A 141,093-nucleotide genomic window follows, 5' to 3' on the forward strand; every position below is an offset into this window, starting at 1 on the left:
TAATTCTTAAAATAACAATTAGCGTAGAAATAGAAGAGGGGTGATTATAAATTCCATTCAGCAAAGGGTCTTAGCTGTAAGCTGGGAGGTGGCAGGGCGATCTTGGGGAGTCATGCGGTTGTGAGATGGGGGGGCAGCAGGTTTTGCAATCAGTGTTAAATAGAGCAGTTTTGTGCCTGCGTGATTGTCAAGTGGGCCATTACTGGCTGATAAGAGCACTTTTTCCTTATGTCGCTCTGATTGGGCTGAGCATGCTGCTCACTCTCACATGCTGTCCCAATGCAATCAGGCCCCTCTTTCACTGCACTGCCATTTTCACTGCTGTGATTTCCACCCAATCCCCCCGTCGACCCCCAGCCCCCCCTCCCCTCCCCTCCAACCCCAGCCCCACCACCCTTCCTTCTCTTGCACCCCACCTTCCCCTTCAGATTCAATGAGTGCCCATTTACAGCAAGGAGAAAAGGTCATGCCAAACTGGTTGTGTCAATTGTAAACCACCCCAGTGCGGACTGATTTCAATGAAATAAATGAGTAGTTGCAGCCCCTAAAGAAAGCAAAGGTCTGTGTGGAAGTAGCAAATTAGGAGATTTTCTCAGAGGTAAACCAGGAACAAACGCTCGTCGCTTCTCTTAGCGAGAGACTTTCACATTCCTCCTTCTTACTGTATTTGGATTCACTGTGTATCTTTCATATGAAACATTTACACACTTTGGACGTAGAAATATATCAGATGTTGTGCAATAATTGTACTATTTAGGGATAAACTCCTGATGAAACATTCTGATTATAGTTAAAATAACACATTCTTTTATTTGGAAGTTTAGCTTCTAGAGGCTTTGTGGGTCAGTGAGGCCGATTCGGATGTCGACCATACTCTACTGTGTAAATGAATTACTCAATGTGAAGTTCTATTAAACACACTAAAGTGACTACTGGGCTTGAACATCCGATGAAAATGACAAAATAATTATTGATTAAAAAATGTATTTAGTTTTACATATATCATAATTTGGGCTGAATTCCTTTTCGACTTCTATGAACAAACAGAAATCTAAACAGACTTTTTTTATTTTTATTTGGGAGGAAAATTGTTGAATAGGAATTACTGTCAGCATAAAATCACAGATATGGACTCATATTTTACAGCTGTAGAGTTTTATCTTCTTTAAGATCAAAATCATGTTTCCGTGCAATTTTCATAGAATCAGGAAAAGTCGAGAAGCATCAACCTGATAAAACAATGTTTAGTATGTTTACAGGACCTGAGCATATTGCTGTATTAACAGTTTTAGTATATTAGTGTCATATTGACTATTCATTTGTGAGAACTTTCATTTCTAAAAAACAAAAAAAAAGTCCAATAAAAGAAAGAAGACTGATGATATCAGAGCAGCTCACTAAGGCACAATTAGTTCTTAGTTGCGTAATTCTCCAAGCTTTCCCCTAGATGCCATTGTAATGATCGACCTACCTTCTACCTTTCATATAATGATAGTATTGAGTGAGTATTTATGCTGTAGGACATACTGTATATGCTGCAGCAGCCTCACAGTAAAGCAGCAGAGCAGCAGAACGGGTTTGAAAGTATGTTGACAGATGAGACATTGTTTTTGTCTGGTTCACATCACACACAACATTTCTCAAGTCAGCCATGCAGTGCTCAAAATAAAAACATGCAACTGTTCTACTCAGATTTACATCTTTCCCCAACATCAGTACTCGTATCAGGGATTCTACAGATGGCACGCGGGAGTGATACCGACTTTCATGTCAGAAATGGATTCGACTTTGATGTTAAAATGCTCGTGGTTGTGATTTCATGTTATCGTTTGTTGTGATGCTATAGGATATTAAAGAGAAACACTTGTCTTATTGACCTTTCCACCTCAAATCATCACTTTCTCACTTTGACTTTTCCTCCTCACAGTGCTCAAAGACTCCTCCAGGATGAAGAGCTCTGTGTGGCTGTCTCACAAGCTGCTCGGCAGCATGCGATGTTTGAGATGTGTAATCTGATAAGGACCATTCATGTCCACCTGCTGGAACAGGAAACATCTCGATGGAGGCACGCTAACTTCTTTATCCCTTTGAGATGGTGAGATACAGACTCAGACTCATGCTGGTGCAGGTCAGACTGCTATCCCATCAGAAGAGCACAGGACAGAAACTTGCCTTATGCTTTGTGTGTGTGTGTGTGTGTGTGTGTGTGGCAGTTGATGTGGGAGGGAGCGTGTGTGTGGGATGGTGATGAGCGGGATTGTGTGAGAAGAAAATTAGAAAACGGGCAGAGAGAGTACAGTAGTCTGAGTACTGTGTGTTTTCATTCAGTTTGTTTATGATACTTCTGTCATCGCGTCCTTTTAATCTCTTTTAAAGTATCGGAATTACCCCTGAAAAGAACGCAGAGTGTCCTCCGCCTGTGGTTACTCGGTTTGGAGGTTGGTTTAATTTGCATACAACTAGCAGGTGGGCAGCTGTAGCTTCTATACTGAGCAACGTAGCGTGATGCAGCTGAAGATGCAAAAACACTCAAGCGACTGAAATAAATGGACACAAGTATTGTACCTCGGTAGTATATCAAAATACTTCAGTATTCCCATTTTATGCTACTTTACAATTGTAGTGAACATAGAGGATCAGTGAGAGAGTAGGAAAGTGCTGACCCCAAGAAGACACATGGTTTGAAGAGCTTAAGGACCCCGGATGTGAAAGACATGCATGGATGTTGAGCTGGGAAACAGAACACAGAATTTGTACCAGGCCAACTAGATAGTAGTTTGAAACTGAAGACAAAGGTATTAATGCGTACCTCTCAAATCCTCCATTAAAGGCCTGTATGTATTCCAGCAACTTACCGAAAATGACCAATCAGAGAAACAGAATTTTTTAAATTTTTTTTTAGATATCTTCAATTAAGATGTTACTCAACAAAAATATCAAACCCACTGGGGATGAAGGAATGAATCTGATGAAATTTTAATAAAAAAGGTAAAAAAAACACCAAAAACTGATATCAAGGTTATTCTCAATCCTTAACACAAGATGATAAGTCGAACACAATCTACCACTGGAGGCAAGTTTTATAGAAAAACATTAAAATACAGAAGATACACAGACACAAACCTGAACAAGGTCAGAGTTAGAGCTAGTGTGGAAATATGGACGCTGGTCATTATCATATATTCTGGCAATGCCCTACGATTTCTACCCACTGGTTGAACATGATAAAAGAATTAAGATAAGTAATAAATTCAGAGATAGATTTTAACTTCTAATTTATTTAGGAAATGTGCCCACTACTGCACAAAAACATAATAGATATCTACTGCAGAGCAACAAAGCTCCGACTAAGAAAAGGCACAGTCAGGAACCAACAACAATCTCTGAATGGATAGAAATAGTACAAGAAATCATTTATTTTCCCCTCCAGTTTAAATAATCAGTTCTAAGATGACACTCTTTAATCTCAATAATTCCCACTCTCAATCTACTAGATTCTAGACGACTTTAATTCAAAAGATCCATTTTAGGAAGTTCAGCAGCGTTTGCAGCAAAATGCACCTCAGCTGTCAGAAGTAAAAGGAACCTACTCTATAGTAGATGTTATAGGCTCTTACTGATTATTATGGTCTGTGTGTTGATCGAGACTCAGCTGCTTTTAAGGATTTTATACTGTTGAACTACTGTAGATCGTTTTATTAGATAATCACATGTTTTCTAACTACAGCTGTCAGACAGATGTAGGCCTACTGGGAGTAAAAGTACAACCCTGTCCTCAGTACACGAAGTGCAGCAATAATTAAAACACTCCAGCACAAGTACTTGAGTATTATATATAAAATTACACTTTCACTGACTCCCCTGTCATTAAACGTTGACTGTGAATCTGCTCCGTGCGTTAAACACGATTCAGTTCATGTGTTTGAAACATCTTTATGTGTAAAACTAAGTGCGCCTGACGTTTCTTTCTCCAAACTTCAAACCACACAAGGAGCTGGTGGGAGGCGCCGGAGAAGGAGCACAGGAAAACATGAATGACGATCCGCCCTCTAGACACTGCTGAGGCCAGCGAGACGCACACAGGAGTCCCGGAGGACGCACACGGAGGACCAGCGGCGCTCCGACCGTCCGTCACCCCGAGACGCTCCTCTGCTCCCCGGACTCGGACATGCGCTGGGAACGCGGGCTTCAAGTCGACGGCTGCGCCGTGAGCGACGATGAAAGCGAGTGTGCGCCGTCCAACGACGAGGTGAGCGCGGCTGTGACGTGTCTGCAGCAGGCTGAGGCGCGGGGCGCACATTCAATATTAGCCCAAATTGCGTCGCCACAATTAAATCGGAGTGGGCTTCAGTGTGCCATTAGAGCCGGCCTTCCACACGCTGACAGCTCGGTATTTTCACAATTTGAAGAAATGTCGAAGAAGATTACCCCTCCCCGAAATGTGCAATTAAAACTCGAGTAGTTAATGAGACCTCTTCACCTTTTGGTTACCCCGGGTAGACGTTTGTGGCGAACTTAGCCTTTTAATTGCTGTTATTAAATAAATCAATCCCCTTCCTCCCCCCCCCCTTCACACACACACACACACACACACACACACACACACACACACATCAAGACCTCGCGCTGGGTTTAGTGATTGACACGTGAAATTGGCGTGTTTGGGTTGCGCGCAAACGCGAGCGCACGAGCCCGAGCGCACGCAGCGAGCAGCCCGCCGGATCCCAAATGCAGATGTGAAGAACATAATGCGCACAGGACACGCATTAGTTCAAGTGTTGTCTGTTTGTGTAAGTAATGACTCTCCTTCTCTGTTTAAATGTCATTTTTGGTAATCGCCGGCGTTGTCATGGTGAAAAGTGAAAGGCATGATATTTATGGGAGCAGGAGCAGGGGGCATTAAAGGCAGCTGCCACAGTCTGACAGAGCACCGTCCTCTCCCCGCCTTAGCTTCTGGTCATGTGCGAAGATTGCAAAGGAGACGAAGAGCTGCTGGGCAAATGCGCAGAGGACAGGAGAGACATAATGGTAGGCTGAATGTCGGATGATCTGTTGAGCTCCAACTTGAATTATTCTCAAAGAAAACATGTTGTTGTTTTTTTTTTTTTAAAGGATAAAGTTTTTATCCTTTTTGAGTGCGCACGGGGGAAACATTTGAGCAAATGTCATGCTAAAGTGTAGCATCTGAAAACATCCTACATCTGGAAGCAGCTCTTTAAATCATCTACTTCTTCTTCTTTAATGTTTGTTCTGCTTCTCTGTGCGTCTGCCTGATACGATACCTGACTTTGTTTTAACAGAAAACTAAAAACTAAAAGCAGTAACAGCTGAGGAAAAAAAAAACAAAAAAAACTAAAATAGATACAGAAACGAGACGGTTGAGTTTATTTACTGTGCAGGTGAACAGAGTTCAGACACATTGCGGAGCTGATGCCGTGGGGAGGGACTGGAGGTGTGCAGTGCATGCGTTCCTGTGCGCACTTTTCTAACCGCAGGTCTGCTCCCTCCAGGGCGCGCAGGTGGAGGTTTTGGATGAAGACGGGTCGTCGCTGCAGTCGATGGCATCCGCACCTCTGTTGGGCAGAACTGTGTGTGCGAGCTGCAACGAGGAAATTATGGATAAATATTTATTAAAGGTAAAAATAACCAGCTCACTTTTGCGCTGCACCTTTTTTTTTTTTTTTTTGCTTGCGCAGATTTTATTTCATTCAACTTTGGATTCTTTGTTTTTTTTACTTTGGATCCCTGCGGGTTTTAAAGGCTCACGCTGTATATTCAGCAGGCCCACCTTCACGCAGATCTTTTTTTTTTGTTTCGTTTTTTTTTCCCCCCTCTCCTAATTTATCATATCTCTGCTTTAGGTTAACGACTTGTGCTGGCATGTGCGCTGTCTCTCCTGCAGCGTGTGCCAGACTTCACTTGGCAGCCACACCAGCTGTTACATCAAAGAAAAAGAGGTTTTCTGTAAACTGGATTACTTTCGGTATGTAAGTTGATTTGTTTTAGTGACGATCAAACGAAAATCGAAGCTGCACAAACGAAATAGTTGCAAATCTACCAAGATACGGACAGAGCTGAATTACATTAGGTTATTATCACGCTGTGACAATAGTTTTATTTCAATTTAAATATTCGTAAAATGCCTTCAAATGCAACCATTTCAGACTAAATCTACGTTTTAAAAATGTGTTAGACTTAGGTTTAAATATTATCGGAGTAATATTAGTAATATGTAATATAGTAATAATGTGTGGTTTCTGTTCCAAAGGGAGCTTGGATGCGCTTTAATAACATCTCGTTAGGTCGTTTTTACATCTTATCATTTCTCACAGAGGAACCTCACCTGAAATGATTTTCATGATCTAAATTGTGCAGGAAACCTATTCTTGCATTTTTGGCCTAAAACTGTGCAAATCAAAGAGTTGAAAATCGGCATTAGCCTTCGAGATGGCCAAAAGACGTTTGGCTGCTCTTACTGGATGAAGCATTCAGCGTGTCTCACTTGCTCACCCCGACCTTTCCTGCAGAAGATACGGCACCTGGTGTGCGTGCTGCGGCCGGAACATCCACTCCACAGACTGGGTCCGCCGGGCGAAAGGCAACGTGTATCACCTGGCCTGCTTCGCCTGCTTCTCCTGCAAGAGGCAGCTGTCCACCGGGGAGGAGTTCGCGCTGGTGGAGGAGAAGGTGCTCTGCAAGGTGCATTACGACTGCATGCTGGACAACCTCAAGCGGGCCGTGGAGAAAGGTGGAGATTTTATTTTATTTTATTATTATCACTATTATCTACTCATCTAAAATAGATTAAACCGACTTTTTAAAAAAATGTATTTCAAGGTCTATAGAACCTCCAATAAATAATTTCCTGCAGATTTTATAATAATGTGAATTCTCTTCACGTGATCTTAAAAATAATCTTATAATCACATAAGCTTCATTTAAAATAAAATAACTTTGTTTTATAAATAGCTTGATACTGCTGCACCTTATTCCCTAAGACCATTTAAATCTGCATTTTTTTTTCATTAATATAGGCTATAGCTTAAAAATAAATATTTCAAAGTAATGTAGAGTTTATTTGTTGTTTCTAATCCGGTGCTTATTATTTTTAAGATGTTTTAATATGACACGTTGCTCTTTGTTGCAGGAAACAGTGTTAATATGGAGGGGGCTGTGCCCACTGAGCAGGAGATTAACCAGCCAAAACCGTCCAAGAGAGCTCGGACCAGCTTCACTGCGGACCAGCTGCAGGTTAACATCCATCATCACAGCTACATTTGATAGATAGAAAAATAACATTAGATGGTATTATTTATTGTTCAGGGAGGAAATTATGACTGCTGTGGTGGGGAAGAGGGCAAAAAGTAAAACACCTTAATAAAAAAAAAGTGTTAAAACAAAACAAACTGCAATTACAACAAAGACACAGTTAAGTTATATATTTTCCTGGACTAACATGCAGGGATAAATGTCTGGTTACTGAATTCCCTAAATTTCGGCTTTAGAAATGTTAAAGATAGGGGGCCTGAAAACATTACCCTCTGTCCTTCAACCTACATTATTATCACAAATTGAAATAATCAACATCTAGGGCAAATTTGGTAAAGTGAGTTTAGAGGGGTTTAATTTGCATTTTCCTCAGTAGACACTGCTGCGTGCACAGTGTGTGTGAGCAGCACAGTCCAGCTAGAGAAGGCTGAATCCAGATGTGTAGTAACTGTATCCTAGCGTGCAACAATCAGTACTCAATTCAAGAAAGAAAAGAAAGCTGAAAGTGCTTCCAGTAGGAGCTGCAGTCTGATAAATACATGTTCAGTTTCTTTGTCTAATAATAATACTAATAATATGAGAAACACACACCTACAGTAAATTACCTAATTTATTTAATTTTTGGATATTTTACTTTTATCTTTACTGATTTATCATTTGACAGTTTTTGTTTAAAGTAGGAACATGTGAAACAAAAGTCCTCCAGCTGTTATTAAGCTGATTTATTTACCTGTGTTCATGCAGGTGATGCAGGCTCAGTTTGCTCAGGACAACAACCCAGATGCCCAAACACTACAGAAACTGGCGGAGCAGACAGGCCTCAGTCGAAGAGTCATACAGGTCAGTGAAGTGCTGTCGGACGGAGGGAATACAGATGATGAAACATACAGTTTGAAGCCAGTACTTAGAGTGGAGCAAGAGTTAAAACAGAAGCACTATTGAGACACACACTAGCTGACCACTTTATTAGGTACACCTGTACAACCGGATTTGACAGTCCCACTGTGGGTGGTGGAGTCGCACTGGAGTGCATTAATGTTTCTTATTGAATTAGCATTAGATTGTACAGATGTACCTAATACAGTGGCCGGTGAGTGTGTTTGCACAATAGATACCTGCGGGTAACACCTGTCCCAAACTTTAGAAAAGCAGAAATATTTACATTTAATTCACTTTTGTTTGCATTAAAATGTGTTGGTTATGTGTTCGATGTCAAATCAATTGTGCACCGAGTGGCGCAAGACAGAAAATAAGCACTCTAAGCATGTAGTTGATGAATTACCCTCTTATTGTTTGTTATTAACTGTATGTACACTTAATGCAGATTGATTGACAATGTGTCCATAAAATGAAGGGGCTCAAAATTAGCAGAATGAATATATTTAGATCCTTTCCACCACTGGCAAAAGGTACATGCGGGATCCATGTGTAAAGGTATTTTAGGTCAGACAGTAGAACTGACAGACATTTAATCAACCAGCTGTAACAAGGACGCAAGTGTCTGTTCACAATAATGAACTTGTGCAATGCTTGCTTGCTAACTGAAAGCGTTTTAATACAAATAATTACAAATGAGCTATCTAAGAGCTGATGTTCCAGTCACACAACTTCATAGTTGTGAGACGCTCACTGCAGTTCGTGCAGCTAACAGTGGTTCTTCCTGTGTGACAGTTTAAGGACTTTGGTGGGAGAAAACACACCTTTGAGCTGCTCAGTGGTTTCTGCAACGTCTGGCTAAAATGGAAACATTGCATCTTAAGTTTATATCTGAAAACAACAACAACAAAACACACAAAGACAAAATTAAAACAAGAACACAACTATGGGTTTACTCACCAGGGGAAAAATGAGTCTTCAGCTGTACCTCCGACAAGCCGACACAACAACTACTGTGCTGCTTTGTGACAGTGGAGTCTTCTTTAACGTCATGTTGAAAAGCTGTTTTTCTCGTTAACTCAGGTCTGGTTCCAGAACTGCCGAGCACGACACAAGAAGCACGTGAGTCCCAACCACACCTCCAGCACCCCCATGACCTCGCTGCAGCCCAGCCGTCTGTCCCAGCCCACCCCGACCTCTGAGGAGTTGCAGTACACAGCCTACGGAGGCCCGGAGGGGTCCATGCTTTCTGCACTACACTCCTTCATAGACAGTGAGAACCACACTTATGAATTATTATCTGAGCGATTTTACTATTTTTTCAGTGTTTGGCAAAAAACTGATGATTGGATCCACAGTGCTTTAGTTCTTACTTTAAAATTTGTACACTATTATTGTTTTTTGTAATTTATCAGATAAGAATATTGTTTTACAACAGATATTAGACTTTTATTTTTTATTTTTATTATTACTATTGTTTAAATTGTTTTTGAATATAATGACCTGTAAAGACCTATATATTATATACTATTTAGGTGAAAATAAAGATTGTGACAAATCAGTAATTTTTAGCCAGTCAGTTTTAAATCAATCATTTAATAATTTTATTTTTTTGATTTATGGAAAATGCATTTAGAGTTGCTAAAGCTGAGTTAATGTGTGATTTACTGTAATAACTCTGGTGCTTCGTGTGTGCCCACAGTACACTCCGCTCCATCCATGTTTCAACCACTGCTGCCGACCCACGCCATGACCTCCCTTCCTGTGTCCCACACCTGAGCTGCTCTCTCACACTCTCTCTCTCTCTCTCTCACACACGCACACACACACACACACACACACACACACACACACACACACACACACACACACACACACACACACACACACACACACACACACACACACACACACAGCAGCATCAGACTTTACCAGCGACTCACCTTCATCTACAGCTGCAGTATTCAGACCTCCATGGTAAATATGATTTCAGTTTCAGTAAACCATACATCTTTTTCTTTTCTTGAACTGCCACTAATTCATCGTTATATTTATATTCTCTAAGAAACACTTAAATCACTGTTGAGCATTGTTATGGATTACTATAATTTACATTACAGTCCTAAATGTACTGTATAATGTGGAAATGGAAATGTTTCAGTGTACCTCAAAGGATTGTGACATTTGTCATTACAGATTTCTATTTGTTTGTGTAGTTGTTGACACACTTTGTGCTCCTCCAAGTAAAAGCCACCAGACCCCAAAAGTCAACTCCTTCATAAAGATGAACTTATAATTGTTTGTATAACAGTGTTTGAATATTGCAATTTTATTTATTTATTGTATGTGAAGTCTGTTTTGAAAATAAATGTCTAATTTCACAAAGGTAGGAGACGAATGAATGAAATGATACTTCATGCAACAGATAATGGTGCAGTGGCTGATTCTTCAGTGTATTCAAAATACAGGAAGTAACATAAGCACATTTACTGATAAAACAGGAGTAAAAAAAAAAAAACGTCTCTATTTTGTTGAACATACACAGAATATATTCTGTTAAACAATACACCAAACCTTTACTGTATAAATAAATGTGTGACAGAAGAATTTATCCTGTCAGCTTTCTGCACTATACACAACTACAAATAATAGTTTATAGATTATAGCTCATCTTTCTGTGGGTCGACAGGTTAGAGCACTGCATCTTCACAGTCTGACTTTTAAGAGCTTGAGGTAGAAGAACTGACGCCCAATCTGACGAAGAGAGAAGTTTTACTTGTGTCTACTTGTTGACTGTGGTTGACCAAAAGAATCTAATTCCCAGACATGGGAGGGAGGGAGAAGCGTATAACAGCACAGTTTTTCCTTCACTTATCAGATGTTAGGTATTTTTCCTCATGGGAATGAATCTAAATCTGAGCTGCATGCACAAAAATACTAAATCATTTGGGATTCTGTATAAAAGAGGAAATAGAAACTACATGCCACATGCATAATATGACACACTGGGCACTACATGCACTGTTTCTCTGCTGTCAAATACATAAGCATAGTTGTTTTGGTTTTATTAAATGGTTAACGTAGTACATGTCGCAGCGCGTTCAGCGCAAACAGAGGCAGAAGGGGGCATAAGGTGTGTCTGCAAAGGCTGTCACTCTGAGGCACCATGAGGGCAGGTTCTCAGGTCTGACAAACATGGTACAAAGACGCACAAACATGAGTCACATCTCACAGATCTAAAAGTAAGCATCATGCCAAATGATGCATACATTCATTTTCCACTAAAGTTTGATGTGAACAGTAAATGAAGTGTTTGAATCTGCCAGCTGTGTCACTCATCATTTCCTCAGTTAGCTTACAAGCAACCTGTGACCACCCAAACTGCACATATCTTATTTTGCAAAGAAACCATAACTCTATAATAATAAATAAAAATAAATTATACTATGTGGGACCAGCCCTACTTTGGATAAGCAACACTGTGGTACACTACCTAAAATCTATCTTGTCACTAGCAAAAACCAACCTATTTTTAGAATGGTCTTTGGGTCTTTCTGTCATTGGGTGGCTATGATCAGATTGAAATGATGAGTTTTAATTTGAAAAAATATAAAAAGTGATTGATTGCACAGCCTTACTAAGCTCCTCTGTTTGCAGCTCATGGAGATACGTATAGTAACCAACAAAAACCTTGTATTTAGCCAGATTGTTCAAAACATAAGGAGCACAAAGATGGACAGAGGAGAAGTGGCAAGTGCAGCAAGAGAATATTTGATAATTACATTTTATATCACTTGCTAACTTACTAGCAATAGCTCTCTTATAAACTTACTAGTACCAGACAATTTATTTAGGGTAACGCTCTCTGTTCTCTATGATGGAGCTGTAATACTGAGCTGTAAAACCTACAGGTGGTGACGCTCTAAAAGTAATCAGATGCGTTTTAGGGGAGTATCACTTAACATAAAGTTATAGTTACTGGATACTCATTGTAATCGATTTCATAGCTTTGCCTCCAGTCATGTATATGTGGCCAAATCAGCACCATATTAAAAAAGAAAGAAACAGCATAACAGTGTTTTAGTTTTTTGTTGGTTGAACACACAAGCTGTTTCCCTGAGAACAAACCTGTGACTTTATGACATTAGACCAAACTGCATAACACAGATTATTCTTCAGCATCAACTTTCATTCACATCCCAAACATTTGTAAGAGACAAGGACCTCCATCAGTGGTTGCCCTAAGTTCTTCAATAATAATAATAATAATGATATAAATAATGTCGGAAAAATACCTTCAAACAAAAACCATGTAGCTGCAAGATGCAATTAAACACTCAATGTCAATTGTTAAAAAAAGGCAATTAGCAGTGACACACTTCAAACTGCTATGCTATTATGTCCTTCATAGTTAAATATGAAAAAATTGGACTATAGTGTTGAATACTTTTCTCAATGTGAGACAATGTGAGATCAAAGACTGTGATACAGATGAGCAGATATTTGACCATTTGATGGAAGAAAAATCTGCAGTGAATTCAAGCCACCACTGTACTCACAACGCTTCTGGTAACAAGTGGCACCACCAAGTGGTAAAAACTTGTAGAGACAACTACAAGACATTAGAAACAAAAACGGCTGAGGTTTACCACAGTCTCAATAAAGAAAGAAATCACTAGTTCCAACAGGAACCTGCTATGGCAGGCTGCTTTAACATTAAATAGGTGGACAGGATTTACATTTAAAATATCTGCAATGTATTTATGATTAGTCAAAGATATCTGCAATTGCATTTTGACTAGTATGAATTAATTAAAAATTACTGTAAAGTAATGTAATCTAATTAAAGAGATCTGGAATTCATTTTGCAGAAAGGAAAAACTGAACTGTAATTATTTTGAATCCGTTTTTCTAGTCAAAATATAATTACAGATATCTTTAACTAGAATTTTGATTAGTCATAAATACATTGAAGAAATCTATAATGCAACATTTGAAGTCAAATAAATGCCATATTGGCAAATTACATTGGTGACATCATTTTAAATATCTACAAGAAAACCATGACTAGATGAAATGTAATCATAGTTATCTTCAACTCTTATTCTTACAAGTCAGAATCTAACTGTAGATATGTTAAATTATAATTTCAAATGTATCTAAAATGTGTTTGTGGATATTCTTGTTAAAACTACCTAATGCTGATATGGCCTGCCATAGTGTACTGTGTAGTTTGACTGTGCCTGTGTAAAACAAAGAATATTTAAGTTATACCTCTGCGTTGATAAAATATTTACAAGAACTTGATGTGAGACTATGTTCATCATCTTATACAAAGACTTTCTCAGACAAACTGAGAGCTAGAGTTAGCTATACAGAACTACCAAGTATGAGTGGGTAAATCAAATTATTAGCATTGCTTATCTTGAGTTCGTGTGTCCTACTTGTGTAAACTTAAATTTCGTACATTTACCCCTTGGGTTTGTACTAAGGTTTAGTAAATGACCTTCCATGTTTCTTTCTGTGTCCTTCTCCCACCTTTCTTCATTTTCTATTTTATGATGTTCTTCTTGTTGAGGATCTTCCTTAAGGTTTTGTCCATGTAGAAGGGTCGGTCAGGAGAGCCGTCGTTCACCTCCAGATCCCACACTAGGACGCAGCAGTAGCAACATGTTAAAATCATAGTTGAGAGAATCTTTTAACACATCAAATGAAAACCAAATCAAGGTACTTTAGAAATGCACAGGACAATACTTGAACCATTCATGTTTATTCAAAAAAAATTCACATTTTCATTGAATTTCAATATTAAAAAAACATCTTCTATACAAAAAGAACACTGAATAACCTCCAGACAGATGTGTGTATTATACTTAGTATTAAAACTGCACTACATCTGAACCATCCAATAAAAAATTTACCAAAAATGGCTTTGACATCCTTATAAACTGTATCGCAAAGGTTCCTGGTGTTAGGTCTAAAACCACGGAATAAGAGGAACAATGTTAATTTTTTTTTTCCACAACTAGGCACATAAACTAGTGGCTGCATTCAAAGTTTCCTGAAAATGCTCAGGTACTGTTCAGATTTTAAGCAAAAAACATAAAATGTCTTTTGAAGTCTTGACCTCCCTCAGTCTGGTTTACAGTACAGTTCTATGAGCATTATGGACTTTGCAATGATTGTGACATTCTGTAAGTTATATAAAAATCTGTTTTGCTAAGTGCAATATACACACCATTTTTGGATCTGTGTGTTGTGTTAGTGTAAATAGGGTGGATTGACGCAACCTACCAATGGTAAACATCAACAGCCAGCAAAATAATCATGCTAGACAGAAGAAATAAATCACATGATTCTTTTCGCATATGTGAAAGTGCATACAAACATGATTTTACACTTGAAAACCAAAGTCCACCACTTTTTTTTTTTTTTCCAATGGTGGTGCCTTGTGTGGTAATCTATGAGTGCTATCTGTACATTTTAAGGTCCTCATGTAGTTTTGGGTAAATATGCTCATATAATTTTTTCTCAGCTTGTGCATCCATCCTGCAAATTGATGCATACCCTCTTAGTAAGGCAGAGGTCAGCAGAGAATACAGAAAAGAAAAAAGAACAGAAAATGTGGCAGAAAAAAGGCAAGTATCTGAGTTGGCTCAAAAGAGGAAGTGAACTGAAATATTTTTATAGTCCGCTTGCCTTTCCTGTGAAGAACTAAGTAAAAGCAAGTCTTAAAGTCATTTCATGTCCAGGTCATCCCTGACCAGGATGGGATGCATACAGTTTTGATGTTTAGCCCTACAGTACTTGCTCTGAAATGACCCAGACCCCTGCACATCCAGTAGATATGGAAAAGTGAGTAAAGAGTTAAGTATATGGCTGCACATTGCTCAGGAGGCAGCACATGATTTGGCACTCTCGTGTCCTTTGCGTAGGATCTTGTGCAGGCCAGGAGACATGTAGTAGGGCCTGGAGGAAGAACCATCATTCCTCTCCAGGTCTTCACCTGAATCCAGGTCCCAGCATAGGAAAGGAGGAGCAGGAATTGCAGACAGCACACACAGAGTTACAGCCAGGAAGAGAAAGCAAAGCAAGTTCTCAGCAGAGATAAATTGTCAAGACAGAAATGCAAGAATTGAATTGAAACAGTGAAAGAGCAGGAATTAGTTACAGTTATAATTTAGAGCTAGTTTTCAAGAGGGAAAGCGTTACTGCTGACAGGCTACTGCTAACAGTAATCTATAATTATCATAACAGTGCTGATGTTCATAGATGGTTACATGTAAAGTACAAATAAGCTGGCATACTTACAAAAGCACAGGAACAACGTGTCCACGCACATGGCATACACATTAAAAAAGCCTTGTGCAATCATGTAGGATCCAAATATCACCGTCTGAAAGAGTTAAACGTTCAGAGTTAGCATGGTCTGTACTGTCAGCATCAAGCATGTCAAGTTTTTTTTATGATGTGAAAATCTGCATTCCAATAAGCACCAAAAACATTAAGAAGAAAAGAAACAGTGATGAATTCACAAACTAAACCAATTAGAAACATTCTAAAAAGAGATCTGGAGTAAATGGAGTGGTACTAAATATAGTTTAACAACAAGACATTAAGGCAAGAAATGGTGTGACAAAGACATAAGGTAAGCCGAGAAGAAAACTAAGGTAAACAAAAAAATACTTTTATGATATTTTTAACTGTATCTTGTAAAAACAGTGAAGTTTAAATCCTTACATTCTTCGTGCTAATTGTCCAACTGTTTTTAATTTGCCATTAGTATAATTGCAGGAATAATTTTTAGACCCTATGTAGAGTCTAAGCAAGAAATATTAAATAGAGGCACAATTTACCTCTGTAGAAGACAACAGAAAGGTTCAGAATAAAATAAGAAACACTGACAGTCTAGATAAAATCATCTGGGTGTTTAGTGAATAATTAAAGCCAGAATACAAATGTATCTGAATGTACACAGACATTTATTTCAGTCTCAGTTTTTATTGCTGGTGCAATTACTAAAATAGTCCAGATTTCATTTCTTACCACAAGAGGGACCCAGTAGTAATTTAGGGATGGTACTTCCACTTGAAAGGATGGTATTTTATGTGTGAAGAACAAAAAAGCAAGAACACCTGGAAAACAGCAAAATATCACTGTAAACTACAGAGATATACTGTGACCATGGTAGCAGAAATCATTTACTCTCATCACTCAAGAAATTTTCATATATATATAAATGTATACATTTAAATACATTTTGAAAAGATCTCGTATTATGTTTGAGGCATGAAAGGTAAAATATGCACCCGAGACATTATTTTGTATCAGTTATTCTATTCCATGGCTGGTGAATTACGTTATAATGCCCACAATTGGCCCATTTGCTACTCTACGATGCAGCACACATAATTCACAAGGCTAAGGCTAAAAGCTAAAAATGATACAGTAGACCTATAGCCATGCTCCAATCAATCCGAAAATAAACTATATTCCTACTGTATGTGTAACTCAATTATGTGAAGGAGAGATTTGTGGGTGTGGGTGTTTCTAAATTAGTTGGACAATTATTTTGTCATTAACGGGCTTGATAAAAACTGGACCAGACATGTTTCTCTATAGTTTTTTATTGAGAGACTAAACTGTAGTGTAGAGAACAGTGGACCACTTCCACAAGACCTTCTAAAATCCAATCAAAGTAAGGTAACTAATGCAACAGTAAATTTCTGCTTATAGTGGAAATGGAGTATGTGCATGGTTAAAAAAAAATCTCTTTTTAAAATAACTTCACAGACTGTGGATAAAACTCACCAACACTTCCTGAAATAAGCAGTTTTCCTAAGAACAGTAGAAAATCTGTCACCTTATCCAGAACAGCCACCCTACAGGATAGGCAGAGAAACGCCACAATGAAGGAGGAAAATACAGAGACGTGTAGAATGCACGTGGCCAAGACACAGACTCAATAGAGATCTATTAATGTGTAGTTATCATTGGATACATATAGGTGAGTAGGAAAAAAATCTGTATTTGTTATTCTTGCATGTTAGCAGAGCCCTATTAATTCACAAACCAGATTTTGGTCTTTAAAATGGAAAAGTGACATTTTTTTTTAAACAATATTTAAAAACCATTGTGTGTGTTTGTCTCAGCAAACACATGACATGTCAATCTGCCACAGAAGTTATAAAGGGTCTTACCGAATAACATTCCTCATCAAGAGGAAGAAAGCATCCTTGGAAGATGTGCAGAAGTCTTTCCCGTATATTGCTATCTGTGCTTAGTAGAGGGTAAATGCTAATAAGTAGTCATAACAAATCAGGCCAATGAACAACTGATCTACTAACAGATACTTGCAATATATTAGTCATAACTATCAGTGAAGCAAACCACTACTCACCATAATGTATGCATTTCTGTTTATAAATCTGATGAAATGTTCTAAGCACCAGAAGCAGCATTTGAGGCAGCAAAGCAAGTATCGAGCAAAGATATTTTGAGAACCTGCGGAAAAGAAAAAAAATAATTTCATAACATCAAACATGAAATAATTCTTTAAATTTTGTATGTGTTGCAATAACAATGTCTTACCTTTCAGTTTGTGATCCAGGTACTCGAGAACAATTCGGACCATCTGAACCATTGATAGGATCAGAGAACCGAAGGCAAGAGAGCCTGTGTGATAACTAAAACACAAGAAAAAGGAATACCATAGATTTGACCATTTGCATGGGCACTGTGTTAACCTCAACTTCATTTTTATATAGCGTGCAAAGCAAACAAAAGTCTATCAGCTTCTTAAAGATTCGACTGATGCTCTGTTTTTAAAATTGACACACGAGTGGGGAAGATGGTTACATTTGAGCATTTCTGACATTTTACGAGTTACAGAAAACAAGTTTATAAAATAATAGACCTCCCAAGATAAATTTTGTTTATAAAACTAAAAATTTTGTATATTGTAAAATTTCTGTCCATGCATCTCTTTACCGTATGGCTCTACTAAATGAGGAATAGAGAGGACAAGCAGGGATGTCATTTGGCTTCTTCAGGGCCCAGTAGTATGACGCAAAGGCCCCAGCCAGGGTGCACTGGCCTAGGGCGATGGTAAAGTTTACCAGCCAGAGGAACACAAACAGGTTACACAGATGGAGGACTATGATGTAGCGGTGATAGATACTCTCCCCACCGTAGAAGGCGAACAGGCATTGTGACCCAGGGCACACTTTGGTGATGTTGGTCTGATTGAAGGTCTGCAACCCAGAGATTTAATCTTAATTTATCAGACAATGAGACAAGTAAATCTACTAGATTACAAAAACATTTTCCATTACATTTGGTCTGATTGATTACAGTGGAGTGTCATGAAAGTATCTGACCAAGAGAAACTATGCAGTCACAAAAAAAAAAAAAAACAAAACAAAAAAAAAAAAAAAAACAATCAATGTCTACTCATGCTACTAATACATTACAATAGCAAAATAAACATATAAATTATATCCACAAAGAGTATTTATTCAGTAAATACACTATTTGTATCAAGTAGGGCAAACCTTTGGATTGCATGTGAGGTTGGCATACATGCATTTATCATCAGCAGGTGTGACCTTATAGACTGCATTACCAGATGATGCTAAGAAACTGAAGGCACACTAGTTAAGGCCAACATAAAGCAATGCAAGGTTTATATCAAATATTGTATGGCATAAAACACACTCTTGCTTTTGAATAAAAGTGCATGAAATCTGTATTTCATTGCATGAAAGAATGAGACTTCCTGTACTTCTCTGAATTGCATAATGTAGTTTGTCCATGTAACAGTACATAAAAGGATACACTGCTGTGATTGCCCAATAAGTGATGCAGATGGCCAGAAGGAGAAAGGTGATAATAGGGTAGAAGAGAGTGGACATGATGTAGCTGATGGCCCTAGAAACAGCAAAGATACGATATGTATGAACAACTCATGGAGTTTGACCATTACTTAATTACTATTAAGCAGACAACAAGGTTCTTACTTGCTCCCCTCCTTAAGTAATGCAACAGCAATGCACAGTCTCCTCCTCAGGAATATCAGTATAACCACAATGATGGCCTCAATCACAGACAGTAAGATCACTATAGCAAACACAGAATAAAAAAAATACAACAAATAAATATTAAAATCTCACTTGAGAACTTTAACAGATTTAGCCAACTTAGGAAAATAAAGAATTGAAATCACTGTAATTCTCCATAATAAGTTGCTCCATTGCATACAGAAAAAAGTTGCTCTCATACAGTTGCACTATACTCTTCCTGTAAGTCCCATGTAAAAATACGTGGCTTATAGTCCTTTGAAAAAATACATGGGACTATAAGTCATACCAACTCACATGTGCTGTGTAACATGACATTTTGATAAAAAAATAAGCAAAGTCAGGTAGTAGATGAAACATACTAAAAATGAGCCATGTCTGGCTGAGATGAAGGTAAACGCTGAAGTCTGTGTGAAGGCGGATGTCAGAGAAGGTCATGTTAGCACATGGTGCCCTGCTCAGTGTACTGTATTCCCAATAGCAGTGCCAGATACCTTAGAGACAAGGAGAAGAAAACATGACAAATCTAAATCTGATACAGCTTTAAATTCCCAGAACTGTTCACAGCAAAACAGATGAGAAAGAAAAATGCAAAAAATATGTTCAAAATGTGTTTTGGTATGGTGTCGTTTTAATAGGATAGCAGCTACTAATGTGGCAATCATTGCTCCTGAGATCCATAGAAAAAAGTACATGGTAATAAATCCACAATTGAAAGGAAATGACACACATTCTAATTTGCATAGACAAACTTATTTACAGTATAGCAATAACTAAACAACAAAGCAAGCAAAATGAAACATGATACTTATAAACACTCAATAATGTCAGCATACAGTAAATACTATCTGATGTTAATCAAGTACTGCTATACTTGATAACAGTCCAATATCCAACATTTCCTGTAAATCTATAATCAATATATTCTATATGTGGCTCAGTTAAGAGCTTTTTTGTCTGGCCTTAAAAAGAAATCTTACCTGCTGATTCCCTAACAAAGGACATTTTAAGATAAGATTTTAGAGGATGTAGATGTGTCAGCACTAAACAACCTAGATCAATGTGCCTGAGGATTATAATGACCAACACCTGTTAGAAGCTGATATTGATACTTTAGATATAATTTTATCAATGTGACTAGATCAAGACAGCAACTCATCAATACCTAAAAGTTTAGCTTCAGTAACTTCCTCAATTAGGTTACCTAAATTCAATTTATAGCTATTTCTACATAAATATTTTGAACAAAGAAATTGATACATTAAACTTATATACATTTAAAACCCAATTATAGACTAATTTAAGTTCTTATTAGAATCATCACTTTTTGCGTTAGACAGAAGTTCATCTATATAATGAACATTAGCATTTGCACGTGTGTTAAATATAAAGCAGAGCCCTGGCAATGTGGGTAACTGGGGCAGTTGTCCTTAGTGCATACACACCATAGGCCACTGCAGTGATGACACCAACAATAATGAGCCACAGAAGTGCACCAGCAGTATAGCGCAGCAGCAGGATAAAGAGCAGACTGGCTGCCATGGTTATCACTAGACCACTGCAACAACAAACACATACAAGAATAAATAAACTGACAATCAGCAGTGCATACAATTCAGATAATACACTATTACAGGATTTTGCCAGAAAGAAAATTATGTGACTGTTATGGCTTTAACTATCTATTCATAAAGAGGTTATATAATTCACAGCTGATCTGGTAAATTTGACCACTTTTAGATTTCAAACTGGTTGAACAGTTAGTTAGTAATTGCACACAAAAGTCACAGGATACTGATTTTCTTCATTATTACTTTCACTGACAGGGCAGATAATTTTCTCTACCCAACAAGAGCACATAGGCTCCTGGTGAGTCATTCTTACATGAGGATCCAGTACCAGGAATTTGCATAATCCTCAAAGATCTTCATGCCAACTTCTTTGGCATTCAGAAGGCTGGAGAGACCTCTGTAATGGAGTAACAAAGAGTAATGAGAGAAGGTGGGAAAGAGAAGGCATGATAAAATGCACTTAATAAAAACACAGAGTGACTGTGGCAAGTTTGTGTTATCACCTACAAGGGTTTGTCAAAAACATTTTCACAGCAGCTTTAACTGCAAGACAAAGATGAATGAAGTCTCAAAATGCTTTTGATAATCTCAGCTCTGTGAGTAACTTATGGTGTTCTGGAATAAAATATTGAGTTTCATATCAATGAGCACAAACATTAGTGTTGCTGAAGCACTACTGAGCAATAGCTCCTTCAGTATGGTGAAAAATGGTATGCCATCACATTACTAAATGTGATACTGAGGAGCATGTAGTAAAATAGCACATAAAGAAATAATGAATGTGTCTTTTGATCCATTTTACTCTTTGCCTACGTTCTTCTTTGTTTAAAAAAAAATGTTTGAAGTCTTGACTTAACCTTTCCCTGGTGGTGGGTATAGAGAAGAATCTCAAGTGAAGACAAATGATTAGCGTATTGTAAAACCAGACACATTTTATCTTGAATTCTGACAGCATATATAAAGAATAATAGCAATAGAAAAAATGTTTTAAAGTAAGGCCACATTAGGTGAAACAGTATAGCAAAAGTTCCACTTCTCAATTCAGGTAAAAAGCTTCACTTACCTTGACACCAGCAGAAAGGAAAAATAAACTATAACACACACTGTCATATGACTCTAAATCTGTACACTGAAGCGTGAAAATGCTATAGGACAAATGTGGCACTAAAAGCAGTTCTGCAAATAATCACACTATAAACCCCTCTTATAGCTGAAAGGTCACTGAAACCCTGTCCATGTCCAGAAATATGGCATATATCCAGCAGTGTTATGTAAATTTGCACTAATATCTGGTTTAAAGATGCAAACTTCCTGACCACCAGGGGGTGCCACATCACTATCTGTTTTATTTAAGATGGGCTGTGCACAGCAATTCATTAAGCAGTTTATGTGCCTAGATAGATTTATGCCACAGATATTTTTATTAATCTGTCTATTGCAATGTTGAAAGATGAGTGAGGCAGAAACAGATTTGTCTTGATGAACAGCACAGGTGTGGAGGTTAGTCTACACAAAGCTACAGCCAAGGCAATGTTAAAAAGCTGAACTCAATCTTTCTAGACCTTGCTGCATGTTGGTTACTTGGCTACTAAGGAGAAAAGCAATAAAGAAGCTTATAGTTACTAGTAGTTCAAGGCAAACAAAAGTAAGAACAAAATCATGTATAGTAGCAGCTCATTGGATTGAATACATGATTTTTCTGCTTGTCCCAGTTTTGCAATGTCAGCTCATTAATGTGCTGGTAGGAGAGGTTTTATAAAGCAGACATTTTTAGCTAACAGGGTCCACTTTTGAGCATTTAGCTAAGCTGCATTTTCATGCAATAAACGTGCAAATGACTTTGAATGTGTTTGGACACATTCCTGGGCTTAAGTAAAGTGCCCACTTTTCCTACCCTGTAATATCTGTCCAAAACTCTCTGGGAGCAGACTTGGCAGCCCTATTGAAAGTATTAGAAAAGTTTTATTTTATAAGGTAAACTCTTATTGGATATTATTATACCACATCAGCAATTCTCTATCTAATTTTTACTTGTAAAACAAGGATAAAGATTCACATTGCTGGTAGGCAGGACTTACGTGGCAGCATCTTTGAGGTCGGTGACACTTCTCTTATTATTCTCACCGTCTTTGAAGATGGTCTGATTGGCTACAGTTAAAGTTCCGTTTCTTGTAATAAAATCAGGGAAGCACCGCTGAAGGACTGAAAAATGTTTACAAAATGTTTTGTTTTAGCAGCCACTACTATGAGCTATTGTGTTACTGTGTTTACAGTATTTCAAAGTCACTTACAAGGTCTGCTTGGCACAATCATAGATGGGCAGTCTTCATCTCGTATGACTTCTAAAGCTGACTGAAAGAAAAAAGAAAGAGACAATGATTCAAACAAGTGAAATAATAGACTTAACACTAAACATTCATTTGACATATTGTTTATCATAGTTAAGAGGGAAGGGCCTTACTTCAGCCACATTTAATTTTAAGTGATACTGCTTAGGTACTTAGATCACTATTCCTGAACATGACCTTTAGGTCAGATGTGACAGAGTTGGACTGAATCCTGTGTGATGTAACACTGTCAAACTTGAGATGATGTGGGAAGAGAAATCAATGATTCACTTTCAACAGTATGACTGAGCTGTTATGTGCTCCCACACACCACCTCACTTTCTAAACCTTACACAGCATCACACCAGCGTCACTGTCACTGAACTGCTGCCAGCCACAGAACAGGGCTGCAATGTGCTTCAGTGGCTGCTTGCTCACTTCCGCCCGTCTCTCGAAGCACATGCATGTAAGCTCTTTATTATGATCAGTGTAGCGTTAAAACTAATGAAACTTCAGGATGAACTACTTTTTATGTTTAAAAGCTATGATTTTCTTATAAAAACAAACTTGGGTCTAATAATTTTGACTTAATGTTAGCTGTTCTACCTGAATAAAATTTATGGTATGTAGTACGTAGGTATTATGTATGTAGGAAGTGACAAGCTGGGATTTAGGAGCAAAATACATGACAGAAAGACCACTGTCTCTCACCTTACTGCCAATCTTGAAGCCCGGCTTGCAAAACTGTTCGTAATAACCCCAGTTTTGAGTATTCCATGCATCCAGTAGAGTGGCAAATCTGTCAGGGCACTTGGAGACACAGAGCTAGGAGAAGGCAACACATCCTCTTAATGAGAAAGCCCATCAATCTTACATAATCAAGCATGGAGGAAAATCTGCAGAGGAACAAAAAGCATTGTAAAATGTGTTATATAGTGGGCTTCACTCAGTCTCTTACCTGGGTTGTAGGGCACTGGAGGTTAATTAAAACTGCAGGATTGGCACATTTCAACATGTTGAAGTAGAATAATATGGCTTTGTTTCTGTGAAGATACATGATGAAGACAAAGAGAGGTGCCAGATTAAACTGATTTAAAATGCTGACTAATCAGTCCATCACTGTGCAAAGTTTTCTCAGCAAGAATCCAAGCCATGCACACAGCGTACTGTGATACTGTGAAGGAACAGGTATATTCCTACTCACGCATTCGGGGAGTTCTTCTGCCCACAGAACTGACCGTGGCTGTCGGTTGGATAGACAACCTTTCTGGGGTCGCCATGGATCCAGGCTGAAAAGATACCACAATCTTTTTGTTTGAAGATCATACATCCTAACATCGAATTAGTATTAAAATATAGCAGAATCAAGCAGAGTCCTGAAAATGAGTTTGGGTTAATTAAAATAAAGTCCTGTGTAGCTCTCTAAGTATTATCTAATGGCCAAAAAACAACTGATACCATTAACAACAAAATATTGGAAATATATGAAATATGTGGTCAAATTTGTAAAAAGGGATATGTTTTGTGTTTGCAAGAAGAAGTGTTTGCAAGAAAATGTGAATGAAATGAGCGCCAATCACTGGTGACCCAGTCCAAAATGTAGTTGGTACAGTAAAACACACAAGTTGCATGTTGTATTTAAATTCTACTCATTCAATTTCTTTGAAGTTTCAGTACATCATTAGGAGAATTTTGTTAAAGAACTGTATTGTCAGACAAAAACTCACATGCAGTATGAGCACACACTTTCCATTCCTGATTTTATGTCGCACAACTGGCCAGACTGGGATGAGTTAGTAATTCACGCTTAAAGGTCACAACCAGACGAGGACATATCACCACTCTTGCACACATCCATGTGTGAGTTGTGTGTCATTTTGATCCTTTGTGTGATCAGGAGTAACGTGTCAAACTCACCCACGGTACCCAGAGCGATGTAGCCGATGATGACAATGACGAAGATAAAACAGCAAAACACATCAGTGCAGTTCCTGCGAACGAAAAATGTGTGAAGAAATAAGAGATGTGTGAAACAGAAAACCAAGATTACGAGAGAAATAGCGTTGTGAATGGCTGGTTGTCAATGATGTTGTCAAAGTCAGTATTATGAATAAATATGTTTACTAATGTGTCCCATAGCCTGACAATGACAAAGCTCCTGTATGCTTTCTTTCTGAGTGCTTTCTTAAATAATGAGAAGATGTCCTGTATACTGTGTTTATATACTGTGTCAGAGAAACAGAAGTAGAGTTCTACTGACTTACTGACTAATGAGAATTTGTATACATGATTATAATGATGTATATACTCCAAAGTTAAACATTAACAGTCTACTACTTGAAGACTGCCTCTCCTCTTACATTATTCTTAGTTTAAGGCCACATCACCTTATTTCATTGTCTCTTCCTTAACAAGCTTTCTTCAACTTGTCTCCATTCTGAGAGAAGCTGACCAGTCCCTTCTTTGCCCTCTACGGTTCAGACTATTGACTATGGAGCCTAGTGTTGAATAAAGCCAAGTTTAATCCACTGTGCAAAGTGGACAAGCATAGACTGGATAAGAAGAACCTCCCCCTAACACCATATGTTACAGAACTTGACTTGAGACCCTCATCTCCTCTGGCTTTTGACCAGGGGAGCAAAGTCAAAGTTAAAAGGAGTCCTGAGTTCAGACAGCAATGACAGCATTTCCTCTATGTAGTTCTTTGAAGTGTGGAGTTTATTGAATGCATTTCTATTAGGAAACAGATACTTAAACCATATGCCAAATGTAGTCTCTTAATTTTAGGATCTTTAATAACTGCAGTAAAGCATAAAATCTATGTTAACAGGCTACTGTGAGATTCATTTGCTGAATTTCCTGTAAATACAGAGGGGTTTCCTGTGCCAGTAGAGCTGCTAATGCTTATTACTACTGCTCGTTTCAGAAAAAGATGACTCCATTATCACCACTCTTATCCTTATCAGAATTACATTAAGCCTGCAGATACCTATAGCATGTTTGGAGCAGATAACTGACCCACAGACCATATGTTCTGTACAAGCAAAGATCCAAAGATCCACCAAAACCAGGCTTAGAGACATTGGGCAATTATTGGGATGTAAACCATTTTTCAGAATGCAAAACAGTTCATTTTCTGAGATAATAGAGAATCAAGGACAGCTAAAGTGGGCACAGCTCTGCCTAGGGAAGACAGCCACACAGTGGATATGAGGAGTATGAAGACAGCCTACCAAACTACCTGCAAAAAGTGTGCATATTATTAACAAAAGGAATCAAGTGGGAACTATTTAATTTCAATTCAAAAAGAAAAAAGGAAGAGCTGTCTCAGCTGCATTGGTGATTGGTTGGTTACTTTTTTCTCCATCCTTTATATCTATAGGTTAATAGTAGCTGTCACTCAGCCACATCTTAGGCGATCAGAACGGGAGATTTGAGGGGTAGGAGACTAAAGCTGACCTTGTCTCTCCTCCACTGTAATGTTAACTGCAGATGTTTCCTAACTCCCACATATAGACACGGCAGCATTATGAAGACAAAGTGCAAACACAGCAGCATAGAGCTAATACAAAGTCACCTTTAAAGCATGCAGAGGTGAGTGTTGAAGGGAAGCTGAAGTGAGGAGAATGAAAACAATTCTGCTTCATTCTCTTATCTCAGTAAAGCAGGCCACATGGACTGCAAATCAGATCCAGAAAATATGTTAACTACAAGGCATTCAGTCTAACACCTGGTCTCACTGCCCAACTTCTGATCTCTTCAGATGTCACTTATAAAGTCATACACACGGACCAAAGTTTTGCACTCCTTATGTGCTGTGCTGGCAGGCAGTGCTGAAAAAAACAAAACAAAACAAAAACATCACCTGAAACTCTGGAAAACTTTTGTGTCACTGTTATATTTGCTGTGCTGATATTCTGGGGGAGCCAAGGTGACACAGATGGCAGCAGTGCCAGAGAATAGCATGGGTGCTACTGTGGTGTGAATCTGCTAGACTATCCCTGCTTCATAACAGATATTAGCACAGGAAAAAATCCCTTTTCCTGTGCTAATCACAGAAATATCGCTTCCTGTGATTAATACACAGAAAGGGATATTTCTCATGGTCCCAAGGGACACTGGTTCAAGTGAGCCCCTTTCTGACAGTTAGTGCACATTTTTTTAATTAACCACACAGTGAACACAATAAAATACATCGTCACACTGCAATGCAATTATGCATATTTCTCATACTGATTATGATATTGTCAACCATTTTGAATTAACACTACACCATGCTCACTAGCTGTCTAGCCTGCTGAGGTCTACTTAATAACAACAGACAGTGTAACTTCATTTAGGCAATGTGCTTGCATAAAAACATCACCATGGAGTCAGTTGTCTCCCAGTTCTCATTAAGAAAAAGCCTCTGAGCCACAGAAACATCAAAGTATCGTTGGTGCCTTCACCCAGCTGTAGCAGTGAAATGGGCTGAAGAGGGTGGGATAAAGAGACACATGAGGAATGAAACATGCCTTTACAGCAGCCTGCCAAACGGGCATTGAACATAAAAGAGAAAAGAATGTACATTACCTCAGACAATGATTAAGTCATCAAGAATGGCCTGGGGTGAAACCCCTTAAGAGGTTTTACTTTATTGTAAAGTTTCACTTCATTGTCCTGAATCATGATAGTCTTAAAACGTAGACATAATTCCAAGGTTTTTTTTTGTACAACAATCTTTTCATTTTATTTCTATTTTTTACATTTTTACATTTTTAAATCCTTTCTTGGCATATGCCCCCTCATTAAACCCCTAGCTTATTGTAAAAGTTCAGTATGTTTAAATCAATTTTATGCTGATTATATTTAACTCAGTTACATCAAAACATGTTAATAATTATGTACTACTGTCTTGGAATAAAAATGTCAGATATGAATAAAACTGGGCTACTATTGAAAAAACAGAGACTATCTCCAGGCAATACTCCCAGTCGTGTGTGCACTACATTTGTTTTGGATGTATCTGGCTGGTTAATAATGTGTGTCACTGGGCTAACTCCAGCCACCAGCTTGACTTATGGCCATTGATCTTTGTGGTGGAGTGGGAAGAGCCAGATAGCTATTAGCAGTCAGCCTTGATCTTTATTAATGTAGACTGACAAATGATCAATCTATGAGTGCCTGGACAGGGGAGCGTGCCAAATCAATAGACATGTAAGCATCAGATGCAGGAACATAACAATCAGGGGGTCAGGTCACCTAGATTAATTTTTTTATAAAGTACTATTGGTGTCTGAGAATGCTGCTTCCTGTTTCTCATAAATGCAGTGTTAAATTTGAGAGGAATTTTCTGTTTAGTTATAATCTTATTCATTACCTAAAAACTGTGGTTTCTTTCAGTCACATTTTAGTCATTTATTTTGGTCAACAGAGCTAAGTTTTAATTTTAGCGATATGAATTTTAGAATGCTGTTCAGGACTTCCAGACTTTAATAATTTGTAACAGGTAAAAACAATTGAACATTTGAATTGAATATGCAGGTACAGACATTGGGTCAAAATGTTGCGGCCAGTAATGGGAGAAATAAAGATGAGAATGAAAACAGAAGTAAAAATAAATTCTCAGCATTTTTCCATAAGTAGTGCAGCGTTATCATGGTGTGCTTAACAGAACCATCATGTTTTTTTAAATGATTGTCGTCATTGCAAGTTTGTAATAAAATCAAATCTTCGACAAAGAATAATTATTGTCAACATTTTTGTTGACAAAATGAACAATGCATAAATGTGCTTGTCTTCTAAACCTTTATATATATGTAATGTGAAAAAAGGTGATCTTGAGTATATGTAGTACCTGTTATGAACAGGGCCTCTGAAGTTTGGGTCAAACTTGCGTGACTCACCTATAAGACAAGCAGAGAATCATGAGATTAGAGAGTCAAAAGAAACCAAAAAAAATTCAGTCACAGAGATCACATAAAGATCACAGGTCACATACTAGCAAAGTGTAAACTGCACTCTAACACTTAAACACAGAAAATGGAAATGCTATTTGTATGATGATCTTGCTGCTTTCCTGTAGATTGTAATTTAGAGCAACAAAAAAACATAGGTGACAGATGAAGAATAACGTATCTAAATCATTTTGCACAACACTTAACTACATTGACACCAATTACAAACCACAAGTTAACCTACTACTTTCATGTGGCCAGGACAAATTATGTAGGCCATTTTACAGTGCAGGTCTCCCAGCAGAACTGAGAGGAAGAGGAATGATCATAGCAACAAAAGCCTAAACAATGTAGCTAAAACAGAAATATAATAAATCATTTTAACAACCCTTAAGACAAACAGCTTATCTGGGTCACAGTGAGGATTTCCCATTTGACCCAGAAGAGTAAATACTGAACCACTGTTGCAAGCATCATCAGTCTCACAAGGGGCTAACTCCAACTTTGTGCGTTTGTAGGTGTAATGGAGAAAGTGCATTTGCATTAATCATCGACAGATTCTATGATACATTGCTGATAACTTATTAATCATCACACATGGAGCGTAATATCTCCAAGCAGCTGGGACAGACTTGGGGCAGCGTGAGTGGGCCTATCTCCCATCTGCCGATTTTCCAAAATGATCCTGTCGACAGACGTGCAAGCCAGCCTTGTTTATAAAAATGTGAGGCGTAAGTACACTGTACTATTTATGCACATGCAAATCTGGTTGGATTGTTCTAAATGAACTATAAAATTTAAGAATTTCTGTATTTCACAATGACAAAATCCTGTTAATTTTTAAACAAATCAATTTCTAGGCCAAAACCAGAAAATACTAATACTATTAAGTCTTGTCTGTACCCAATTTGGCATTTTTCTTTCTTTGCCAAGAAACACAACTGATTCAGCATAGTAAACCTTGACAGCTACTTTTCACTGTGTTAGTCTGAGTGTAAGAATGAGTGAGTTACTACAACGGGAAATTGTTTTGCTGTGGTGAGATGCCAACGCAAAGCTAATATTTCTGCATGAACACACTGAAAAAACAAAATGTAATGCAAATTTCCTTTTGTGAACACAAGCAGTCTGATAGTATTATGACTTCACTTTTTCCACACATTAACAGCCGTAAATGTTCCAGACACTTCTCGAGGGACAGGAAACCAAACAAGATGCACCTCACCATAATCCAGAACACCACAGCAAAGGCTCTGAATTTATCTAATCTAAATATTCTTTTAAAACACTCTAAGCCATGACAACTGTACTTAAGTCTGTTCCGCACCTCCAAGTGCTTTTACAATTTCTACATTTCCTGTGTGTTCTGAGCCTTGAACACACCTGCATTTCCCTGCTGCTGGTCCACTACCACAGCAGTAGGAATCTGAAGAATAGAGCTGCCAATTTCTAGGCCAGCAGTAAAATGATGTGTGGGAAAGAAACTCAAAAAGTGTCCTTAAGCTACACCATCAGCAGCGAAAATACACAGGTCCGGAAATGTACTTGTGTTTAAGTCAGTTGGGACTGTAACATTTCTGTTAATGTTCATTATTACACAGTGTATACTGTACCAAATGTTAGCTTTAAACCACCAACTGGTTTTATGACTACATATCATAGCCACTAAACTAACTCAATCATGAGGACATGTACATACACTTTAGCTTATTTGTCATCAAAGCAGTGTGAGCTGGTAATCTTTCTTTTAAAGTATTTCATATGAGAACCTCCATGTAAAATTTTCTTTTGTCCCTGCTGTTAAAAGCCTTTGCATTACAGTCATTTGTTTGTTTGTCATAGAAAGTCACACACTTGCGTTAGTGTCAAGTCTAAAAAAAGAGAGATGTTCTAGGTTAAATGTCTGAATCTCTCAGCCAAGGACACCGTGTCACTGAACCAGGTGCTCACTGCAGCATTTGCAGGGCACTGGCATGGAATAGATGATGATGCTGCTCAGTATTTCACCTTAGTAGTTTAGATCAAATGTGCAAATTATACATTGTATCATACACACTATGTGGTACAATAAAACAGCTTGTGGCAGTTATGACTGATAAGCTGCTTTTTCTATCTGCATATTAACTCACAGCAGAGCTAATTAAAGGTATGGCTGCTGGGGGTTAGCAAGATATGCATTTAGCTACTAGAACGAGCCTATTGTAAGAAGGATAAGCATATGTTAAGCACTGAAAAACTCCTTTCATGATCTCCATAGTGTGATGCAACTGAAGTAAAAACATCTAGTTTTACAGCAAGTGCCAGCTGAATCACACTGAGATCTAGGAGAGACAGTGGTGAGAGGACAGATTGTAATGCACTGAATGCCAGGGAGCAGAGCTTTTTTCAGTCAGGTCAGTGTTTCTCGATTGGCCTACTGTTGGACCTGCCAGAGCTATGTCCGGCAACAGGACCAACAGGCATCACTGTCTACCACAAAGTGGTGAAACATGAGGGCAATCAATACAAACAAAAGAACACAAAAATACAATATGATGGTGGAAGTTTAAAAACACAACATGTGATTGTGCAAGTGTGTACCCTAAAAGCTAAAACATTTTATGATATAGTGTACAGCATACTAAATTATTCTCAAGGACACTCCTCAACATAACACAGTAATACTCAGTTGACACATATGCTTATTCAGCTTAGCTAAATTTTGCTTACGCTCTTAAATTGATCTGACTAGTCCCACCAGGCTGTAACACTTTTCTCTGGTTCACAAAGCAGATTTCAGGAAAGGGTTAAAAAAAAGAGTAGTGAAAATCATCAGTGATGCTGAGCCACCAGCAGGGTCTGCATTAGATGACGGCTGTTTAGACTGCACTGCAGTCTGCCAGTGCAGGAGATGAGGCTGGTGGACTGGATGTGCGCTGCTGGCTGAAGTCAGGCTGAATGAGGGTCTGTAGTCAACAACATTTGGAAAAAGCCTGGCAGGCATGCTGCACTGGGACAGCTACAGTTGCAGTTAGCTCCACTAACTGCTAGTCTTCACTACTGACATAGTGTTGGATAATGCCACTGTCATCCTTGGGCAGAAAGATTTATGTATAATACAACAACCACAGTGGTAATCAAAGGTTGTGTATCTGTAATTCTTCAAAGGTAAAGAATTACACATCAGGATCAGACACAGGCTTTGGAAATAATCTTCATTCTCCAATACCATTTGCATTTTTAGCTAGTCTTAAGTCTTGCCTTAGCAACATAATCTATGGCTCTATTTACAGTTGTGAGGGCCTAACATAATAAACCAAGCATACAACAAGCATAAAAGTTGTGTGTTTAAAAAAACAATAACTCAGTCTGAAGTTTACCTCTCCTCTCAGCCAGACTCTCAAGTATATGCTGAAGCTGAGAATCAGCTTCAGAGTTGCCTGCGGTGACGACAGGCAATTGTAACAATCCAGTCTGGGGTGAGCTTCAGCAGAAAGCCACAGAAGCAATTCGTCACCTTGTATTTTACTTTTTGGGAGGAGACTAAATTGCACACTTATCTACTATGGCAAGGTCACACTGCTCAGGGATTATGCGCACATTGAGTCATATATATATATATTTCATGTAAAAAATATCACTGCAGATACTGTAAGATTTGTATCAAAGAATTCTAGCAACTGAAATGACACCTATAGCACATATAAAATTCCTAAATCCAACACAATACAAAAAAATACAATAATCAAATTAATTGAACAACATTACAAGCTGTTCTATATAAAACAGGTAGAAATATTACAGACCCTTTAGAGTAAAATCTTTTCCTCACTTCCTGTTTCTATTACCCCCCCCCCCCCCTTCCCAGAGTTTCTCAGCTCATCTCCGTAAATGCATCCAGTACATAGACACATCAACACGGGCAGACACAGGCAGCACTGTCCCCAGGCTCCACTGTCCAACACAGGACTCTTTCATACCATGGTCAGGCAAACAGCTCGAACACTCCAGGTGCTCTTCATGGGTTGGGTCAGAGGGGACATTTGAAAAGGACTTTTTTAGTTGTTTTCACTCTGCTGATTCATAAACATTTCCAAGGCCTGGAGAGAGTGAAGTTTTCTGTCTTAGCTATGTTGGGGTTTGAGCTACAAATAAACAGGAATGAGAAAACAGATATGTTAAAAATTCAACATTATGATGTTGCTTAGCAGGATAGGAATGGCCTCTAAATTTAAATGTTGTGTACAGTAAATACATTCATATTTGATGAACAACTGGTTTCTGCCAATCCAAAGAGTAAAGAAACATCAGTAAACATCATGACTTTGGGGATTTGTGTTTTCCTCTCGTCTGTGGGGTGCATCGCAAACCAGTAACAGCTGCTTACATGGATCATTGCAATGAAATGGCCAGTAAAGCTATGATATGATAGGAGTAGGCTGTAGAGCAAAGGTTTCACACATATACACAAACCGGGTAGAATGGGATCATGGGGAGCTGAGATGTACTGGCAAGGCCTCACGTTCTTACATAACACTAACCCTAACACCTCACACACATTAAACAAGCAGACACCAGTCTCTTAAACTCCCCAGAAAGAGAAGACAGATTTGAACTCCATCTTTGAAAGAATCAAATCAGTTAAAAAGCTCCAGATGACTAACTTGTTCAAAATATTAAAAATCTAGAAAGATAATGCACAAAGTTTCCACATTGCAACATTACTTTTCTCTTTTCTGCCTTTCTTCTTTCACCATTCTGAATCCAAAAGTACCTTTCCTACCGTGCCCTTATTTTCCCTCTAGGGAACAGTGCAAACTTTAAAGTACTTGTCTCCTTATTGAGTCATCCAGATGGCTGGTTTAGGTTTACTTAGAACAGTCCACTGGGATCTTATCTACTATTAGCAGAAGGTTGGGGACTGTTTACATGGGGTATTTGGTATAGTAGCCCACTGGTTTAACTCTAATGACTGCATAAGCAGTATTTACTGTGTATATTTAATTAGGGGAAGCAAAGACATAGTACTTGCTGACATCCACTCAGATGCTGAGAATAGTGAGAACTGGGCTGGGATATGATCCCCCCAAGTGGGGAGTTAGCATCTCAGAGTGTCAGATGTTGACAGCTAGCCTGCTGCTCTGAGCTGAGAAGTAGCAGTATTGCGGTTGGGGCTTTGTGACCTTGGTTACTACTGTGGGAGCCTCTAGACATGTCAGTAGCAGTGTTCTGTTCCAGTAAAATAAGACTTGTTACTGCTACTGTGGATGAGTGGCAGGCTAAAACTGATTTGATATGCAATACACACACCACGGTGAATAAACACACTTAGGCACAGCTCCACAACGTTATGAGTACACATGCTAGCTTAAATATCCAGTATTCCCGGCTTGTTTTTCTTAAAATAAGAAGATTCTTCTTTTACAATTCACTAATTAATTAATGCTAGTATCTTGAAGTCTATATAGACATAGAGACAAATAACTATTAAGATCTACAGGGAATTTAGAGTCAATTAAACTAACCCTTAACCTAACCTTACTGCTTGTCTTTGGACAGCGGAGGAAGCTGGAGAAAACCCATGTAGACAGGGAGAACATGCAAACTCCACTCAAAAAGGCACCCGGCCATCATTTGGATTCAAACCCAGGTGTTTCCTGCTCTAAGGCGATAGCACTAAACACTACAACACTGTGCAGGCTGCACTTTTCCAGCAATTGCAAATAATCAAACACTGTACCCAGACGTTTTTGCATGTGTTAGCAAAATAAAGATTAGTCTGTAATGGAGTTATGACTAACAATGATGCAAATTTTTTATAAAACCGAGCTTCCCTTATATATGAAAGACTAACCAGACTAAAGGTCTTCTACACATCAAGGAGCAAAGCGATTAAACCACACAGAAAGTGAATATTTCAAAGGCAAATTAAACACATTACAAATGTTCACATCGCATGCAATACAAAACTGTGATTAAATGGTCCTTGCACAAAAACGGATGTCACATCAAGCGATTATGACCTAGCTCTTTGGCTATTCTTCTCTACACATTCTCTGTAATAACTGCTTACAGTATGTGTTTTTTAAATCCTTTTATTATAAAGCGAAACAAAGTTGATCAGACTTTCTGCTATGTTGAATGTTTTTGAGTGACGATCCCAAAATCTGCATGCTAATTGGTGGAAAAGTTAAAATTGAACTTAGCCTAAAAAAACATAAATGCTGCTTTTTAGCACAGCGTAATCCACTGCAAAAATATATGCTTACACTGTTTGTTTCAACAGGGTGCATGTTTTTGTAGATATAATGCATGCACACACAAACTGCTCTGCGATTTTAATACTATCGGGATCATACCATACCATCAAACTTCTTTTTCGCAGCAGTGAAAGTGCACGAGGAGATGACACCAGACCAACATTTATGTACACCAATGGAGGGGGCACTTAAAATGATTACTGAACTTTTATAGATAAAACTATTTGTGTTCACTTTGTTTTGTGTGGTAATTTACCGGGTGCTTGATGGGCTCTGGTGGTCCAGATAGCTGTAATAGCTATCTCCTCTCTCCCTTCCCTCTTTGTCTGTCTTGCTGGTGTCTCTGTTTTCTTTCCTTCCTCACCTGGATCGTGCGTCTTCCTGTCTAGTAAGGGAACACACTTAAGCATTTAGCTCTGCAACCCTTAATTTGACACAAGCTCCCGTCGGCTGTGTGGAGTGTAAAAAGTGCAAGCTGCGGTGGTTATGTTTCATCATGAATATTAATGAACTATGTTCAATTTGAACAGCGGTGCTCTTAATTCTGCAGTTGCGGTCAGCATCATTTAAGGCTTTTCTCTGGTAGCAGTGAAACATGAAATATGGCAATACGTAAAGCCATATTAGTGTATCATGTCTATTAATCTATTATTTACAATTTTTCTTGGCAAACTGTAAGCTGTAAGCATACTTTTCTACTGTTCATTTCCGCATGATGTTGGGTCACTCGTCATTAATTTATTTCCTTTGTGTCTGTCTGTGTTCAAATGAGGGTCTCCTACCACATGTGATGCTTCTAATGATTCTAAAACACAAAATGACAATCATGCTTTAATGAAACATATTAAATTCAATTGATAAATTTATATTCAAACTGTGATTTGAACAGTAAGCCTTGTTCCACAGCACCCACCAAATCCACAAGATTTTTTATCTCTTACCTTAAATGTACCGTCTATATTTCCAATCCAATTATACTATCACATCAAAAGAAATGTAACCACAAGCACAATAAAACACAACACTATATGAAGTAAGAAAAGTTACTCACAGAACTAGCTTACAGAGTTAGTATAACTGCAGCTGCTACAGCTACAGTTATACTTAGGGTACTTAGGCAAGACCTCTTTACACTTACCCTGCCTTTGCTTTGTACCTTGTATCTCACTTGTAAGTTGCTTTGGATAAAAGTGCCTGCCAAATGACTAAATGTAAATGTATTTAGAAAAACTAAATGTAATCTAACTCTGTGTGGACCCTTATGTGAAAACACAAATGTCCAAATCAGTTGGACCAGACAGGAGACAAACTTTAGTCTGCCAGCTACATGTACAAACTCTGTGTGAACAAAACAGAGGGGTCGGTAGGATACTTTTTTGCTTCCTGCACTCTTTCCTTAGACTCCACTGCTCACCTAAACCAAGTGAGGTGTTTTCAAAAGGTGGGAACACACCTGACACAGACAATCTCCTGTTATATGCTGCATGTGTGAAAGCGCAGCAACTCTGGACAATGCCCAAACCTGATTTTCCTGATATTGTTTGGACTTCAGGAGAGACAGGGAAAGCAGCTTAAGCAAACCTGTAAGAAGCAATCTAACGCTCACCTGTGAGACAGAGCATGTTAACAACATGAGAACAGTCTCTTTGTTCTTACAATAATAATGAATTTGTTTAAATAAAGCAAGTTACATATTTTAGCATATGTGAACTATAGAACTAAGGTCATTTCCAATTTCATTTGAGACGCAAAACTTGTGTTTCTACTATAGCTGCAAGCTTCATTAATCACTGTCACTGACACTTAGCCATTTACTGATAACTAACACTGACTATTTGCTAAATTGGAAATTCAAAATCTTCTATTACTCTTGTTCATATATAAAAAACAATTTCACAGACTCAAACAAACACATAACCATCCAGTTATTGCCTCTATGCAGAAAAATCTCTATTTTCTATTTCACTGCCTTACTATATCAATACTGTGAATAATATAATTCAAACTTCCAGGCAATGACACAGTGATATCTTGAGAAATGACATGAAATTAGTAGTAAAAATATAACCTTGTTCAAAATAATTATAAGAAATACTACAAATAAACTTTGTAGGTGAACTATGGAGTGAGGATCAGTCTTCATTTACAACAATATATTGTAACAATAGTGTATTTGCAGAGGACAGTAACACCTGAAAAGCCTATAACAACATTAAAACTTGGGAACAAACTGTGCCATCAAAGGCACAACTGCAATTTCACAGGAAGAGGCTGTGAATGACTGATTCTAACTGTGGCTCTCAGCTTTTGGTCAAAACTGCACTGACTCAGTATAAAAATGCAGCATTTAGGGAAGCCGACCATGCGAGAAATTTGTTAATTAACAGTGTGCCCAACTCAACAGTTTCTGTGTTGAATGGAACTCATATCTAAATTGTTACTTACAAACCTGTCACAGAATGATTATGAGCTATTTTTCTACTTTTCAGACTGGCTGAACCTTATATAATAATCTATCCTCAACTGTAAATGTGAATCTGAGATGTAAAGCAAATGAGGGACTGTTAAATGTGAATGGCAGAATGGCTTCCAGTTTGCTAACAGATGGATGATTTATGGTTTTTCACAACTTTATAATTGGGCTAGGTGATAACTCATTCAACTTTCAGTGGATTTGCATGATGTAAATCATCACCTCAGTATAATCTTTATCATTACCAATCTATCATCATCCAGTCTTATCTGCCTCTGGTAGTTAGTGGTTTCCCCAAATTTCTCAGAAGCGACAAAACATGCCTTGTGGGTACTGTTCATAAACAGATTTTGTCTCTGTTTCTTCCCGTGCGACAAATGGTTGTCACTGCAATGTGGTCAATGTAGAAAAAAAGGTTTATCTTTAATTCTAAAAAAATTAGATCACAATTAACTAAGAGAAAAGGTACCTTATTGGACAAGATATGTCTAACTAGTTGAAGTGGAAAGACATAGTACACAAGACAGACATATCCATATAAACCATTAGAAATATGAGGAATTAAGTTCTAAAGACAGAAAGAAATTCCATTTACAATAACAGCACTTAGGATGGTGACTTTCTTTACTATGCACTCCACATTTAGACCGCATTTCAACAAATGTAGCATGTGAAGCATTGGGTGACAGCATAATTTGCTTCTAGGGGATGCTGCTACAGAATTTGTCTTGTTCTTTTACAGCTAAAGTAAGACCAAAATACTCTGAACTGGTCTTTTGCCAAGTTAGCACATAGAAGGAAAGCACCAGGGAGCCAATAACATAAAGCAGCTGACCTAGACACAAGGAAGCACCATAACTAACTCCATCCTATGCTCTGCTACCTTAGTCAATGGATGCTGTTGGAGAAAACTTCCATTAATATTCCTTAATTTAACTGTCTCACAGTATATGTACATTATACTTCTGTATTCATTCATGCATTTAATAATGATACACAGCCACTACATTATGTTTCACTCTGCCCTTACACGCTTAAAACACTTTACTGTAAGCACATATCTGTAGCATCAGGTTTATCATACCCATGGTGAAGTACCAGCTTCAAATTGTAAAGGGAAGTGATGGGGGTTGAAGGCCCCAGTGGTGAGCTGCATGTCTGCAGAGAGTAGTGAGACTCAACTACAGCTGACAGGTTGCATTCATGATTGGCAGAGGGCAAGTCATGAGGTCTTAGGGACACACAGGGTCAGCATGTGCTGAAACAGGAAGACACAATAACTTTCCAAAGAAAGAGCTGTTAGGAGCAGACCTGACAATTTCTGTGTCACTCAGTTACAGTAAAGCTAATGTATTCCATATCTGAAAATAGGTTAAGGAAAAGGCCTCCATAACAGTAATTTAGGCTGTACTTTTAAAGCTTATATGATGCAATATAGTGCAATACTATTAACGGTATGGAAGGCTCTGCTGAACCAGAGAAGATCAGCATGAATATGTAGATTATAGTGGGCTCTACTTGCATCTCATGAAACAGAAACACTTCTTTGATAGCACTTTGCTTTGATGTTTTTCTCCTTGACATAGATTTTTTGCTTGCCTTGTTTCTCACTTGTAAGTCGCTTTGGATAAAAGCGTCTGCCAAGTGACTAAATGTAAATGTTGTTGAACTGATAGGATGATTAATTTGGACTGCATTAGCCTTTTGCTAAATATTAAGTATATGATTAATGTAGAATTGATTTAAGTTAGTCCTTGACTACACCTACAAATAAAAAAAAAAATTAATAAAATCTTGATTTATTGTGAACATCTTGATTTAGATTTTTTTTTTGTTTTATTAGATGATCCATGATTTATCCTGTCAGTGTGTTGTATTAGTCTAATAATAACCGATAACAAGAATAAAATTGTGAAATAAGCTCTGCAAGCTCTGACTTTTAATTTATTTTTCTAAGAGCTTACAGTATTTTACAATTTCAAAAATCACCACTGAGCAGGACTCTTTGTTTCAGAAGAAATGCAATGCTGTCTATGTGGCATCTGGCGGTGATTAAGGATTTGCTTTGATAAACAACATGATTACTAATGAACACAAAATCTCCTTTACAGCAAAAATGCAACTTGGGAGAAAACAGATTAGGTACAGATGCAGATACAGATGATATTAAAACTGGTAACAGATAACATTATTATTAACCTATTTGCCCTTAATACCTTGATTTTACATATATAATATTATATATTGTTATCACTGTAGCCTAGTAGAGAAGGATTTAACAGCTAAGTTGACTGAAGAGGGATTTCCTTTAACCTCAATGGTGGCTGCAAGCATCATTCAGACTAAAGACATTTAATGGTAGAGTTTGTCGATCGATAAAGGGTTTAATGGCAACCTTGATAGAATTGAACTAGTTAGCTAATCAATTAGCCAACTGACTCCACAGACGAATGTCAATTATCGTTAGTTAAGTTAACAGCTAAATATCTTCTGATTGATTGGAAGAAGACAGGACAAAGCAAAGTAACTTAGCGTTAATGGCATCTTGAGTTTTTTTCAGAGATTTTTTTAGATAAATAAAATAAATAAGCACATATTGAATCATCTGGCGAGTTAACGTTGTTGTACTTTCAGGATGTGTCGGTGTTTAGCTGCGTTAGCTACGACAGAGGGGGACAAAGGGAGGAGGAGGAGGAGGAGAGTGACCAGAGCACGGACTGTTGGCATCCTCCTGTGATCAGGTAAACAACAGGGATAAATTACCGTGTCCCTGGAGTTACACTAACCGACCATAACGTTGTAATAACGAGGAAAACGAGGGCAGAGCGAACAAAGCACCGGAGAAAAAGACGTTGGGCTGCTTGTTTGAACGTTAACCCCCGTTTACAAACGTTGCTCTGCCGTTACTGCGATTTAATGTCAACCGTTAAATAACCTCAGTGAGTTAGCCAAGGCCGGCGTCAGCTAGCTAAGGTCTGTAAATCACAGAAGGGGGTCCGAGGGAGTCCGGCTCCAGGGCACTCCGGTATCTGTCGCTGTCACAGCGAGAGAGGGGGAAAAATATCTTGACGTTCTGCAACAAAGACAACCGACTCACCATAGTAAGAGGAGGGGCTGTCCGTCTTTCTAGCCATGGCACTTCGTAGGACAGACACAGCACCGTAGTCTTGGTTTTGGAGTCCGCATATGAGAGTCGAGGTGCACCTCAGTGATTTTAATGCCTTTCAGCGGTCCCGTCGACAAATAAACACATGAACCCCGGGAGGTCCTGGCTCTTGGTCTGAGGATGCTTCGGCCACGCAGCTGAGCGTCAGTCGTGTTTACAGCGCGACGTCATTAATTATTCCTTAAAGGGGCCGCTGAGCACGGGGCTGCTGCTGGGTGCTGGGTGCTCAGTGCTGGGTGCTGGGTGCTCAGTGCTGGGTGCTGGGTGCTGGGTGCTGGGTGCTCAGTGCTGGGTGCTGGGTGCTCAGTGCTGGGTGCTCAGTGCTGGGTGCTCAGTGCTGGGTGCTGGGTGCTCAGTGCTGGGTGCTGGGTGCTCAGTGCTGGGTGCTCAGTGCTGGGTGCTGGGTGCTCAGTGCTGGGTGCTCAGTGCTGGGTGCTCAGTGCTGGGTGCTGGGTGCTGGGTGCTGGGTGCTCAGTGCTGGGTGCTCAGTGCTGGGTGCTGGGTGCCCTGCGCTCCTTTGTTAGGTCATTTAAAGCGCAGACCACTCTTTTGTGCAGATTCTCAGCTGACCTGAACATATGTAGGATTTCAATTCAATCGGCCATACTGGAGGACGGAGAGACCGAAGCACTGACTTAACCTACTGCGAGGGTCATTTCCACTTCGCCTTATGGCTGATTAATAATAAAGCTGATGCAGTTTATCTTATTTCGATGATAGAGAGATCTGTGTCAACATTAAGGCGTCCGATGGAGAAACACTGACCCCAGGCGGGCCTCCGGTAACATTGCAGACCTTTCTTTATGTCTGCGACCCCCTTCAATTTGAACAAAGGCATTCCTGTCTGCTCCATTTCTTTGTATGCTGCCTGCTGGCTGCATCTGTAACCTCCATGAGGCAGGCATCAGGCTTAAATGAAAGTGAAATCAGCCATTGAGGTTAAAAACGGAGGTATTCTTTAAAAACAACTTAATAATTGTCCTGTACTCCTCTTATTATTTCTTCCATTTACTGCTGCAGATAAGACCTATGCTCAGTTTGAACTTGGTGAGGTTATGCTTGAATCACCTTCAAGACATAATAAAAGAAGTCCAGCATGTCCTAAATGGTCCTGGGAAGGATTGCAATTATATACAAATAAATACAAGTGAAAAAAAAAATCATACATAGAGTGCATTATCTCTTTAATGACATTATCTAAAGCCAATTTTTTATACATTCAATGTAAAACTGGATTAGGAATGGCAAAGATAATTTGAATTAAAGGCTGACATCTAAAAAGTAATGTCTCTCTTAGTGCGCTGTAGATTAAAGTAGTAAGAGCTTAGGTTGCCAAAAGCCGGTCATTAAAAAGGGATTGACTCCATGAGACAGATCATAGATTGATGTGTTAGGATCACTGCCAGTAGCACCCTGACTTTAAATGGAGGATATGAATCACATTACTGCTATGTGCAATACAGTAAATGTATAACAATTTATCTTGGTGACACTGGTCTGAAAACAAAGAACATGGAGATCCTAAGTGCAGGGCTGGAATCCACAGGTATGTTTAATACAAGAATAGACTATGTTATACAATAAAAGAGAAATGAACACTGCAGTAACATAGTAAACATATTACACATAGGAATTCAAAGCATTGTCTCTCAGTACTGTATATTTTAGCAGATTTGTCATCTATTGAACTTATGCTTTATGAAGCTTGAGCAAATGGTTTTTGATGCTATAAATAGGTTGCTAACACCTCCATATAGACCCTATAGCTTATTTATTAAATTAAAAGAAAAAAGATTGATAGAGCTGTTGCCTTGGTATCTGTGTATTTATTTTCCCTTTTTAATGGACTAAGATAAACTAAACTATACTTATTTCAAATTACATATTATGAGGTCAAGTAAACTATATGTTCATTTCCAGTGAGAAGTGGCTGAACATGGACAATGACAGACATAAATGAATAGTGTCCCCCTCTAAGAATTACTGTATTTTCCACAGTTGCCAGCCCATTTGCTTGTCATTCTATGAAAATGATGGATGCCAACAGCTTGCAAATTACATAATCAGAAGGGTACACAACAGATGCAGTCACATTTTGTGCTGGTTTGGTTTGCAGCATTTTTAAACTTTCTGAAACAATAGGTGATAAATCTATCTAAATCTATGGTGATCTCCTTCTGCAGTTTGAGTCAAAAGGAGACACTCTCAAAACAATCACCCCTTTCTTTTTCAATCTGTGGTTACAATTGCTGCAGCTGCAATCAACCCTGCTGACTCCTAAAATTGAAATCCCCCAAGTCCCTCCATAAAGGAAATGAGTCAGTAGCCCTATACAGTCAACAGAGATACAGGGTGCACTAGCTGATTGGAAATCTTTATATCTCTGTTTTCAGACAATTGGATAAACACAACAGTTGTGTGAAACTGGGTAACAGGAAATTGCATCTGTGATTGGTAGCCATGTCAGTGGATGAGTCAATGATCTGTCTGTAAGCAGAGACAATTTGCAAAAAGGATGAAGATGTTTTATCTCATGGGCCTGAAAATGCAGGACATAAAGCTTGAAGCTGAATTCAGTTGCTCTCTCTTTTAAACCCGTGACAAGGGCTTAGGGTAGGTGCACAGCATTTCCCTGCACTGGAGAATACAATTACATTTCACCTCACCACCACCTGCACCTTTGTGTTCTGCAGGTGTATTAGAAATTTATATTGGTTTTACAGTTAGATTTAGTTTGCCACTAGGCTTATATTGCCCCTTTGATAGTCCATATTCAGGTGGAACCTGTAAACCATATAATGTCTACAGTCCTCTGTCATAAAAAGATAATTAGCTACCAAACACATGAGTATAAGAAGAATATAATTGCCTAGTCGCTGTTGTTCAGGTGATTCTGTCATACAAACAAGACCATTCTAATGAAAGCAAGATCATGTTTTCTTCATTAAAGATGCAACATACAACACATTTACTATTACCTTAGGAAGTTCCAACATGTACACCTTTAGAATTACATCAAAGTCAAACACAAGCTGGACAACTGTAAATAACTGCATTTTACCATCACTAGTTTTGGAGGTTGGGAAGGTGTTTTCAGTTTCTTGACTTTTAGTCTTAGCTTAGTGTTTTGAATGACACCCCAAAGGCATCTACTTTTCAAGTTAGGGACCATATAATGAGTAAAATCGAACTGCTTTCGGCACAGCAAACAGGTGCAAACGGAGCAAATTATTTCACACTTGTATTGTGTTTGAGTCAGCACGCACAGACAACCGTCTGGCGCCTCACCGGATAGGAGGTTGGAGTTAATTAAAAAAGGTTTTGTTCCACAGACATTTGCCTTGCTCTTGTCAGTGTGTGCTCCCTGGAGCTGTTTTTTGAGATGCATTGGAAACTAATCAAAACACACAGCCTGCCAGCTGTGTGTTTTGCCTAATCCTCTGAATTCACAATGACGAAGTGTGTTATGAAGCACTGCTGCTTAGTGATACAAATAATTTGGTGATTAGGATTATTCTACTAATGGCCATATGGTGTGAAAGGAAACCGTGAAGAAGCAGAAATATGTGGAAAGTCCTATATAAAAAAGTGTGAATTTTACATACTGCCTGTCTTTGAGAAGTAAGTGTCTTAGTTACAGTAAATGAAGACATGCAACTCTAACAATGATCTAGAGTGCAGTGATTCTTTAGATAAGTCATTTTCATCCCTGTGTCAGATATTCTACTGGTGCAAGCTGACTCTTACTGTAACAAGAGCTTGAATCAAGTATATTGTTGTCTCCATTTTAGCAACCTCATACCAGTGTTCATTTATACTACTTTTCAAACCTATTGATTGCTGTCAAACCAACAAATGTTGTGGGGTTTCAAATACAGTAGGCTCTATTTTCTATTTTAGAGTTGTTATCCTCACAAACTTGGATCAGTAAATAACTGTTTTGACTGTTGCAATGGTTTAATTAAGGCTTACAGTAAACATGACACACCTATTATAGCCTACATACTGTAAGACCCCTAAATTTCACAACAATTACACTTAATCTTACTAATGTTAGGATGTGTGGGCTATGCTCTGAAATGTGATCGTGTTCCATTTAGTCTGGTCTAGTCCAAATCCAAACAGGTCGTCCCTGAAAGACTGAGGAGTGTGTCCAGCACAACATCTTCATAATGAGGCATCAAGAGGTGGTTGGGAGAATCCATCATGGAAGAGCAGGTCTTGGATGGACAGAGTAAAGGAGAGATGTGATCAGTAGCTTCTGACACGACTGGTTCTGGATGAAAGCAGTTGTCCAGAGGATACAGGGCAGAAAAAAAGCTGAAATGACTCAATCTACCCAGTGGAGGTCAGCTGTTGTCCTTAACAAGAACTTGCACTGCATCCATGCGCTATATCATGTTTATTGTCTCCTGACCCCTCAGTTGGCAAACACGATTTAATGATTATGGAGGATAATGTAAAAAGGAATACTGGTAAATCTGGGCCCTAAATGTAAAAGTGTTTCTTCCAACGTGGCTTTTCAGTAGGCTATCCTCATTTTTCTTACAGCGTCTGATTTTTTATTTTTTTTTTTTGAGATAAATTACTAATCGATGCCCACAAAGCCAACAGATACATTTCAGTTTGTGAAGTGACACTTGCTGAGGAATGACTAGAACATGAAAGGCAGAACATATTAGAAAATGAACACAATAAAGCCAGCTCAGAGGGTGTCTATAAAAAGACCGACTTCCCATTTCTCTGCTCTTGACTAGATTACAGCTTCCAGCAAATCTGTCTCCCACGAGGAGCTTTCGCTGCTCAGGTTTCTGTGACAAATGAGAAAAAGAATTTCCTGTACTTAAATAGGGTGTTCTAAAATCTACTTGAATGACAAAACGATGATGCACTGTATCACAAACATCCATCAGTATATTCTTTAATGTATTATTTAATATGTAATCCAATGAAGAACTACAATAATCTTAAACAGGGTGCAATAAAAGTACCAAACAAACAAGGACACCTCCATATCTTTGTTACTGTTACTGTCCGGGAAACTACATGCAATCATAACATGAGTGAATGCCATGAAGAACAAGACTTCTTTTTACTTCTAAAAGTCTGTCACTCATTCAACTAACGTTGCCTTAACATTTAAATCCCTTTAGCCTCTTTTTGCCCCATTAAACTATACTTGTCTTGATATTACAGTATGTTCTCAAATGTAGCACTGACTGCTCCAGGACCCTCCATCCCCACACAAAAATAGAAGAGCTTAACTGAATTAACAAATCCTGAGAGAAACTCCTTCAAAAAATGTGGCATACAAATAACTCCCTGTTAAATAATGTTTATACTGTTGTGTGTGATGCTGTGAAGCCTGAAACCGAGGTGAGCCGGGAGGTTGCGTTGTTTAGGACCATGAGAAGGGCGACGCTGAGTGAGGGCGTCCCTGTGTGGAGGAGAGCATGTGAAAGAGTAGTAGGAGCGTCGTGTGCGTCTGCAGCGCGCTGATTCCCAGTGATGCTGCCGCTCAAGTGCTGCCTGCTGAAGAGTCCCGATGCTCTGCCCCGATAGGATGAAGGCTCGATCTGCGCTGGGAAAGGAGGGGAAATGAAGATGAAGATAAAAGTGGTAATTATGAATGAGATCCTCTGAAGGAAACATCTCTGTAATACTGCTTTGCGCGGAGCTTTGGTGTGTTTGGTGCTCAGAAGTGAATTACAGTATGAGCTCTGTCATTATTTAGTCAAATGGGACCTAATTGCACTATGTGCTGTTTTATACTACATGTATAGTGATATTACTCTAGTATAGAAAAGAACAGCGGTCGAAAGTTAGTTTTTTAAAATTCTTTTTTTCCGTATATTTGGAAGAGATCATAAAATGAATGAATTTATCAGCCTGGTGCTATTTTTGCACCGCTCTTTAAAACGCGCTGCCCTGTTGACAGAGCATGTTGAGTTTGAGTGCCACAGCTGACAGTTCGTTTGCAGCTTTGCATGAGGAAAACGCAGCTGTTGATTCTGCGTCGCTCTCCTCCCGAAGCTCATCGGCATCGTTGGACATCAGCTGAGTGAATTAGTGAATCTTCTAAGTTCTCTGACTTTTTTTAAACTTGCTTGTTTAATTTGTCTCTCCAGTGCCAAGGGGTTAGCGGCATCATCATCATCACCATGGTTACCAGCTTTATGTTGGTGTACAACAGCAGCTCTGGTGACACATCATCTTCCTCAGCGTCAACATCATCATCTTCCCACCTCTTAGAAGCTCCTGTTTCATCCACAAAAAAGACAGAGAGACTACAGAGACCCCCCAAAACAACGCTTGATGGATACACAGGTGTCATGGATCATAAGGTAAATATACATATCCCTGTTCAAACTAGTGCACAAATGTCCATGTTACAAACAAACTGATGGTGTGAAAAGGTAGCAGGGGTCATGGGGTTGAGCCAGCATTTTACAGTTTGTCTTCTTTGTATCGTAAAAACCCAAAACTCTGTAATATCCAAAGAAATAAAAGATGCAGAAAAGTGACCCAGGTTTCTGCCAAAGAAAAACTCCCAGTTACAACTGTAGCTTGGTGATGTATTCAAACATAGGCAGGTAGCAGTGTTTGGGGTGAGGGTTCAGGCTTTTGTCATGCATTAGGTCTCTTTGCACATGGTGAAGTAAGTGGGATTTAAAAAGCTGGAAGTTGAAAATGAATTTGAGTTGACTCGGTGTGTTTTGACCTATTTGTAATCAGTTGAGCAAATTTGTCGTGCGCTCAAAAAGAACGTTGATTGCTGTGGCACTTCTGTACATATCTAATACCAACAGTGCTTAATCTGTATTCTGCTGACTTCCAAGTAATGCAGGAAGACTTCAGTAGCATGTAAATGTATGTAAAATGTCTTTTTGATGCTGATTTGTAGTCTCCCGGATTGAGGGAGAAGTAGAAAATCTTCCTCTGTGTGTTTGACTTTTCTGCTGAATTATGTTCTGAGCTGTCTTCACAGTTAAATCCGACGTCCACGTTTTTCAGTTTGAGTAGTTTATAGATCCTTGGCAAACAGGAACAAGTGACATTTATTCCTGCCATTGTTACAAGTTCTTTTTTTCCTGTTTCATTTTTATTTTTATACATTTTTAAGACAGTGCACTATTGTGCAAGAAACAGTGCACCAGTTTCCGTTCATGAGTAAAATATAAGTTTCTTACAGCTTCACTGTCATTGTAAGGTCGTTATAATACCAATGCCAGCTTAGAAATTCAACTGAAAAGCTGAACTCACTGTGATATCACCACCTCTCTTTGTAGTTGACTCCATTTCTTAATTTATAATTAATGTGTCCACCATGAAATATTTAGCAACAAGAGCACTTAAAACAAGATGGATTTCTACTGGAACGACTACCCGAGACATCACCGCTGTAATCTTTTGGTCATATAAGCACCACAGTTAATGTTATTGTAATGGCCTTATCATTCAGACTGTGCAGTGTTACAGACAGCTCATTCAGATAGATAGATCATTCAGATAGCATCGTGTCTCCCCTCTGTGAGAAAGATAGGCAGTGAGGCGCAGCAGAATGGGAAGGACATTGGATTGCAGGCAGCAACTGGGGAGAAGGAGATTTGGAGGAAAAAAAAGTTGTCGGTTACAGTTCATCTATCCCTGCTTAATGGTGAGTGATATCAGAGCGTGAGACTGATGTTGGTTCGGAGGGGTTTGATCCAAGTGAGGCTTTGCTGGGCTAGTTTCTGCTTCTTAATGCAGCCAGATTCTAGCCAAGGTCCCTCTGAGACATTGTAACCCTCATCAGATCCTTTTGAACTCTGAAAAAGAAACATTCGCTTTAAATGTGCTCTTGAAATTCTCTGTAAAATCTGTTCCAGTTGGAGTTTTTGGCAGTGTTGGCACTTTATTATTTACAGCCTCTCCTGGCCCTCCACTTCCTGCTGGATGATGGGTGATTCATGATGGATCCACACTGCGACATTTTCATACTGCTTAGTGTCACTCTGATCCCTCCCCTCCAATGGGGGCATCCTGCTCAGCTGCTGCTCTTCCTCAACGCTCCGACAGAGCTGGAAAATGACTAACCAGAGAAGACCTGCTGTAGGATCTGTAGAGTGGGAGGCTTGTCTGTACAGTTCCCTTCAGGGTCATCTTAGGTCTACTGCTGCTGCTGGAGGGAATCTTGGCTCTGACACAAGCCTGTACACACACACACACACACACACACACACACACACAACCCTATCCAAATGCCCAGACACGTAAAAATTTTATAACCTCATCAGAGTCAGGGATGCTTGAAAATGTGAGTAGAGCTCTATCTAATGTGCCTGCTGGACCCTTTTTATGGCCTGCATTAACTTATGTGCATATCTCGTTTGCATGGGCTGTGATTTCACTAAGGTGGGTGGTGGTCTGTGTCTGCTTCGCTCATTTGTGCCTCAACCAAGAGGTCACAAAACAGCGCACATTAATCAGTAAGTGCGTTCCGCTTCAGGTTAAAGGCTAGTCAATTGACTTTTCCTTCAGATCTTTTGGTTCCCTAATGGTGGAGTGACACGTGTGGGGTTGCAACACACAGCCCTCTACAGCATATACTGTGAGATCAGCGTTCAAAGTTATGATGCACATTTATTTGGGACATTTTGTGCTAGGCGTTCGGAGTCTCATTATAGTGTTCATTATATTTCTTTCTGTCTGCTTTCTGCAGCGTCTGCAGGTTTTTGTGAGATGTCCTCCTCTCGTATGTATTTCTTTTCTTTGACAAGCTACAGTAATTAGAGCTGCAGAGTTGAATAGATGCTTTCAAACACACATTAACACACACGCACACCTCTCCTCATTCATTGCTCTCTCTCTCTCTCTCCCTCCGATGTTTTGTTGATAAAGAGATGTTCACCTTTAAGAACCCGTCAGCAGGATCAATCTACAGTGCCCTTTACACGGGCTAATCACAAAGCCTATGTGGGAGCATGGATGTAGATTGTGTGCCAGTTTATGATGTACCTACTCATTATGGGCAGTACCTTTCTGTGCTCTGTCAGTCTTTAATGCACTCAGTCTCAGAGAAAGTCGGTTATGCAAAAAATGTTCCCTTCCTACGCATACCCATTTTCTAACATTCAATTTGAAGCTGTCTTATAATTATGTTAATGTACAGAAGCAGCTTATAATAACAGGCGACTTTAAAAAAAAAAACACATTGCATTATCGGGTGTCATCTTCAGAGTGATGTTATATAGTTCAATTGGTAGTCTCCCTTCCACTGAAAACACTGTGCTTCCCTATTAGCTATAAACATCATTTTTCAGCAGTCTTTGGACACACAAACTGTTCCCTCTCTCTCTGGAAGAAAAAGACTATCATCAACTCTGTTCCCAACGGCAAGTACCCCAGCTGTGATGAAATGTGTGTTGTCCATGCTAAAAGCAAATGTTAACAGCAAATTAGACCCACTACAGTCGAACAGTGAAATCGACAAATGATGCAGCCTTTTTAAGGTCACTATATGGGCAGGACGACACAATTATTTATCATCCTGAAGTTAAGATTTTTGCCGACTGGTGTGACACAAACCAGCTGATCCTAAATGTAAAAAGCTCCAGTTAACAGCGGCTGTAAATCAGTTGGATTGACAGCGGTAGGGCTGTTTCCCTCATGTGGATCAATGTAGTAGTTAAAAAAAAAAAATTATCACGGACCCTAAAACAGTTGGGGATCGAAGACCAGTAGTGACCAACAACCGACCAATCATACCAGTCCAGTCCTACAAAAACCAGGATGTTTATATTGACAGTAGCATGACCTGAATTACTCAAATTAATGGGGTCTGCCTCCTACTTCACCACAGACTGCATATTTTCAGCAGATTACATTTTCGTGGTGTGAACCAAAACATTACACAATCAACACAAAATGGTCAGAATCATGATAGCCTTCAGTCCGCTCCTTAAAGCAGACCGGCGAGGACAGTCCCGTGTGATCCTCCCCACAATGTGAACTTTACCTTCTGGGAGATGTTAAAGAGTTCCTCCATGTAAATTGAACAGGTTTAAGATTGGGTGCCTGAATATTATTTTAAAATGTGTATGGTAATATCATTTCAGTCTTTAAATAGGTTTGTTCTGTATGCGTATGCCACACCTGCTTGTTTGTGTGGATCTGTGTACTCTGCTGCTTTGCTCTTCTGGTGTTGCAAAGTGGAGCCTACCACAGGGACATTATATTCAGGTGAATGAAAAGAGCCGGCAGGAAATCATGAATATCGCCTTTTTTCTCGTCACGCTGGAAGCCAGCAGAACATTACTGCACATTTCTCCATTGGTGCTGTTGACACGGCTTCATCTTTTGTGAAACCCTTCCCATTCTCTCTGTCTGAGGTTGAACTGATAAAGAAGAAGGAGACATTGGCATTGATTATCTCACCTTTTTATTCCCCCTGAATTGAGAACAAAGCAGGTTTAAGATTGTTGCTCGAATGTGTGTCACCAGGAGGAGCCTAATGAGATGTCGACTGTCAGGAGGATTTCTTTGTAACTAATTGGTCTCTGAGAAAAGAAAGCAGTGCTGATTGTAGCACAGAACATGTGCCACTATGCTCTAAAACCATTTGCCTAATTCTGTGCAGAGAGTGTGCATTTAGCTGTATGATGATGATCAACATCTTAACAATTTGTGCCTTTGTAAAAAGATACACCACAGTCAATCTATCTGCTCTTATCAGACAGTGTTTGACATTGCAGAGTTGGTATTCTAGTCTTTTCATTATTGTTGTCATGAAACAAGCACAAGCAACAAGAAACTGACCAATGTAACAAGCTCTTATTCCACCCTAGAAATCCTATTGTTATCCAGAAACACATTGTCGAGGCACATACAGTAAGTGCCTTGGGTGACATATTCCTCCCTTGAACATGGGTCCTGTAGTTTATTTTGAGTCAATTCTACTCACCCACACATCAGAGTGATACATACTGAGTAGTGCTCTAAATCTGTGGCTGAATATAGTTCCCAACAAGAGTCCTGGTTGGATGACATTTGTGAAATTATACTGCATCCGAATGTCCAAGAAAATTATTCTTTCAAAATGAAAGTATCCAAAACCTGTTTCTGAGATTTTTGTCTTTGGTAGAGACTGTGGTCTGTTTGGTCTGAACGTCAGAAAGCACTGAGATACTGTTTGCTTTGTAGCTGTACTGTAGCATTGTGTGTGTGTAATGACTGTCTTGTACTATAATGTTTTTTAAAGTCAGAAGTATATTGTGATCAGGGTTTATTTTTTTTTACTTCTGTGTTACAGTATATATATTTTTTATAGTTTTATTTTTTGAAGTGAAGAATAAATATAGTGAACTACATAGTAAAGAGGAAATTATTTTGGACACAGTGATTATCATTATTTGCAGAAAAAAATGCAAAATGTAGAATAATGTCAACCTCATCCTTTATATCTGTGGTTAATTATGCAACAGTGGATCTTTTTCTCTTCGCCTTTGTTCTCTGTTCATGACTTCTGCCTGACCTCTAAGTGACTCAATTGTGCCAAATCTTTCCTCCTGTACACTGCTTAAACTGAAAGTGGTGCAGGCATAAAGCTGGACAATTGGAGGCAATTGGGATGCTCTGGTGCAATATTAGAATCTGACTGATGGGGTTTGCTCCAAAAGCAATCATGATCATGGGTTCTCCTGGGAAGTGTATAAACAGGATCATACTGATGAGTCTGGAGTTGGTGTGTGGGCGTTAATCAACTGGGATTGGAACCAGACACATATGCCAAACTGCTTTTTGTGCAGCTCATCTTACAGTCAGTAATACAGTCAACATCCCATCAGAGTTCACTGAATGGCCTCATAAAGCTGGACCTATTGCCTTCTCAGGCCTTGTTAATCCAACAAAAGTCCGTACCCACAATGTTATGCATAAATGATGAAGGCAGACAACCGTCTCTCTGCATGATAAGGTGGAGAGTGAGTGTATGTGTGGAAATCAGCAAGTGTTCACGTGCTAGTTGGCTCAAAGATTAAAGGACCTCACTGTTAATGCAGGGATGAATATAGGTGAAGCCACGCGTCAACTATTCCCCATCTGAATCTGACAGCTCCTCTAAATGTCAACCAGGCTCAATGAGTGGTTGTTTCAAAACATCATCAAGTTGTCAGAAGCTTTGGGAGCCGGTGGTGGAGCTTCACTGGCACTTTAAGCTCCAACAGCGACCAGCCAATCTTCAATTGCCTTTTACTAGTTTGACACATTTCATGAAAATGACTAAAAGTTCCTTGGTAATAATTTTTCAGATAGTGCTTCTGTTTTCATGTGGAAGAAGAAACAGCTAAAAGGACTGTGGTGTTTCCTAAAGAAGGCAGCAAGGGTGTGTTTGTGCAGTCAAGCATGTAATTTGCTCCTGCCTACCTGTTACTGAGGGTGGAGGTCTGCGCACAGAGAGCGTAAACACACACGTGCAAGAAATGGCTTCTTTTGGGGGAAATGCGTTGGGGAAGGAAAAATACGTGTTCCTCAATGCACAGAGACTGTGATTGTGTGCGCGTGCATACAGAAGGGATTACAGCCGGAGGAGTATCTGGACACTTATTGAGTCCGCAGAGTCTCGACAGGGAAACGTGATTGTGTTACATATCTGGGGCCACACCAAACTCACCCGCCACACATATACAGACTCCCAGAGATAGAGGGAGAGTACTATAAATATAGCAGTGGGAGCAGCACAGCCTGTGGTGTTGGTAATACCACCTGTATATATGTGCACATTCACAGAAACACACACACACACACACACACACACACACATTCCCACCTCAGGACCTGATGGAGTGTGAAGCTCGGAGCACAGTTCAGAATGCCAATGTAGCTCTCTATTAGGTTGGGAATAATTCATGTGAAGAGTCTCTGGGTTTTTGCCGTCGTATCATTCAATCCAAGCTCACCTTTTTTTTCAACTTTTAAAATGTGGTTGGTCACAACTACACGAATACCCGGCCAAGTGTACAGCATTCACGTGTTTGTATGGGTTCTGACTGCTACATCCTGTTTTTCTAGACTTGAAGGTTGCTCTGAGGCTGCGTTTGACTGAATTAATATACAGGCTTATGTGTATTCATGATGTTTCTAAAAATGAAAATACTGCACAGAATAACCTCTGCTCTACTGCCAACCATGACAATCTTGCAGTGCATTTGAATAATTGGATACGTGAAAGAACAGTGCAGTGCGAGTCTTTCCTGCTGGATTTTGTGCCAGTTTTATTCAGATCCTGTTTGGATGTATATGACTTATTTATCATATTCATAATCATGAGATTTAAGGGCAGGATATCAACTTTAATTTGGGAGTGTTTTCAGCTGAAATTATCATTGTGTGTGAGCTTGATAAGAACATTAACCTCTGAATTGAAATCTAAAAAGCCTGGAATTTAATTTTCAGCTAATGGCTGCGCTATTACAAATGCTTTATATCAAGCTTGTGGAAAGTGCCCTTGTCATGCTGTCGTGTTCATATCTGTTGTTGTGCAGACTGTGCTGAACTCACGTTATTTGATTTTCCTCTTGGCAGACAAATGTGAATGTCAAACTGAGGATTTCTGACCTTGAAGGCTGCTTGTTGCAACTTTTTCTATGGTCACTAAATCACAAAATACATTCAGAACTAATGACATTCCTATCAGCCTCAATTGTACTTTGTGTACAAAATTTCTAAATGCCATACTGTAGAAGAACAATGTGTGATAAGTTTATACTTTGCATCAAACATTCACATCCCGTTTTTTTTACCTTTGACCTCCACAGCCTCTGAAGATGCACTGCAGGACTTGTGCCCTGGTGACCAGCTCTGGCCATCTGACCGGTAGCAAGAGGGGTGAAGAAATCGACGGCAGTGAGTGTGTGATCCGTATGAATGACGCTCCCAGTGTAGGCTATCAACAGGACGTTGGCAGGCGCACAAGCCTCCGTGTTGTAGCGCATTCCAGCCTGCAGAGAGTCATGCGGAGCCGGCAGGAGCTGCTTAACGCGAGCCAAGACACGGTGTTCATCTTCTGGGGGCCAAGCAGCTGCATGAGAAAGGATGGAAAAGGCCATGTTTACAACAACCTCAGGCTGTTAAACCAGCTCCTGCCCAAACTTAAAATCTACACTATATCCTGGATCAAGATGATGAAGTTTGATGAACTATTTAAAAAGGAAACGGGGATTGATAGGTAAGTGATCACAGTATCAGTCCTTGTTGTGTGAGGTATGTATTTAAAGTGGAGCAATATGCAAATCGGTGCACAAGAAAAAAGGTGAAACACACCACACAAAACCTCTGCCATCGTTGTCATCAGTTTTAGGCACTTTAAAGTGAAATTTGCTGTGAGTTGTGAGTACACTACACAGTTTACAATGGGTTTTTAACAGATTCATTCTGATCCAAATACAGTTTTGCATTTTACTAAATATGAACAAAAGCAACAGATGCAAGACTCAAACATGTGTGGCACGGATACCTGCACCGTACAAAAGCGACTGACATAATATACAGACAGTGGATTTGAATCCGGCTATTCATATAAACTCATTTGCATATGAACAGTAAGCCCGCAGGATGATAAGAGGATGTTGCATTTGAATTGATAATCCAATCAATTCTGCATAATAAGCATAATCAGTGTTACAACAAATGTCTTACTTCTTTTATTGTTGCGTACAAAGCGTTGGAACAAAGGAAGTCTCTCTTTAATTGGCATTTTTGCCTGTAAAACGTGAAGATTACTGAAGGAGAATTTTTTAAATAAAGCTTTGCTGTTTGGATTGTGTCTCATTTGATCAGTTGGTTCCTTGGAAGAAGCGAGTGCTCAAGAATATTTACACCATACACGTGTGGATTTACTAGAAATGTTGATCCTTTCTTGTCTTCCAGGAAGAGTTCCAACTCCTGGCTGAGTACCGGCTGGTTCACCATGGCCATAGCCCTGGAGCTGTGTGACAGGATCAACGTGTACGGCATGGTGCCCCCTGATTTCTGCAGGTAAGATTATTTGGGTCTTTGTGTTTTCTGTCCTCCTTCCAGGTCTTCATAGTCATGGGGCTGCAGTCCGTTGGTGGCACCTGGAGGTTGCACAATATCCATCCTGATATATCTTTATTCTTCATGTGTCTCATTGTGATTGTCCATAATGTAAAACTACGTGACTGCTCTGTTTCGGACACAAGGTATCTATTGCGTATCTGCCCATCCTGGAGGAGGGATGCCTCCTGAGGCCCTTATCCAGTTTAAGGGTCTCAGCACAAAGGACACTGCATGTTATGCTGTAAAGCCATAACAACTTGAATTCATAACTTGTGTTGTATGGTCATGTTTTATAATGTTGGGGACATCACGAAAGCCTGTTGTTGTTATATTTTTATGAATTAAACTTGACACACTGCTCAAATACCAAGACTTTTGTGTCCTTGTGTCATAAGTTGTTAATAAATATTTCAGAAGTAAATTTGACTGACATAAAAATTGTGACACCATTGATGAGTTGTTCTCTTCACCTTCCTGTAGCAGCTCTTGAATTATATATCCAAGACACTATCTTGGCTTGTCCTCACCACTAGAATTTTCAGTTTGTCACTTCTTGTTTGAGCAAGAGGGGCAAATAGTGCATGAAGAGGAGGGGACGCTCTTTTCTATTGCAGCTCCGCTCTATGATTTACCGTCTGCTAACAACATTGGTGTACGTTGATGGAAAAATCTCGTGCATCTTTAATGACGTTTTCAGCTTGTAACGACAATATAAAATTGACTCCCTGCGGAGACCTTTATGTTCAGGCCGTTGGGCTGGTGAATGACTGTGATTTTAGCACCAGAGAAAACATTGATTTTGACATTCTGCAATAATAATAACACATTCCACTGAATAGGTTGAAATTACAGATGTTTAATTTGCCCTTGTAACCCAGTTCACTCCGAACAGGAGAATGATTTGGCTGATATTGTTCTCACATGAAGGGCACAAAGGACATTTTGGAACATTTGGATATTCATACAGAAAAGCAGCCCAGATTGAAGTGACTCTCAAGTGGCTGAGTCTTCCACTGAGCTTGTTGTGACTGTATCAGAGGAATAAGATGGTGTATAATGAACACGTATGTGAGCCCAGATTCTTCTGTTCCTTCTGTTTTCCTTTGTTCCTGTTTCTAGTTCTTCCCCACTGTGACTGGCTTCCTCTCCTTTCCTCCTCTCCCCACGTCTCATAATTATTTTCACACAATTTCCACATCCCTACCTCACACTTTGGATTTCATGCTTTTTCACGCTTTGCTCCTCTGTCTCCTCTTCTCCTGCGTAGATCCTCCTCCCACCCCTCTGTGCCGTATCATTACTACGAACCCTTGGGGGCAGAAGAATGCTCAATGTATCTGTCCCACGAGAGGAGCCGACGAGGAAGCCACCATCGCTTCATCACAGAGAAGACGGTGTTTGCAAACTGGGCTCGAACCCTTGACATTCACTTCTACCAGCCAGACTGGAAGCCCACATCTGTCATCACCAACATGAACAGCTCGTATGCTCCGGCTCCAGCTGGATCCTGAGAACTCTTGCTGGAGATGAGCCCTAGTGTGGAATATATGTGTTGACAGTTTCCAGCGGATTCCCTCTCTGGTGAATGTAAACGTATGAGACAGCAGTAGTACAGCGCGAGCTGCTGTTGGGGCTGTTAGCCGACTGCCTAAGCAGCTTGGCAGAATGGGATCATTGCATAATAGCAGCACAAAGCCTCAACAATGATTTGGAAGTGTAACTATAACAGGATGAATTTCCTACTGAAATCAAAGCTGTGGATGTTGACTTGAGAGTGTGCTTTTAATCAGTGTAGAGCTGCTTTAGTAACACTTGATCTGTCAGAGGGGAAACAGACAGCGAAGAAAAACTGAATACAAATTCACTGAGGACACTGGGGTCATGAGGTCATTGTGTTATCACGGAGATTGTGAATTTATAATCACCTAGGAAGAGTTTCTATCCTGCAGTCACACACAAATGGGTTTTTTCGAAGCTGAATTATCTTAAAACACACAAAGTAGCAGTGACAACAGAGATAACAAAACAACATAACTATTAATGCGAATTTAACTGGTGCCAGTGATTAAACCAGCTGCAGTAGACAAATACAGCGCAGACATGTAGGTCTGTACTGCGGTGAATTTAACCCATAAGAGCACACAGTGACGCAGGGGTCACCAACACGTTTTTCCGGCAGCGTAGCATGCAACATGGAGTACTGGATGCCATGTTGTGCAGGACAGTTTTGCTTTGTCAAGTGGAGTATGTGTTTTTATCCAGGTGTAATTAGGGTGTAGTTTACTCCTTTTGATTGGGTGTCACAACACTGTCCTGCTATCTGCAACAACTAAGCTAAGTAAGTAAGTAAGCTAAAAAAAAAAAAAAAAAACCTGTATTACTTATATTATACTGTGTGATGGTATTGTATGAATAAAAGGACATGCTGTGGAGATACACCAAATATTGCCATATTGGATATTGGAACAACGCAAGTAACATTTACTATCATCAGCCAAAATGAAGTAATATTAAGTGCAATGATGTCAAACAGAGAAGAAAATCTATGGAAATAAACTGTACAAAATGTAACTGAACAATAAAATGTGAGTAGAATTTACTGTAGAATAATCTTTACTTTTTTCTTGCACGTTTATCAACCCCTTGCTATTTAATTTGGCTAATTTCACATGTGCATGCGTCATTATCAGTCAATCCAGATTAAAAGAGGATGTTAATAAACTATTATTTTGCTCCGAGCATTCAGAACAGATGGTCACTCTGGAAGCCTCTTCCAGCCATGTGTCTGATACTCCAGGCAATGGTTTGTCCTGTTATTAAAGCCAAATGTCAGAACAAACCCTTAAAGGCAATTTGCCCTGACTACAGAACTACACAGGCTCCTGTCTCGGTCTTTTCACACAACACACACCTGTGTGAAAAGGCTTGAATACAGAGGGGAGCGAGTTGTTAGAGGGGGATTATACTGTGCTATCCAACCGTATCTCCAGGTTGAGGGGAGCGGCACAACCATTGCAGAATCCAAGATGTGCCATGCTGCAAGAAAGGCATTGACTGCTGCCTGTTCGTGTGCTCATTCAGATTGTACCACCGGGGTCTGCACTGGAATCTTAATGTTGTAAAGCTCTCAGGTGAACTGAGAAATTCCCATGCAGTGCTGAGGTTTCATGCTAAGTGCACTGGCTGCTCCTTAGATCTGTGCGGTGTGCTTTGCACACCAATTACTAGCCCTTCAGGTAGAAAGGTTGGATTTTTAAAGACTTCAAAGGACACACTCACGGCAAATGAGCCTGCAATCACTATATAAAACACATGCTCAGGGCGACATCATGATTTTCATTGACCTTGGAATAAAAAGGATACCGTTGTGCTTGGAGCAAGAGTGGTGCTGCGAGCAACACCAGTTAAATTGAGATTATATTTTTTATGTGTTTTTATGTGATATTATTTATCAAACTTATACAAACAACCAAATGACGTAAAGATTTTTAGTTAATAAAAACTTGATTGAAGAAATAACTTGATATTTTGGGAAAGTAGTTCAATAGTAAATTGAATCCCTCTTTACAGCATGAAGACTGGAGAAAGTGGAGACTTGCAGCCTACCTGGGCTCTTTCTAATAAAAACTAAAATCCTGAATTAGCAGGTAGACTGGACTCTCTGCTCTGCTGCTATAATGACAATACTTCCAGGAAGAAAAGAAAAAGGTTTAGTGTAATTACCAGTGAGCTTCAGAGGTAATGGTAGATATCTTTAGACCAGGCCAGGCTAGTTATTTTCCCTCATTTGTGGTCTTAAAATGAAGAATTTTATGTTCTCTTGCACAAAATCAGCAACGATGAAAACTAATACGATTCTTCAAAACTAGATCTCGACTGAATCTTTTAATATCTAATCTTCAATATTACATTGTCGTGTACGTGGGGCGTCTGACAGATCTTCCTGGTTTATGAGTGACATGATAGACTGCATTAGGGATGAGAATTCATGTAGGAGTTTGATTGGATTAATAAAACATCACAAAAATTCACAACGTCCAACTTTTACAGAGTCGTTTTTATGGACAGAATCCATTAAAATACCTGGTAAAACTGAACCTGCATCAGTTTGTGTTGTGGGTGTTCACTGACACCTGGTGGCCCCACCTGATCTCAGCATCCTTTAGAAATGTTAGAGAAACCTCATTTTTCCAACCATAATTTTCCAAAACTTTAAATGAATTAGCTATTTTCGAAATTTTGAATTTTCTCAGCAATTACACAAAGTTTGAATGAGTTAACTAAACTGCAGTTTCCTGTCTTTGACAAAGAATAAATGATCGAATGAGGATACAAACGGAGCTTTTCAGAGTAAACACTAGTCTCATCTCATCTTGTCAGACTGGTTGCATCAGCCTTGCAGCATCACAGCTACAGTGCGGTGTGTGGGGGACAGAGGGATCTGAAAAGAGGCAGACAAAGTGATAACATGGTTTATTTAGCAGACACCTGTTATTTTTGCACACACATTTTGGTCTGTGTGCTTATGACTGCTTATTACGGGGAGAATTTTCACCTCATTTTACGGACAGATCAGCATCAACATGAAGATCACCTGGTGGTGGTGAAAGCTGTGAAATAAAGGAGAACGGAAAGCAAACTGATTTCTGACTCCCATTAATAGTTGGTTACCTGGTTGTTGATCATCCTGTGCTTTTCTTACTTTTTCTTCTTTTAGGGAGACTCATTTTAGGAGTAGGAAAATACACGTTTATGGAAAACAGACATGAACGGAGCTCATAAAAGCAGGGCAATGTGGCGTACTGTATGTGTCTGCATTTGGGTCCTCCAACAGTTCACTGATCATTTAACTGTAACTTTTACAAAAATTAAGGCAAAGACAAGACCGTTTCGAGCGTTGTTTTCAGTGGTAGTAACGCCAAAGTGATTTACTCATGGCAATAATCAAACATCCCATGTGGGTGATTGCATAACGCTAATGCAAAATTTGCCCCATTTCCAATACTTACACAAACATCAACTCCCATTTCACTTTTTGGCTTCTGCTCCAGTGAGATCACTTATATTATCTATGTATAGTTACCGCAGGCACATACATATTTAAATAGTGACACAATTTTCATTATTTTATCTTTGAGCACCAACGACACAACTGATCCCGCTTCTTTATTTGAAATTTCCATGTGCGAGCCAAAAATTCAGAGACGACTTCACCCACAGGACGTAAACCGTCAATAAATCAAATAAAAGAAGAGCAGCAGGATGAATTCTAAAATTGAGAGTCCAGGAATAAAAAAATGGCTGCAATTTGATCCAAAAATCTCAACCAAACCCTTAAATTGAAGTTGACATTCAGCCTACTATTCAAGCACATAATGTTTCATTTCAAGTGATGGCATACGGAGTCAGAATGACAAACAAGTGTCGCTGTCCAGATATATATAGACCTGACTGTATCGTCTCTTATGCGTATCAATCGACATTTTTTTAACAAGTGTTCCCCCCCCCCACCCACACACACACACGCCTGGCTTAATTTGTGCACACCACCTCAAACATGCGTGTCACTGCTGTTCGAGATGCTGTATCACATTAATACAAACATCTTTTCCCTTTAAACCCAGCAGATGGAGACACGATAACAGAGATTTTCTTGCTTTTCTTCAGTGTCAAAAAGCTGCTTTGATTGCAGCATGTTCTCCAGGTCTGCATCTTCAGATCTATTCTATCATCTTCAATATTGTTTCCTTTTCTGTTCATCAATAAATATCATGACGGATCCACTTCAAGAGTCATTGTTTTCTTTCAACGTGACCGTTCCGCCAACTTAATGTTAAAGTTCCTTGCAGAAAAGTGAGTCACCCTGCACAGTGCCCTGCTGCACTAATAAACGGTCTTTAACATCAGGTTGGCAGACCCTGGACATCTGACTTAGTCCGTTCAGTTTTCTTTGTTGTCGTACAGGAGCAGTAGATTAATCAAACACCACTGAAGCACAGAGCCACACAGACTGGCTGACAGACTGGACCTTTTTCACTCCGATCACAATAAATTAGGAATCACAACTGTGTTGTTGTTGTTGTCTGTTTCCCTTTTTATATTTTTGACCTGGACAAGAGCATCTTATTATTTACCTGTGATTCCATCTTTTAGATCAGCAGGTGATTGAAATTAAGAACATTGTATTTCTTTTTTCTTTTTATTCTAATTTTTTAGTGAATGCTGCTCAGATGTGCCGAAGAATCAGAAGCAACACACTAACGTTAGTCAGTTATTTACCAGGAAGATAAGATACAATAGTACAATAAAATGCAGATATGAGGTGTGCTGTACACTGATCCCTTGGACTCCTATCGTAAAATGGCGGCACCACAGATCCCTGTCCGTGTCAATCGAGTATAAATCCAGACTTTACTGTACAACATTAGTCTTTAACCAAGCTTCAAGATTTCATGTTAGTCAGTTCTTAGGTTCAGTCTTTGTGGGACTAATCACACACAGTTACAAATGAGTTTGTCTTCTAGGGGGGAAGCCAGGAACTGACAGCTGCCCTTTAATTCTCAGCCGATGTTGTCGTTGTTGTTGTTGTTGTTGTTGTTGTCAGACAATTCATGGGCTACTCGAGTGTCACGACCTCATACAGCAGGGTGGAGTTTGCGTTGTGTCTGAACACAAGAGAGATGTGCTAAGAGATATTTGGTGTTAGCACAATGACGCTAAACCAAACTAGTCCAAAAAGGACAGACCATTTCATCATATGTCACATATTTCTTGGCTTGATGAACAGAAGAATCAGAAGCAACACACCAACGTTAGTCAGTTATTTACATTTTGCACCTTCCCCCTTGTGGCACCAACTCTGTTCCATTAATAATTTCCAAAATGAGGGAAATCTTTTGGCCAGGGTTCCAGAGATTGGGAGACAGACAGAGAAAAGAAATGATGGGGGAGACAAGGTGAGTGAGAACAGAGGGAAGAGTACGTTTCTTACCTGCAAATCTTGGCACAGGAGTGTTTTTGTGATTAGGTGTTGAAGGAGGAAGCGACACTGCTGCTGCTGGCAAAAAGCTTGCATTATGGGTTATTTGCCCATCTTGCTCAATCTATTGCCAGCTCCATCTGAAACCCACTGAGGCAGCCAGTCTATTACAGCAGTCCCATTTGAAGCAGCCAACAAAAGAATATTGTTCTGTATTGTACTAGGCTGTGCTTGCCCTGCATTGTGACCAGCTGTCTGCCCGTTGCTTGTCATTACAGCATATAGCAGATACTGTATGACACCACACTCAAAGGTGTAATGTCACCTGGGAGAATATTTCATCTGGCACCACCTTGTCAGATCATTAGTGACTATTACAGTAGGTTTCACGAAAAAAGCTTAGAACGAGATTACATTACCACGATGAAAGAACAAGATAATCTGTTTTACAATGAGAACAGACACAGCAGCAGCTCAATTACAGACTTAAAAGAAAAATAACATCACTGAGTTTCTTTTAGTTGTCAAATATCTAAAAACGATTAGCATTTCCACTGCTTAATTCAAACTCCTTTGATTCTGATTGGATACTGATATTGTTTTATACTTGTTCTGTTTAAAGTATTTTATATTTTTCTTTATGACTACAAAAAGCTATCAGGAACAAATGTAGATTTTTTTTCAATAGATGGATAATTTTTTTTGTGGTAACAAGTCACATTGGATATGCATGCAACTCAATCACGTCAGTGAAAAAACAGATGGTGTCCAGGAGTCAATTAATGGTATAAATTCCTTCATCCTCCAGGAAGTGCCAGCATACTCTCATCACATGAGGCCGGGCATTGTTGCCACCAGGGGCAACCCAAGACCCACTGCACCAGTGTAGGGTCTGACAGTGGCCCCTAAGGATTTTATCCCGATACCTAATGGCACTCAGGGTGCTGTTGTCTGACCTGTATAGGTCTGTGCACCCTCCACTGATATGCCTCCCCAGACCATCACTGACCCACCATCAAACCGGTCATGCTAAATAATGTAACAGGCAGCGTAACATTCTGCCTGACTCATGGAATCTTCTCCATGCTCTTGAGACTGTGCTGAGAGACACAGCAAACTTTCTGACAATGGTACATACTGATGTGACAACCTGGAGGATTTAGACTGCCTGTTCAACCTCTGTAGGGTCCAGGTATCACCTCATGCTACCAGTAGTGACACTGACCCTAGCCAAATGCAAAACTAGTGAACAAACTGTCAGAAAAGATGAGGAGGGAAAAATGTTAGTGGCCTCCACCTATAAAACCATTCCTGTTGTGGGGGTCATCTCATTGTTGCCCTCTAGTGCACACAGTGTTAATTTCATCAACAACAAATCAGCTGAAACAACTCTATCTGCTACTTAATCAATATCCCACAAGATTAACTGACTTGATGCTAAACTCTGATTAAAAAGGTCTTCCTTTATTTTATTTTATTTTTTAAAAATATGTGTAAGGAATGTGCACAACAGAAGTCCAAGAACTCCATTCACTCCATTGAGACTATTTTTATGTTAAGATGAATTCAGGGTAAGTGAAAAACCTGTGTGATGATGAGAAAGACATGAGTCATGTTCATCGTAAAGGCGTCATGAACACTAATGTGATAAAAACTTGGAGAGGAGTGTCACGTCAATCCAGCACTGAAATGACACCTCACGGCATGCAGAGAAACAGATTCAAGACTAGACTGTGGCAGAAACTGCTTGGTTAATAGCAGTGAAACACCCTAGGCGAGTGAGTTTGGAAGTGGGAGAGACAGATGCAGACGGGGTGAAAGAGAGAGAATGAGTGTTCAGCGAAGAACACCTACCTAATTACACCTTTGCTTTATTAGATGATAAAGGAAGATAACAAAGCTTTACATGATGATGCATAATGCTGCCTCTGAGGAGGAAACATGATGGGATTTTGCCTAGACCACAAAAAGAATAAAAGGAAAGGTCACATCCGAACACGGCCTTCACGTCACTGGTGTTGCATTTACTGTGTAGGGTTCTAACGAACAACAGACAGTGTATGAAATGCACATAGGAATGATCTTTTTCTTCTAACTTTACTCATTGAAAGAAAAAGCAATGACATGTGAAGAGGGCATGGGGTGCTACTTCTGTTGAGAAACGGATTATAAAGGAAATTAACTTTTTGGAGGATGGGCTGCTCTTCAAACTTCAGGCGTGATAGAGCATTAATGCCCTCCAGGATGCAGCAATAAGTGGGATATTAAGAAAATGAATCCACTTGTCTTATCAAACTGAACTTCAATTAAACTTTTATCTAAAGGAAATGCCACTCAGATTGGAGCGCGATATGAACATCCAAGAATAATTGTAGATGGGAAAGTTCAAATCAGTTTCATTATGATAAATATTACTAAAGTGTGATTTACATGCATAAAATATATTTGGTTTTAGCCTGCGGTGTGACCCAGGGGTTTTTGGACTCAGTTGCTGGGAACACAGCTGTTTTATTAAGCTATTTGTTAAGAAATGCCAAGCACTGGACTGAGGTCAAGACCCAGTCAATCAATATGCTGACCCTGGAGTCGATGAAAGTGATAAGTTTACTGGGTCGGTGACTGCACTCTCTTGGGAACTTACTGAAAAGGAATAAACTGATCGTGTGAAATGCGTCTGTGCAAACGGTTTGTTCTTTCTGCTACTTCACTCTTCCACCAAATCATGTTTCCCCCCCCTCTTGAAATTTGCTCCTTGCTGTGAGAGAGGAGTCGATGAGAAAGCGGAGTACAAAGTCGACTTCCTTGTCAGAGAAATGACACAATCATCATCTAAAAGCTAAAACCCGCCTCCCTGCTCAAGCAGGATACACGTATCCTGTGTGGAGAGACTGATATTTGCAACCGCTGCAGATGGGTGGTGACACTTTGTCACAAGATTTAATTTCCACAATAAAACTGAACAAACCAAAATACAATTCAGAGACGCATATGGTCAACGAGAGCAGAAACACATGGGAGCAATATGAAAAAAAAAAAAAACTGGAGATGAACTAGGGGTGCAGACCAATGTGCAAACACCAAGTTTGAAAATTTTAAACATGCAGTGTAATCAAAATAAATAAATAAATAAACAAACATTGATAAATTTGATTTGAAGATGTGCACTGTTTTTTTGACAGTAACAATTATAATGGTCCTGCACTAGGCATTAGAAGGTATGAGGAGTATGAAAAGTAAATGCACTTAAGTTCATGTTGTTGTGGAAAACCCCCCTGTTAGTTATTACTCAACAGTGAAGCTCACATCCGGTCTTTTGACAGCAGTGATTAAGATGATACTGATACTGATATTGTCATGATCGCATTTGTCCCATATCTGCTTATTCTTTTCTAATAAACTTCAATTGCCTGAATGTTCTTTGCTCGGGCTTCACAAAAGGCACAGATTTGCTCTCTGCAAGTTGAGGAGCTTCTTTTGTTTGGTTCCTGATTTGTCTGCATCTTAAAGCACTTTCATCTTTTTATTTTATTTGATTCTGCCTCTAGTTTGTCTGAAAATGTTAAAGTTCATGTTGTTGTCTTAGGCTGGTAGTTATAGATAGAGTTAAGCATTTTCAGTGGAGCAGTTTAAAGGCCTCAATGACAAAGTGTAAATTGAAACAAATAAAACAGATGCTTAAATATACACAGTGTCTGTTGATCCAGTATAAACAAAAGTCTCTGTAAAACCTTACAAATACACAAAACAGTCTTAATTTGAATATAAATAAATATGGAAAACCCAATGGACTAGAACACCAGCATCTGTTGCTGAAATGAGGCATACCTGTCTCCATCCATCTCCATCCTTTTATCACAGTGGTGATAGTTTTTCTCATCTATAGCATGAAACGAACAAAATCACAGCTGATTTCACGCTGTCACAGACAAAGCCTACCTCCAGGACATTAAGGTAAGTTGTTGACAGTGTGCAGATAGAGCAGCAGGAGAATCCAACTAGACGCACTGACAAAGTGGAGTAAAGAAAGATGAGAGATTACAATAACCTCACAATTACGGTAATAGAAAACATGAATATACAGCAATAAATTAATTTAAAAAAAAGAACATATGGAGCACCTTGATACATGTGAGTAAAAATATATATGACACAGGTTTTCATGGATAATCAAAATATTTAATAGGATTTATTTTGGCAACGTGTGCACAGGTGTGTGCGTTGTTATTCCAAGTCAATGTTGATACAAAACAAAGTATGCTAATTTTTGCAGAATGCGACAACTGTACTGCCTCCGAGGTGGGTTTAAGTCGGAACTGATATCAGAGACTGATCCTCGTCCGTGCGCCCTCACTGAGGTTTGGCACCGGCTGAGCGCACACGGATCAAGCGGCTTCGACGGGAATATTGAGGAGAGCAGGATCCAATGTAATGTCATTTAACTCCTGGGCTCTAACAGGACTCTACTTTGTTTTACTGGCTGTCACGAAAAAGCACAGAGAGAGAAGACGCTGTTGACTCATGGAGAGCTGATAGACTGAGGTAAGGAACCGCAGCGCGCACTGAGCATCAGGCGCAGCTGGTTACGCGACGTGGAGCGAAGAATTCCGCGAATGAAACGTTGATTTATGTGGAAAACATTCAGGGTTTGTGTCGAAAAACAGCGGTGGAAGAAGAATCAGTTTAAAAAAAATTCAAATGTCTTTCTTGAGTAAAAGTACACGTGTAAACATTAGTAAAAGTATTAGCATGTAGTGTGTAGTTCCCAGTAGGTATAATGAATGTGCCATTTATTTAAAGCAATGTCACATTTCACCTGAATGTATATTATATTTTATCATATTATTAGATTAGAGGAGTTGATGAATTATTATGTACATGCTTTATTGTCACAGCTGGAGTTAAGCTGTTGATTGATGATCATATGTTTTGATTCTAATGATTAGACTGATAACTTGAATTACTTCATATGCTTCTGGCAGCTTGTCGTTTCCCCACTAGAGATCAATAAAGTCCTCACTATTACAATGTTTTTGCTGTTGTTGGTTTCGTAACTAATCTGATTCAGTAAAGTAACACAGTGGAGTAAAGTACAATATTTAACTTTGAAGTGAAAGTAGGAGCTCAAGTACAAAGAACTCAGAATGATACTCACTTGAATATTATTTATGTTACATGCAGCATGACATTGTAGGGTGAGTTTAATGAAAGATATAAGTCTTAGTGTCCACTGTGCTCTTTCCAGATTTCATTTGCACCATGTCAGCCAATGAGAGCTCAGAAGCGGGCTGCAGGTCAGAGGTGAGACCCAGCAACGACACCTGCATCCAGAAGGAACTGTCCGTCACTGCCTCCGTCATCTCCATGACTGTGGGCATCTTCTCCAACGGCCTTGCCCTCTTTATCCTAATCAAATCCTACAACCGCATCCGGATCAGGTCCAGGGCGTCTTTTCTGCTGTTTGCCAGCAGCCTGGTGGTCACAGACCTGCTGGGCCACGTCATCAACGGCTCCCTGGTGCTTTTTGTCTACAGCTCTCACAAGAGATGGGAAACATTCGACCCTTACCACATCGTGTGCAGCATCTTCGGGGTGTGCATGGTGTTCTTTGGCTTGAGCCCTTTGTTCTTGGGGAGCGCCATGGCAGTGGAGCGCTGCATTGGAGTCACCAGACCCATCTTCCACTCCACGGTCTTAGCCCCCCACCACATGAAAAGGCTGCTGGGCCTCACCTGGCTGCTAGCAGTCGTGGTGGCTCTGCTGCCCGTGCTGCTGTGGAGACCCTACAAGGTTCAGAGCTCCAGGAGCTTTTGCTTCTTCCACTTGGAGGAACCCAAAGACTGGCTGGATGTCTTCCTGCCTCTGCTCTTCTCTCTGCTGGGGCTACTGGCCCTGCTAGTCTCCATTGTTTGCAATACTCTGACGAGCTGCACTCTGCTGCAGGCCAGACTGCGCCGCAAGCTTCACCGCAGAGGCACTTCTTACCACGTAGAGATGATTTGCCAGCTCCTGGCCATCATGTTGGTATCCTGTGTGTGCTGGGGACCATTACTGGTAAGAATTTGTTTTCAGGACCATTGACCTTGCCATATGACATAAAAAGAAAAAACAATAGAGTGCAGGATGACATTGCAAGAGCTCTTTTGAGGTTAGCAGTTCCACATTCCCTGATGTTATGAGGTGGATCTCCTTATTAAACCAGGTATAATTATCTAAAAGTCATCACATTTAAATTCACAATTAACATTTTCAGATGTTCCCACCATGTCGGCTAGATGTATTTTAAACGTCATTAAGTACAAAGTGACCGCTGAAGACAGTGAAAATCTGTTGTAAAATAAGACAGAAACCTGGCAGGTCCAATTTCATGTGATGTGGGATGAAAAGCTGACTCAAGAAAAAGGTTTTCAAGATTCTCACACTGCTGCCTGTCATCTGCAATCAGTCGATCTCTTTCATTCCCCACTGCTGAAGCTCCCATGCACAGCAGAACTCGAATACATTTTGCTGTACAGCCTTTCCTCTTTCCGGACACCTAGAAAAGTGCAGAATGTACAGCACTCCACAGCACACATACAAACCTCCTCAGTGTTTTTCTCCAGCACAACGTCACACATACAGTACAGCACAGAGGGACTTAGGGAACATTTAACAGTTTTTCAGGAAATCGGAGTAAACAGCTGCTGTGAGTAAACTTTGCAACGGGTGTGACCCGGCACATAATTTGTCACAATTACAGTCCACTGAAAACAAGCCTTGGTATGTTCGGTATAAGAACATGACGGAGTGAGATTGAAGAGGTATTTTAAATCATTTTAAACTCTGTTTGAGTTTCAGGAAAGGCACTGGTTTTCAAACTGTGAATAATTCTACTCTGACTGTAAAAGGGCTTTTTTTTTTTTTTTTTTTACTAGTCACATTACAAGTTGTTCGAACTGTTTTTATGAGCAAATGCATCATGTTAAAGATTTACATCTACTGAATGGCTTATTTGTGGAAAGGAGCGGATGTCTTGCTCAGATGGACAGCATCTGATCTGCTGTTTGAAAGATTATTCTTCATATCAAATGTATTTATTTAAAGGAACTATTTGCATATCTATCAAAACATTAGGGGCCACCGAAAAGGAAGTCACTCAAACCTTAAACAAGCTTTAAAGATTTGCACATTAGTGATGATAAATAATTCAGTTTAGTGTCACCTAATTTGTCCATTAGCACAGTCAATATGAGACTGTTAATTATTCATTTGTCTTCTTCTGCCTAATAAGATGTTAATTGCATTGTTTAAAAAATGTATATGCAGTTATTCACTTTTTCTGTCCCTTAATCTTTTTTGAATTGTACCAATCTTTCAGATCTATGTCATCATTGTGAGCACCAGAGCCAAAGATGAGTCTACGTCTTTCAATCTGCTGATGGTTGTACGCATGGCCACGTGGAACCAGATCCTGGACCCCTGGGTCTACATCCTGCTGAGGAGGGCCGTAATGAAGAAAATCTTCATGTTGTTCTACTGCTGCTGGGGCTCAAAGTCCCGCAGCCTACACCGCTGGCAGTGCAGCATGCTCCGCAGCTCAGTGGAGACCAGCAACTCCGGTGGTGACCCGTCTCAGTACCACTGCCCTGGCAGATTACCTCTGTCAGACACTGCGATCAAATCCATCACCTGAACCTCGGCCTGAATGGTTTGATTTGGAAACATTTGAGAACTGAGGAAACAAAGGGAAGAAACTCACTCTAAGAGGAAGAGTCCATTTTCATGTAAATGTATCAACTGGCAGTGTTATGGTGTGTTATAAAATGTGGGAATACATTTTCTTTTGTATCTTTCAGCTGTTTTATGTGTTTAAAGCTGCCTAAAAAAATAGATTTAGTCGTTCCTTTGTTAGGCAGAATGTGATTGTCAGTGCGGTAGCCCCATGGGGCTTCACTATGTTTTTACCTCACCTGATAAATTCAATTTGCTATAGGCTACAGTACATGTGACAGGTCTCTCTGTGATGCTTCTCTATTTTCATGTGAACAGGTTTCAGTAGACAATTTATGTAGAGTGTGCGGACCACGAATGTCTGCAGCAGAATGTGTCCAGTCGTCAGATCTTCATCAGATCAGATCTAGTGTACAAAGACAGTAAGTGTAAAATGACACACTGTATAAATAGTTGTAAAAAAAAAATTACACTGGCTTATCAAAGTCCAGTCCCGTTTTTATTATCATGAACACCGTGAGCTGGTTTATTATTTGGAAATTGTCATCATAGATGGAATTTTTATAAATCTTATGGTCTTTATTTGTTAACAAATTAAATGTGTGTAACATCACTACGTATCTGAGCTTTATAATGCCAAAAAATAAAAAATTGAAAGCTGTTGTGTTAGATTCAGGCATGTCTGTTGGAGGGTAATATGTACATTAACGAAAATGTGATGCTTTAGTAGTATGTCATCTTTCCCTGATGAAATCTTTTCAGTGTCTTTGGGCTAAACTGTGTAATAAAAGTGAAAATGGCAGAACAAAAACCATCCCAGAGGAAATTGAATGCCATGAAAAATGTTTTGTTGTGATGCATGGGAGTCGGTAATGTGTGTCAGGAGGTAAAGCAGAGAACAAATACAGTGGAAAAACAAAAAGTTCTCTTAAAATAAATTAAAATCTACTAATTTCCTCATGAATTAAAGACAATAAGGACATGTAAATAAATTATGTTAATTAATTATGGGCTGTTTTATGGCATTTTATTTAGTGTGAGTTTTAATGACAATTTAATACATCAATTCGCAGCAGGTGTTTAAAAATGCATTATTCATTGATCAAATTCAAAACTGTGAGAATAATCATTATTCCAGCAACGCAGCTCAGGCTCCATATGAGACCTGTGTTTTCTTTTAGAGGGCAAAGGTTAGTTTGTGGATATGAGAAGTTTATTTAGACCTCTCCACGGTGTAATATTGAAGTGACCTTTCTTTTATTAACACATATTGACCTTCCTGGAGTCCACAAGTCCAGAAACGTCGTTTGGTGTAGTGTACAAACTGACCTGTAGGTGGCAGCGCGGCGCTCAGTCCTCCATCTGATCGGAAGCGCAGCAGAAGAAGAAGAAGAAGAAAAAAAAATCCATATGACATGTGACGCAATCTCTTCCTCATAACCTCCATCTTTCAGTGCCGCATGTCTGTGAGGATCTCTGAGCAGGTTTGTGAGGAAACAAACTGTTGATTTGTGCGACTTGTGCGAGGTTTGTGAAGTATGTGTGTGTGTGTGTGATCGTGTGGTCGGGGCGGAGCTGCGGGCTCGAACGGAGCAGGGACACGCTGGGTGTGCTCGGCGTGTCGGGCCCTGGCTTGTGTTTTCATCTTTGCAGCTGCTAAACAAACACACACACAGCAGGTTGATCCGACTGTCTGCTGACAAGTTGGAGCTGGTCTGAGGCGTAAATGCACCAGAAAGGTCGCTGCCGATCGTTTAGACAACCTGCTGCTGCTGTAGTTCCCATCACCTCCGTCTGCTGCAGCCACGAGCTGGAGTCCTGTCGCTCAGCTCATGCACCCTGCGCACAACATGTCTTTGTTATTAACGTGTGTGCAACTTTCCCACATTGTAGGAGAAAACATGAATCAAGAGAAACTGGCGAAACTTCAAGCCCAGGTCCGGATAGGAGGAAAGGTGAGTTAACACTCAGGAAGTGTCGTCGGTCCACTTCAATTAATTTAAAAGCAGATGATAGGAGAATAATGTGAGGTTTGAGACGCTCATACTTTATATTCATGATTATAATGATAACAGGCAACTATAACTGGCTAATCATATTTCAACCCGCTACTCTCTGGGAATAGGGGATAATCAGCTTTTTCTAAAAGTTGTTTTTCCAGTAAAAAACTAAATTTGGTGAATAAACAGTTGTTAACACACGAGTTCATTCATCACAATAGAGCCTCATCTCATTCCTGAGTTGGTTTGAGTCAGGTTTTCTATAAGACATTTGCATTTATGGATATAAAATAAAAACATTTAAGTAGAAACGCGTCTTTTGTCCATGTAATTTATTTTATTAAAATACATCATACATAACAACATACATCTCTTAAACTAAATTAATTAGTCCCAAACAAAATGTCAAATACATGTTCAGTCCATATTGATAAAATAAATGTATAATTGTGATAATCTGTGTTAGTATTACTAAGCCCAATGTTATAAAGCCAAATTAATTTCCAAATTTACTTTCTCCTCCCCTGGTCTCCAGGACCCTGTGACTTCACTGTTTGTTGTGTTTGTAGGTGCAACAAAGCCTTTCTGACTAGAGTCAGCAGTGATGCTGTTAGTTACTCTTTAAATGTGATTAGTTAACTCTGTTGGATCTGTTTAATAAAGAAAATAAGAACTTGACATAACTGAAAATAAAATGGGTAGATTCATTAATCAGGAGACTGTTGATTGCAGCCATAATTGAAGGTATTATTATTTTATGTCACATCATGATACGTTTTTATCTACTGTAACATGCATTCATCCTCCTGATGCTGTCGCTCAGACTGTTATTTTGGTTTCAGGGCTCTGCACGCAGGAAGAAGAAGGTGGTACACAGAACTGCAACAGCTGATGACAAGAAGCTTCAGAGTTCATTAAAGAAGTTGGCTGTGAACAATATTGCTGGAATAGAGGAGGTAAATTGGTATGGATCTGCAGGAAAAGGAAACTCTAAATGTTTACACACCGTTTGGTACATTCATATGATTATGTGTGTGCGCTCAACGGTCTTCTTTTCTCAGGTGAACATGATCAAGGATGATGGGACTGTGATTCACTTCAACAACCCCAAAGTCCAGGCCTCTCTGTCCGCGAACACCTTCGCCATCACGGGCCACGCTGAGACCAAGCAGCTGACAGAGATGCTTCCCGGCATCCTCAGTCAGCTCGGGGCAGACAGCCTCAGCAGCCTGCGCAAACTGGCTGAACAGTTCCCTCGACAAGGTGGGTGCAGGGTACCTGGACCTGCAGTACCAGACTTTTGGTTTTTCACAAGTAGTAAGAGTAAGAAGCTGTGTCTAAGCTGCAAATGGTTTGTTATTGTCTTTATTTAAAGCAGCGCTAAATAGATTTTACATGCTGGTGACTTTAAAAGTTTGGAATTTACTGATGAAATCTTGAATTTCACTATTCAGAAATAATTTTGGCATTATTGGATTCACCAACTCGACAAGTCAATGGGCAAATGTCACCATGTTGGAAAGTCCCATTTTCACTGCTGTTAAGGAGACAGTTTACATTAGAATTGGTTATTTCCTAAAAAAAGATTTAATTTGAATTTCTGCTAGACGGGGTATTATTGCAGTTAAGTCAAATATTTATATTCAGTCACTTGGCAGGCGCTTGTATCCATAGGGGCTTAAAAGTGAAGTATAAACCCAGCAAAAAGTTTTAGTCAGACAGGAGCTGTTTGAAGCAAAGTCTCATGAGAAGAAATGTTATAAACTGTGGTGTGACTAATTTTTGGTTGATTAAGAGGTAAAGAGAGGTCGACAGATCGTGTAGTATTAGGAGTATTAGTATATAGGAGCACTGGGCCGTTGCATTGGCAGTTCAGAGTCCATGACGGTCAGCAGGGCTGTTCCAAAGCCGGACTGGTCAACATCAAGAAGGTTATTGAGACCTAATAGAAAATGTAATATTTGGTTGAAGACTGTTCATAAAGCTATTATCCAGGTCACTAACATGGGTTTTTGTTAATACCACACACTCCTATCATCTCTAACCGGCAGAGAGCTGAAATTTAACACGTTAACATAACTGTTAAGTAAATAACTTAAGTTATGTTGGCGTGTTAGATTCCACCTCTTGTCCTATTGTGTATTTGTTATATACAGTACCATGCTGGTATACTGTATTTCTGGTGCCTCCAGAGAACAGCAGCAGAAAAAAACCTGCGAGTGAGGGATTACAGTGACATGTTCCCGTTCATTATGAAGGAACATGTCACTGTGTGGCACATTGATTTTATTTTTTAGGTATATTTCGCAGCAGTGGAGCTGTACTGAACAGACTTCGGTTGTACTGCAGCTTTTTCCTGGAATTTGTTGATGGTAAGAGAATCTCTCTAACTGTGGTTATAATCCATATATCATTTTTTTTTTTTTGTCCTGCATTTCATCTCAGCTCTTGACAGCAAGGCTCCAAAGGCAGAGGACATTGAGGAAGAGGATGATGATGTTCCAGGTATGGGCCGTCATCAAATATGTTTTCATAATCAACCCGCACTTTGATCAGTGTAAGTAATCTGTATTTGTTCTGCAGATCTGGTGGAGAACTTTGACGAAGCGTCAAAGAATGAGGCAAACTGAGGCACGTGGAGATCACGTGCACATGGACTGCAATGAATTGAGAAACCTTCTGTGGTGTTTTTAAGTCTAGTCACACACACACCTCCACAAATAGAGACTTTTCTATTCCATGACGGCCCACTGATGTCCCAGTCAGACTGACTTGTGCACTCATAAAAGAAATAAATCCCTTCACTACAGTGTCAGTCATGGTCGGGATTACAGTGGTCATTAGTGCTGAAGTCTTACAACTGTTTTGTTTATGAAACAAAATAAAGGGGATTAACATTTTTTAGATGGTGTTGTGGTCATTGAGATGATCTTCTACATGTTTCTTATTCAAATTAAAGATTTTATGATTTGGTTAATATGCGTGGAAGCTATCCAACAATCGACCGTGGCTGGTTTATGTCCTACAGCCTTACAGGCTGTGCAGACAGGCTCAGTTTTCACATCTGGCATCATAGCTCTATTGGCTTGTCCTCTGTCCTGCGGTTTGTGTAGACAAGCAGACCGGGGAGGGACATTTCTGCACACCTCTGGAGTTTCTTCAAAGAGCTGCAGAGAGACACGGGAGGAGGGCAATCAGGGGAGGGGAGGGGAGGGTAGAGAGGCAGAGTCATCCCATCCTCTTGTAAGCAAAGCACTCCCGCTTCTGTCCGTTTGCACCCGAACTTGGATGTAACAGGAGAAAATGCTGAAGTTCTTCTCGGCGCGGGATGACGAGAATGAAAGCCTCCTGGGAGCAATAACAGAAGGTAAGAAAGGCATGATCCCAGCAGGGTGGGGGAGTCTTTGCTCCCCATTCACAGCCCTTATTGCAGGGTGATGATACTGCGCGTTAGTGTTTCTCTCTCTCTTTCTCACACACACACACACACACACACACAAAAACGCTGATGCAGCGTTTGGCTGCGCGCACACTCTGCATCATCTGAGCGTGTATGATGTGTGAGCTGCGCACATTGCCGTGTGAGGACCGCCGCTGTCCGCAGCCTCCTCGGATGTCTGGTTGGACGCCGTGTCTGGAGCGAGTGTCCTGCGCGCTCCGCTGTAACAGGATGCGCGCTGAGTGTCGCATTGCCGCCGGCCTCGGTGCCCTCGAGCAGATGAAACACACACACACACACACACACACGTGTGTGTGTGTGTCGAATGCGTCACCATCCCGGGCAGGGTGCGCGCAGCGAGCCGGATCCTGAACCTTCACTCTGTAGCAGGACCAACACGACCGGACCCCCCCCCCCCGTCCTTTCTAATGATTTTTCCTTTTTCTTCTGCAGTGCAGTTTCACCTGGCAAATGAGACGCGGTGTCATTTCCACAAGACGTCATTCTGTTAGTGTTTTCGAAACTACCTGTCCAGCATCCACACGGAGTAGATCGTTTTCATGTCGGGTTTAAACTGAGCAGCTTGTGCAGCCTGTGTTTTAGTCTTGGAAACGTATTGCGTCAAAGATATTAACTGCCAACATACATACTTGATCATTACCATATCAAATAAACCGATAGGGCACAGACCCAGGGGCCCAGCTGGTCAGGGGGCCCCTGGACCAGGAGTAAATGGTAATATTTCTAGCTTTAAATTAACAGGGTTCACTCAAAAGACACTCAAGGGCCACAAAGATATGAAAACCATATGAAAGATGCACACAGATCCACATAATGACCACGTAGAAACAAACAAGACACAAAAAACAAACAAACAACAAAACCGATGAAAAATGACTGCAAAGACATGTTACAAGAGGCAAAAATGACCACAAACAGTTGCAAATCTATCACCAGCTGCAAACTATATGTCTCACACTTACAGGGCATCCTGTATTTCTCTGTACCCAGGAGCTCATAATCTGTCCCTGCACTGGTGACGTGTGCTTGGTCCTCTACCAAAGAGATATAAATTGACTAATAAAGACAATCTGCAATGGTTTTCCTCAGAACAAAACATAAATCTGAAAGGTGTCGAATGGTACTTGATAAGAAAAGCTGTACACAGTCAATTAAGCTCACACACCTCTCAAGGACGACCAAGTGCTAATGTTGCCTTTACTGATGATTGAGAGCTGTGAGGCTGTCGGGGTTACGATATGACACATGCTGTTAAATGGCCACTCAGCACATGGGACAGAGCTTTCCACCGAATGAGTCATTATCAGTGAACACGCACTGCGTGTGTGAGTGCTTCACAGACGTGTTCATGTCATGTCATTGTCCCCCTCAACACAGATGAAGGAGACAATCCATCCCTTCAGGACAGCAAGCACCATTGGCTGAACAGACCCTGTCTCCTGGTGCTCAAAGAGGGGGATGTGTCGAAACCTGGACTGGGTTGTGGACAAATCCGTCCAGAATCTCCTTCTAAAGCTACTTCAGATACAACCGACAGGGGCACTCCTACGACATGTGAACAGAAACTACCCGAACATCCTGCCAAAACAGCTTCACCCTCCCAGCTGGAGGAAGGCAGCTGCACTGTGACCACCATCTCCTCGTGGGGTGAGAGTTGTTTTGAGGAGTCCTCCAGCTCTCTGGTGCTGACCCCTGCCAAAGCCGAATGGCCCGAGGAGAAAACAGAGGAGAAGAAAAGCCAGCCTCTCCCATCGAAGGAGGACTCTGTGATCGAGGAGAAGGAGCTGGAGGAGAGCAGGCTGGAGCAACATGAGCAGTCCTGCAGTACTGAGGCGACTGCAGTACCCTCTACATGTTTACATGAAGAGATGTATGGCAGGGGGTCAAAGGAGCTCCAGAGCTTGTTCAAGGTGACCAGATCTAATGGAGGACATGAGACAAACACCAGCAAATTCCAAGCAGTCGGTGGGGAGGGAGCAATGGGAGATTCTGCAACTTCCCCTGGGCATCCTGATAATGAGTGCCAGCCAAACCCTGTTGGTATTCTGTCCAAGGATAGAGGCGGTGTCCTTGGGGAGGTAGCTCCGGTATGGATCCCTGACGATCAGACTCAGGTCTGCATGAAGTGTGGGGTGAAGTTTACATTTACCAAGAGGAGGCACCACTGTCGCGCTTGTGGGAAGGTAAGGAATCCTTTGATAAAATGTAAATAGATGTCCCCAGGCTGAAAGTCCCCCTATAGTTGATGCATGAAATATGCATGTGTCTGCACCTCTGTCTTTATGTGGTGTCTGCATGTGTGTACCCTCAGGTATTCTGTGCACCTTGCTCCAATCTGAAGTTCAGACTTACACATCTAGATGGAAAGGAGGGACGTGTTTGTGTTTCCTGTCACTCAACCCTCATCAAAAGTGAGCGTAGGTGTATCTCTATTTCAAATGAATTGTTTCTTCAATTAAAAATTTAGCATTAGTAATTCTTACATCTTCTCCTCAGGGACCCCACCAAGGGGAAATAGGAGGGTGTGGTTCGCAGATGAAATCCTCGCCAATAAGCAGTCAGAGTCTGCTCCAACCACGCCGGTGAGAGGGCCAACGTTCTCACCGCTGATGAGAAGAGCACTGGGTGGGCCCTTTAGGAGTCCTGTAGGATCCCCGCAGATTAGGAGAGCCTCGAGGCCACAAGGCACAGCCATTAATGTAGGATCACCCAGAACATTACAGTACACAGATAGATCACAGACAGCGTGTTGCTTGTTTCACAGCTGAGAGGAAAACCAGAAATGTTTAGACAAAAACGTGGGCCCTTTTCTATCCTTCTTCCTCTAGGAGGCGTGCGGACCTTACGGTTGGGGCACCACTGCTTTGGTGAGCAGCTCTGTCAACCTCATCCCCCTGGATGGCCTCCCACCCATCCTTACCTCCACAGGAGTGAAAGGAGGTGAAAGACTAACTCAGTCCTTGAGTGAAGAACTTCTTTTAGTTTCTAGAAGTGCAGATGCTAGTGTTTCCCAGCCTTAAAATGTGCCCGGCCTAGTCTTTTGCTTACTTTTGCTTTTGCATGGTGCAAAAGATAGAAGGAAAGGCACAAAAAGATATGCAAATTAGGCGACTCGATGAAAGCAAGAGCAAATGTGCTGACGTGACAGCTACGTGTTACCAAAACAATAATAAATTTAATAAATGCTGCACGTCCTTGGATCTTATTTAGAGGCAGACCTATACCAAAGCGTATTAATCAATTATCTTAAAATCAAAATTTAATTTAATTACAAACACAAACCTTTATGAACCTAGTTCAGCCACAGCAGATTAAAAAAAAGTTAGAGTTGCCAATACTCAATGTATAGACTGTTACAAAAAGCTGTAGAGTACAGCTGTATTTGTCTTTTTCAGATTATACCGTGGAGGAGCAGCCCTCTGAGATCCTGCTTATTCAGGAGTTGGAGAGCGGCAGGCCCAAGCCTCTGGTGTTTGTCCTCAACGCCAACCTACTTGCTATGGTCAAGCTGGTGAACTGTACATGTCCTTATAATTTATTTTTCACTGGGCAGAATGATTGCACAATAACCACACGTGTGGCCGAGTGAAATGCATCAAACTGTTCTTGTTGACGCAGATGTTAACAGGAAGTGCTGGTGCATGACGACGAAGGGAATGCATGCTGTGGGCCAGGTGGAGGTGGTGGTGCTGCTGCAGTGTCTGCCCGAAGAGAAAAGTTTTCCCAAAGACATTTTCAGCCACTTTGTCCAGCTGTACAGAGACACGCTCACAGGTCAGGGCCGCACATAACAAGCTGCTTGTCTGCTAGAGTTTGAAACTGGCTCCATATTAGTAGTGATGTTGAATGTTGGTGTTGAATATTTGTTCATTTAGAAACTTAACATAATTACACATCTGTCCTTTTCTTCTGTATTCCTGTAGGGAAGGTTGTGAAACACCTGTCGCTTTCTCTGTTCGGCAGTCGTTTCCTGGGCAGCGAGGAGCACGCAGGCTTCCTGTATGTCCGCTCCACTTTCCAGTCCCTTCAAGGCCTTCCTTTGCCAAACCAGCCCTTTGTCTTTGGCCTGCTGGTCCACAGATCAGAGGTAGCCTGGGCCAAAGCCTTTCCCCTGCGTCTCATGCTGCGGCTGGGGGCCGAGTACAGATGTAAGCCAGCCACTAACATGAAACCTTACATCTAAAATGCAAATGTTTCTCTCTGCGGTAATCAACTTACTTCCTTTGTCTTTTCCAGTTTACCCGTGTCCTCTGTACAGTGTGCGCTATAGAAAGCCCTTATTCGGGGACATAGGTCACACAATAATGAGGCTTCTTGTGGTGAGTCTTGCCTTTTGTAAAGGCTTCTGTTTGGTGTTAGAAATCCAGATTTCCTATCAGTATTAAGACATTTCTGTTCCTTAGGACTTTAGGAATTACCGTTATAGCTTACCAATGGTGCCGGGACTCACTGTGGATCTAGAGGCTCAGAGGACCTGCATAAAGATACCGACCGCTGGATATAATGAGGTAACACTACGTCTTTGTATGCCTGTCACCTAGTACCAAATTCATGTCCCTTTCTCCAACTCTTCCTTCCCTTGTTGCCTAATTTTCTCACATTAGCTAATGAAAGCTTTGAATAAGTCCAACGAGCATGTGCTGGCCATCGGGGCGTGCTTCAATGAGACTGCGGACTCCCACCTCATCTGTGTGCAAGGAGACGATGGCCAGTATCAGACACAGGCCATCAGCATTCATTACCAGCCACGCAAAGGTGGGCCACAGTAGCACACTGGAAGGGACATCAGGATATCAGAGTTGTAGTAGTAGATACTGATTATAGGAATATCTATAACTGAGCATCCGTAAAAATGGAAGAGAGGATTTTAATGTAGTCAGGGCTCCTCTGTTTTGTTTTGTTTTTATAGTCATATAGTTGTGTTTCTTGTATAGTTTTTCTTTCCTTGAGATGTGTTGTCTCTTGTCTGTGAAACAAGTTACTGCAGTTCTCATTAGAACAAGCAGTACAGACAGAATATAAAATTGTACATCACACACACACACACACACACACACACACACACACCATACAACTACACACCGTAGCTTCACTGAAAACTGTAGGAAAAGCATGAGACATTTAAGGGAAGCAGTGTACAAGTAGTTAGTGTTGCACTTTCCCTTACACCACACTAGATGGCACTACATGATTTTGTTTTTTTGTTATGGAAAAACACAATGACTGAACCTGCAGTTTACTTCTCAATGGTTAGATGATATTTATATTTTTTTCTTTCTTGTTGCAGTTACTGGGTCATGCTTTTTTATATTCAGCAGTGCTCTGAAAGCATCTGCAGGATACTGGGCCAAGTCCAGCATTGTAGAAGGTAGGATGTCCACTTGTGGGTGGAGGGGTCATCTGGCTGACCTTGACCTTAACCTTCCCACTTGTGGAAAATGTGTCTACATGTTTTAAGTAGTGCATGTTAACATCCCTGCTTTATTCAGAATGTGTCGATCTTTGTATGTGTGTAGTTGTTTGTCTAGGCGTGTGTACATGTTGATGCATGTGTGTGTGTGTGTGTGTGTGTGTGTCTGTTTGTGTGTTTCTCCTGTACCGCTGCTCCCTCTCTTCAGATGGGCTAATGGTGCAGATCACCGTGGAAACCATGGCGGAGCTCCGCCGGTCGCTACGGGAGATGAAAGACTACACCGTCACCTGTGGAAGGTTCGACCAATCAGACAGCCAAGAGCTTGTTTGTGTACAGTGGGTGGAGGAGAAGTGCACTGTGAATAAGGGGTGAGTGTGTTCACTGGTGTAAAGTTCATGTAGCAGCTGCATGAAAAGCTTTTGTGCACAAAGGAAACAATAAAATAATTATATTCACAGAGATACAACTGAAAATGTATCATTAGTAGATTACAGACAACTGTAAATGTGAAGGAAGCAGCGGCCTATAGTTTTAAACAGGCTTTGAAATGAACTACATTAAAATTTGTTGACACTGTAGTAAATTGTTTGGACATGTAATTATCTAAGTAATGTTTGTGTCCTTCAGAGTTATTAGCCCCATCGATGGGAAATCCATGGAGTCCATCAGCAGCATGAAGATGTTCCAGAAGTCAGAATACAAAGAAAATGGGAAGATCATCCGCTGGACAGAAGTACGTATGATGATGCATGTAAAGTAACAACATGTAGCGGTGTCCTCCACATCTGTGTCGCTGTCTTGTGCAGGTCTTCTTCCTGCAGAGGGGGGATCATCCCAAAGGAGGAGTGACTGATTCTGCTGAGCACAACCGGCTTACAGAGCGAATAGCCCGGGCGTTTTGCCTGGCGCTGTGTCCACATCTAAAACTGCTGAAAGAAGATGGGATGGCCAAACTGGGGCTGCGCGTCACTTTTGACTCTCAAGAGGTCAGAAAAAAGATTCTATAGCTGACATATTGTTTCTTACACACAGTATATCCTGCTGGAATTTGACCCTGTGAGCATGAGATGTCATGCACTCATCTTCTGTAAGAAAATTCCATGAATGCTGCTCTACATAGACTAAAATGAGCATGAGAGATGCAGTAACTATACATCATATTTATCATTATTTGACTTTTGCCACATAAGATTAGTTTAGTAGATTAAGTAGTATGCAGTAGAGATTCTGTGAGAACGGCACACACTGTGCATCCTGAAGCACCTCTCACAAGTGTGAGTGGCTTGATGGGCTCTTCTTACAGTATGTACAATAGTGAAACTGCTCCCACAACAGTTCAATGTAGTTGAGGACCAGGGAAAAAAAATATTTTTATATGAACGTGGTTTTATCTCTGATTGTATTGGAATTGTTTCTACCTGTTATTACTTGTTCTTGGTTGTAAAGTGTATGACATGGGCTCCTGGGCGTGACTGTATTAGAACTAATTAGTGGTTTGTTTTGTAATTTCAGGTGGGATTTGTGGCTGGTAGTAACGGGCAGCCCCTCCCTGCTCAGTACCTCAATGCCCTAGATAGCGTGCTCATCCCCGTAGTTCACAGCAGGGGGCGCAAGAGAGGGGAGGAGCCCATCGTGATGGAACTCATCTTTTATATTCTGGAGAACATCACTTAGAGCACACACCCGCACCATTTCATCTTTTCAACCACCCTGGCCCCGGCGCTTCACATCAGTGCTGCCATCGTCTTCAGGGCAATAAAAACATTCAAAGGGCAAACCAGACCACATCTGAGGTCTGCATCTATTCATAGTAGTAGAGGGAAGTGGTCTGACTCTTAAGTGGTTTTCTGATCCCACCCTGCTCTGCAGCAGACAATCTGGGTAAGCATGAAATGTATGGACCATCAGATCAGGGTGTAGTACTTGCACTTTAGCAGCAACTTCATAGCTTGATATCATTTCAAAGTTCAATTCAAGTTCCCTTCTGAAGAATACCTTTAAAGTGGGTGTTGGATTCGGCCCCACAAACTTATAGCTAAGAGAATGACTTGAAGTACTGTATGTGATAGATCTGTAACAATTTGATGCACTGAATGAATGAATGCCTGAAGAATGTTTTCTTACTGGATATAGTTTAATTGATTGCTCATGAAATGTAATGCCAGCCTGGAATTAAACTTGCATCGATGACCAAATCACAGCATGGAAGGACTTTCATCTCTTTGCTACACTGCACATTTCAAAGAAATATGTTCCTCTACTACATTCGTTCTGCAACTATATGCAAATGTTTATATGTAAATATTTTCTTGAAGGTGAATGGACGGATCAGTGGTTCCCAACCTTAACACCTGCTAGATCTTCCTAAAACACCTGGACATAAGTTTGATAAGACATGCATCAACATGCAACAAATCGAAATTTTTATAAGCCACTGGTCAAACCTGGTTAAAGGAAAAGACTGTTCCAGTCTGCAATTTAACCAAAATATGTCACATATTTCCAGGTCTTTTTTAAGGTTTGTACACTTTAAGACAGAACAGATATAAGTATAACTTATCACAGAGTAAATGTGCTCCATTACTGACCCAATGAACCCACTGATGGTTGAGTTCAGTGGGTAGGATCTGGCTTGCAGGATGCCTCCTCTCTTCCTCCAATGATGAATCTTTTTAAACAAAGCAGAATGGGTCTTTTGTTTAAACTCCTACTTGCTCCAGATACTTGGAATAACCAAGACAAGAGGCACAAACATTCAATGCAAATACTCAACTCTTTGTTGCAACAGAGGAATGCCTTACCAGAGGCCTGACAAAAACGTTACATACATTTTTTGCAAGATAAGCATTTTAGCTGTGGGCGAAAATACGGATACAATATGTCAAACAAAATAATTTATGGAATTTCTTTTTATTTTCATTTTAAATACTTACTGTAACAAAAATTTTGAAAGTCTAACACGAATATAATTAGTTTTTTTTGTTTGTTGCTTTTAAAACTATTTACAAAAAAGTATTTTCAAGTTTGAAACTGTACAGTCATTGGTCCACAGGGGGGAGAACACGGGGTCAGATAAGTAGTGGAGGCAAGTGGGGTGAAAGGCCACTAGTGTGATACTCAACTAGGGGCTGCTTTGCAACATCAGTGAAGATAACCTTTAGGTCAAAACATCTTCTCTTCATACATCGTGTTCCATAGATGGTTCCCCAACTCAAAGAAATGAACAAACCAATCAAATGTGGGACCCCATCTGTGGAAATCACTGACCACGTCATTTCCCCATATTTCACGTCTAAAAACTGAAAGAAACACAGCCAAAATTATCTTTGGAATCCGTTTTAACAAGTTTGCATGGTCATACTTCTTGGGTGTTTCCTTACAGAGATCTTAGGCTTTCTTCATCTTGCCCATGTGAGTGCTGCCATTCTCATAGTGAGCAGAGCCGTTGGTGGTGATGGGGGAAATGTGGTTGACGCCGTTGCCGTTCTCATGGTGTTTCCCATTGGTGTATACGGTTGTGCCATTTGGACACCGTTTAATGTCCTGTTTGGGCAATCGCTTACCCTTCACGTAAGCCTGGACCCAAAAGTTGGAGAAGAGCACGAAGAAGAAGGTTCCATACATCCAGACGAGGTGGATGATCAGAGGGTACTGATAGTCACACCTGTCCATGAAGTAATACTGAGTAACGTGGAGAGATACCAAGACAAACTGAATCTGTTGGGAAGAAATCAGGAGTCAGCCAAGAACTTCATATAAAAAAAGAGGACTTTGTCTTTGGGAACAAACATAGACATGATCATTAGAACTGGACAAAGGTGCATACCAGTTGAATGGCAGTCATATATTTCTTCCACCACAAAAACTTCTGGAAGCGTGGTCCAGCAGCAGAAAGGCCATAGTAGAAATACATGATGACGTGGACGGAAGAATTTATCATGGCGTGGAAAGAACCCATTCCACCTAGGGCAATAATCACAGCACACATCAGACTGACTACGAGCCAAACTACCTCTGACCTTGCAAGAAGTTTAAGAGTGCAGAAGGCACACAGGTTTTACGTGGAGGTTAATCTCTCTAGGTTAATCATTTTCTTATGACTAAACAGAATTCAGGAAACATAGCTAACACACACAAAGTTTCTTGAAGTATTAACCAAACTAAGGACATTCTGACTGCACAGGTCTACTGATATGTAGGATTAAGTACATTTACATTTAGTTGTTTGACACTTTCATCCAAAGCGACTTTCAGTGAGGTACAAGGTACAAAGGCAAGCAGAGGTCTGGGTAGTGATCTTACCACTACACTGTCCAGCTGCATTTAGTAAATATGCTTCTCCCCTCTATGTCTTAGTTCATCCTTTAAAAAACATTTCACAAGACAGGATTGTGTTATTGCCTACTGACCAGGTGCATAGCTAACTCCCCACCACCAGGTCCAGGGCATGAAGGAGTGGTGGAAGATGTGCAGGAAGGTGATCTGTCCGTGCTTTTTCCTCAACACAAAGAAGATCTAACAGAGAGGATCTTCATTAGTTAAAAAGAAAACTGAATTTTAAAACACAGGTTGTGCACCAAGATATCAGGTTAAATGGACTAGACTTACTGTGTCCATGAGTTCAATAATCTTGGAGAACCAGAACAGCCAGGCCACCTGAATCATCTAGTAATGGAAAATAAACTTGAGTCAACAGGAAACCAATATGAGCAAGGACATGGCCATAAAATAATCATTTATAACCAATGTGTGAGTAGCAGTGTGCAACTTACTCGAAGGGCTTGAGGACTGTTAGAAGTATCAATTGGATCACATCTCCAGGTATATGTTGTGGCCCATCCAGACATCAAGAACTAAAAGACAAGAAAATTGTATTTACTTTTTGATTCAGAAAGCAGCACTGTAGGAGCATTTGGGTTTTCAAAATGTGGGTGGGAGGATCCCACAAAGAGACAAAGAGCAGCTTACTTCATAGACGATGTATATCGACAGGGCTACTAGAGTGAAGTTGTAGACTATCATGGCTTCCTTTAGCTGGAAAGGTTTACGATTGGCCATTATTCGAGGTCCCAGGTACAGTACAAAGAACAAGTAGCACAGCAATATTGTGGTCATTGGAATGGGACTCTGCATCAGTGGATAGTCTTTCAGTCGTGGATCTAGAGAAAAACAAAACAACTTTATACAAGATACACAAAAAAAGAAGATCTAGATTTTTTAAAAATATTTTCTCAAGTAAATCACCTACCAAATCCTTCAAGAAGGTAATGATAGATGTCCATGGTGTGTGAATAAGTCTCCTGAAGCATGTTTGGCTTCTTATTGTTGTGACCCAATTATCTGCCAAAGAAGAAGAAGAAAAAAAATAAAAAAATAAATCGTCATAGTTATAATCTGTAAAAACTCGACAGTCATGGGACCGTCACCAGACCCGCGACAATTGCAACACATCTTACTCCAGATGTAATCTCTGATTGCGACTAGGAGCTTCAGTTTTTATTCATTTTCTGTGTGAGTTGAATTTTTCTATACACAACATTAAAGAAGAAGAATAAAAAAAAAAAAAAGATGAATAAAAATACCCAATACAAAACCCAAACCCCGAAAACAAAATAACTGTCCACCTCTTTAATTCATTGCATGTGTCTTGCTGGTGATTGCATGTGACCAATAAATGCCATTTTCCTAACACTTCCTGATTCAGCGGGAGTGAAATGCAATTACTGGGACAGAGCAGCTCAACTCTCACCAAACAAACACTCCCACCAAAAATCCCAGGATGCTTTGTCCTGGTTTCAACCACTCATCAGACATGGCCTGATATTAGAGAGGAGGTGCTACAGCTGGGAGGACATCCCTCATCTCACAATAAGGCAGCAGTGCACAGGCTGTTTGTGTGCAGGAGTCATGCCAGAAGTTAAGACACAATAGCCAAACTGTTCTCCTCAAATTATACAAAAAGACAAAGTTGCCAACCGAGGGACTGAACTCTGACACAGACCAGCAAGTTCCTTCATGTAACAAGTTTTATTTCTCATTTTGTGGCAACTACATTTATTACAAACCTTCCACTGCAAGTTTAATCAGTTCAGCTGCAAATATGGCACAAAGTGTTCATCAGAGGAAAGTGCCATGACATGCAGCCTGCACACAGGAATGTTGCTGTGGTTCTCAGATTTAGACATTTTGTGTTGACAAAGCCTTACCCCTATCAAGTGGAAACTATAAAGATTATTCACAAAGAGTAGGACACGCAGGGTGCGGTCTCCTCTCGCCACACTGGACCCAGGGGGGAGCTTTTGTTTGCTGTACAAGTTACAACGCAGAGTTTTCACTGCCCAAGTGCTGAACAGCCCTCCTTAAGTCAATATAATTAAAAGATAATAATTTCAGGCTGTGGAAGGAACAACAGGGAGCTGAGCTCACAAGGGTGCTTGTAGAAATGACAAGTAACACAGTAAGAGGATATTTAAGAGTAAACAGCAGCTACACACTTTACCAACTTTGAGTTGGTTTGAGGTTTAAGGATTTCAACTTGCTTTTGGAATCAAAATAAACTTTCACTGTGTCAGGATATGTTACTTACAAGGAAATGTAGGAAGTCAATAAATGCCAAATATATCACTTCAAAAGTTGCAATCACTGTGGAAAATAAACACCAAGACCATTTTACACACTTCAAAGCAACTGGATGAAAACACAATAGCCCTTGATCTGCTTATGTTAATACAAAATCTTCATCACAAAAGGAGCTTAAGGAATAAACCTTGAATTACATAAGTTTTAAAGTTTTTGATCAGTAAAACAGATTATCTCACGAATTGGACATTCCTCTTCTTTTTGCACACTTGCAGTTTGTTCAGCTCAACGTTTCTCAGCTGTCAACACCAACTTTATCTTTCTGGTTGATCTTGTTGGTGATGATGTATCCAGCATTCCAGACTACTTTATGACAGCCACACTAACTTCTTTCCGGTGACACAGTGAAACTGAAGTGGTCTAGTGACAGGCCTCAGTCTGATTACTAAAAGTGTAAGCACTTTTAATGTTATGGTATTGTGCAACAGTTCAGGTACATACATTTCAGAAAAGCTCTGCCTGTTTTTGAACTTATTAGGCATTTGGTTGGGTTCCCTTACATTTCTCCAAGAGTACCATCATGTCTGTAGTGTTGTGTAGTTTGTCTTGTTCTGAGGAAAAATGCTCAAGAGTTAAATTGATCAGATCATACTTAACAGTAATGTTGAATTTGTTGGGACAAGTTATCTACATTATTTTCATAATTTGTGGAAATATTAAAGGAGTTCTTAACACCAACATTATCCCTTAAAGGGCATTTTCACCAATTTTCCACAATTTTCTAGTTCGGGACTACAGTCTCCATAGTGTGAGCACGGACAATTTCCTCCAGCTCCAGCATTCATAGACATCCACTCTCAAATAATGCCAAGGCATTCAAGTTCAAAACTGACTTAAATAATTGATAATTCATTAAATTTAAAAGGTTGAGTAGGTTTGTAAGCACCAGTTTAATTAGATTAAGATTATTTTGCAGACACAATGTATAAGATTTTGTATAGTTTAATAGTATTTCTGAATACAAGTTATACAAATTTAAAAGTTTTCATCTTTAAATTATGGAATTAAATTCAGCTTCGTTTTTTTTTTAAATCATTATTATTTTTTTAATACTGACGAATGACAAAACTGGTGCGAATCAGGGGGCTGTCTCATGATCACACAGGAAAAAGAAAACATGTATCTTAAGACCCAGATGAAGAAAATCTGGAGAGAAATGAAAAAGAAGTCCCTTCCACTCCAGCACAGTGAAACCACAAAACCTGCAATCAACTGTTTAACAAGACCTATCAGCAGTTACTATACCTCACCGAGCTCATTTACTGCATCTGTGACGAGCAAAGTCAGAAATAATGACACCACAGCACTGCTTCTAATCTACACCAATTAAAGGTTTTTGTATGGCCTCAGAATCTGGAGAGGCAGTAAGAAACAATCCCAACTGAGCTCAATTCAGTGGTCATGGCTCTTTAACTATGTCAGCAAGACTTTCTTTTAAGGACAAAGGTCAAAACATCAGTTTTATTTACATGACAGTAACATACAACAACATACAGAGTTTAACTACACCAACTCATCATTGTGATGAAACTAAATATGTTCCCGTTTAAAAAAAAAAAAAAAAAGAAGAAAAGGCCACCACAACAATCCATTCAGTGCTTTGACAAGGAGAGTGGTTTACATTTACCATGGAGATGTAGTGAAGTGGAAAGGGAGAGGAACCTTTCCTATGAAAGCCATGTCAGTGAATCATAGGGATGGAAAAAGGGAGCTCACACTCACGAGGTACAAGTTAATGAACAAGCTGGAACAGAGATGAAGGCAGAAAGAAAAAAAAAAACCCACCACGCAGAGGGTGGCTGTCATAGCCCCATGAGTTCGAACATACAGTGATGTTTTGGATACAACATTTAAAACTGCACAATCTAAAAACACCAAATCACCAGACAGACGCCTTCTGATAGAGGGAGTGGAGAAAAAAAAAACCACACGCATCATAGCTGTTCGACATGTGGGCACAAGTTAGTTCACCCTCTACTTAACTTTGAGCAACTTACCTTATTGAGGCTCTTCTTAAATGTAATGTGGACTCCTTCAGTCACAGCACGGCTGAGCTTCTCTGTAAACTTCAGGCTGCAGCGGCAGCAGTAAAGAGAGAGAAAACGGAGAGACAGAGACAGAAAGACACACACACACACAGAGACAGAGATGGAGTAAAGGAATGAGAAAGTTAGCTGACAAACTGTGACTGGTACAGCAGTCTTCAAATCCCCACCCTCCCTGACTCACACAGTGGATGAATAACTAGCTCACAGAAGGAGAGGGAGGGCGAGAGGCAGAGAGAGAGAGAGAGAGCACTGTGTGTAAGTGAGCGTCCGAAAGTACAACTAGGGTGAGAGTGAGACGCCTCTTTAACCCCCCCCCCCCCCCAACACATCTACATACATATAAAAAAAACCAAAAACTTCTGTGACAGCTGGCCTAACTTCAACAATCGGGTGATTCCTTCTTTTATACTCCTGGTCATACCTTGCACTCCCTGAAACACACAACTCTGGAGTCGCCCTGTTTTCTCTCGGGGTGGGTCGATATTATTCACAGGCACCGGGAGAGAAATCAGTGGAGACTCTGTTATCATGAAGGGGGCCATTGTTATGCCTGTACAGGCTCTCTAGTCGGCCGACACCCATAAAGCAAAACTAGTTTCCATTTCTTTTTCTTGTGTTGTGGGACAACCAATGTAACGGTTACATAAAACTGAGAAGTCCTCATTTCCCCACAGCTCACAGAAGAAAACTCCATCCGGGTTTGGTAACCAAAATTGAACACTTCCCCATCCAATGTTTCTCTCAACTGTTAAGTTCTTATTGTCTATGTAAGCTAGTTTACCCATTACGATTTAAATTCTGCTTAATATTGGCACACAGCTACTAAAGAAAGACTAAGAAAGCTTGTTTCAACATAATAGCACAACTTGACATTGGCTATGAAACATGACAACCCAGAAGGGGTGAAAAGAAAAAAATGAAACAAGCACGGTGACTAGTCATAAAACATGATGTTTACACTCAGGGTTGGACAGTGAGGTTAATGGCAAACCAAAGCGATCACTGCAAGAACACGTGAGTCACACTATAATGCTTAAAATTCTTGTGCGTTGCGTAAAGACGCTCTACGATAGGAAATCACTCACTGATCTCACTGCCACACCCAATCAATCCAGGGAAGATTGAGACATAATCATAGTAGATGCATTTTTCCATTTACCAATTTGTGTTTTTTGGCAGCTCGTGAATCAGCCACTACGCCTGCATGAGGAAACCCCGTGTCATTCACAACTTCTTCAGATTTACACATGACACACACATAGGCACGTTTCAGAGCTCAAGTTTAGCATTGCTCATCAATCTGAAATAGCAGATTAGGGGCTCAATTGTCTTGCAAAGCTAGACTCATTAAAATTTGTTTTGGAAAGCAAATAAGTAAATACTGCAATTTAAAAAAAACACCCAAAACTTTAAACTGTTAAATGATATTAAAAGAGTATTTCATAGTATAGTTTGTATTCAAAACAAGCATTTGTAAATCCTGCATCATTGTGAAAACCCAGTTTTCACTGTGCTTACCCTAACTCGTCTGGTTTTACCTGTCACGCTGGCCCTGGGGGTACTAAGGGGTGGGGGGAGTGTTGACAGTACTCGCGTACATTTTAGCTCCTCCTCCAAATACCGAAACACACCCGACAACAGAAGAGATCATCGTTCTGTTATAGTCACTGACAAGTGCCATTTCAAATATGATAGTCATCTTGTTCTGTAGAACAACACCTCTTTCCATTTTGCAAAATAAGCAAAGCATGAAGTGAATACGGAGATAAACGGAAATGCCACTTATGGTGGTTTACAGAAGGGAGTTATCTAACTCCCTGTCTGCTCATGTGTTTGACTTCTGAAACATCAACGTCATCAAAACTGCTCTCCATACGATATATATACACACACGTGTACATATTTCTTTCAGTGTTGTTCAGTCTACTTTTTCAGAAACCACAAGTCATTCATTCATTCATGTGAGGGAGATGACACAGCAACTCTTTGGTTCTTTTGGACATTTGTGAAATTAAGTTATAAATGTTCATGTTTGAATTCAAATCTGATTGTCAGACCAACTTTAAGAGGAAGAGTTTACCAACCCAACGTTTCCTCATTACCAGTAAACTCAAATTTATTTAATGTATATAACAGTAATTGTACAAAGTTTTAAATCTATATTCATTCAAGTGTCAAATTTAATTTTATATTAGCAGTTTTTTCCTCATCCATCTATGTGAAAAATTATATTTTGGATTTTGCTTGTGCTGAGATTGTTATAATATTGTTGATACTAAAAGGGTTTGACTTCTGCAAGGAGAGAATATTTACAATACTTCACTCTTCAACAACCCATGATATTGGTTTAAAGTTTAATATCCAACAGTCTACTGAAAAGACCTCCGGGCGAATGATCCACATCCGATGTTTGCTGAAACAGGCAGAAAACAGAACCTCACCTCCTCCACACAATCAGAGTTGGGGGCCATCTGTAAATTGTCAGACTCTCAAAACACCCAATCTGACATGATTTTTTTGTAGAAATATTCTTGCTATATTTCATTACCTTGAAAGTCATGTCCCGTGTTCTCCACTGCTGCAGACATAATGTTAGTGGAGAACTGATTTCTACTTCAGACACCAGAAGTCGGGATTTAATCAAACTGTGACTTCGACTAAACATAACCACTCTTATGCAATCAAAAGCAGTCGGTAAAACTCCAGTGACTAGACCGGTACAGTTTCCATGGCACAGTGCCAAACAAAATGCATTTGCCTTTTTTAAAAACAGCAAACAGTTCACACTACTAAATACTAGAAAGACCACACATCTATAATTTTATCGCGAAATGCTTATAAGCTTAATAAAATTGATTAAATCCACAACCAGCAGGATTTAAAGTGTGATTGACAAGTAACGGCTAAAGCTTAATTCTGATCTAATAATGACCTCAGTATTTCCATGGATGCCACAGACTTCAAAACTTAAATGCAGGAGCATGCACATTATGGCTGTGAGCACAAGTCTCACAATATTTCCACCGGCATGTGGCACACTGATGTGAAGAGTCCAACTTTACTGCCAAGACCTTGTCACCTTTGACACTTAAACACACAGATTTCTTTTGGTTCCTACATGTGATCACAACTTAGCTCACCTCGGCTCAAAGGCAGTAACTTAAACAAATGCCAAGGTAAACATGATTTAAATAAATAATAACTATAACTAATAGCTTGAGAAAACAGAAAAGTCAGTGAGCTCCTCCTAGCCCCCAAGGGAGGGCGTGGTCCCTGTAGAGATGTTCTTAGTCCATATACAGATGACATAACCATAAAATAACAGAGATAAAATGAGGTCTATTCATTCCACACTGGTTACAACTCGATCTCATCCAAACTTGTTCTGCTGCTCCGTCACCTAGAGGCGAACCCAAGTGTGTCTGGACGGAAACATGAGCGCTCAAACGTGCAGAGCAAAAACATACACAGCAAACTATTTTAGCAATTAAGTATTGCTGGAAGATGCCATTACTTAGGTTTAGGGGATTAGTATGCATGTTGGTACATATACAGTACTGTGCAAAAGTATTAGGAAACGTACGTCTCAGTGCGGTGTAAAAAAACAAAAACGAGGGAAAGAAACAGCTTCTGTAGGCTAAAGAGACAAATATTGAGTGTGACCTCTGTAGAGGAATATGGAAAGGTCAATGACAAGGAGTGGAAGACTCATAGCAAGGACCCGGCTGCATGTGGCAGCTTCATCTGGATGCCAAGTTGACCAAGTTGATCCTTCCAAAGTCTGAAGAAGCTTGATTGGTAATGGTTTTTGTGTTTATAGTTGTTCTAATGTAAAAACTGAGAAATGTGGTCATTGTAGCATTAAACAAATGTATTTTTGGCCTAGGATGTTTGCACAGTACTGTAAATAATATATCTATATATATGTATAACATCAAAAATCAATTACATCAAATCTGGAGTGACACCTTGTTGTAAGTCAAACAATCCTCTCAGACTTGAATGCACCCCTGGATTTTAACAATGTACGGAAGATTTGTGGTATGAAAGACATGATTGCTATTCATCATAATTAAAAAGCTGAGCACAATGTGTTCATTTAAGAAGCACATCTTAAAAGACAAACTAACCCAATACTAGCTCCCCTCCAAATCACAGGGGTGTTGTTGAATGTGCCTTGGGACTGACATGTCTGCACAATTTTCCCTTCATTTCTTTTGAGGGTGTGTGTTGTGGGAGCAGTATTGACAATAATGACCATTCAACACTGGCCTCATTTTCTTCACAACCCTCCCTCCTCCGTGTCCCCCATCTGCAGGTCTCATACCACAATTCCACCGGGACCGTTTTGTTGTGTCCTCTGCACAGCTTCAAACATCACTGGTAGCATTTCAAAAGCAGAGCAGCTTGTTGTGGTTCTTTCCTTTGTCTTTGTTTGATTCAGAAAGCATAAAGGGAAAGTTAATTTCCACAGTAGCATCCATTGGCCAGTGCTTCATCCCCATATTGAAGTATAACAGCCTGCTGACTTTTACTAGCAAAGATGTCTCACTCTGGTCAAGTAGTTGGAGGTTTCTAGTGTAATCGGGGAACGTAATTATATGCACTCAAGAAATCTGGTTATTGGAAATCCAAGTATAGATGCAGCAAAAGAGTAATCTTTATTCTCCTCTGCCCTGGGCTGATTTTGAAGTGTGGTCCACAGTTTTTGGTCATATGGAGAAAGAAAAGTTTTCTGATAGCATTAAGTTTCTTGCTCTCTCATGATTTTATTATTATTTTTTTTTTAATATGTATTTACAGTAATACCGACAGCGCTGTGAGGGTGAGACACACAGTGGCAGTCAGAGCTATTTACAACTCAACATGTTTAAAAATCAAGAAATGCATGGTGAAAAGTGACGTTATTTACACGTCTACAGGGAACTCTGTGTTGGTTTCAGTTTTATTTTAATTTTGGACGGACCAATTATGTTGCTCCATGTAATCTCTCCTTTCATCCAGGAGCACTTCGCAGTTGAGTAGTAGTAGTGGTACTACTAGTAGTAAAGTGTCGGTGGCCTTTGTTATGCACATGCACTTGTAGAAAGTCCAATAGAAACCTAGCTGCGTGTTTACATGGCAGAGTGATCTGCATTCTCCAGGAGCAATCCCCCTTAAGAAATCAGGTTTCTTTAATCCACTACCCCAATCACGGTAACCAGATTTACGGTTTATACTAAAGAAATCAGCTTTCTAGCCGACTGTAACCCGGGTACTTGAGTGCATGTAAACACACTAATTGTTCAGTGGTGCTTGAATGTGATTCTTTCCCCACTGACTTGCAGTAGACACAGCATAGTGCAATTTACTTAAGAGGGTCTGGCACAAATACCTAAAACACAGTCACTCTGAAACTACATACTGGTGTTTTACATTGAATGTAAACACTTATGGATCAAAGACAACTCACACTTAACAAAATGCAATTAGCTAAAATACTACTGCATGCAAATACAGGTTGATCTCAATAAATTAAAATATCACAAAATTTATTTGTTACACAGATCAATACACAGTCATATATTCCAACTGTTTATTTCTTTTAATGATGGCCCAAAATTCACCATGTCAGAAAATTAGAATATTACATAAAATACATTTTAAAAAAGTTTTTTTTTTTAGCACAGAAATGTTGTTTCTACGTGGTTTGGGTCAGGCGAGTTTCCTAGCCATTCAAGCACGGTAATCCCATGGTCATTAAACCAGGTATTGGTACTTTTAGTGTGTGGGCAGGTGCAGAGTCCTGCTGGAAAATGAAATCAGCATCTCCATAAAGATTGTCAGCTGAGGGAAACAGGAAGTGCTCTAGAATTTCCTGGTAGACAGCTATGCTGACTTTGGACTTGATAAAACAGAGAGGACCAACAGCAGCAGAGTCAGAGAACATTTAAAGGTGTTTTAAGCTAATAAGTTGATCACAGTGTAACACCATGAGTCTGCAACATTAAACTTTTTTTAGAATAATCAAATTTTTTGAGATACTGAATTTTGGGTTTTTTTTATTAGCTGTAAGCCAGAATCATCAAAATTAAAATAAATAAAATGTAAAAATATATCGCTGTATGTAGTGAATTATTATAATATACGAGTTTCACTTTTTAAATAAAATTACTGAAATAAATTAACTTTTTGATGATATTCTAATTTAGTAGTTCACCAAGTAGTTCAAAAGAGTACAATAGAAAAACTGTTTAAACTTTTAATTCATCTACACAACCCAAGCTAGTCCAAATACCAAATACCACCCAGAAGCCACCATGTGTCCAACAACAGATGGTTTTCTTGACCACTCAGCAGTGTGTCATCATAGCTGGATTAAAGCTTGCCCAAAAAAATAAAAAAGAAACCAACACATGCACTCCAGACATGAGCGTGATTGAGCGGGTAGACAGAGCAGGATTATTCAAATATTTACACTGACTGGAATGATAGGACTTTGATGACTGCAATGACGTGTCAGTCAAGAATTTCCAAGACACCGACAAAAACCTTCACTTCGACCTTCACTTTTCTTTTTGCATTGTATTAAAATGAGATGGGGGTGGCCTTTTACACCAATTGTTATTGACTTATACGATAAACGGACATGACGTCAATCATTTTTGTTGACCTTGATATTGCCCACTGTGTACATAAGATTGAATGTCGTCATCAACATTTTAACCTGATGTGTTGATACGTTCTCTTTAGTTGTGATGTGTGAATGTGCCGAGATCCACAGGATATTTCCAATGTTTCGCCAAGCGGTGGGTGGAAGCAACAGGCAAAACAACACGATCCAGCAGGTGGAGTAGTTATTGTGCATTGAACACAAAGATATAAAGTAGATGGCAGTGAATGGGCTCCATGAGAACGATCACCCTCGATTTAGCATGCAAGTTACCCAGCAAGCTAATCTGTGTTACTGTAACTTTGACAGTTTGAGTCACATGAGATTGTAACATGCACGAAAACAAAACAAAACTGAGGAACAGAAGTTCTAAGGAGAACAATGTGGTGTGGAGGCGTCCACATGCTCAGGAGCAACACAAAATGTCATTTGAGTTTCTGAAACTCCGCATCAGTGACAAAAAGTTATTTTAAAGTATCAGTAACACTGTCCCAATTATTTCTGAGACAATACATCACCCAACAAAAGTAGATATTGTGACAGGGATATTCACTGGTACTTAATCTGATACACACACAAAAAAAAAGGGGCAATGACACTGCACAGACTTCATTATGTTGAAATTCTGGCCACACCTAGACTAAACACACTTTTGAAGGTTGCACTAAAAAGATTTATATTGCATGTTTGGGGTTATTACTGATAGCACGAACTCCACCAGTCACAGCAAGATAGACAACAAAAGAAAAAAAAAAAAAGTTATTTCCTAAAATATATAAGGGTTCTCTGTTCAAAGATAGCTGAACTCTGAACACTGGAGAAATATACATACATTTACAAACTAATAAGTTGGAACTGCTTATTAGATCATTTTTACACAACAAACCCATGAATTTTACAGACAGTCAGCGTTAAAATTACAACAAATAGAAAGTTAACAGCCTATGGTCATGAAGCTGCTACTTTCCAATCTAGAGACTGACATAATGTTCAAACACCCTGCTGAACATAACTTTGTATTTGTTATATGAATATCCAAGTTCCTTACCATTTGTATTTTTAAATAAAAACAAAGCAATAAATATGACCCCTGGGTTAGATAAAAATAAACCTAGCGTAAACAAAGATAGCCGTCCTCAAGCCTTCATAAATGCATCGTAAGGTTCTGATAGTGCTAGAGAAGATGTTTAACACTAAACATCCTGAAAGTATGTGTTAAGAGAAGAGTGAAAACACTTGCAGCTACCTAGCAGAGGATTTCAGTATAGCTGCTAAGTGACCAACAGGAGAAGACTGACTGCAATATTTGAGCGTCAACATTCACTATGCTGCTGTAATATTTACCTTAGACACACCTGCACTAGCTGACCTTGAGGCCCTTTGTCTCCATCCCCCTCGTTAGTTACAGCTAACGTTTACAAGTCTACAACCAGTTAGGGAGCTATTATCTTTAGACCATTATCTGGCAACAGAAGCGTCAATGACAGCAAACAAACATGATTTACTTCCATGTAGTAAAATATCATGATTAGTTAGGCCGAACATTAATCATTCGCCATTCGATGAAATTTAAGCTGCAGTTTTCGTACTGTGAAGCTGCAGTTAAAGTTTTACATGCAACGATTCTGGACATTCAGAAGAAGATGGAAGATAATCCTAATGTCAAAGAGAAAGAGCCGATACTAGCTTCAGAGTCAAAAAGTATGTTAGTTGTCTGGACATATTCTGGTTCTAGATATGCAGATAAACATGCTTAAACATGTATAGTGCCAAATGTGCCAGGTTAAGGTAGCAACCATGCAACTTAACAAATCAAATTCCTTCCAACATTTAGAAAAGCACCATTGCTTAGCCACTAAACTGACTTTTTACTGACATCTCCATGACTTTCTTTTCACTCAAGAACAGGTCAAAGTCAAGGTGAGTTATAGCTGATCACAGCGTGTTTAACCACTATGTGGTAGTTGTGTCACCTGTTGACATAAGCTAACCCGTCAAGTGGAGTGAAGACACAATATTGTGCTTTCTGACGAAACATGAGTCACAAACTGGACCTACCCAGACTGAAAGACCAGGTGTAACACCTGTGGGCAGCCTTATGGTTAAATTCAGACCAGCAGGTAAGGTTTAGTACTGATCAACTAAGGTCAGGCTCTATAACTCACAGATATAAAGGGGGTGGAGGGAGTCCTGCTGTCAGTGACCTTTGTCCGCGGCCCAGGTGCAAATCATGACTAACGGGAAGATACAGGATGTAACATGAACAGCTCAAATAACTAAACCAACTCAACGCTACGCAAATTTTACGCTCAAGTCCCCGTTTAAAATGGATGCACACTTTGTCACAACACCGGACACGATGTCACCGGGGGCTAACGCCCAACTTTTATCCGCTTTAAACAAAATCCACGTTTGATCCATAGCCAAAAATGTGTGTTTTAGTTGTCGTCTGATGTATTACAGTTGCGAGAAAAGCACAGCAAACCAAGCCACCTGAATGAATTCAACTTGAACCGGCAGAGCTGTGCGCCCTTACACATCCCAAATTAAGCGCACCTCCAAAGCTAATTAGCGCGAAAAGTCACCACCGAGCTAATTTGATGCACACTGTGTCAAAAGATACTTACTTTAGCTAAATGAAACCCGCTGAGTCTGTCGAGAGGAAGCTGACAATTTGGCCGACGCGTGTCTGAAGTTAGCTCTGCTTCCTCTTCCTTTCTGCTTAAATCTTCCTCCGGACCCAACCCTAGTTTGGTGGAGCTGGAAAAAAGGTGGAGTCATCTGTACCCTGCTGTGGATTGATGTCGCCTAATATGGACGTAATCGACCGACTGTCCAAGATCAGGAAACCCAAATCAATCAATGCTGCATTATTTCATCTGGTTTCACTGTCACTTGTCGAGTGATGCTCACTCAGTTGATCAATTGAGGTGTTATTTAGTCTTCCTCTGATGGACCTAAACACTGATAAACAGTACATTATTAACACGCTCAAGGTCAAACCAACACCTCCTACAGAAAGTCATATTACAAGGCTTTTTGCATTAATTGGTGGCATTATTATTTTACAAGTATAATAGTCTAGGGTGCAGCCTCACACTAAATTAAAGCATCTGCCAAATTATTAAATGTAAAAAACTAAATGAGATGTCTGGTGGGTTTGTGTGCGCAAATCTAAAAACGTGCATGTGAACCAAATAGAAGTACCCACTCCCACATTTTATTGTGTTTAACAATGGTTATCTTCCACTGGGCACACAGTAGAATAAAAAGTGACACGATTTACACAGCACTGTTATCGCTTTGTGGTTATTTCAGGCTTAAAATCGGTGAATAACAGAATTTAAACCCTTTGGAGATAACGGTCTGCTTATACATGTCTGTCAATGAATAGCAGCAGCGTACATACTCTGTGCAAACTATACCTCCGTTCAGGTATGAGCCAGTTCATTTAACACATCTTAGATAAAAAAGATCTGATGCGGATTACTTTGAGCAACCCCACACTTGCAGCCTCTCAACGTGAGGTGGAAGGACATTCAAATCTTGTGATCTGATCTGATAGTAAGCTTCATTTGTGAGGATTATGGTGAGCTTTAGGAAAAAAATGTCCTGGGTCTGCAGAAAAGTTGTAGAATTCAAACACTTATGATATCTGCATTATCACAAATCTATAAACTAAACTTCCACCACGACAAGTTAAAAGGCTCAGAGTGAAAGGAAGAGTATTATGCTGAGTGATGTGAAAAATCTCAGACTGGTTTCACTACCTCCAGTCTTACATTTCTGAGCAGTGACAGTTAAACTAAGCACTAAAGTAGAGCATAGGGCAGCAGCAGGCTTGATATGTCACACGTTTCCTGTATGTCGTCACTTTTGGGAGTTTTCTGATAGATCTCAAAAAGGGAAGAGGAAGTAGAGGGACTTTCTGACCTGTGTAACACTTTGGCCTGTAGCTTTTCATTTGAGTTTGACAAGCTTATCCATCTAGACTCCTGTTAACGGTGTGTTTTAACATTTGAACATAACAATCTTATGCCAATTAAATAAGTACTAAGCAATATTCGGTCAATATTTCCACCACCACCAATCATGACAGCTACATGTGTAAAATAATAATTTCATATGTTTTTCTAGTGTCTTAATGAGTCTTTGTCACTTTTTATCATTATAAAAGAAGATTACCTGCTGGTCTGAAAGTGGGGTTTTCCCCTTACAGATAACTAACTGATAAACCACATTATACAGTAGTGTCATAAAGCAGCACTCATAGGCACAGTCATAGTGACCTCAAGTGGACATGTTGGATCACAGGAATACAGAATTAATCTTTGTTCATGTTTATTGTGTCTCCAGTTTCCCCTGAAGTATTGAATGACTGAAAAATTCAGCAAAAATCTGCACTAATATACCCGTAGGCCTGTCCATACATGTACACATACAGTGAGGGAAAAAATTATTTGAACCCCAGCTGATTTTGTAAGTTTGCCCACTAACAAAGAAATGATCAGTCTATAATTTCAATGGTAGGTGTATTTGAACAGTGAGACACAACAATGGCAAAAAAAAATCCAGAAAAATGCGTTTCAAAAAGAGTTATAAATTAATTTGCATTTCCATGAAGGAAATAAGTATTTGATCCCTTCGAAAAACGTGCTTTAGTACTTGGTGGCAAAACCTTTGTTGGCAATCACAGAGGTCAGCCGTTTCTTGTAGTTGGCCACAAGGTTTGCACACATCTCAGGGGGGATTTTGGCCCACTCCTCTTTGCAGATCCTCTCCAATGTTTGGCAACTCGAACCTTCAGCTCCCTCCACAGATTTTCTATGGGATTAAGGTCTGGAGACTGACTAGGCCACTCCATGACCTTAATATGCTTCTTCTTGAGCCAGTGATTTGTTGCCTTAGCCGTGTGTTTTGGATCATTGTCATGCTGGAGTACCCAACCACGACCCTTTTCAATGCCCTGACTGAGGGAAGGAGGTTCTCACCCAACATTTGACGGTACATGGCCCCATCCATCCTCCCTTTGATGCGGTGCAATTGTCCTGTCCCCTTGGCAGAAAAACACCCCCAAAGCATAATGTTTGCACCTCCATATTTTACAGTGGGGATGGTGTTTTTGGAGTCATAGGCAGCCTTCCTCCTCCTCCAAACACAGCGAGTTGAGTTGATGCCAAAGAGCTCGATTTTGGTCTCATCTGACCACAACACTTTCACCCAGTCTTCCTCTGAATCAGTCAGATGTTCAGTGGCAAACTTCAAACGGGCCTGTAGATGGGCTTTCTTGAGCAGGGGGACCTTGCGGGCACAGCAGGATTTCAGTCCTTCACGGCGTAGTGTGTTACCAACTGTTTTTTTGGTGACTATGGTCCCAGCTGCCTTGAGATCATTGACAAGTTCCTCCCGAGTGGTTCTTGGCTGATTCCTCACCGTTCTCATTATCATTGAAACTCCACGAGGTGAGATCTTGCATGGAGTTCCAGACCAAGGGAGATTGGCAGTTAATTTATGTTTCTTCCATTTGCGAATAATTGCACCAACTGTTGTCACCTTCTCACCCAGCTGCTTGGCGATGGTCTTGTAGCCCATTCCAGCCTTGTGTAGGTCCACAATCTTGTCCCTGACATCCTTGGAAAGCTCTTTGGTCTTGGCCATGGTGAAGAGTTTGGAATCTGGATTGATTGATTGCTTCTGTGGACAGGTCTCTTTTATACAGGTAACGAGCTGAGAGGGCTGCCAATGTCAGCTCGTTACCTGTATAAGATCCACCTGGGAGCTAGAGATCTTGCTGACGGATAGGGGATCAAATACTTATTTCCTTCATGGAAATGCAAATTAATTTATAACTCTTTTTGAAACGCATTTTTCTGGATTTTTTTTGTCATTGTTGTGTCTCACTGTTCAAATAAACCTACCATTGAAATTATAGCCTGATCATTTCTTTGTTAGTGGGCAAACTTACAAAATCAGCTGGGGTTCAAATAATTTTTTCCCTCACTGTATATAAGTAATACAGTAAATGCATGAGTACTCATATCCCCCATTCTAAAAAATAAAAATTGTAAACTGGAAAAGAGGACTAAAATACACACTTGCGCTTCATATATCTTTATTCCACTTCTGTATCTTCATAGTGAAGCTAAAATGCTAACATTTCTGGCAAGTGCAATTTTTTTTTCTATTCCTAACCCCAATACATCCTCAAACCACAGAGTGTGAAATCAGGGTTTATAATTATTGTCATTTAGCAATATCAAAACACCTTTTTTAAAACAAAAATTTAATTGGTCTGTGTTTTTCTATTGCAGCAAACATCAGTAACAATAACTCAAAGTCTCATTTTAGTAAATTAGACTTTATCTCATTCTATGTCTTACAGGGACATAGGAGGGAATCAGCCAGCTTAGTTTGCAGGTTGTGCCTCATTACACAGTGGAGAAATGGACTCTTACTACATTTTAGTGGCCCACATTCACCTTCGAGACAAAGGAAAGAATTGTGGCAGCTATCTCAACAGTCAGTCCCCCAAGGGCACCAGGAAATAGACAGTTTCAGTCAAACATGCCTTGTTTGTTCACGATTTGAATCCAGATCCTTGTTAGTGCATTTCTGGTGAGTGCACAACCTTCTATGAAAGGATAAGTTCTGAGTTCAACAACATCTTTAAAAGGCCAAGAATTTAAATAATATGTTACTGAGACTTAACCCCCAAAAAAAGAGTAGGTTGGGCTGCCAACATCCAGAAATCTTTGTGGGATTGTTCTGCTTTTTCTGCGTTATATGTGGTTTAAGAGGAGGGGTTGTTTTCTCAGGACCTTTACCAGAGGGCTGGGCTTTGGTGAGACAAGTGGGCTGGCTGCTGTGCCTACAAGATTAGAAGAAGGGAGAAAAATGGAAAAGTGGGAGGGCTGAGTCTGGATTTGGAAAAGACCTTTTCCAGCCCTTCTTCTCTTCAATTTATAGGTCCCCCATACACACACCCATATACACACATGAACAGCAACAGCAGGGCCTAGTAGACAAAGTCAGGATGTGACATCATACACAGGAAGAGGAGCCAAACAACTTTTTCTCGCTTTACTGTGTTGTCTGTTGTGTTGAGTGAAGTTGGACCTTCTTGGTCTGTTAGTGACCGACATCCAGAGGAGGCAGAGGGAGCCGAGCAGCCGGGGGTTATCGCCAGAGGGAGTCTAAATGTGAGCAGTCGGACATCGATATCTGCTGTAGGATTTCAACCAGGTACAGTGCACACAGTTATTTTTTCCATTATGTATTCGCTTGTTGTTCCTCAGACTCTTGGGTTACTCTGACCTGCAGCTGGTTTCTTTCTCATATTTGTGTCTGACTAGTCTGCAATCAGGCAAATTCCAGACAAAACAGAACGCATGGACGGCTGCCTGTGTCAGCGTGTGATCAGACATGCTGGACCTGTTGAAGCATGCACAGAGGCATAAAGTGATCCAAATGAAAGTCACTGTGTCCCACATGCTCTCACATAAATCCTTACTGTCTTCAGTAGTTTAGAGTGACCAAGTAGAGGCTGTGCCTCCCTGAGTTTGAGGAGTGAATGAAGCACTGTAACTACGAGCCTTCCCTCAAAAACTCTTTTGTTTATGGACACATTCAGAGCTATCTCATGACCACGTATTCATGCTCCCCCAGTGGTGAGGTTTGCACTGAGAAAGGCGGACTGTGAAAGCTGTAGGAAAGTGCCCTTGCCGTAGCCTCTATCAAATGCTGTTTTGCATTTTAAATAACGACGTTTCACTGAAATCACTGCCAATAGTGAACAAAAGCCAGAAAAACTTTAAAGGGAAACGGACCAACAGACATGTGAGGGGTGTGTGTATTGTGAGTCACTCAACTACAGTTCACAACAAACAGCTGCATCAGAGGTAGGTTTATGACATGATAATGAAGAAACTTTTGTTAGTTTGAGTCGGAGAGAGAACCACAGGATACTTTGAGACCGGCAGTTCAAAATGGGGCTCAGGACACAAATGCGGATATACTGTAGTATCATGTTGCAACCACAGTCCCTTGAATGTGACTTCAGTGTCAAATCTGTGGAAGCAACATATGCCTCATCCTCCAAAGTATTAAATGGAAACACACAACTCAGTGGAGAGTTGCCAGTGTTACACTAAAATGTGGCTCCAGTGATTCTGTGACCGGGGAACCAGCAGTCTGTGTTATGAATCAGTTGTTAAATTTAGTGTTTTTGCACCAAAGTTTTTCTCTCGTAGCATCTAGTTCATACACAGATGATCTGAATGAGAGCCGTGGTGCTGCGTCCCAGCAAAAAGAACAAAAAGCTTTTAGTCCTTACTGAGGCCCATTCATGTTCTCCTGAATTTCACCACAGCTGAGTGTCCTTTTCATCAATAGATGCTACTGAGAAGCTTTTAGCAAGGTCATTTTGGTGAACTCTGGTTTGAAATGGTTTGGTTCTGCAGTGCATACATAAGTATCCCATTCGTGTTTTTATGGCGCCAGATACTACCTTTCATTTTTCAAAAGCTCTATGTAAACCATTCTCTCAGTTATGGTTTTGTAGCTGCAGATTTTTTTTTCTTTTTGTTATCCCTTCTTAAGCGGTGAACTGACAAGAGGAATGAGCCTCTGACTTCTCTTGTTCTTGTTCTTGTTCTGTTCACAGCCACGTCCTGCCATCTGAAAACAGGAGCTCCCTGCAATCTTTACATGACAGACGCTGACCCCCTGTGACCTGTTTTCAGAGAAAAAAACAACACCCTGGTTCCCTCTCTCAAGAAGGTCGCACTTATCAAACTGAAAACGAATTATTTTTCTGGAGAACTCATTCTCCCCTGATCTCAGGGGAAACAACTGAGCCAATGGCGTTGTGTCTTGGACAAGTGTTCAGCAAAGACAAAACATTCAGGCCAAGAAAGAGGTTTGAGCCTGGCACCCAACGCTTTGAACTCTACAAGAAGGCCCAGGCCTCGCTCAAGTCTGGCTTGGACCTGAGGAAAGTGGTTCAGCTGCCGGAGGGAGAGAACATCAACGACTGGATTGCTGTTCACGTGGTAGATTTTTTTAACAGGATCAATCTGATCTATGGCACGGTGAGCGAGTACTGTACCGAACGCACGTGTCCCATCATGTCAGGGGGGCTGAGGTACGAGTACAGGTGGCAGGATGGCGACGACTACAAAAAACCCACCAAGCTGCCGGCTCTTAAGTACATGAACCTGCTGATGGACTGGATAGAGTCACTCATCAACAATGAGGACATCTTCCCCACCAGAGTAGGTGTGTGTGAGGAGTCTCCAAATAAACATGTCAGACTTTTACTGAGTGTTTATCTTGATATGTGATTGAGTGCTGTCTGCGCTGATGTGGTGCTGCAGCAGTGCCGAGGTGTCAGCCTAGGGTGTAGCGCTGCTGCCCTTCATTAAGATCTCACATGGGATGAAAAGTTCAAGCAGAGGTTAATTAAACAATAAGGCTGACATTTACAGGAGATTGGGCCGGTGTTACTTTTTCTCAACCCTAGATTTGACAATCAACAGTTATTAGAAGTGTGAATTACACGGATCAGAGTACACAGTGAGGTTAGCACAGTGGTGCTGCAGGTAGCACTGACACCAAAATAACTCTGGGCAACTCAGAGTCTTTTGCATGATTTTTGTTTGTGATTTTCTGGTTTCTTATTATAGTCCATAGACAGGCAGAGTGAAATGAAATGAGAGCTTAATTTTTATAGGTGTCAGTGGATTTTGCCTGTTCTCTAGTTATGTGATAGACCAGTCAATTGTGTGCTGTGTCTCTACCTTTTGTTTTAAACTGCACATTGCACTTCTTCCCTTTCATGTGCTCTTTTATCATCCCAGCACTCAGAAAAGAGGTAGTAATTGGAATTACTTCCTGTCACAGAGGTATATTTTGATCCAAATTAGGTTTCATTAAGACACTGACTCAAAGAGTGATGCTGTTTCAGACAAATCATATTACTCTTAAGTCTGCTAAATGATTTCAAGTACACAAAATAATAAAAACTTTTCTCACATCTAATGAAACAACTTCTTCAGGTAGACATAGCTTGAGCTCTGTAACACCTACATCTCTTCTTTACACCAGGTGTACCTTTTCCCAAGAACTTCCAGCAGGTGTGCAAGAAGATCCTGAGCCGACTCTTCAGGGTGTTTGTGCATGTTTACATCCATCACTTTGACAGCGTCTGCAGCATGGGTGCAGAGGCCCACATCAATACCTGCTACAAGCACTACTACTTCTTCATCTCAGAGTTCAACCTCATTGATCACTCTGAACTGGAGCCCCTGGTGAGATGATAGTGTGACTTCACATATGTGAAGGTGAAGTAGTGGAGCATGGGAAACTGGATAAGATGGATGTTATCAGTTGTCAGTATCATTCTCATTACTGCCAGTCTAGCAGAAAACATCACCCATCCTGTTTTCTATAATGCTGTAATGTTGTTGTGCCTCATGCTCACTGAGGTTGAGTTTCATCTTCATGTCTGCGTGTCTACCTTGCTAGAGCACATGTGGCACATATGAAATAACAATAAGATTTGTGTCTACTGATGCTACTCAGGCTACAGGATCACACAGCCTCCCTCTGACACTAGGTAGTAAATCACCATTTATTTCACACCCAGTGTTTCATCATGAAAAAAACGTGTTAACTGTGTAATTCCCCTCCCAAACTGAAATAGGAAAGAGAAATATATGTTAACACAGCAGAAAAGATAAACTTTGTAGACAGACCCTATTTTATCATCCCACTTTTAGTACCCAAGGCAATTTAGTTTAGCTTTTTTTCTTGCAATAAGAAAATTAAGTTTTTTATATTAGAAGTATAGATCGTACAATAACTTATTTCCTAAGTGAATGTGATGTATTAAGGGATTGCTTTGTTTTCTTTCCCCACAGAAAGAGATGACAGAGAAGATATGCAATTAAATGTGCCACATGGACAAAGGAGTTTACATTTTGGTGTTATCTGAGCCCCGTGAGAAAACATCTGCTTCACAACACTCAAAGCAACTTTTTTTTTTCTTTACATGAAGTTGTATGAGAGGTTTTCTACACATACCTGGAGAGATCTATTACATTTCTTCACATGGTGGCACTGCACCTTAACAGATTTTTCCACTTACAGTCATGCTGTGATGCCGTTGTGTTGTTTTTTAATACTACATATCCTGTACTCATGCTTTGCTTCTGTGCATGTATGGTAATGCTTGGCCTGTATATATGTGTTCATATACAGTGTTGAGTCTTCTGATGAATGAAGTTTTCTATGATATTTTTTAGTTTAAAGTTGTGGACATAAAAAATACCAAAGTTATTATTGTTTTTTTTTTTTATTAATATGTAATGCACTGCACTTTGCAAAATATGCACATAAACATTGTGTCATGTCTGTTATGTTTACTGCATTTAACACACATCAGATACCTACTGGCCAGTTTCAGACCAAAACTATAAATATAGACAGGAATAAACTAAAGATTTTAAATGATGAAATATTGCAGGTATGTGGGGTTATCGTACTTCCTCCAACCAGGGATGTTCTGCAAACCTTTACACTGAATTTGTAAATAAAAGTCAACATCATGCACAAAAAATCCCCTCTACGTGGAGAGGGGTGTGGTGAACGGCCGAGCCAAGTGACGTAAAGCGGTACGTCACCCTGCATACCTCCCGCTGACCAATGACAGAAGGAAATATGAGCGAGGGGGCGGGGCAAACGTCTGTTGTGTGTGTTTTCCCGCCCTGTGCGTCACCGTATGCCTGAGTGATGGGTTTCAGCTAGCAATGGACGCTTACATCAGCTGTCAGAGGCTGTGACAGAGGGGTTTCAACTGGTTTGGACACAGCGTCAAGGTTAGAATGGGTTATTGCTTTTATATTTGCGTTTGAACGCTAATTTACCGGTGTCTAATATGAACTAACCAATGGACGCTTATTGGTGTGACAAGCTAGGTGAGAGTACTAGCTAGCTAGCTGGGGCTAACAATAACATTAGGCTAACTTTAGGTTTTCTAATGGGCTCGTTAACCTGTTGTAACGTTACATTACGTTCTTTTGATGACGGGATCTAGCTTTTAGTGCAGTAACAATACTGATATTAAGTTGGTTTTGCTGTTATAAGTGAATTTACAAGTGCCATGAGGACACAACAGTAAGACAATCTGCTATCTCTTTCAGCTGCTGAAAGTTGACACTGTTTAAGTATTTAACAGCGGTTTAATGCATTCGTTGCAGTAACGTCGCGTTCCCGTTTTTTTGGCAGGAGGCGAACTTAACAAAGTAGAAAAAAGTGGAGAACAGAGAAGGAAGACACTTATAGAAAGTGCAAGCGGGCAGAGTTAACGCTTGGTGGTTTTGATAGCTGACTTGTAGTACAATGTAAATGAACATTTAGTATACAGTGGTGCTGCTAAAGCAGTAGTTTTTGCTCATTGAAAAATTTGTGATGTGTTCTCAGTTGGGAGATATGGTGAGGGACAGCATGATGGATCTGCAAGCCTACCAGCACTCTGTCCAGGTAAGATCTGACTTGTTGTTACCGGTTATTTCAAAAGCTTTGACTTCCTGAAATATGCTGTGCTAGATCTTATCAGCCTGTCAGATAGTAGTGAAGCCACTGTGAGGTTTAGCCACAGTGAAGCAGAAGTTTCATGGCCCGACATGAGTCATGCACTGTAACTGGTTGTGTAAATGCTTCTGGTAATGTCCAGGCTGAGTTAAGGCTTGTCCCCGTGGTTCCTGTATTCTCATCACATTACTCTTGGCAGGTTGCCAAAGGGGAAGATAGTCAGTATGGTATATGCTTTTTTGCAAAATAAGGTTTTGTCTGCTACAGTATGTGTGTTGGTCTAGTAGAAGCTGCATATTGTGAAATATCTTTTTTTTTTTTTTTAAACTTCACATTAGAAACAAAGTGCTAGAGTTATGTATTTCCTCTCATGTTTTCTCTGCCTAAGCACTACCTGATCTTTCTGGTTACTCTCGCACTTTCCCTCCCTCTCTCCCCCCCTCCCATGTGGCCTCCTTCCGTAACAGGGGAACTCCCGGGCTTTGGGCCAAGTAGGACAAAGCTATAGAGGAATTCAGGAGAATGGGATGGTCTCAGAGGACAGAGAACACCTTTCCCAAGGTGCACTGGGTAAAATAGTATTATTATTCAGGTTACCAGAAAGCGTTGACAATAATTGTACTGTTTTAGCTTTAACTGATTTACCTGCATATGATTTCTTCTGTGGGGCTACAGAGATCGAGAAAAGCCAGCCAGTGAACATCCCAGATGCAGCCAAAAGAAAGAAGAAGAAAAGAACTAGAGCAACAGACAGCTTCACAGGCACCTTTGATGGTAATCAGTGATTATTAGACATAAATGGAAATAAATAGAATTTTTTATTTACTACTTGTAAGACACCTGCTGCAGGCTCATTTTGCTTTTTTTTCAGACCTTTACAAGCTAACAGATGAGGTGCTTGGTCAGGGAGCATATGCTAAAGTTCAAGGATGCATAAGCTTACAGAATGGAAAAGAGTTTGCTGTGAAGGTGAGTGAGAATATTGTGTAGTTTGTAGTCTTGGCTGAGAATGCAGGCTCAACACAATAACCCTGTTTATTGCTGTGACAGTAACTTTAACTCTGTTTGAATTAAAAATACTTTTGAATTATTATTAATTATGTTTGGTTTGTTTTGGTTATCGAAGATAATAGAAAAGAGTGCAGGGCACAGTCGCAGCAGAGTATTTCGAGAAGTGGAGACACTCTATCAGTGTCAAGGAAACAAGTGAGTACATGTCCTCTGAGGCCTTTTTAAACTAAATTAAGAGCAACACAGAAACCCAATTATAATTAACTGAAAATATTTTTGTCCAGGAATATTTTGGAATTGATCCAGTTCTTTGAAGACAGCTCCTGCTTTTATTTGGTATTTGAAAAACTGTGTGGAGGTAAGAATTAATAAATGTAGTTAATAACGACTTACTATAAAAACATACAGTTGGCTTTAAGTGATTTTATTGTCATCCTTCAGGCTCCATTCTTACACATATACAGAACAGAAAGCACTTTAATGAGCTGGAAGCCAGTAAAGTTGTCCGGGACATTGCCCAAGCACTTGACTTTCTACACACTAAAGGTAGGAAAACATCCGAGCAGCTATTTTGACAAAGTCCAGTATTTTATTGTGGTAACAACGGGCTTTTCTGCAGGCATTGCCCATAGAGACCTTAAGCTGGAGAACATCCTTTGTGAATACACTGATCGGGTAAGTGGCTATTAATGTTATTAAAACCGTAGAATATATTATATTATTCATAATATATATCATATGTTATTCCATAATTCTTGTAATCAGGTGTCACCAGTAAAGATCTGTGATTTTGACTTGGGAAGTGGAGTGAAGCTCAGTAGTGCCTGCACACCCATAACGACTCCAGAGCTCACAACACCGGTAACAGTCTAGTTTTGAATTTGTAAGACTTATACACATAAACAAAACCACTTTAAAAAGCGACAGGTCTTTGACTCTTTCTTTGTGTTCTGTTCTTTTTTCTCTTTCTTAGTGTGGCTCAGCAGAGTACATGGCTCCAGAAGTAGTAGAGGTGTTCACTGACGAGGCCTCCTTCTATGACAAGCGCTGTGATCTCTGGAGTCTTGGAGTCATCCTTTACATTCTGTTGAGCGGCAGCCCCCCATTTACAGGTCACTGTGGCACCGACTGTGGCTGGGACCGTGGGGAAACCTGCAGAACCTGCCAGGTATTCTCACCCATTCACACTCTGCACTTGTTTAGTGTGAAAGAGTGTTTATGAAACAAATGTACAGTATGCTTCCCCCAATCGCCAGTGTAGAACAAAGATGCAATTTACTGAACGCCAATGTTTTCTGCTTGTGTTGCTCAGCAGTAATCATAATACATGTGCTTATTACTTTTGGTCATATCTAATCCATGTGGATTCTAGCAGCTGTTTTGGACATGTATAATTTTCTTCTGTTGTTGCTTTATTATCATCTGAGTCTGTGGGTATTGTCATCCCTGTGTTCAGGAGGAGCAGCAGGAGCAGTAAATATGCTTCAGAAATAGTGACTGGCTTGTGCTTCATTGCAGATGATATTCTTTCTTTTTTTATGTTTGTTATGTGGAGAATGTTGCCACTACTGCTTCACTACAATTCGTCACACAGAACTGTATCACAGGATATTGTGTACTCTTCTTCCCTCAGAGTCATCTGTTTGAGAGCATCCAACAGGGCAAGTATGAGTTTCAAGACAAGGACTGGGCTCACATCACCGATGGGGCCAAGGATCTCATATCCAAACTGCTGGTTCGGGATGCCACCCTGCGCCTCAGTGCCGCTCAGGTCCTCAAGCATCCCTGGGTGCAAGGGGTGGGTATAATTACGTCTGTGCTCTAGAAATACTGATTAGTAGTCTAAGTCTGTCAGATATAAGACCTTTGTGATTCATCTGATCTCTAGAAGTGTGATTTTGAGTAATTTATTAATTTGTTTTACAGAATGCTCCAGAGAGAGGTCTTCCTACTCCTCATGTTCTACAGAGGTATGACTGCCAGTTAACTTAATGAGGTGTTTTTCATTAAATGGGAGAATGTTCAAAAGCTTAAAAGAGGATATGAATACATAAAGTAGAATGTATTTATATATTTTGATGTCTTAGTAGGTCTTACCTGATTCTGTTTTTGGTACAAAAATATACATTGCCACGCCTTTTACGTTGCCACAGTCACCAGGATACAAAACTGGCACAGTTACATTTACCTTTAGTCATTTGGAAGATGCCTTTATACAAAGAGAGGTACAAGGCAAACAAACTATGTAAGCCAAGGAGAAAACATTAAAGAAAAGTGCTATAGGGAGAAATGTTTCCATTTCATCCGAGTGGGACATGACCCCAACTTTTTGAGTTGGGGAAATAACCTCAGTGTGTGGTGCCATAAGAATGTTTGAACCAGCATGTTGTGGTAACATGTAGATAATACCGATCTGTTAAACACAGCCATTTGTCTCTCATTCCCTCTTCCAGGAACAGCAGCACCAAAGACCTGACTCAATTTGCAGCAGAAGCCATCGCCTTTAACCGGCAGCTGTCTCAGCACGATGAGCAACAGCAGGACATTGGCGCCATAGTTTGCTCCATGAGGCTTTCTCCTCCTTCCAACTCCAGACTGGCCCGCAGACGGGCACAGTCCAACTCTCTGCGCACCAGGGACTTTGTACCCACTTCAGATGACCTTGCAGCATGAAGTCCCTCGTCATTTTCTCTGACTGGTTTTAGCCTCTGCCTGCTCCTTGTGTGTGATTTTGTTTTCACAGGATGCCTTTTGGGCCACACGGTACCAGAAGTGACTGACTGTTCCTGGTGTTGAAGCTCTTTCCCATGGCCAGTAATCTCATCACCTGGAGAGAATCTAAGCACCCAAGGGACAGTTAATTCTTCACTACCAACATAGTTGAAGCTCCTGAGATTTGTGCAGGATTTCTTTTAAGCTGCCTAAGTTTTAAACATAGACTGTTTCATTTAAGAATTTTAAAGAAAAGTAGAAATTCACCTATAGACTTCACAAATTTACTTATGATGACCCCAAAACAGATAATGCTCTTTATGCCTGCAGTTTACAAGTCAGAACATATCATCCTTATCAGCAGAGCATTACATGGGCCCATCACAGTTATACATCTATTGCTGTCTTAAAACCTCTTTATATTTTAATACATTTTATTTTTATTGTTGTCCAGTTGAAAATTGATTCATACTTTTATTTAAATGCTATTAACAGTTTTTTGTGACTGGAGGAAAGGGATGACACTTTTTTTGTTTTTTTGGCTTTCTTAAGAACATATGTGATTGATGTGTGTAGATGTATGTGGTTTAAATGCTAAAAATGGACTACAGACAGGAGAGATTTTTACCTACATATTTAAGTTGCTGTCATCTAGCATTAGTAGTCCTCCAGTGTTTGTATTTCTTTTAATTTCCACAATTTAGAACAAGCTACCTGTAGCACTGATGTACTTTAAAATAAGTCACTTACTCAGTTTACCCAACGTTGTTCATACATCATCAGGTTGGTAAAACAATGTCAGTTTGACACTTAGATATTTATCTTTTAAAGGGTTTACCTCAGGCTATTTTTTTTGCACCACATTTTTGCACCTTCTGTACTGTACCAATGCAGCACCATCCCAAAAAGATTTTCTTAGTTTCTAAAGGCTTATTGATCCAAAATCCCAGTGTTTTCACCTGAAATGTAAGAATTACCTTTGCTTTACATTATACGTACTTAATGGGACTTTAGGTAGATGATTATGTGTTTGGGTTGAAGGGATTTATTTTTTTACTGTTTGTATATTGTTCAGTTTTGTATTTTTGTTTCTGCGAATGTGCCAGTGGAAACAAGTCTTTGCGATGCAAATCCATTATTATGTTTGATTTTCTTGGATCCATCAAGTTACTGAACTTAATTTTTGGATTTTGATCCTTTTCTTAAAAAATACTTTTACATTTTTTGTTGCATTCACTGATGACCTAGCCTGTGTTTGAATGGGGTCACAGTGGTAATGGTGTATCACCTCTATTTGCCCTAACCCTTTTAACTTTATGTGTTGCCCACGAAACAACACGTCCCCTGATTTCACACTGTTGCCATGGACACCCAATCCCTATAGCAACTAAGGGCCTTCATGGGCCAGTAGGAACTGATAGAGATTTGAGTGAATACACACATTAGGAAACAACCACTTGCTGTGTTAAAGCCCTCTCACGCTCATTATGCATCATAAAATGACATTTTGTTTTCCCACATCAACTTGTAATGGCATCAAATGAGATACAGTAATTGGTATGCAATTATGGCGTCCCATTGATAAAGCTCTTATGGGATCCCGTGCTTAATGCTCTCGGTGTAGAGCGTATTTTCACTGGAATGCTGTGTTCTCAATAAAAAGATCCTTAACATCATCTCCTGTTGAATCTGTGTGTTACAACTTGACCTGCTTATTACTTTAATTCAAGAGCTTTCATGCAGCGAGAATCGTACTGGGTGGAGGCTGAGAGGATGGTGGAGAGACAGGAAGAGGGTGTGATGAACCGGCCCACACACTGATGAGATACAGTCGCATCACTCTGACAGAAACTGTCCACGTCCTCTGTTTATTAAAAAGTCAACGTGTGGAGTGTTAAGCTTCAGATAACCTCAATCTTTGAATGATGCTGAAAGTTTATTAGAATTGAATTAAGGACTTGACATCAACCTATATACTCCTAATATTTCTCCTGCATCATCTGAGCTGCCTCAGTGTTTAATGTGCCAGACGCTGATTTGCTATTTGCAAAAACTTAATAAGCCATATGTGAGTGGACTTGCCATAGAGCTCCACAGCGCCCCCCAGCGGTCCCATCTACATTATAACCTGCGGCGGCGCAGCAGCAGTTCACTCACCTGCTGGAGGAAGAGATCTCCTCCAAGTCCGGGACTTGTGCGCAACATGACGGACGCACGAAAGACGACAAAGCCTTGAACTGGACTCTTCGCCTGATGTGAGGTAGGTGACACTGAGAGCTGGACATAATAAAATCACAGTGGGGTTGTTTTTTTTTTCAGGATTTCTTGTCGGTGCAAACGTGACCAGCACTGTGGATAATGTGATCGTGTCAGTTTAGTGTCTTTTCATTTAATCCCTACAAATAACTGCACTTTTAAAGGGCTTCACTGATCCCTTCTTGGTTTTGCGTTGTTTTAGTCTACACACCTCTGGGTGTAAGTGCTTAGGTTCATATCATTTATTAGAAAATGACCTTTCAGTGGAAAACCTCACACATGTTCTCTTCTTCTTCTTCCTCTTCAGCCACTGCACCTTCACCTCCCCCTGGGGTGAGGAGTTCAGAGATCAACCCGTCATCTGATCTTCACCTTCTCAGTGTCTCACCAAACTCTCTCTCAGCGAGACATGGTGCTGACTGAAAAAACCTCCAGACCATCTGCTCCCAGGAACGACCCCCACCAGTGCGCCCTGCGGCGTCAGAGCCTGCCTTCCCCAGCTCTGTGCTGCGCCTGTGGCCTGTGCATCATGCTGGCTGGCATCAACATCACCTTGGTGGGAGCTTTTGCCTTTGGCACCTTCATACCTACTGGAAACCCCCCCATCGTCATTGGACCTCTCCTCCTGTTGATAGCCCTGGCTTTCTTCGCAACCTGCTGTGTGGTCAGCAGGAGACCTCCAGCCCACATGCCCCGCAGGGCTAAAGGAGGTGAAAAGTGGGGGCTGATGCGAATGGGGACCGCGGCGTTCGAGATGGAGACGAGTGAGCACACGCTGCAGGACACCACGGCCGTCCAGCTCAGCCCCACCAACTCCCCCAGCTCCTCTCACAAGTCCAGCTCCAGCCACAGGGGCGATGGCGGTCTGCCTGGCTGCTGTCAGGATGGAGCCAGTGAGCCGCACACATCCGAGCTGTCTGACATGGGTTTGGCTGGAGATCACCCCACCCTGGCCTCTGTCAGCGAGGAGGACACTGTCCCGCAGATGCTGCCTGGTCACAGCACTTCCTCTACGTAGTGTGGAGCTTCTCCTGCAAACCCAGCTGTTTCCAGTATTCGATTGTTTTGCTGTTCACAGGATGGAAATGTCTGGCAGGATCGATCCTGAGTGGCCAGCATTCCCTCCGCCTGCAGTCTGAAATTTGTGGTGTACCAGACTCCTGTGTTGGTAGTTTGATTGATTTGATGTGTTGTTGCCAGGAACAAGAAGAGGAACAGTAGATGATACCTTAATCCAAGTGCCTGTTTCTTTACTGCTTGTTGTATAATGCATTTATATGAAGTAGATAATCCTGCATTCATGTCCCATGGATCGACCGTGGTTAGTGCTTGTCACCCTGTACAGTACACTGGGAAACAAGATGAGTGATTCTCTCCAAGCCTCTCTGAGTCACCAAAGCTGTTCCTGCGTGAGCCGGGGAAATCTCAGCCACAGTTTTTCAAACACCTCGACAGAACTGTTATTAGTTTTTACTGCTTGCCTTGAGCTGCAGTGGCAAGTGTGTAACCTTGAGCGGAATATTAAAATGGATATTCAGGAAAACAAATGAGCGTTTTAACCTTCGGTGGATTTATTTGTCTTGTTTTAGTGCAACGATCACAATAGTTGTGACAGATGTTAACACATGCATGCAATTTCTGAATAAAGCTGAAATGAGACTGGAAGTTACACGGTGTGTTTCTCGTATGTCTAACAAATTCGCAAATCAGTTTCATAAAAGTCACAATAGCGCCGGGCTGAGGTTGTGAAGATGATTCATTCGTTTATCTGAGGTAAGCCGGTGGCGGCAGTGCAAACAGCTCCTTCCTGACGCGCTGCCCATCACTTGGCGTCTGACCCAGCAGCTGCTCGCGAAAGCAGGAGCTCTGTTTACTCATTATTGCACATCTGCTGTCCACAAACACAGCAAGACACACAACGTAACCGGTGAAAAAGATAGCAGGATAACCACCGCCTGCTGCCACTGTGTTGTTTTTTTTTTTTGTGTGTGTGTGTGTGTGGATCAAGCTTTATGAATGGCCACCGAGGTAGTGTGGGTGTCTGTAGTTATCTAATGAGTCACAGCCGTGACTGCTAGTGTTTCTATAGAGAAGACGATGTCTTGGCAACCTGAAAATCATTTTACTAAACAGGTAATGAGGTCATGTTGCTCTGATGGATGGCACAGTGAAGTTAATTTAATGCAGAGCAGCCTTTGGCTCCGTGCAGGTCACTAGAGCAGAGCATTTCAGCTATTTCAGTCTGCACTGTTTTTCATGATTATTATTTATTATATTACATAAAACTTCATAAATAAGATTCTATATGTCATAAAATTAAAATACAAGCATGTTGTCTAAAACAAATAAATCTGTGCATGTGTGTGGGACATCTTAACAGACTCAGGTAAAAATGGAGATAATAATAATAATAATAATAATAAAATAATATAACATTGTAATACTTGAATGGCCGGTAATAGTGGCACTGCTCTGTTTGTAGGTAGAATATAGTTACTAAAACATAAAAATCCTTTTTAGTTCAAACAATTTTTACTTCTATAATAAGTATAATAATCATTTTGGCCATTTTCCTGCAGAACAAGTGACTGATGCCTTTTTTTCTGACAGTACTTTTTTTTACTTTTTCTTCTTCATGAATTAAACTTCCACTTCACACACAAAGAATAATTTCAACAATTACTTGAATTTTCTTTCAGTGAAATAAATATTTAAACAAATTGTAGTGTATGAAGTATCTAAGGATTTAATATGTACAATCATAAAAAGGAAACAGTCACTGCCCATCAAACATACTGGCCTGTCCACCTGCCTGTTCCTGGTCCTTTCGACTCTCGGTGTGGATTCACTTTCTGCTCTGAGACCAGCAAACACGCTGCTGTCACAACAATCATGCAGCTTGTTTGAGCTCACCACAACCCAACCAACAGAAGAGCAGTGTTTGTCAGTGAAGCGGGTTGTCCGTGTTCACGTTGCTTCTAAAGATGCCATAATCTCCTGAATCTATTTCACCACACTGAAGCCACGTCGGTATCAGACACCATGTTGTTCTTCGGATTAATTGTATTGTATTATATTGTGTGATTACTCAAATGTTACTGTGTGCTTTAACAATTGATAAATACATAATAGCAAAATACAAAATAGCTGTAATTTGCAAAGCAATCTTTATTCCATGCCAACCCACTCATTAGAGTAATGGTTGTGTGATTGTAATAATGTTGATGGTGAGACTCATAATCACATAAGTGGCAGTGAGAGCAGAGCAATTCACAAAAGGCTGTGGCTGAGACTATTACATTTATGCAAATAGGAGCCATTAGAAAGGGGAACATGTTCCGTGAGCGTACAGTGATTAGAGTCGCAGTTCAACAAATGATTATTTTCTTTATCATTTGATCCAAAGACAAAATCATCCCGAAAGAATTCAGCTCCACTGACAGGTGAACTCCAGCAGTCAGTCTCATGACTCCACCTTGTGGAGAGACGACAGCAGACACCAGTGGGGTTTAAGGTCGTTTTTTATCTAAACTCTGAAAGGAATAATTCCACCAGTGTTTCCAAATCACAAACCGGTTTAACTGAGGCAATTTTACTGCTTTAATCTTACATCAGCCCCTATTTCTTCTTATTCTGTAAATGTACTTATCACAAATCTTAATCATTGATACAGATATATTGTGAATTATTCTTAGAATAAATTAAATGAAAACACAATATTAGAAAGGCAATTAATCTGATTATTTTTCTAATTCAAAACAGTTTTAACAGTGTTAGAGTTTCTAACACTGTATTTAGACACTAGAGGGCAGTGTCGCCTTTCACATTTGTCTGACTCAGGTGAATCTAGTTGTATGTTGTAGCAGGTAAGTTTGTTTCTCTTTAGCTTTAATATTATACTAAATTACATTTGATTAAAATTTAAGATGAACGTACACGTGTGAATTAAAAACCAAGTTTCATATTTCCATGTCATGACACCTTGTGTCTTTTGGTCAATACTCAAGGAAACAGGCTAAAAATAGGCCTAATTTATAGATCCCATGGGAGAAGTGTTGGTGTGGTAAGCTGCAGTAATTGCATGCGTGAATTTCTTACCTGGTTTTTATTTAAACTGTTCTATTTTCTGTTCAGAGATGACGCAGTGTGTGGTGCTGGCACTTGAGTATTTATTTCTTACACTACTGAGGTTCAGTCTAAGTGGGATGATTATCTCTTAAAACCTCAGCATTGTTACAGGGCCATTGTTTTCTAGACTAGTGTTCCTAATAAACTGCTGACTGAAAACCTGCAGTTATTATACACTGAGAATGGACTTTGAACTGACACGTCCAATTATTAAACCTTTGAAATGAAAATGTTTGCATATTTATCATTAGTGAGAGAAAGTTATGACTAAGTGACTGAACATCTTTATTTACTTTAAATGAAATATTATTGGACATATGAAGAATGTTTAAAAAAATACATAATATAGAATTAAACACTCGTGAGTGCTGAGTTTAACACAATCATCTCTTTTTTCACTTGATAAAGCAGTCAGCTGTTTTATTATGATCTTCCTTAATGAACATGTTTTTAAAAGTGACAAACTCATGGCAGTCAAAGCTTAATTTGTTCCTGTATTTTCAGCCTGTTTGATAAGTTGTCACAGTGTCTTTTCAGTTCCATTCAAAACGCGTTTCGGTTTTGAACGCATCACAGCATCCAGCTCTGCTTTTTCAAAGTGCCCTGCCTGCACTGTACCGTCCTTGGGCCTCCTCCCGCCTGCAGCTCACTTTGTTTCAGAGGGATGCGGTGATCCTCCTGCGGCTCTGAACCCCAGCCAGGTCGTCTGTGAACCGCCTCCTGAAACATACATTTCCCACAGGTAATACACTAACTAGAAGATAGAACAATAGCAAGGTTACAATGTCTTTGACCTCCTCTGTGAACACAATCATCACCAGGTGAGTGACCCACGTGTTTCATACACGCTGAACCTCCTACACACAGGTCTGGCTTGCTCCTGCATCTTGTATAAGCCATTTGTCTTTCCATCCCACCTCTGTTGTTGGGTGGAACAAGCGTTTAATATCCCACCTCTCGAAATGAAGTGCTCATTAAATTTATCCTTCTTTTCAGTTTGCAAATTGTCCCTCCAAACAGCGGCCGGCCCGATCTAATTCCTAATGACTGCTGTGAGTGCTGACTCGGCTATTGTAAAACAAATGATATCTCTGTCCCGTTGAAATAATCCTAATCTATTTCAATAGCAGGGGCTGTATTAAAATGACAAAAGGGGGAGGATATTTCCATCTTATGATAAATGTGCAAATGTCCACCAAAGCTGAATCAGACACCACATTTTAATGCCCTGATTGCACGTTCATTTCTCGCCTCATTCTCTATCAGCCCTGCTCCCTCCTTTTTAATGCGGAGCTGGTCATATTTTGTCCCAGATTAGTATAGACGCTGGCTGACAGTTGCCTCTGCTCAAGGTATTTAGAAGACATAATTCATTCATAGATCTAGAAGTGCTCCCGTTTGTCATCCCCATTTTTTATGCTCAGTCTGTCCACAGTCGCCAATTCCTCTGGGTAGTGTGTGTGTGTGTGTGTGTGTGTGTGTGTGTGTGTGTTCGGTGTGTGTGTCAAGGGAGATGAAGGCCTGGCCAGTTTTCAGCTGATGTATTAGCTGGCATATGCAAGAAATGAATTATCAAGGAGGAAAAGGAGTCAATTATCCACTCCTAAAGAGGGACTGGGCCTGTGTGGCCTAGGGGCCCCTTTCCATATTTACCAAATGATTTCACAGAAAGGTACGCTGGGAGACCTGGGGAGGAGACAGTGAGCAGACAGCACACACACACACGCATGCACGAACACACATATTTAGCACCTAACCTCTCCAACTCAACCTTGCCCCCCCCCCCCTTGTCACTTTCCTCGGCGCACATGCTCAGTGCTCCCTCCTCGTTTAACAAGGACAGGTGGTGACGTGATGGATCCGTATGGTAATAATCCATTTTATACACACCAACTCCTCAAACTGATTTTGGATGAGCTGGAATAGCCATGCCGTGACCGTCAGCCATTTTGCCATGTCCCAATTCTCTCCCCCGACTCCCCTCGAATCAAAATAGGGCTCTGATTGACTGTGCCGCTCTGACTAATAGGGTGGATATGGTAAATGAAATACCCAGCACTTTCATTCCAAAGTCTCTTACCCCCTGTGTCCCCAGTCACTTTGCCTTGACATATTTTCAGAGATTGAGCGTTCTATCCTGTTTTTGATGAGGACAGGCTGAGACGAGGTGCGTGCGGCAATGGCAGTAGTGGCAGTGATGCCTTAGAACGGTTGGCCCTCGGACACGGGCAGCGCAGCTGACAGAGCCTCTGGTGACTGACGGGGCTGACACTTAGGGAAATGAGGTCGTTAGACAGCATTATAAGTGAGCTGATAGCTCGGTAATGGGTTTTAAGTTTGGAATTTAACACAGAAGCCCACTGGGGGTGGGTTTGATGTGCAGGGGGACAGGTGGGTTCCTCCAGAATAAAAAAAAAACGACTCTCTGAAGTATCAGGGGAGAGAGCTAGGTTGAAAGAGGGATGAGGGAAAAGGAGAGAACAGTGGGAAGAGGATGGCAACGGTTCTAAAAATACAGTGTTCCTCTTTAACACAAGAAAATGGAGAAGAGCAAGATGAGTGACTTTTGTTTTCAGTCCTGCCCTTCACTTTTGGATTACAGAAAGAGTTTATCTTCCTTTTAGATTTGACCGTACAAACGAGCGACTGAAACATTTTCTCCTCCATCCAGATCATTGTTCCTCCAAACTGTTTTAATCCGCTGTGCCTCCATCGCAGTGCCCATTCCTAAAACAATGAACATTTTCACTCCCTTTGTTATGTTTTGGAAGGTTTATAATTTTGCACGCTGGATGCACACAGCTTCCAAACTGCCTTGAGTCTTAAGAAAGGGCGTCTAAATTTAGCACATAACGATAAACTCTTAAGTTATAAGACATAGGCTAATGCGTAAGGGTGTTAAAACCAGTGGGATAGTTTAGTGGAGATTAAGGGACATATCAAAGACTTGTGTAAAGCTCCATCAAGAGCTGTGCGGTTGTTTGGTGGGCATCTGCACATGCTTTTTCTTTTTAAAAAGTGGGCGGAGGGGGGGCTGGTGGAGCTTTGGCAGCCAGTGAGTGACTGATAATGTCTCGACGTTACTCCCATTACTCCTTTTGGCTGTGCTGTGAAAACGAATGGTCCACTTTACTGCTGCTGTGGGTCTGGTGGGTTCTGTTCTGGAGGAAGATTTAGAGGGGCGTTATGGCCGTCCAGCGGAGGGCAAGACACGTCACAGGAGAGGATGAAATGGATGAGGTGGGGTAGAATGATGGCCACAGTTGCATTCATTCCCCTGACTTGGTTTCGGACAGATGAATCGAGGCTTGGTCTCTGTGAGAGGGTTACGGGGGGAAAAAGGTCAGGCTTCCATGGCAGGATTTTTTTTAGCAGAGTAGATGAGGAGGGTTGGTAAAACAAATCAAGTCAAGAAGCCTCTCAGAGTGTTTCGGCTCCGTGTCCTGCAGGCATCTCTTTCATGGTACTCTGGAGAGTACACACTGCATTCGACCTCATCAGAACAGTGCGACTGGTCAAGAAGTGATTTCTGGTTTATTAGCAGTCGACTCAAACGTGTGTGTGTGTACTACTGTACTCCGCACGTGCACACCTTGTTTACTTCTGAAGTGTTAAGTATCGCTCACAAATGCAGTTGCTTTCATCAACATCTGTTAGGGGATTCATTATGCCACTTTCCGTGGCTCCACTGAACATAAAGCCTTCCTTCAGAGTTTTGAAAAAGCAGAAACATAACAGCGTCTTTCACCACCAGAGGTGTGGATGATCGCTGCAGCGGGCTTAAGTGACAGGTAAATTGCAGGTTAAGTGGAGAACACAGTCTTTTAACAAGAGACTTCAAGCTCCTGCAAATCCTCCTTAGTCTTTAATCTGAATACAAAAGGCAGGGGCGGGGGGATTAAATCTGACCCTTCAATGTTCTGTTTGTTCCAGACTCCACTCGAGGGCCTGCTGTATCCAGCAGAAGAGTCCCAGGTTTGCATTTCTCTTTGTGCCATGTGGCGGCATTTAAAAACAACACCATCCCCATTGCTGCCTTTTCACTGGCCAACTACCCCGCGACAAAGGAAGGCCCGGAGTCACCAGATTCTCCTCAGATATCCGCTCTGTCGAGCTGTAGCACAAGATGTAGTTTGAATTCTTGTAAAAGAGACTGTTTATTTAATTGTGGATGAAGCGGCATAACACAGCATCATTATCACAGTTCTGTGCTGTGGGGGGAAAAAAAACAAATCCTGCTTTATTTAGCAGCAACGACGGTTAGAAAGAGGAGAAGGGGCCAGGGTGAGGCAGGCGGTTAGGGCTTGCTGAGAGAAAGGCGCTTTGGGTTGTCAACGTTTTAGAGGCTTAGAGTCAAACCTATCCAGGCTCAGGAGAGAGGAGTCTGGGTGTTAGGCAGCCAGAATGACTCCTGATAGAAGGAGTTTGCGGCTCAAGTCGAGAGGAATCGTCTTGGCTCCCGGATGAGGCGAGGACTAATTGATTCTCTGAAGTTTCCTGTCGCAGAGCCCGATTACAGGTATGACCGGATTAAAAAAGGAGAGGGAAAAAAACACAAGGGATCTGGAGGAGGGAAATGGTAAAAATCAAAGAGAAAAGAAGATGAGGGCTGCCATAGACGGATCAGCATCGCTTATACGCATTGATGTGCTCGCTTTTGTGTGTGTGTGTGTGTGTGTTTTGTTTGTGTGTGCGGGTATGCACACACACCGGTGCAGCTGTGTTTGATCTCTACACTGAGTGGCAATCATCGGGTCACATTGCAAGGCCCCTTTCTCCACCGTGTTCCACAGGAGCATATTGTGTTGTAGCAGCATGCTTCCCCTAATCACTCACTTCTGGTTAACGCGTCTCAAAGCCAGAGGCATGTGTCTCGCCTGCCCATAACAGCCCATGACAAGATTGAGTACTGAGACATGTGGGAGCCATAGTGAAGCGGGCTCTAGGAGAGGAGCCTCCAGGAGAAGGAGAGTTAGGATGCATATCTAGACCTAAGCTGTCATGCGTGCGGCTGTAATGGCTTGTTTAGTGGCAAAGTCCAATCTAGGGCCCCAGAGAGTCATTATTCCTAGACTATCGATCGGGCCCTACGGCCACCACAGCTCGGGCCCCAGTCCCTGATCCTGTTCAGTAATAAGCGTACTCATGTCAAGGTGGTAATTATCATTGATCTGTAGCCGCCGTGACAGGGCAGCGGCCCCTTGCTGTGATTCATACCTGGCATGGGGCTACTGGACAAATCACCAATCTCACAGCTGCATGCGGCTTGTGGTGGCACTGCCACTGACTGCTCCTGGAAACAAAGGAGTTAGGAGATGAATTTGAGTTTTTTTTATTTCTGATTTCGAAAAAAGGCTAATTACTGTCAGGAGAGTTTTTTTAAAAAAGCTGTTTTAGTCTGTCTACAGACTTTAGGACTAACACTGGTTGCGTCTTAGTTTGAAGATGAAGCAGCCATCAGTAAGTTAAGTCAACTTTCCTCCAGTAGATGTTCTGTTTATCTCCTCACCATTGTTGGTCATTTTCATTTCTTCGTCTTGCTGTCCTTCACCTGCATCGGCCAGGATGCTGTCACGTCTCCCCAGGTTATAAGCAGGGAGATTTATCACTGCTGATCTTCCTCTTTGTGATAACCTGCAGCACAATAAGAAGAGTGAAGCCCGGCATGCAGGGACACAGTGTCATGGTGTGTTCATATGTTAGCAGAGTATCTCAAAGTAGGAGACAGTTTAATACAATAAATCTGGCTCAGTGTTGACATATGCAAGTTACATTTTTTTTTTAGCCGCTGTAGGCGTGGATGTCTTTGGTCCAGATGGAAACATCTCAGCTTTTGCAAAGAATTAATTCAAATAACTTTGAAAGAAGACACTGTAAGTGTCTTAGCATCCTGACATTAGCATTAAAGTGGCAGCCATAGACGACGACTCTTCATTAAATGAAGCCACTCACAGCTTAGAGACCTACAGTCCACTCTGTATTTTAGTTTTGCATGACTCTATTGACACAGCTTTCCCACGCTATCAGTGACTGAATCTAATTGTACACCGTGCCCACGATGAACCTCCCACTTCCATCGGAGTGACAGAGTGAGGTGTGTGAAGTGTGCGAGGACAGTGAGAGCCAGTGAGACAGACAGACACGGGGAGAAATAAAGAGGTGGAGGGGCTTTTGAGGCAGGCAATCAGTTTTCTTTTTGTGAGCGCTGGAGCGGGACTTGTGTCACCTGCAGACCAAACCCCATTTCCTCTGATTAAGTCCGTTGAAATATTCCATTTGTCAGTGTCACGGCCCCCGTGTGTTGCCGCAGCGAGTAGCGAGCCGTGTCTGTTGACTGTGTCATTCTCCAATTTACATCAGACACTGACAACATCATCGTGTCCCTAATGTCCCCTTGGCTTGCTCTTGCTCAACCCTGTGCTCACGCTCTTTATGTCTCTGTGTTTGTTTTCCATCAGCCTTTTTTTTGCCTTCTCTGTATCACTGTAGAAAAAAACCCATCAGCTGTCTGGATTCACCTGTGAATTCTGCAGAGTGAGGCAGCTGAAGCCCAAACAGTTTGGATCAATCTGGAGTCTGGACACTATCACTCTTGTCCAAACCTTAAGGTAGTTAGTAAGGTAGTTTACCTCTTCGAAGTGTTGTTTCTTTTTTTCAGTCTGCGTCTGGAGTTTCAACAACCAACATCACTCAGGCCTCAAACTCTCATGCATGTGATCTAACCCCATTAGCGGCCAATGTCTTTTGTGGAGAAGAGCTCGCATGGTTCAGAGAGGATGGAAATTTCAATCTCCCCTCTATCATTTTCCCAATCATTACTCCATTCACCACCATTTCTCTCCACCGTGAGTCCCGAGAGGAAGCGGAGTGGCTGAAAAAGGAGGGCACCGTGCACTGTGTGCCCAACTTTAATATGAGTGGAGCAAAAAAAAAAAGAGAGAGAGGGGGTGTTTATACATTATTAGTGGTCTATTATAAAGCAGCTATCATGTTCTCCCTCTTCCTCTCATTCCCTGACTCTCCTGACAGGTAGCAGGCGGGCTGCCTTGATGACTAGACTCAATCACCTGTGACAGTTTTGATTTGATGTCACTCTCTGGGTCGCTCTATTTGTTTGAGCAGTTAAGAGGTAATTGTGTGACATTGGCGGTGGAAGACGTGCTTTGGCGGCGCACTCGCTGAACCGAGGGGACGAGACGTGGGAGTGTGGCAATAATAAATGAGGGCTATTTTCCCCAGCATTCCCAGACTGTGTGTATGTGTGTGTCAGTTTATGAATTGCGAGGGTGTGTGTGTGTGTGTGTGTGTGTAGCTGATGGGGAAACAAGAAGGGGCGATGAGCCCCTCTACCCTGGGGGAATTCAACTGTGAGATGCACATTGAGGTCGCCTGCACCCACTCTTATCATCACTTCCTCTGGTCTGAAGAGAATTGTTTCTGTGTTTGCTTTTTCTTCTGTCAAAAAGAAGTTGAGGCGTCACTTTGAGGAACTTCTGAGCCTTAAAAAGGTTGACAGGTGATCTACAACGTGTGCTTCTTTTTCAAAGTGGGTTGATTGATTTCAGTAGCATGAGGGTATTTGCTTGATGTTTGTTTGTTAGACTTTAAGAATAGGTTCACGGTTTTTCTGTCTGTCTTAAAACAATAGTCAGAGTGTCCATGTGAACGTAGAAAAAAGTTGTGCTTGCTGTCATAATTTATCTTGTTACTGTTTTTGAATTAAACCAATGAGGATGCCCACAGTCCACATTCCTCACTCTGAATAAATGTATTATACTGTTTATCAGGGATCAGCCAGATGCAGGAATTCAGCACCAGCAAACAACTGTAATATTAACTGTACGGTGCTTTACTTGAGTAACTTCTTTTCTTATTCATTCGTACTTCAGTAAAATAAAAAGGAGAGGTAAAATACACTTTTCACTCCACTCTTCTAGTCTTTGAAATATGAGAGTTTCCTGCTTTTCCTATTAATCGTTTTAACTGTTTCCATAGTTTTGAGACTGTGGTTTGGAAAACATTCAGTGTGAAGGCACCACTATGACTATGATTGTGTTTGTAAACTGATTAATTAAAAAAATAAAAATAATTAATTACTTGCACAGACATGAATCTGTTCTTATTCATTTTTTTTATATTTGTAAGAATATGTTCCTGGTTATACATATTTTAAATGTATGTACACGTTTTACTTGGAGCCAGTTTGTTTATTTTATCATAAATAGAGCAAACAAGGAAACAATGGTAACAAAATAGACCTCTAATCACATCTAAGACTTGCTGATTGATAGTTCATTTGTTTAAATCCTAACAAAAACTCATGTAGAAACAACAACAACTTTGTTGTGCATGGATTAATAAACATGCACAGGCACAGGGGCCCAACAGGTGAAGGGGCCCCTGGGCCTCTGTATCATGTATGCTAATATCTCTCGCTGTTCTTGACACAAAATGATCAAAAACAATTGAAAAACAACTTAAATGACTACAATTTAAAAAAGAAAAAACAAATAAATTCTTCAAATGGCCAAAGAGGAAACCTGATAATGACTGTGGCTATTGTACAGACACACTGGCAATAAAGTCCTTTCTGAATTCAGCGAGTCTTCAACTCTCCCTGGCTTCGAATGCCAGAGATAATCTAGAATCCTCCTTTTCTTATGTAGAAGAAGCGGAGAGAAATCAAGGCTGAAGATTGCAAATCTGTGAGCTCCAGCTTTACTCCCCCTTTCGCTCTCTCTCTTTCTGGGTCCATTCCCCTGCAGCAGGGAGGAGGTACAGGAGGTCATTTTAGGAACAACTGAAGACTGGCCTGGTCCAAAATAATAAAAAATTATATCTGACCCATTTGTGTTTTGTGCTCTGTCCACTGTGCAGCTGTGGGATACTCTCTAGTTGTTAAGGTGCCAGCAAAAAGGCTTTCGCACTCTGAACGTTGAGCTCATCCATTTGTTTGTTATCTCAATCCAGGATTTGGAGAGATACAAAGCTGATTAAACAACAAAAGCATATGGGAAGATAAAGAACACTTAGGTAATGGGTTTAGCCTGCCTATTTAGCATGCCAAATTCATCTCTCTCTTTTTTTTTTTGTCTGCTCAAAATGTGTTTGTTATTCTTCTCTCAGTCTTGAGCCAGTTGGAGGAAGGGGACAAGAAAGGAAGAAGAAAACAATAAAAACAGAGCGAGGCAGAAGAAGAGGCTTGCGGTGTGAGTCTGGAGGAAGCTGTAACGGTCTTACAAGCAGACCAGAAGTGCTGTGAATACTGGGTTCCCCTAATTCTGCTGTTCTTATGCTTAATCAATATAAAATGTGGATATTTTATTTGTCATCTGTTGACAAAGTGACAGTAAAGAACACCTCACTCCGTAATCAAACAGCCCAGCAGTAAATACGACTGTAGCTGTGTAAAGCTCACATTTTATGTCTTTGTGATGTTGTGTTTGGGGCGTGTTTGAGTTACATAACACTAATTTACACTGAATATGTACATTTAGCTTTTTTTTTCAGCAGTGTGCTGAAGCAGTTTCATTGAGATTTTACTTAATTCAATCACCAGAAATGTTAAAATTGGTCCCTAACATTTCATGTGTGTAAAGTAATTTTTCATTTTGAATGAAAAAAAAATAAAAGTTTATTATTTAGTTGCATTAGTAGGCATAGTGCAAATAGGGTGTATTTTTATTTTGGTAGGAATAATTGCCTAATACAATAAGTAACTATACTTTAGCTACTTATTGGGTGGCATGTAAACCAATACAGAGCCATTAAAGCCAGCCTTACTCCCCCCTGGTGAACCTGGCTAAAAGCAATCTCAGGGTTTAGCAGTCGCTCTGATAATAACACCTCACAGAGGTCAGTGAGCAATGAGGAGGGATGGGGGAAAACATATTTACACTCCTCCTGCTGCTTCCCAATCACGAAAAGAAGCCATGAGAAAGGTGCTTACTTAGACGAGATAAAGAGCAAGATGAGAGGCAGCGGACTTGGATTAGGGAAGGGAGACGATTCACGGCCAGAAAAGGCAGGGAGAAAAGGGGAGGGGGGTGGAGGACAGTGAGGCTGGGAGCCGGTGTCTGGCCTGGTTGGATATGGGGGGAATATTAATCTGGGTTTAGTGTGAGCAGGACCCCACAAACGGCTCAAGCAAACAGAGCTTAGGCGAGGCCAAGCCTCGGAGAAAGTCCTAAATCTTCACATTAGCTCCCCGCGTTTCTTCTGCTGAACCCGTAAGCTCTTTTTCTAAAGGACAGCACAAACAAACCACAACCCCCCAATAGTACCTCTTGCCAGTCCTTCACTTCCTCTCTCCCAAACAGACACGCACTCAAAATCAAGACAGCTTTGAGAACCGAGATCGCAGGAAATTTATAAATCCAGGGCCTGAGTGGATAGGGAGAGATTAGATGGGTCTCCCTCTTAAAGCGACAGGATGCCTCCTAGTTGTGTTGCTCATTCTCAAGTGTGCCCTACTTCTGTGTCAGCGAAGAAAGAGAGAGCAAGGAGAAGCTCCTTGAGTGCTTGGAGAGGTGGTGTCTTGATAACCTTTAACTCAATTTTGTGTGTTTAAAGAAAGCTTTTAATGAAAGGATTTCTAGCACTGGAAGGAAAAGGTTGTGGGCATTGTGGAAAGGTACACTGTCTGGCCAAAGAAAAAGTCCCCACCTGGATTTCACTTAGCAAATAGATAAGACCCTCTGTCTTCTGTAATTAGAACAGAAGACAGTGAAGAAGAAATCTTAAAGTGCATGACTAGCTATGTAATGTATTATCACTATAGATTTCTTGAATACAAATAATAAAACAATTGACAGTTTTCCAATAGCATCTCCTACACGTTGTATTTCTACTTTTCCACTGGCACAACATAACTCATGATTATCTCATAAGTAGAATATGAATTGACAGGGTATAAATTCCATAGGAGGGATGAGGAGGCAGAAGAGTAACACGTCTCCGGAGCCCAAAGAGGGAATCAAACTGTCCTGTCGGCAGAGAGGGGGCCGCTGAGGGAGAGAGGGAGCGAGTAGCCGAGCCTCATCCCATCACCCGCAGCTTCTTGGCAGGGTGGGAACCAGGAAAAGTGCCTTCTCACTGAGTTTCATTAACCTGACCACATGTGCCAAAAGCCCCGGTATTAAAGTTAATCAAACTGACACTGACACACTTGCTGCAGTCTTCTGGGTCACCTGGGAGGCTCATCCAGAGGCCTGCTGCTTCTAATGTTCAACAAACATAAGCATGTTTATATGCATGTGTTTGCTCATGTGCAGCCACACACACACACACACACACACACACACACACACACACACACATGCAACACTCCTCAGTAGCTATAACTACATACAATATCATTTATGGAGTTCCAATTAACTGTGGAAGATCGTTTGAAGTATAGGAAGTGTGTCCAGTGCTGTAAGCCTCACTGCCAACTGTAACCACTGCATGAATGTGATTTAAACATCAAATGGGACCTTGAAGGGCCTATAGACCTTATTTTGAGTCACACTTTAAGTCATTAAACTCAAGTGAAAATTTGAATCTCCCAGACATATGACATGAAGTGCATAAAGTAAAATAAAAACATTCAAAGATTCTAACACTGTTGGCCTTTCCAATGTGCAGGAGAAGAGACTTGAGTTGAAACTTTAGGATTTGTAGTCTCACTGTGACCAAATGACAAAATGTTGGATGCTGAATGTTGAACTAAAACACACTGAATCGTTTGACTGTACTTGGACTTGGAAGATGAAAAATAAAGAGAAATTAATGACACCTACTTTATTGGTCCCTTTGGAGAAATTGTTGTTTGGACAGCTGCAGTAGATGATGGTGCTACTGATGGTTTCTGTGTCTTGTCCAAGGCCACCTCAACATATAGCCAAGAGGAACCACCAACCCTGGGGTTTATAGACCACTGCTCTACCCGCTGAGCTAGCTGTTGTCAAAAGTTGCTTCCCTGCTATGTATATTTTTGACAAGCATATAAAAACTAGAATTACGGCATGATTAGCCTAATACTCCACATACAGGTTTAAACTTGACAGTGAGTAAAAATCCATTTCTGTGGACAAGAATTACTAATGGAAAGGAGTAAAATGGGGTTTTAGATATGTACAGTAGGAGGACTGGTTGTATTTAAGCTCCCTGCAAAGTCTCCCACTGGCAGCATTATCCGGCCTATGCACCTGTCAGAGAACATGACGAAAACTGTACCTTTATCAAAAGGAGCCAAAGCAAACATTAGACAAGACTGCTCCATACCTCTGTCTGCTAGCATTTATTCCTAGGAATCGGGGAAATTACTCTCTCGTTTTGACTCTGTTACAGATTTTTAAATGCGTTTAAGACTTTTTGATCACACCCTCACACACGTGCAAACCTGTGACAGGTTGTTCTGCAGGCTTCAGGAGGGGCCCACGGGGCATTGCAGAGGGTAACCAGGTGTCCACTGAGGGGCCCACTCCGTGGAACAACCTTCATCAAGGCAACGCCCTCGGCAGATCAATCTTCCTGTGACACTTCATTTAGACTGCATTAATGTGGAATTAGGACCCATTATGGCTATTGGCAGGACCTGACAGTCCCACAGCACAGTGATGAGCATTCCCGAGAGAGACCACTGCTGAATAGAGCAGATACAGCTTTTTCAGCCCTGCTACAAAGCTGCGGAAGTCATTAGATTTTTTTCTTTCTCTCCTTCAGCCCCATCATCAGTATTGCTAATCAACTGAAGGAATGTGCAAGGGTTTTCTCCTCTGTCCCATTGTGCTCCAGCCTTTTTTGATTTAAAGGAAGAAATTACAGCCTTTTGAAAAGTAGATTTCTACTTTATTCACTTTATCAGTCAGAGTTTTCAATACTAATAAATGTGCCTTTTGAATGGCTACTTAATAATCTAATATCAGAAGTAAAATCAATGTGTGAGGGATTTTAGCCTAAACCTAACCACTGATGAATGTTATTCAGAAGACTGTGACTCTACGTGTCTCTTTACATTTAGCGTGGTCCATGTTTTAAGAGCTGATTGAGGCGATTACAGTGACATATGAGCATCACTTCTCTCCCCATGTGTTTGTTAAACAGCCCCCTGCTACATTTAGTGTCCCTCTAACATCATATGATTGAATAATAATGATGATTCTTGCTGCGTGCACCCAAACCTTTGAATCTTATTTGGTGTCAAGCTCGAGCTGGTAAACAGGGTCAGGGTGGAGCCAGTCACGGGGTGGGAGTCAGGTCACCCTCCCTGCATTCTTCTTCCTCACCTCTTATGTGTCACCCCACCCTCTACCGTCCCAGTGGAGTTCATGGTGAGCCCCCCTCATGCACCCCACACTGACCAGGCGGCTGAGAGGCACACAGATACCCCCTTAAGGAGCTTTGCTCTCTGGAGGAAACTTAATCTCCTTTTTTAACGCCATCCCAAGGCTCCTCGCAGGCCCTGAATAGAGCGGGGGAGGAGCCGGCTGCAGAGTATCTCCAAGCCCACATGGCAGCCCATCCCAAATCTGAATATCTGAGCCATGGCGGATCTGAGGAGTTCCAACGCCAGCACAGGAATTAGCCCTCCAACAGGCCACGCTAAATCTCCCTGCCTCCGCACCTCCGCCCCATTTGCTCCTTCCTCCTGTACTCTCCTGCTGTGCCTCCCCCAATTCACCCACCACCGCACGTGCTTGACGGACTGTGACTGACAGAAAAACTGTTTTATGCTCATCTTAATGAGAAAAAAAAAAGGTACAGTAAAGACCATTGCATCCTGAATTTCCCTTCAAAGATTTATTATAAAGTTTATCTTATCTCATCTTATTAATTAGCCAAGTTTTTTCTTCATTCAAAGTGGCACCACAAAACCTCACTATTTAAAATATTGTTTAATTCTGACAAATGAAGCAGTGATTTCTTGGGGTCTTGTTGTCACTGTGAGGTTCTGATGAAGCTGGTGGAGGCCCAAAAATATCACAGTTCCCAGCCAAGAAACGGCTCAACTTCCTGTTAAACTTTATAAAATAATATAATATGTTAATTACTGAGTCTTAGAGCTGCTGATGTGTGTTTTAGTTATTTTTGGACAAATCTAATTGTTCTTCATGAAGCTAACCATCCTCTGGCTCCAGCTTCATATTCAGCAAACGTTTACTAGCATAATATCAATCTTCTGATTCTAGATGAGAAAGTGAATAAACATAATAGTGTATGTTATGTGTTGACCTATAAGATGTTTACAAATGGTTATAAGCATCAACTGAAGAAAAAGATGTGATAACATTTCTTTTTCTTTTAGTATTTTTTACCGTAGCAACATGCAGATGACACTATTCTTTATAAAAGCCAAACTCTCACTTTCTTTCTCCCTCTGTTTGCCACTTTCCCCCTCTTGACCAAAGGGCAGGGGTAAATGTTAACCCTGACAGACTTGTGTGAAAATCTCTGAGCCATTTTATTTGGAGGGAGGTGTGACAGATTACCGAAGAAGGGCGGATTCCTCAGTGGCAAGAGGTAGCAGCTCTCTTTACCCAAACACTTTGGGACTCGTGCTCTGACATGCTCCTTTAGGACCCTGACAGGAGACTATTCCCAGAGCAAACATAGCCAAAGCTTTCTCTCCACAAGGCGGGCACTCATAAACTCCCTGAAAGGGACTTAGAGTGCCGAGGAGCTGCAGGAAAACAAGATGTGGGGAAACCAAACAGACCTCACAAAGCCCTGGACATGGTGTCTTTAGTCAACTTAACAGGAGTACGGTGTTCACTTAGGGCAGTGAAAGGAAAGGCAAATTTCAGCTCCATCTTATCTCAGCAGGTCCAAACACATTCCGATGCTGTATTTAATGCTGAAAAGTGTCCAAGTGATACCAACAGAGAATAGAGGGGGAAATCTGAGGAGAACAGCCTGTTAAACCAGTTTTGTGTCTGATAGTATGCATTTAAACATGTGTTTATTCTCTCAAATCTTTACTCTGGTCTGCCCTTTTTATTTCAAGCCCATATAGTAAAACCTGTAAATGAGGTACGTTTAAAACACATTTATTCTTTATGAGTTAACAGCCACTATTCATTCTGGCTAAGCATAGACTTGGGAACAGCACCGACCCAGTAGAGTCATTTATGGTCAGTGTGTGAAATTCTGTCACAGCCATGATAATACAGTCCACACACTGGCTTAAGAGAGACAGGACGTATATGAGGAATTTAAACCCTAAACCACTTTTGGACCAGTTCTTTTTGTTTCATTCGTTCTTTTATGAAGTGTGAGAGTATCCATACAGACCATCTATCTACCATATCATAGTTTTAGCTCCAATATTTAGGTTCTGAGCAAATTAATCAAAATCAACAGCCTTCCTTAAACCTGCAAAAGACATTTACACAATTTTCAAAGAAACACAAATAGCTTTCAGGCAGCAACAAAACAACAACAACAGAAAGTGAAACAAATATTAAACCTGTGGACTGTGAAACCAAAACAATACGCTGAAAGAGACTAAAACTCCAGGGAAGTGAAAGGTTGATTGATAAATCTCTAAATTTGTGCTGTTAGGATTATTCTCACAATAGTCATAATAAACAACTATTATTAAAGAAACTTTTAATGTTCCACTTTTTTTCAGTCATGTTTTGCTGCATGAACATATGTGTGAAACATGTATAGGGAGAAATATTAGGCCCCAAACATTTGAACAAAGAAGGTCTAATTCTTAGATATATTGATTGTAACATCCCTTTAGGGAGAAGTAGTGTAATAACACTCTGACATGTGGCTTTTGCAGACACGTCAGTCACAAACTCCCTCACACATGGTTAACACTTGACCAGACCCCTAACAACCGAACATGCATGCATGTGTGTGTGTGTGTGTGTGTTGTATCCAACTCCCTGAATACAAGTCATTTTCCCTCTGTTAGTCCTGTGCAAGTCTCGGTCTGAGAATGCACAAAGGGACAAACCTCTATTACCTCTGAAGCAAAAACTAGGTCAAATGGTTGAACCAAGAATTAATTTACAGGTGGTGGTATTGAGTATTACGAAGGTTCACCAGGTGGTACAGGCAGGGGTGGTGATGGAGAGCATGAGGGCAAATGGGGCTAACTGAGTTCTTAATTTAAAAAATGGACCCTAATGAGCAGATTCCTCTGGGGGTAAGACGGATCACAGTTTCTTCAATTGAAAAAGGGAAGCAATTGGATCATCCATTTATTCATCATTTCAGGAATCGTCTTAATTACAATTCAATTTAGCAGTGAGTGTGTGACAGTGTGAACGTACAAGCACAGAGGGCCACATTGGACCCTCTTTTAAATTCGCTGTGCATGATGGGCTCTGAAATACATTTTTCTTGAGCCCCGAACAGACTTAGATACAGTTGTCACATAATCAAATGTGAAATACAAAGTACTGTATGGTTAAAGGGCCAAGACTTTATTCCAGGGGAAATAATTTACTTTTTTTTTCCTCCCTTCTCTCCAGCTGGTTGCTTTCATGTCATTTAGATGAGTGGTTAATAAGGCAGAGCGTTAAGAGGATTATGATCTGGTTGGGCCATAGTGGCGGTGGTGGTGGTGGTGGAGAAAGGGGGCGAGGGGGAGTCAGAGCTTCTAAGGCAGCGAGACTTGTGTGATGGGGGCATATATAGTCGACTGGTACAATACTGGGCAGGAGGAGAGCATCCTCCTCACTGTCAAGATTCATTTAGTCAGAACTAAGCACTCCAGAAGGCCTGAGCTCTCCAATAGCCCATATCTTCTTCCTGTTCTTTAGGACTGGGAGGGATTTTCTTTAAAGACACTTTATCTATCTCTCTGTGTGCGTTAATGAAGATCCTCAAAGTGGTCCATTGGGAGGAACTGCAGGTATTGGTAAGCCAGTGGGGACATGATAGCCTGACTCCTGAATGGGGTTTGGGGCTCAGTTTGGAAAAGGGGCCGATGAGGAATCAGGGGCCTTTATATTTCAACCCTGGCCTGTGAAGATTTATGGTCCTGTGTGCTGGCAATCCAAAGATAGAGCTTAAGAAAAGGGCTTTTGAAAAACTTACACTTTTCGGCAGTGCAGAGTGGTTTCACTTGAGAGGAGAGGATGATATTTAGGTAAAGTCTCTTACAGGTAGAGCGGACTTCACCTGGGAATCATCCTCTTGGTGTGTTCTTAGGGGAACTCTGAGGATGGACAGGACTTGACACAGTATCTAAAGAAGTAAAGAAGTAAATGTAACGAGTGCCATGCCTTTACTGAAGAGTCTTACGAGCACAGACACAGATTCCCACCACTGCTGGCCCGCCACCATTGGCTAGTGTCCTCCGATGCCTTCTCTAAGTGAAGCACTTTGCAAGAGCCCATTTTCAGAAATCTCTATGGATCAACCCAAGCTCTAGCTCTCCTCGCTCCACTGAGAAGACACAAGCCTCCCCCCACCACCATTCCCAAACCCTTTCCGCCACCCTCTTCCCCCAACACAACCTCCCACCCCACCCTGCGACTCACAGCGCCCGGCACCAGGCTTCTTAAAGGCATCTTTAATTCAGCAACTTTGAAGTGGCACTCCGGCAAATGCACTCAATCAATTATAAATGAAATAATCTCCTTATAATATTAGAGATTTTTAAAGTCTAAGAAATACTGGGAGATTAGGGAGCCCAAATCAGTTTTAGCGGTATCTAAAGTGACAGCAGGAGAATCATTGGAAGGAGCGGGTAGAAACTTAAAATGATTATGTAGATCTGTGTCACTGCCGAATGTTTCTGCAAATCCCTGCTGGATCTACCGCAACGAAGGAAACAGATTATTCCTGGCCTTATTTAAAGGGTTGGAGTTCTTAAGTGGCTTTTTAAAGGGAAACATTTATATATATTTACACATATATTTACTGCTACTCTCTCTCCTTCTCCAGCTACTCTTGAGGTTCCTTCACTACCATCTTTTACCCTGAGGGTCAGTCTGTGTTGTCACATGTACATGAGCTTTCCTGTTGTATAATTCGTAAATCTGTTGCTGTTCACAAATAATTTATTACAGCTGAGGATGACTGTAGATAAACAGTCCTTACATACATTTTTGCCCAAAGGGGTTATTGTAGGAGTTGACTCCAATTAAGTCCAATTATCCTTTTTATGAATTTTCATCCAAATGTTGTCGTGATGATCCAGAGATTTAGTATCAAGTCTCATTTTAAAAGTTTGCACTTAGAGCGTGTTGGTAAAAATCTCAATAGCTGAACTTTTTAAACCTTATATTTATTTCTACCTATTTTTTTTGCAGCATCTGTTGTGTTTATCCCCTCCTTCCATTACTCATAGTGGTAGAAATTATGACCCAGTGCACATTTCTATCATGCTGGGGTTCATTCATCTTTGATTACACCTTTCAGATGATATAAATTAGGCCTATCCCACAGTGTTAGCTTGATGGATTACAGGGGCCAATATGAAACACACTGATCAATATCATGGATTAGTTTCTGTGTTTGAAGGCTATGCGGGTCTGTGAGGGCACGTTTCTAAAGTCTGCCTTTGGTAGCCTGCTCAGCGTTAATAAAAAAAAAACAAAAAACTTTGCAGCAGCCCTTGGGTGTAACATCACACATTTTCATCCATACAAAGCTAATATAAGGGAAAATGTTAATACTTTCCCAATTTACACCAGTGAGTGGGAGTGTCCTGCAAATTAATCACCGAAAAACATTGTTCTCTGCTACAATTGTTCTTTCTTCCTCAGCCTTCCCAGTGGATCACTTCTCAAAATAAAATATTTATTGTAGCTGTAACTTGAGTAGAGAAAAAGCAGAAATCAGTGGAGGGCCGACTCCTCCAGAGGACAGAGGTCACGAAGGTCCTGGATTCAAGGTCTCAAATCCAATTGATGTAGAGAGGAGAAAATCCAGAGCATAACACTGTGCTTACACATTAATATATGTTTCACATTTTACCTGATATTGATATTTTAAAAACATTTTCATATGGATGTAACATTTCTTGCTTCTTCTTTAAGTTGAAGATGCCATAATTACTTTTTTATGTTAACAAAGGATTAAATCAATATGTATAATACAAAGGGCTCACTCATAATGACGGACCAACAGATAATTATCACTTCCCCTCAGGTCCATAGTGTTTCAGCATGTGATTAACGTAGTTAAATATTTTTCTGAACAGTTTGTGGGGACTTAACCAGAACTATAAGGTCGGACTTGCTGACATGCTGATGTGTCTCCATATTCCTGGATGTGTATGTAAGCAACTGCTTGCCATAACAGCATCATAAGGTGCTAATATGTTACTTGACAGTGCTGTGCTTACAGCCTGGTCTGCTGTCACCAAGCAGCCTGAATAACAATAATTAGTATTTGTTTTAAAAGACATTTCCTAATGTCTTCACACAGATGTGACAGGCCTGTTATGGAAAGAGCCACAATGCAATTTCTGTTCAGCACTCTTGCACACTACTCTTGTGGTGTGCAAGAGTGGTAGTATGACTACTGGAGAATTTATGTTTTCTTTAGCATCTGCATCAAAGTTGGATATTAAAACTTTTTTGCAGCCCTAATTAACAATGTTATAATAAATTCATTTTACTTAGTAAAGAAGACACTTCAGAAAAGCAAATAAAAGGGATATAAGAGCATCAAGAAACTCACTGAAGCATTTGTCAAGCTTAGTGAAAATGCTCCATATGGAAAAGGTGCAGGTCAAATGAATAAGCTTTTAAAAATCAATCTCACCAATTACTGTCTGTCTCTTTTTTGAGTGAGTCACGCTTGACTAGACACACAATCAAAAGGGGGCAGATGCCGGGAGAAGCTGGAGTGGGAGACGACTGACAACTTCATGTTTAGGTAATTATCACCACTTCTGGCATGAGCTGAGGGGCCTCTTAACTGCCTCATTGTTGTTGTTAAACAGTTTGCTCTGTTGATTGATGATGAAAAGGGAACATGCACCCACACCTCTCCTGGGACTGTGACATAATATGTGTGTATCCCCTGTGACCCTGCCAGCTGGGCAGGCTAAACACAACACACACAGGCGAGATTGTGTGGACTACCACAGGGGGCTGGCTATCAATACATTATTCATATCCATCTGACGGGACACACTCCAAGGCAAGACACACACACACACACATTCAAATTCAGCCACTTTATCATATCACTGACAGGGCTGAGAAATCATACATCCCCGTAGATGCTCTGGTTTTTTCCTGCACTGTCATCAGATTCCCCGACTCTCCCCTGTGTTACCTCCTCATTCATATTCATTAAGAGCCAGATCTCAGCCAGAGGGCTCTTTTGCAGGGTGGGGAGGTGTGCGGCAGGACCCCGACGCACACACATAAACCATCACAGTCGATCTCAGCGTGAAGCATACTGTACTTATATTTTTATAGAGAAACCGTGACAAATTCTGAGGAAGTGAAAAGTCACATAAAAATGCCAATTCATGAGGAGGAGAAAAACTCCTCTTTGGTCAGCAGCTAATCAGCGGCTCATTAGCAGTGGATAAATACATACAGATAGCCATCAGCAGCGGCTCTCTTTAAGAGGCTCTTGCTGGGCCCCCTGCTGCTGGTGTGTGCTGGAGGGATTATCTAACGAGAAGACAGCAGTTCTCACTCCCGGGGTCCTCTAGTCAGCCACCATCTGACAAGCAGGATGGCTCGGCTCTTTACATGGCCAGTTGGGCCCAGCAAGACTTCTTTTTATTCTGAAGGTTTCCCCTTCCCTTATCCAAAGTCTCTGATAGATGAGGAGGTGCTAATTTCTGGATTTTCTATTCATCTAATAATAATACTAATATCATTTCTGCCAGCCAAACACACATCACCTTGCCACTTTATTTTACCCCATTCTTCATCCATCATCCCTGATTGGTGGGATCTGTGTGAGCAGGTATCCAGGTTAAGTGGCCAACCACAGCGTCCCTTCAGAAATCTTGATGCCTTCAAGCCATTTCACACAGTCATTTCTTAAGCACTTATTTCCACACTGGCTATTTCTCTGCAGAGATCTCCACCACACTGTAATTAGAGCCAAATGACTGGGAGCAGACCTGCTGATTTGCAGATGTAACCCAATAAAATATGAGTTCCATTTTGCTGTCTATTGTTGTCACTCAATAATTAAAGGTAGTGTAATATGTCTGAGGTAACATTTCTTAGATTAAGTTTCCATCTATCAAAAATACTTTTAAGGTGATTTAAGTGTAATATAATATAAAACAAGTGGTCATTGTTATGATAATTACTATTACAAGAAATGGTAAAGATTGTTTGACATTTTTGAGAAACACACTTATTTGCTTTCTTGCACAGAGTTAAATGAGAAGATCCTCTCGGTCTGTGTCAAACATGTAGCGAGACCCAAGGTAGAACCAGTTTAGCTTAAGGAGGACACCTTGTCTGCACCACTAAATCTCACTATTTGTCATGGTGTAATTTGTTTGTTTAGTCTGCACAAAAAACAAAGTATAAAAAAAGTACAAAGATTTTGTTTTATTCTATAACATCTGTGA

At 40.5% G+C, this 141,093-nt stretch overlaps 10 protein-coding genes across 21 annotated transcripts; 8 read left to right on the plus strand and 2 right to left on the minus strand.

Moving 5' to 3' along the window:
- The first annotated feature begins 3,836 nt into the window (after positions 1-3,836).
- LOC113152415 (LIM/homeobox protein Lhx8) lies at positions 3,837-11,650 on the plus strand. 4 transcript variants are annotated; one of them, XM_026345656.1, is made up of 9 exons: positions 3,837-4,249; positions 4,951-5,028; positions 5,511-5,636; positions 5,862-5,983; positions 6,531-6,748; positions 7,148-7,251; positions 8,014-8,109; positions 9,229-9,418; positions 9,848-11,650. In XM_026345656.1, the coding sequence occupies exons 1-9, from the start codon at positions 4,169-4,171 to the stop codon at positions 9,922-9,924; spliced, it is 1,092 nt and encodes a 363-aa protein (XP_026201441.1). In that variant the 5' UTR covers positions 3,837-4,168; the 3' UTR covers positions 9,925-11,650. The 4 variants fall into 4 exon arrangements, with proteins under 4 accessions (XP_026201441.1, XP_026201440.1, XP_026201442.1 ...); XM_026345655.1 differs by having other exon boundaries at positions 3,838-4,249; positions 6,528-6,748; XM_026345658.1 differs by having other exon boundaries at positions 4,164-4,249; positions 4,861-5,028; positions 6,528-6,748.
- Positions 11,651-12,957: 1,307 nt separating this feature from the next.
- slc44a5b (solute carrier family 44 member 5b) lies at positions 12,958-41,073 on the minus strand. Of its 2 annotated transcripts, none has more exons than XM_026345653.1 (23): positions 40,867-41,073; positions 35,553-35,681; positions 28,958-29,006; positions 25,039-25,112; positions 24,326-24,410; positions 24,080-24,164; positions 23,833-23,946; positions 23,086-23,146; positions 22,873-22,996; positions 21,108-21,191; positions 20,669-20,781; positions 19,586-19,717; positions 19,164-19,263; positions 18,982-19,074; positions 18,699-18,786; positions 18,136-18,398; positions 17,737-17,831; positions 17,546-17,649; positions 17,346-17,419; positions 16,957-17,027; positions 16,192-16,280; positions 15,457-15,541; positions 12,958-13,794 (listed from the first exon to the last, which is right to left on the minus strand). In XM_026345653.1, the coding sequence occupies exons 1-23, from the start codon at positions 40,901-40,903 to the stop codon at positions 13,697-13,699; spliced, it is 2,247 nt and encodes a 748-aa protein (XP_026201438.1). In that variant the 5' UTR covers positions 40,904-41,073; the 3' UTR covers positions 12,958-13,696. The 2 variants fall into 2 exon arrangements, with proteins under 2 accessions (XP_026201438.1, XP_026201439.1); XM_026345654.1 differs by lacking the exon at positions 12,958-13,794 and adding an exon at positions 13,928-15,151.
- A 5,357-nt stretch (positions 41,074-46,430) lies between these two features.
- Positions 46,431-57,587, plus strand: st6galnac5b (ST6 (alpha-N-acetyl-neuraminyl-2,3-beta-galactosyl-1,3)-N-acetylgalactosaminide alpha-2,6-sialyltransferase 5b). Its single transcript, XM_026346040.1, has 5 exons — positions 46,431-46,554; positions 47,064-47,279; positions 54,729-55,138; positions 55,840-55,947; positions 57,257-57,587. The coding sequence occupies exons 1-5, from the start codon at positions 46,534-46,536 to the stop codon at positions 57,498-57,500; spliced, it is 999 nt and encodes a 332-aa protein (XP_026201825.1). The 5' UTR covers positions 46,431-46,533; the 3' UTR covers positions 57,501-57,587.
- Positions 57,588-67,331: 9,744 nt separating this feature from the next.
- On the plus strand, positions 67,332-71,645 carry ptgfr (prostaglandin F receptor (FP)). The gene is made up of 3 exons (XM_026344857.1): positions 67,332-67,507; positions 68,211-69,019; positions 70,323-71,645. The coding sequence occupies exons 2-3, from the start codon at positions 68,225-68,227 to the stop codon at positions 70,635-70,637; spliced, it is 1,110 nt and encodes a 369-aa protein (XP_026200642.1). The 5' UTR covers positions 67,332-67,507; positions 68,211-68,224; the 3' UTR covers positions 70,638-71,645.
- A 403-nt stretch (positions 71,646-72,048) lies between these two features.
- On the plus strand, positions 72,049-75,579 carry btf3l4 (basic transcription factor 3-like 4). Its single transcript, XM_026343188.1, has 6 exons — positions 72,049-72,159; positions 72,569-72,630; positions 73,518-73,631; positions 73,737-73,938; positions 75,121-75,180; positions 75,259-75,579. Exons 2-6 carry the CDS (start codon positions 72,577-72,579, stop codon positions 75,303-75,305), a joined length of 477 nt encoding a protein of 158 aa, XP_026198973.1. The 5' UTR covers positions 72,049-72,159; positions 72,569-72,576; the 3' UTR covers positions 75,306-75,579.
- Positions 75,580-75,910: 331 nt separating this feature from the next.
- zfyve9b (zinc finger, FYVE domain containing 9b) lies at positions 75,911-84,780 on the plus strand. Of its 2 annotated transcripts, none has more exons than XM_026344960.1 (16): positions 75,911-76,042; positions 77,513-78,318; positions 78,447-78,552; positions 78,632-78,834; positions 78,964-79,075; positions 79,531-79,653; positions 79,754-79,909; positions 80,059-80,283; positions 80,372-80,454; positions 80,539-80,643; positions 80,740-80,890; positions 81,423-81,503; positions 81,754-81,916; positions 82,176-82,281; positions 82,355-82,534; positions 83,061-84,780. In XM_026344960.1, the coding sequence occupies exons 1-16, from the start codon at positions 75,979-75,981 to the stop codon at positions 83,220-83,222; spliced, it is 2,826 nt and encodes a 941-aa protein (XP_026200745.1). In that variant the 5' UTR covers positions 75,911-75,978; the 3' UTR covers positions 83,223-84,780. The 2 variants fall into 2 exon arrangements, with proteins under 2 accessions (XP_026200745.1, XP_026200746.1); XM_026344961.1 differs by having other exon boundaries at positions 78,447-78,546.
- On the minus strand, positions 84,303-99,657 carry elovl1b (ELOVL fatty acid elongase 1b). Of its 4 annotated transcripts, none has more exons than XM_026344966.1 (10): positions 99,515-99,657; positions 90,185-90,260; positions 86,797-86,888; positions 86,517-86,707; positions 86,321-86,401; positions 86,157-86,213; positions 85,958-86,063; positions 85,375-85,511; positions 84,929-85,265; positions 84,303-84,847 (listed from the first exon to the last, which is right to left on the minus strand). In XM_026344966.1, the coding sequence occupies exons 3-9, from the start codon at positions 86,855-86,857 to the stop codon at positions 84,936-84,938; spliced, it is 963 nt and encodes a 320-aa protein (XP_026200751.1). In that variant the 5' UTR covers positions 86,858-86,888; positions 90,185-90,260; positions 99,515-99,657; the 3' UTR covers positions 84,303-84,847; positions 84,929-84,935. The 4 variants fall into 4 exon arrangements, with proteins under 4 accessions (XP_026200751.1, XP_026200749.1, XP_026200747.1 ...); XM_026344964.1 differs by adding an exon at positions 88,688-88,738 and having other exon boundaries at positions 84,303-85,265; XM_026344962.1 differs by having other exon boundaries at positions 84,303-85,265.
- Positions 99,658-103,756: 4,099 nt separating this feature from the next.
- On the plus strand, positions 103,757-108,224 carry mob3c (MOB kinase activator 3C). 3 transcript variants are annotated; one of them, XM_026344038.1, is made up of 4 exons: positions 103,763-104,129; positions 105,550-106,163; positions 106,992-107,227; positions 107,807-108,224. In XM_026344038.1, exons 2-3 carry the CDS (start codon positions 105,746-105,748, stop codon positions 107,201-107,203), a joined length of 630 nt encoding a protein of 209 aa, XP_026199823.1. In that variant the 5' UTR covers positions 103,763-104,129; positions 105,550-105,745; the 3' UTR covers positions 107,204-107,227; positions 107,807-108,224. The 3 variants fall into 3 exon arrangements, with proteins under 3 accessions (XP_026199831.1, XP_026199823.1, XP_026199815.1); XM_026344030.1 differs by having other exon boundaries at positions 103,767-104,129; positions 106,992-107,194; XM_026344046.1 differs by lacking the exon at positions 107,807-108,224 and having other exon boundaries at positions 103,757-104,129; positions 105,550-106,159; positions 106,992-107,171.
- Positions 108,225-108,664: 440 nt separating this feature from the next.
- mknk1 (MAPK interacting serine/threonine kinase 1) lies at positions 108,665-114,049 on the plus strand. Of its 2 annotated transcripts, none has more exons than XM_026346267.1 (14): positions 108,665-108,763; positions 109,368-109,427; positions 109,946-110,048; positions 110,154-110,252; positions 110,350-110,447; positions 110,605-110,684; positions 110,774-110,847; positions 110,931-111,035; positions 111,109-111,164; positions 111,255-111,350; positions 111,463-111,657; positions 112,123-112,287; positions 112,416-112,459; positions 112,943-114,049. In XM_026346267.1, the coding sequence occupies exons 2-14, from the start codon at positions 109,377-109,379 to the stop codon at positions 113,160-113,162; spliced, it is 1,386 nt and encodes a 461-aa protein (XP_026202052.1). In that variant the 5' UTR covers positions 108,665-108,763; positions 109,368-109,376; the 3' UTR covers positions 113,163-114,049. The 2 variants fall into 2 exon arrangements, with proteins under 2 accessions (XP_026202052.1, XP_026202053.1); XM_026346268.1 differs by having other exon boundaries at positions 109,946-110,039.
- A 1,817-nt stretch (positions 114,050-115,866) lies between these two features.
- Positions 115,867-116,475, plus strand: LOC113152455 (transmembrane protein 275-like). Its single transcript, XM_026345716.1, has one exon. It carries the CDS (start codon positions 115,867-115,869, stop codon positions 116,473-116,475), a length of 609 nt encoding a protein of 202 aa, XP_026201501.1.
- Positions 116,476-141,093: the final 24,618 nt, after the last annotated feature.

Source organism: Anabas testudineus, chromosome 4, assembly GCF_900324465.2.
Source record: "Anabas testudineus chromosome 4, fAnaTes1.2, whole genome shotgun sequence".
In the NCBI taxonomy this organism is placed as follows: Eukaryota; Metazoa; Chordata; class Actinopteri; order Anabantiformes; family Anabantidae; genus Anabas; species Anabas testudineus.

What these genes read in the sequence shown, in the direction of transcription:
- LOC113152415 (XM_026345655.1), top strand. Translation starts at nt 4,169, where the DNA reads ATGCGCTGGGAACGCGGGCTTCAAGTCGACGGCTGCGCCGTGAGCGAC. An exon ending in GTGCGCCGTCCAACGACGAG is followed by an intron (nt 4,250 to 4,950) that starts GTGAGCGCGGCT and finishes TCCCCGCCTTAG; the next exon opens with CTTCTGGTCATGTGCGAAGA. An exon ending in TGGATAAATATTTATTAAAG is followed by an intron (nt 5,637 to 5,861) that starts GTAAAAATAACC and finishes TCTCTGCTTTAG; the next exon opens with GTTAACGACTTGTGCTGGCA.
- zfyve9b (XM_026344960.1), top strand. Translation starts at nt 75,979, where the DNA reads ATGCTGAAGTTCTTCTCGGCGCGGGATGACGAGAATGAAAGCCTCCTG. An exon ending in ACTGTCGCGCTTGTGGGAAG is followed by an intron (nt 78,319 to 78,446) that starts GTAAGGAATCCT and finishes GTGTACCCTCAG; the next exon opens with GTATTCTGTGCACCTTGCTC. An exon ending in TCATTACCAGCCACGCAAAG is followed by an intron (nt 80,891 to 81,422) that starts GTGGGCCACAGT and finishes TTCTTGTTGCAG; the next exon opens with TTACTGGGTCATGCTTTTTT.
- elovl1b (XM_026344966.1), bottom strand. Translation starts at nt 86,857, where the DNA reads ATGCTTCAGGAGACTTATTCACACACCATGGACATCTATCATTACCTT. An exon ending in CGATATACATCGTCTATGAA is followed by an intron (nt 86,402 to 86,516) that starts GTAAGCTGCTCT and finishes CTTGTCTTTTAG; the next exon opens with TTCTTGATGTCTGGATGGGC. An exon ending in ACAGTCCTCAAGCCCTTCGA is followed by an intron (nt 86,214 to 86,320) that starts GTAAGTTGCACA and finishes TTCCATTACTAG; the next exon opens with ATGATTCAGGTGGCCTGGCT.
- btf3l4 (XM_026343188.1), top strand. Translation starts at nt 72,577, where the DNA reads ATGAATCAAGAGAAACTGGCGAAACTTCAAGCCCAGGTCCGGATAGGA. An exon ending in ATATTGCTGGAATAGAGGAG is followed by an intron (nt 73,632 to 73,736) that starts GTAAATTGGTAT and finishes TTCTTTTCTCAG; the next exon opens with GTGAACATGATCAAGGATGA. An exon ending in AGAGGATGATGATGTTCCAG is followed by an intron (nt 75,181 to 75,258) that starts GTATGGGCCGTC and finishes TTTGTTCTGCAG; the next exon opens with ATCTGGTGGAGAACTTTGAC.
- mknk1 (XM_026346267.1), top strand. Translation starts at nt 109,377, where the DNA reads ATGGTGAGGGACAGCATGATGGATCTGCAAGCCTACCAGCACTCTGTC. An exon ending in CCTACCAGCACTCTGTCCAG is followed by an intron (nt 109,428 to 109,945) that starts GTAAGATCTGAC and finishes CTTCCGTAACAG; the next exon opens with GGGAACTCCCGGGCTTTGGG. An exon ending in AAACCTGCAGAACCTGCCAG is followed by an intron (nt 111,658 to 112,122) that starts GTATTCTCACCC and finishes TTCTTCCCTCAG; the next exon opens with AGTCATCTGTTTGAGAGCAT.
- ptgfr (XM_026344857.1), top strand. Translation starts at nt 68,225, where the DNA reads ATGTCAGCCAATGAGAGCTCAGAAGCGGGCTGCAGGTCAGAGGTGAGA. An exon ending in TGTGCTGGGGACCATTACTG is followed by an intron (nt 69,020 to 70,322) that starts GTAAGAATTTGT and finishes CCAATCTTTCAG; the next exon opens with ATCTATGTCATCATTGTGAG.
- LOC113152455 (XM_026345716.1), top strand. Translation starts at nt 115,867, where the DNA reads ATGGTGCTGACTGAAAAAACCTCCAGACCATCTGCTCCCAGGAACGAC.
- mob3c (XM_026344030.1), top strand. Translation starts at nt 105,746, where the DNA reads ATGGCGTTGTGTCTTGGACAAGTGTTCAGCAAAGACAAAACATTCAGG. An exon ending in CATCTTCCCCACCAGAGTAG is followed by an intron (nt 106,164 to 106,991) that starts GTGTGTGTGAGG and finishes TCTTTACACCAG; the next exon opens with GTGTACCTTTTCCCAAGAAC. An exon ending in ACTCTGAACTGGAGCCCCTG is followed by an intron (nt 107,195 to 107,806) that starts GTGAGATGATAG and finishes CTTTCCCCACAG; the next exon opens with AAAGAGATGACAGAGAAGAT.
- st6galnac5b (XM_026346040.1), top strand. Translation starts at nt 46,534, where the DNA reads ATGAAGATGAAGATAAAAGTG. An exon ending in TGAAGATGAAGATAAAAGTG is followed by an intron (nt 46,555 to 47,063) that starts GTAATTATGAAT and finishes TTGTCTCTCCAG; the next exon opens with TGCCAAGGGGTTAGCGGCAT. An exon ending in GTGCCCCCTGATTTCTGCAG is followed by an intron (nt 55,948 to 57,256) that starts GTAAGATTATTT and finishes TCTCCTGCGTAG; the next exon opens with ATCCTCCTCCCACCCCTCTG.
- slc44a5b (XM_026345654.1), bottom strand. Translation starts at nt 40,903, where the DNA reads ATGGCTAGAAAGACGGACAGCCCCTCCTCTTACTATG. An exon ending in TATTGGGCAATCACAGCAGT is followed by an intron (nt 18,787 to 18,981) that starts GTATCCTTTTAT and finishes GTGTGCCTTCAG; the next exon opens with TTTCTTAGCATCATCTGGTA. An exon ending in ACCTCACATGCAATCCAAAG is followed by an intron (nt 18,399 to 18,698) that starts GTTTGCCCTACT and finishes TCTGGGTTGCAG; the next exon opens with ACCTTCAATCAGACCAACAT.